The following is a 121896-nucleotide window of genomic DNA, read 5'->3' as shown; positions in this document are numbered from 1 at the left end:
ACAGGGACACAGCCTGGAGGAAGGAGAGGCCTCTGACTGCTTGGGTACCCCAGAGTGCGCCGAGGATGCAGGATCGTGAACTGATGGGAGTACTGGGGGGTGGTCAGGGCTGTGGGTGGGTGGGTGGGTGGCACTGGTGAGATGTGGGTTGGTGTTTATGCGGTCCCATGTCCACCACTTTGTCCGCGTGCTTCTGATGTGTGTGTGAGAACACGGACTCGTGGGGGGCTGTAACGTGTACTTGTGCATTGTGTTCATGGGCATGCAGATGGGACTGAGGTGAGAGTGGGCTGCTGCTCACACGGGTGTGGGTGCACAGGAGGTCTCTATGGAGCTGCCATAGGGTGTGTGTCCCCTAACACATGCGTGTATGCTGGGGGCAGTAGCAGCAGGGCTTTATGTTGGTGTGAGCTTGTTGTAGAGGGGTGTCTCAGTCCTTTCAGTGCACCCACGCACATGGGACCCAGCCACCATGTGTGCCATGGGCTGTGTGTGGTGTACATGAGCGTGTCCTGGCATGTACACAGGGGGGACATGTCTGATGTGTGTGTGTGCCTTGTGCACCCAAGAGCAGTGTGGGGACAGTTCTGTTGGAAGCGGATGTGGGGACCTTAGGGATGTGGTGACCCCAGGACACAAAGGAGTCCTGCCAAGGCTGGCCCTGCACTGGGACTACATGCCTACACCACTAGGAACCGTGGGGGGGGGGGGGGGGGTGTCTCTGTGCTAAGTGACCCCGTGTGTGTCCACCTGCTGAGAAAACGAGCCTTAGATGATGGTGATGGGCTGTGTCCCTGCGGCTGCCCTGTCCCTGTCGCATGACCCTTGTCGGTGCCCTTCTGAGGAGCCTGGGATTGTTACGGCAGTGAATGGGAGGAGGTGATTTATGGGGGTGTGGACACTTCTCTCCACTGGGGCTTTCATTTGTGAGCAGTAACCAGGTTGATCAATGAGGGCTGTAATGGTGGGGATGGGTGTGTGAGGGGGTGGGCGAGGCTGGCTCTTTGCTTGTTTGGTGCTGTGAGAAGGATCAGTCCCCCCAGCCTCCCTCTTCCCCTGGATCTGGTTGGCATGGAGAGGTGAGAAGTGTCCCCTTGTCCCCCGTCCCAGCTGGCACATCCCCACAGGGGTATCACTACCCTGGGTGGGTGAACATAGCATAGTGGTAGGGCGGAGGGCAATGAGACAGGGGTATTCTGGGGAGAGGATGCTGCACTTTGGGAGGAGTCCCCCAGTCTCTGGGAAGGGCAGCCCCCCTCCCTCCCGTCTCACCCTGCCCTTCCTTTCTGGGCTGGCGGTTTTATGCAGAGTATAGATGGGAAACTGAGGGATGGGGAGGGGGGCATTATAGTGCCCACGTCCTCTCCATGCCCAGGTTTCCATGCCAGCCGTGGCTCGTCCTGTCGGTGTGTCCTTCCCCCTGGCACGTCCCGCACCCTGACTCACACCCTCATGGTCACGGCCAGCTGAGCACAAGTTTCCAGGCTGGAGCCGGAGTCAGCACTGGCGGAGAAAAAGGGAACGGTGTGCCGCACGGCCTAGCCCCCCAGGAAGGGCTGGAGCACCCCCCTGCCAAATCTATCCCCGCCAGGGCCGCAGGCTGCCAAGCCGCTCTCCGTCCCGCCTGGAGGTTGTCCCCCCTCGCTGAGGCCCCCCAGCTCCGCGCATGGATGTCCGCTGATCCCTCCCCGTCTCCCATCCCGGGACCACCCAGGGGACTCGGCTGGGAATGGGGGGGGTGCATCCCGCCGCAAGACCCGCTGGAGGCCGGAGGAGGGATGAGGGTGACGTGGGTGGCGGGTCTCCCCCGGTCAGCGGAGGAAATGGATCCCAAATGTGTGTGAGTGGGGAAGAGGGGGCCTGGGACACGCACAGCCCCACTCCGGGCCCCCACAGTCCCGCAGCCCCTCTGCTGGCGTTGGGGGGGGGTGTCCCAGACGCCTCCGGGCCAACTGGATTGGGGCGCTGCGGGGTCGGGGGGAGTTTGCCGCTCCCCTTTCCCCCCGGCCGGAGGGGCGGCGAGGGGCCGGGGTGGGGCGGGCGGGCGGAGCGAGGGGCCGGGGGGCTCGGCCGGCCGGGGCCTCACCGCGGGCAGCATGACCGGGCTGTGCCTCTCCTGCCTGCTCTGGGTACGGCCCGCACCGGGGGGAGCAGGACAGCAGCGCCGCGGGCTCCCGGCGCCGGGGTCGCGGAGCGGGGCTGGTCCCGGGAGCGGGCGGTGGATGGGACTGGGTGCGAGGGGAGCGGGACGGAACGGGGGCGTTTGCACCGGGACGGGCTGACTGGGAGCAGAGGGAGCTGGCGGGGCTGGACCGGTACCAGGACCGGCTCTGGGGGAACCGGGACAGAGCGGAGACCGCCAGGGACAGCCGGACATCGGGGTGGGGCTGGGGGGACCGGACCGGGAGCGGGGCCGGGAGGCGCTCCGGGGACCGTGGGGAGCGGAGCGGGACCCAGCCCGAAAAAGAAGTGGCGGTGGGCAGCAGGCTGGGGGGTACACGAAGAGGGGTCCGGGATGGGATGCGGGACATTGGGCTGTAGGAGGATTTGTGGAAGGGTTGTGGGGTTGGTGAAGGTGGGAGGCTGATCCCCCACGATGCCCAGCCTGCGTCACTGGCCGGCGGCTCCACCGTTCCCTGGGGCAGAGGCTCTGCTACTCCCATGAAGGGACGGGAAACACAGGAAACTGGGGGAGATCCAGTTAGTTGTAGGGGTTTGCGTCCTCCCCAGTCACCAAGTTGGATTCCGGGGCCCAGCGGGCTGTAAAACTCTGGGTGGACCTGAGCCTACAAGACTGCACCCAGGTGTCCCGGTGCCCTCTTTCCACCCTGGCTTTGCAGCTTCAGGGGAAATGGGTGTCACAGGTTCTCTCCCAACCCCCCCTGCCACTGCACTCTCTGCAGTGCTGGGCAATGAACCCAGGTCTCCCAGCTCTTGATTAATTTGGCATCTCTGTCTGGTGCCTCTTCCAGCCCAGGACACCTGGGTCCCCTTCCAGCCTCCTTTAGTCTGTGTGTTGGGGGGCCCATGGCACCCCTGCTCCTGTACCATGTGGGTGCCGGTCCTGGAGGTGGGTACCCATGTGTGGGTATCCAGGTGACATGCCCAGGAAGTCCTCCAGCCCACGGCCCTGCATGTCCCCAAAAGTTTCCAGCCTTGAGGGCAGGGAGGCTAACTGAGATGCTGCCAGTATGGAGCTGGGACTGGATTGTTTTGTGGGACGAGCTGGTTCCCTGGCTAGCAGAGTGGCACTGGGTAGGCAGAGTGCCTCTCCAGCAGCAGGGGGCTGGGGGGGCCATAAAGCTGGGTGCTGGGTTGGTCCCCCTCTGGCACAGTGGTGTTGGCAATGAGACAAGCAGAAGGGACTCTGGGGGGGTGGGAATCAAAGGGCCAGCTCTTTCACTAGTGAGGATAATTGCTGCTAATGAAGCCATGGAGGCCAAGGCATAGTGGGGGGTACGTGCACGGGAGATGTGTCGGCATCCCTGGGCATCCCAGTGGGTCCTGGGAGCGGGGGGCAAGGCCTCTTCCCGGGGCACCCTGCAGCAATGATGCTGCTTTGCATATGCAAAGGAGCTCATGGCATCATTAGGTCTTGCTGTCACCCAGCAACTGCAGCGTGGGAGCCCCTGTTCTCGGGGAGCTTTTCCCACGGCTGCTGGGTGGGTGACACTACGTCTGAGCACACACACACGTGTGTGTGTATGTGTGTGTGTGTGTATGTGTGTATGTGTGTGTGCATTTGTGTACACAGCCACCCAATAGGTAGCTCTGGGGGCTGCCAAGGGAGTGGCCCTGTGGGAGCAGGTGCCCAGGGAAGAGGATCTTGCACACACATGAACAAACCTGTGTGTGTGCATGGTGGCACATGGACAGTGAACAGTGTGTCCATGGTGCTGTGGCTGGTGGGGACACGCACGCCTGCAGGTGTGCATGTACACGCAGTGCCACGACACATGCGCTGCATGTTGCACACGCAGCACCCTCACAGCCCCGGGGGTGTTTGCACACACATGGGCACGTGAAGTGCATGTGCACGGCCCATCTCCCGTCTGTGTTTGCACTGGAGAAACTGAGGCAGAGAATTCTGTGGGGACATACCTGGCCCCCTCACACTTCGGCACCATCCCTTTTGGCTCTGGTACAGTGGGCTGGAGGAGAGTGGGGCACCAAAGCAAGGGGGGGGCACTGGGCCTCTGCTTAATCTCATTAGTCTTGGCATGAAAAGGCGGATTTACAGGGGATCACGTCTTCATCTGGCAGCGGGTGGGTGGGCAGGACTGGCGTGCTGCCAAAGGTTGCCCCTGCCTCAAAAAACAATTGACTGGGGGTTCAGGAGGAGCACTGGCTGCCTGCAGCTGTGCCAAGACCCCTCCCTGTCCTCAGCCCCCATGTGTGAACACATACACGTTTGCACAGGTTGGCTTCATCCTGATCTCACTTGTGGCATCAGCTTCCCCTTGCTGTGGGTTGTGCCAGACAGGGTGGACATGGCTGCTCAGGGGGCTCTGTGCCCCCTTTACACCCCTCCAAGAGACCTCAACACATGCTGCCTGCCATGTACCCCAAAACACAGCATGACAGTGAGACACCCCCAGTACGGGCGCTCTCCTGGCAGCACCCACACGTACCCGGGTGTGCACACAGGTTTTTGTGCATGTATCTGTGTACTCACACACACTTGCATGCAAATACATGCATGTATTATCTGCACGTTTATCTACATGCATTCACACGTGCTCACGTGCATGTACACACCTGTGCACACCTGTGTATGCACACACACACACACTGCACACTTGGACACAAACAGCATGGACACACGTGCACACATTGTGTGTGCACGCACACAGTATGTGCATACACACTTCTGTGTGCACACACACTTTTGTGTGCACACACACACTTTTGTGTGAACACACACTTCTGTGTGAGCACATACTTCTGTGTGAACACACACACACTTCTGTACACACACACATTTCTGTGTGCACACACTTCTGTGTGCACACACTTCTGTGTGAGCACATACTTCTGTGTGAACACACACACACTTCTGTGCACACACACACTTCTGTGTGCACACACACTTCTGTGTGCACACACATTTCTGTGTGCACATACACAAGTACACACACGTGTACATGCACATGCACAAATGTATGTGAACACACGTATGTGCATATGTGCACACACACTACACACAGGCACGCACCGCCAGGGGGCGGCAGAGACTATTTAAAGGGGTGGAGGCAGTGCCCCTCCCCCCCTTTTCCCTGTACCCCCCATCTCCCACCCCATACCCCACATCCCCTGCCCTGTACCCCGTATCCTGTAGCCCATACCCTGTACTGCAGCTGCAGAGGACACAGCCACAGGTGAAGGGGTATGGAGGACATAGGTGGAGGATGAACTGCTGCCCAGGGGAAACAGGCAGGTCAGAGTTGAGTGTCTGGGTCTTGGTGCCACCTTATTCCCGCTGACGAAGCCCCATGTTCCCCCTCAGCCCCAGGACCTGGAGGCCCCTCCAGCACACAGCTTCAAGATGACAAGCTTCAAGAAGGTGAAGGCATGCGGGATCTGCCGGCAGGCCATCACGCGCCAGGGCAGCACCTGCAGAGGTGAGCTGGGGCTGTGGGCACGCATGTGCACGGGGACACGCCAGGAAGATCAGGACATCGGGGATGTGTGTGTATGCCTGCATGCACGAGGATCTCAATGTGGGAATGTGTGCCTGTGCCAGTCTGCGCACACACGTGTGCCTGTGTGTTAGAGGAAGAGCTGTGGCTGTGAGAGAGTGTGTGCGCTGTCTTTGGGGGTGGGAAGGTGACTGGGAGGCAGGGGTGGCCCATGGAGACACTGAGGTGTCCCACGTGGACCTGGCCACGTGCCAGCTTCATGCACGTGCAATGAGTGTGCAGCGGCCACCACGTATGCACACATGGGTGCGGGTCTCTGCGAACACGTGGGTGCTCACCCCCTGAGCTGTGCTTGCTGCTCGTGACACCCAGTGGGTCACAGGCAGGGCCGCGAGCCCTCGCACGTGTGTGGTGTCGCGGAGCCCCGTGCGAGGGGCGGACAGAGGAAATGGGAACAATGAGGCTTCCTGTGCTGCAGGAAACAGGCCCAAGGGGAACAGGGACTGGGGTGCGGCTGTGGCCTGGGCCATGTTGCATGGGGACCCTTGTGTCCCCTGGGGATGGGACATGTGTCTTTGCAGGGCTAGCCAGGCCGTGTAGTGGTGCCCTGTATAAGTGTGTGTCCGCAGCAGTGGCAAACGTGCCTGCACTGCCCATGAGCACGTGCCCTCCATGGGGGCGTGGGTGAAAGTGTGCGACAGCAGTGCATGGGAAGGAGGGAGGGAGCACAGGCAATGGCAGCACCCCTGTGGTGCTCTCTGCCATGCCAGTGTCCGTGAGAGGCCCCATGAGCCCTGTCTGTGCATGGTCTCCCTTCCTGCTGCTCACGCTGAGCCCTGGGGCTCGCACGCGCGCACACTCGCTGGCACGTTGGCACTGTGTGTGCCCCAGAGCCGTGTTCTGTGTGCCTGCTGCTGTGCCGTGCTGGTGCCACCCGGAATGTGTGCGCACTGGTGCGAGGTGTGGGCGTCCCTGCGTGCGTGTGCATGTCCTGGCAGCCGGTGCCCAGTGCCAAGGTGCTCTGTGCCCTGCAGTGTCGGGTTCCCCTCTCCCTGCCCTGTGTGTGAGGTGCCTGCAGACAGCCCCCCAGCACTGCTCCCCCTCCTGCCTCCAACAAACCTCTCTCCTCTCTCTCTCTCCCACAGGCTGCAAACTCTCCTGCCACACCAAGTGCCAATCCAAGGTAAGGCCAGTGTCCTGAGGTGTCCCCAACCCTGCCTGGGGGTGCTGGGGACTCAGAGGGAGGATGCCATGGTCCATGCCAGCTGAACCAGTGGATGGGCACCCAGATGGGCTGCTGGCTCTGGGCTCATCATGGTGGCAGTGGCATCACCTCTGGGTGAGGCTGACAGTGCCATCCTGCTGCCTGGTCACTGACATCATGTGCCTGTGTGTGTACAAGGCTGGGTTTTGGGCTGCAGCCCTTCTCAGAGCAGACCAGCAGGTATCTGTGCCCCAGTGCCTGGAGCGGGGTGCCCTTTGCCAGGGTGAGTGCTGTTGCACATGGGTGCCATGCGCCGCTGCCAAGCACTGCCAGCTGCACACAGGCTGCGCACCTCTGCCGATGCCCAGCTGGGGGCGGATCCTGTGGCAGATCCTGCCGGCAGGAGACAGTGGAACTGAGGATGCCCAGTGGTGTCTGTCTATCCAGCTGCTGCACCGGCACAGGGGGACCCTACAGCAACCCAGGTTTTCCGAGGAGCTGGGGATGGGCATGGTGCCCATCACTGTGCTGCCGGGGCAGGGGAGGCTTCGTGTTCTCAATCCCTGGGGAGGCGTGTATGCCAGCTATCTCTGGGGCTGGCATCCTGGGCGGGAAGTGGCTGGCATGCCCCAGGCAGACAGCGTAGGCTGGGACGTGCCTGTTCCCGTGCCCATTGCCTGTGCCCAGCTGGGCAGGGAGGGAGAGAAAAGGAGGGGGTGCTGTGCCAGGGGCCAGGCACACGTTGGGCTTTGCAGGGTGCTACGGTATGGGTGCCAGGGCAGGCTCTGGCAGCAGCCCTGGCACCGAGCCCCAGCTGGGCTCTTGGGGGAAGTGGGGGATATGGGGTACCCTGGGCCTTAAGTGGGCTGGACGGAGGTGGCTGGGAGGCTTTGTGGAGCTGTGGCAGCTCCAGGACCCTATGTCAACTCCAGGCCACCCCAAGACCCTGTGTCACCCCGGGCAGTCTGTGCGAAAGGTGCCAGGAAGGCTGAGGCTGGAGGAGGTGGCCTTGCCGGGGTGCTGTGGGGAGAGCTGGGAGTGGCATGCGGTGAGAGGATGCCCGTGGTACAGCAGGCAGTGGCAGGGAGCATCTGCCAGTGGTTTCCAGGCAGGAGGGAGTGTCAGGAAGTGTGTGTGTCTGGGTGTGAACCTGGTGGGAATTCTCTGATGTCTGACAGGGGGTTGTACACCAAGAGGGGGTTCATACCAGGCTCCCAGCATCTGGATAGACTGTGCGCAGGGGCAGCCCATGGCTCGCTCTGGCGGCCGGCTGCATTTCATTAGCCTCCATCACCCTTCCCACGCCTGCTGGAAGCTGGAGCCCCCTCGGTGGGGCCAGCTAGCCGAGGGGTTTGCTGCTGGGGGAGCGTGCATGGGGCCAGGGCCAGGGGCCTTCCGCAGAGCTCCTTTGGGCCAGCGCCCAGGGAGGGGCTCCTCCGGTCGGGCAAATGGCCAGCTGACTCACATGCCGGCTTGTTATTGTAGGGTCTCTGGGGAAGGTGCATGTGGGGAGGGGGCTTGGCATGGAGCAAAAATGGCCTCTTGTATACCTGAAGGCCCTCATGTTTAACCCCTGCACCTCCAGGATACTTTGGAGGGGGAAGATGGACTCACCCCCAAAGTGCTGGCAGCTGCACCCTGCAATGTGCCCTCTTCCTGCCTGGGATATGCTGCCAAGGTCCTGGTGTCCCCTGGCTCTGGCATCTCCCGGCCCTGGAGTCTGCCCCACCATGCTATTGGCAGTGTCTGCTCTTTGGTCCCCATATTTACCTTCCTGGGACTTGCTCCACCTCTTCGTTCTGCCCCCTAGCATGACCAGCTCCCAGCCAGCTGCATCCTGGCCCAGTTGGGGGAAAGCCCCCACTTACAAACCTCAAATGGACCAGGTATAGGGGAGGGGGGAGAGATGAGGGTGTGGGTGGGGTGTAAAGAGTTGTACTGCTGGTAATCAGCGTGGAGTGCCAGGGGGTACCATGGGTGTGATGGGGATAAGGGGAGGGGGGCACTGAAATGTATGTGGGGACACCTGGGAGTTTTTGGGGTACTGGTGAGTTCCCCCTCCATGAGAAGGCAGTGAGCAGGCAGAGCAGTAGCAGGGAGGGGAGGACCTGTGCCCTGGCAGTGACCTGCATCCCTCAAGTCTCCTGCCTGAAAGACAGTGGGGGAGCAGTGGTGGAACCCACTGCCCTGTGCTGGCAGTGATGCTGGTGGGATGCCTGGTGCCCGCGGGTGGCTGTGAAGAGGCCAGGGCAGCTGCACGCTCATCAGCTGGGAAGCACAACACTGTTCCCATGCCCATGTAAGGCCCTCCTTGCACCCTGTGCCTCTGCTCAGGGATTTTTCCTTGCTTAGTAAACCTCCCTCCCTCCCTCTGAGAGGGACGGTTGGATGGATGGACACTGGTATGCATGTGACACACACTGCCTGTCCCCTCCCTCCTTCCCTGCACCAAAACTGCCTGCCCAGAACTGCGGGGGTGTATCTTCCTTTGAAAAGTGGGGAAACTGAGTCAATGAGCCCTGCCTGGGGACAGCAGGAGGCAGGGAACATGGTGTGGGGTGCAGTATTTCTGTGCCTGTGTTCAGGCGTGGGTCAGCCTGTGCCGGGAGTGGAACAGCCAGGATCTGGTGGTGACACTCCTCTCCTGACCGAGGATGCTCTGAGCAGTGGGGCTATGCTGGCATGTCTCAAATCAAGGGATACCCTAGGAGTGTCCCTGTCCCCCGGGATGCCTTCACTCTGACTGTGGCTGGATTTTGCCATGATGCTGGTTGGAGAGGCTGAGAAAAGATGGGGGACTGTGCTGCTTCTCGTAGTGGGAGCTGGCCCCATGATGGATGGTTTGGCTGGGGGACAGGGAGCGCTGTGGTGTTTGGCTGCCGAGTCAGCTGGCGATTGCTGGTGCTTGGTTCTGGGAAATGGCGCCTGTGCCAGCCCCTGGGTCTGGCAAGGCTCCAGCCTTCCCTGCTCGCCCCTGCCACACAGGGGCCTACCAGTGCTGGGGGAGTGGGGGTGCTGGGCTGTCCCAAGAAGGGAAATGGAGGCACATCACATAGAATGGGGCCAAGGGGTCTAGGGGTTGTCCCCCCAGTGTCTTTTCCTGGGCGGCTGAAAGTGTGCATTGGAGCCATGCCAGGCTGCTGGGCCACGTGTGTGTGTGGCTGTGTATGTGAACAAGTGTGTATGTGTATGACCGTATGTGTTCACAGATGCATGCACGAGTGCATGAGCGGCAGGGAAATGCACATGTGTGCAAGAACATCCATGTGCACGAGCACGCTCCCACACAGGCGGGTGGTCACATGCATGTGCTCCCCGTTCACTGCCGTCCATCCCCGCTGGCCTCATGCCAGGCCTGGGTTGTTTTTCAAGTGCCCCCTGCGATGGGACTCCGGGGGGGCAGGTTTGTCCATCATTAAACCGGGGGCTGGAGCAGGGCCAGGGCTGGGCAGCGAGGCATGTCCTGGCCAGAGCAATCGCTCCCAGTGCCCGCGGCGTTGACGGGCCTTTGGGCAGCTGTAGGACCCATGGCAGGTGTGGTGGTGGTGGTGAGGGGATGTGCCACCCCTCAGCTGGTGCTGGGGATACCCCCTGCTCGTAAAGCAAGTCAGAACTATGAAGGGAAACTGAGGCAAGGGGTGGTTGGACACTTCCAGGAAGGCTTGACTCCTGGTGATCATCACCCTCCAGCCGTGCCATGGCCAGAGGCCCAGGCAGTGTTGGGGGGTATGGCTGTGCATTGCAGGCTCCCGGTGGCTGTGCCAGGAACAGGGGCTGCAAGGAAGGGACATCCATGTCCCAGCTGTGCTAGGCTCTTGTTGTGGGACTTGTGGCTGTCCGGTCCCTGCTCCCTGCCCCAGCCACTCTGCCTCCTCCCCGTGCTGTCGAGGAGATGGCATGTTCGTCACACAGGAGCTGCCCGTCAGGTCCCTGTCCCCGATGCCCCCGTTCAAAGCCGCCCCCCCAGTGCTTTGGCACAGGTAATCAGCAACACCCCTGCTCTGCACAACAGAGTGGGCGGGGCGGGGGAGGGAAGGAATAGTGCAGGAATATGTCCTTGACCCTGGCATGGGCCCAGCTGGGGTGGAGGGACAGGGAGCTGTGGGGCTCAGCCTTGCCCCGGTGCTGTGCCAGGTTGTATTTGTGCAGCAGATCCTGGAGGGCGTTTTGTTTTGGTTTTTTTTTTTTTTTCCTTGCCTCTTTCCTTTTCCCCCTTCTTTACGTCACTGCCCAAATATTCGGCCTCTCAGCTCCTGTGGGGGGCCGGCTTGGCTGCTTGGAGGACTTGGGGCCCTTCTCTGCACCCTCGGGATGCTGCACAGAGAGGATGGGCAGGGGAGAGGGGATGCTGAGATTGCCCATGCTGGCTGCACTGGTGAGCACTGGCCAGGACTGGCCTGGGAGGTGTCAGATGAGGCAATGGGGACCACCAGCCTCCCTCCTCAGCAGCTCCCAGGGCTGCATCCATCTTCCCAGACCCCTCTCATGGTGGAAACCAGGGTCCAGGCCTGCCTCATTTCCCACTGACTTTCTGCCTTCCCAGACCAGTTTACATCCCCCACAGCCACTCCTCCCGAGACTTGCCCTGGGAAGGCTGCTGAGTCCTTTGGGACTCCCAGGACCCTCCAAGAGGTGGCAGTGATCCCAAAACAGCTGAAAGGTTTGCCTTAAGAAAGGCTCTACAGACCCTGCCCTGGGGCTTATCTCCTGTGTGCTTTAATCTCTGGAGATGAATGCACCTGGATGCCTGGTCCCCAGGTCTCCTTTCTTCCACTGACATCTGGGATAATGATACTCAAGAGTGTTTTGGGTCACAGAGGAGCTGTTTCATGGGAGGGGTGGTTTGTCTGAGGGGCTGGGAGTCACTGGAGCCACTTTGCAGACCGCTGGACTTGCTCCCACTGGCACTTTGACCCTGTGGCTCTGGGAGATACTTTGGCAGTTGTAGTTCAAGGATGTTGTCAGGGCTTCTCTGGCTGTGTCCTGTGAAAGGGACACGTCATGTCCCCAGGGGATAGTTCCTGTCACTGCCTTGGGGACCAGGACAGGGATGTGCTATCAATGCCCTTCGCTCACCCACTCATTTCCATCCCATTCAGTTGCTGATACTTTCCCATGTCGCCCCAGCTCTTCCTCTGCTGATGTTTCCCAGGGCCTGGGAGCCATCCTGTGGCCTCCTTCTGAGGAGTTTGGGCTCTGGGGCCTGTGCAGGGGTCTGTGCTGGAGCTGGGCTGGGGTCCATGCTGTGCTCTGCTGTTGCTGGATATTTATTGCCCCTCCATCCTTGCTGCAGCACTCCCATCTTTCTGGGATGCATGGTTTTTGTGGGCTGTGGATCCTGGCCTGGGACTTGTTTAGGGATGTCAGTAGATTCTGGCCATGGGTTTTTTTCCCTAGAGTGGTGGCTGTTGGGATCTGACCCTGTGCTGCTGGGTGCTGGGGAGGACGGAAAGACTGGCTGGTGCTTGCTTGGGAGGGGGATGAGGAGATGCCCTCCAGAGATGTTTGGCTCTGGCGCTTTGTCCTTGGCAGCAGAAGGGGTCCACAGTGCCTTTTGGTGCTCCCATCCCATGGCACTGTTGGGTTGCTGTGGAAACTGAGGCATGGAGGGACTGGGAAAGATCTCCTTGAACTGGAGTGTACTCACAGGAGTGATGTCCCTTAGGGGGACATGGAGGTGGGCATTGGGAGAACCCTTTACCACAGACCCCTCCCTGGTGACTTTTGAAGGGGTGGTGAGGTAGGAGGGGTACTGGGGTCCTGCACCGCTCCAGCAGAGCCAGTTCCAGCCTTTTGGCTGAGCCCACGGCTTCAGGACGGAAATGCAAACAGGAACGGGGAGGCGTTGGGTGAGAAAATGTCAACAGCACTGGGCCGGGTGCCTGGCTTGCCGCCTCCCTGGCCAGCTCGCCACTTTCTGGGCCACTGCTGGTGGGCTTCCCCCTTTGCTGTGGGGTCTCCTGGCACTGAGCGCTTGCTTGTACAGCAGGGCTGGGGCTGGGTTGCCCCAGGGGCAGCAAGGGAGACCAGGGCTCCATCCATCGACATGCAGCCCCCCGAGGAGGAGGAGAAGGAGGAGGAAGGGAGACAGGAGGAAGGCCAGGGGGATGCTGGGCACACTCCAGGTTTGGGACAGGCAAGCTGGGACTGGCATGACTTTACGTGCTGAGGGACAGACGGGGCTTTTCCAGCATTTTGGCTTTGATTTTTAGTTGAGAGACGGACTGATAAATCTTCACATCCTCCCCAACACTGGGGGTGTGGGACACCCAAGGACCATTAGTTGGGCACTTGGTCCTGCATATGGCAGGGGGTGCCAGGCAGGCCCCAAGCAGGGCCCCACACACCGGTCCCTGCCACCCCCCCGCCAAGGGCACAGGGACGCCGGTGGCGTCACGCGGGGCGATAAGGCCCCGACCCCGCTGCACCCCGCCGCCCGCCGCTGCCCCTTGGCACCGGGGGCGAGGAGCTTTGAAGGGGGAGGTGGCGGAGGTGTGGGGGGAGTAGTTTTTTTTTTGGGGAGGGGGGGTCTGCCCACCTGCCGGCACCCCTACCCCAGAGCCAGCTGTTCGAGTCAGGCTCCCGGTTGCCTTTAAGGGCGTTTTTGGGGGAGGCGAGGGGAGCGGAGCGGGGCCGGACTTGGAGCGTGCCGTGCAGCTGGGGAGAGCGAAGAGAAGAAGAAAGAGGGAGAAGAAGCGAGAGAAGGGAGGGGAGCGGTGGAAAAAGTCGTCCGGGACCCCATTCCTCCCCAGGGCCGGGGCCGGCGGCCCCGGGCTCCCCAGCCCCCGGCCGCCCCGGGGGTGCGGAGGGGAGCGGGGAGCCGGCGGGACCTCCCCGCGCCCCTCCATCGCCGGGGTCCCGCTTCTGGGGAGCGAAACCCTTCGGCTCTCCCCCTCCTTCCCTCCCCTCCCTCCTCCCTCCCTCCTTCCTTCCTTCCTTCTCCAGGCTTGGCCCGGGGAGGGAGGGGGGCTCTGCCTGCAGTCTGCCTTCACGCCTGCCCGCCCGGGCGACGCCGGGCTCCCGCCTGCCCCCCGCGGCCCCTCCGGCCGCCCCCCGCGCCCCCCGGGCCAGGTGAGGCTGCGGTGCCGTCCCTCTCGGATGTAGGCAGGCGAGACCCCGGATGGATTTCGGGAGCGTCATGAACCAGGTACGAGCGGGCGGTGAGGGCACAGGGGTCCCCAGGCCCCGCGGGACGGGGGGGTGCTGGAGGGGGTGTCACCTCTCCAGGGGGCGGCGGCCACGCGTGATATCCGAGCGGCGATGGGATGGTGCGTGGAGGGGGCTGCCCCCCCGTGTTGGGGGGGGGGTCCGCAGCTGTCTGTCACCTGAGGAGGTCTCGGGGTGCCGGGGGGGCTTGAGGGCGATGCGGTGCTCGCAGGGAAGGAGGACTTGGGCAGGAGGTGAGGGCCGGTTTGCTGCCGGCAGCGACCTGTGAGCGGCTCCGGGGGCCGTGCCCCCCGTGCCCCCCGTGCCCCTCTCCCCGCCTCGCCAAGGCCGGTGACTCTCAGGGGTGCCCCGGAGGGGGACACACAGGCGCTGGGGTTTGTGTCCTCGTCCCCCCCGGCCTCCCAAGTGCGTAGGGACACGTCCCCGCGGAGCCAGGGCTGCGCGGGAAAGCGGGGTCCGCCCCCGGCACCCCGCTCCCGCCCCGCAGCCGGCGGGACGATGCCGGGCGCCTGTCACCCCCGCGGCGGGGGACACAGTGGGGGGCTGTCCCGCGGCCGGGACACCCTGGCAGCCCACGGGTTAACCCCCCCTCCGCGGTGGGACAGTCAATGGTTAAACCCCGGGTTAATGAGTGGCGAGGCAGCCCCAGCCGGTGCCAGCCCCCCCTCGCCGCCCCCCCGGGCAGGGATCCCCGGCCCCTCGGCGCCGCCGGGCCCGCAGAGGGTTAACTCCGTCAGGGCAGGTCCCAGCGCAGATGTTTTTGGGTTGTGCTTCTGGGAGAGGAAACGACCGAGCGAGGGAGGTATCAGCCCGCTTGCGTTTAAGGGGAAAACAAGGGAAAAAAGAGAAGTGCTCCGTTCCCGGGCGCCTGAGCCCGTTCGGCGCTGGCGTCAGCCCTGGTGCGGGACCGGTGACCCCAGTGTTTGTGCTGCGGGACAGCTGGCGGGGACAGTGGGGTGACAGTGGCTGCGCCCCCTGGGTGCTCGTGGCATTTAAGTCTGGGCGTTCTGGGGGGCAACCAAGCTGGCACCTCTTGTCCCTACAGCGTGATGGCACTGCGAGGACAATGCGTGGCTTGTCTGGAGCCTGAAGCCACCTCCAGGGGAAGTGTATTGGTAGAAAACGAGCCTCCACCTCTCACCCGCTCCAGCGAAGCCCCTTCTTAGTGATCCTGCTGGCCCCGGGCAGGGTGCTGGGCCTTGGAGCTGTGCCCTTTTGGGATCCCGAGCTGGGGAGGGGGTCCATTTGCTCCTGCCCTCGGCCAACCTCCTTCTTGCTTTGCCCCTATTTGGTCCCTGGCCTCGTGCAGCCTGTCCCTGGGGTATCTAGTCACAGTGCCAGCAGACCCTGATCAGCACTGGAGCTTCCCTGACAGGTTTTGGGACACAAGAGAGAAGAGCAGTCACACAGCACAGCTCCTGGGTAGGAGGGAGTGTCTTTGTCTCCACTTCTCCCTCCTATTCCCTCATCTCTTCAAAACTACACATGGGGGGGACACCAGTTTTGGAGGTGCTGCTCAGCATTTCAGTAGTGCTTTCACCTCTGTCCTGCAGGGTGAGGATGCAGCACTGACTCCAGTCTCCATCTGCCTTGGGTCTTTCCCTGACAGAGCCCCTGGGCTCAGTACTGGGGGGGCTAAGGCCCCCTGGGGCAGCCAGGGTTTATTTTGTCATCTTAACCATCCCTCGAGGTGGGTCCCAGCCCCATGGGCACTGGCAGATGCCCCTGATGCTGGGAGGCAGCCCAAAGCGTGCAGTGGGATCTGAGTGCACAGAATGGGGTTTGCCTGATGTTCCAGCAGAGTGATCTGTGGGAAGGATCCCGCACTGGGCTCAGGGTGGGGCACAGACAGGCTGGTGTGCTGATCAGCCCCACAGGAGTGCCTGTGCTCCAGCCCGTCCCACATCAGAATCCATTTGTTGATCAGTCCCATGTGAGAATCCGCGCGCCCACGAATCCCGTGTGGGAATCACTGCTCTGGCCAATCCTGCATGAGAGTCTGCTCTGCCCAATCACCTCTCAGAATCCATGGACTGACCAGTCCTATGGCACAGGCCGTGGAGTGATTAATCCCATGTGAGAATCCATGTGCTGGCCAATCCTGTGTGAGAATCTGTACATTTACTAATCTGAGGTGAGGTCTGTGCACAGACCGACCCCAGACGAGAAACCAGTTGCTGCCCAATCTCATGTAAGAATCCATGCACTGACCAGTCCAATGTAAGAGCCTGTTCATGGACCAGTCCTGGTGAAATCCCCTGCAGCAGAGTCTGTCCCAGGCAGTCCCGGTGTGTCTCTGTCCCTGGCCTGTTCCTGGTGCAATCCCCTGCAGCAGAGTCTGTCCCAGGCAGTCCCGGTGTGTCTCTGTCCCTGGCCTGTTCCTGGTGCAGAAGCTGCTCCCTGGCCAATCCTGGTGTCTGGTTTGGCTCTGGGGAGTTGGTGAGGGGGTGGGGGGATCCTGGTTCTTTTTTGTGGGGAAGGCTGGTGCAGAGGGGGTGGTGACTCCATGCTCTCCCTTAGGCTGGTTGTGGGGTCCCCACGGGACTGGGCTGAGGGGTGTCCCCACAAGTGGGGTGGCAGCACATGTGTGTGGTGCTGGTGGCAGAGCAGGCCAGGGCTGGGGATGTGGGGCCAGAGCCAGGCAGGCACGTGCTGGCCCGGGGAGCTGGATCCAGACCTGCTGCCTCCAGATGTTGCCTTTTTAGGCACTGGAGCACAGCATATCCCTGCCTGTGGCCAGCCCCGTGCCGAGCCAGTGCCTGCAAGCAAAGTAGGGACAGTCCCTGTCCTGGTCATGTGGAGGCATGTCTGTTCCCCTCCTGACCCCCAAAAACACCCTTCTCCCCCCAAACAGGGTCAGGGATGCTGCTTTCTCTCCCTTCCCCTCATCTGCACTTGGCAGCACTGAGGTTGATTGCTCAAACGGCCCCGGAGCCGGGACCTGCCCTTATTTGGGTTGAAACCAGGGCTATTTTGGTGCAGCTGCCTCCATTGCAACCCCTTGAAGCTTCTCTGTACATTGTTTTTCCTGTCCTGTCCCATATCCCTGTGCCAGGGCTGCTAGCCAGGCCAGCCATGGGCTGCTGGGAGCTATCATCCTCCTCCATCACACTGTGTGTTCCACGATGTCTTGGGGTGCCAGTGGTGGCACCCACGGCCGCTGTGGGGTGGAATGGCTGGTGTCCCCTGTGGCATTTCATCCCTGATTTTCAGGGCAGTGTGTACTGGGTAACCTCTGTCCTGGTCCTGCTGCCGCCTTCCTGGCGGGGATGGGCCACAGGGCGGCTCCTCATCAACATACCAGGAGAGAGACAGAGGAGATAGCGTTTGTCCCAGCCCGGGGGACATCCCTGAGTGGCTCTTTGCCCTGTGGTACTCTCCCTGGTGCCCTTAGCATCTTTTGGGCAGTGCAAGGACAGGGTAGATTTGATGGCCTCTGTCCTGCCACGGGTGGTGTCCAGGCGTCCAGGCATGGAGAGGATGGCACAGTGACAGTCCCTGAGCCAGCTGCAGGGCAGGCTGGGGATGCTTGGAGGGAAGCCTGGGAGTGGTGAGACCTCTGTGCCCCAGCATCAGCCCAGTGTGACTCATCCTGAGCCGCTGGCCAAGCCGCTCCCCTGCCCTTCAGTGCATCTGCCAGTTACCCCCACCCGATGGAAGAAGTCCCAAAAGCAGCACCCCTGGATACTGGTGGGGGCAGAGAGGGGCTGTGTGATGCACGGGGTACTGTCCCCTCCCAGGGACTCCCATACCTGAGGTCTGAGGTTCCGTGTGGCTGCCCTGTGCCTCACACACCGGGGCTGTGCTGGGCAGGGTGGAGCTGGAGTGGGGGGGGAGCGGGTGTGGATGGAAACATGCCGTCCTCCGCCGGGGACATGTTGCATAAACAGGAGTTTTGCCAGAGCTGCAAAAAATGTGAGGGCAGGAGCAGCCAGCACTTGGTGTGGGCAGAGGGTACCTGACCCCTGTTCAGGGCAGGGCGGTGACCAGAGCACAGACACCATAGTCCCTTATGCCTGGCAGGGGAGAAGGATGCTGGAGAGGGAAACACCTTCCCCAACATCCCCGGTTTAGTGGTCCCAACCTGTCCCCTCAAAGTGTTTTCTGCTGTGATGGCAGCTCACACTTTGCCCCACACTGTGGCTAAGAGCGGGCTCAGCAGGGCTTGGTGGCTGTGGCTGGGCTGGAGGGATGAGTAGGTGAGCAGGGGGAGGGCTCTAGGAATGGCTGGGAAGGTTGCTGTGGCCTGTGGCTGTCCCCGGGATCCCCTTTACTTGAGGCAGGGTCTTGGGGTGAGCAGAGAATTGTGGGTTGCATGGGGAAGTGATTCACAGCCCAGCTGGGATGTAGGTGGCACAAAGCTGAGATAAACTTGCTTAGGAGGAAGTGGTCCCTCATGAGGTGATGTGGGACCCCATGAGGTGGGATCACATGGGCTGAGCTGGCATTTTTGCTGCCCAAGCATTGTCTTGTGGGACGCCAATGTGGCCACCAAGTCACATTCCTCTTTGACAGCTGCGTTTCCAGACCACAGGGTGGCTTGGGCAGGGGAACCACTTCCAGGGCTGGAGGGTGTAGGGTGCCATGATTCCCTCTCTTGGGGTCCACATTCTTTCTAAGTAGTGGGGCCATGAAGCTGGCTTGCTTTGGGAGGGTCGGGGATGTCAGTGTCCCTTTTGACAGTGTGTCTCCAGCTCCAACCACACCAGCTGGGGTGGCTTGCCAGCATCAGTGCCTGGCCGTGGGAAGCATCTCTGGTGTGTGGGGGTCTGTGTGAGGGCTAGGGTGGCTGGTGCTGCATCTGCTCCTGGCATAGTAAGGGTCAGCACCAGCCCGGATATCGTCCAGCTCCGGAATGTTTATCGGAGCTCCTGGGGAAGGGAAAAACAAAAACCGCCACCCAAAGGAAGGGATATGCGTCAGAGATGGGCCTGGATCACCCACCGGCAGCCGGACGGGCCATGCTGTGGGCTGTGGGCCAGTGCTCGCCCGGCTCCAGCAGCCCCGCTGGGGAGACCCAGTACTGCACCGATCCAGCCTGTTCCTGAATCGCAGGGCCCCTCCATGGAGGTTTGTTTTACCCCCAGCCCTGCTGGCATCTTGCAGGTTGGGGCTACAACCCACAGGGATGCTCTGCTGGAGCAGGACCTGGCAGTGGCCCTGGGCCCTGGGTGCAAGGCTGTTCTACCGAGGGAAGGGGAGGGAGGTGTGAGCAGTGGTTGCAGCATGGAGAAGACTCTGAGGTGTCTCATCTCTGGATGGGAGGTGGATGTCTGCATTCCTCCAGCCTCGCTTAGTTCTTGTGAAATGGTGCTGAAGTCCTGTCGGGATCTGTGGTGCAGAGGTCAGTCCCTGAGCTGCAGCTGGAGGGCTTAGGTGCAAGAGAGATCTCATGAGCTACTCTGCACTGTGGCGGTGTGGCCAGCGACTGACAGGGGTTTGGCAGCCAGGTGTTTATTTCTGGGCTTGGACATGTCAAGGGTGTCGAGTTTCTCTAGGTATAGTGACAGCTGGTGATGAGCGAGGGAGCCCATCATCGCCTTCCAGCGGAAGGCTGCAGGGTGTGCCCAAACCTTTATGAGGCATCGGAGACTCCTATCACTCGTGGCCACGGGGCCTCGTTTGCTGGGAAACTGATTTTTCTGCTTGGCAAAACTCGGGTCTCAAGGCAGCAGCTCGTGGGATGTGGCTGCTGGGAGGGATGGGGCTACGACCTGGGGGGCCGAGTGGGAGGGTGGGGGACCATGGGGGGCTGGCGGGGTGGGCGGCAGCCCTGCTGCGCCTCGTTCCTCGCATTCCTGGGCAGGGCTGCTGGGCGGCGGGGTCGGCGGCGGGGGCCAGCCGGCAGGAATGCAAACACCGGTGAGGGGGGGAAGAAAGGCCGCTGTGTCTGCCACGGCAAAGCGAAGCCTGGACCAGGGCTGTGCGGGTCCCCCTGCCTTTCCCACCCCTCCCTGCATCCCTGAGGATAGAGATGATGGCTGTTCTGCGGGTCGCTGCAGTCTTGTACGGAGTGATACTCTCACCGGTCCCGTGGGGCAGGAGGGGTCCACCTCTAGGTCAGGAACTGGACTTCCCTAGGGAGGGGTCCATTGTCTGGGGCAGGGTCTTCCTTCTTCTTCCTGAACTGGGGGCATGTGTGAGCCAAACTAGAGAGAAGGAAACAGCTTTTACATTCCTGCAGTCCTTGTAAAACTGCCTTTCTGGGATGTGAGAGTGCCATACAGCCTGAGTTGCTGTCTCCTGTGGATGGGAAGAATGATGTCGGGTGAGCACAAGCCCACATTAGACATCAGAGAATCCTTAAGGGCAGGGAAATAGGCACCCCAGTTTTTTCCCTTTTCCAGCCAGAGGTGCATTTGTAGCCTGCAAACTTCCTCATACCGAAAGGAGGACTGAGCATGGACCCTACCTGGCTGTGGGACCGGTGTGTCCCATTGTGGGGGAGCTGCGCATTTCCCCCCATCTCTGGCCCTGCAGCTGGGGCTGGGCGGGGGTCAGGGGAGCGTGTTGAGCATCCCCAGGGGCGGAGCACGGCGGTGTGCGGGGCACGGTGCAGGGTACGGCACAGCCCTCGTCGGTCCGTCCGCAGCGGCGGCTCGCTGCCGGAGAACATTCCAGGGAGGCTGGCGCGGGGCCAGCGCCGCGGGGCAGGGAAAAGGGCCTTTTATGGAAGCGTTTCTGCATTAGAATAAAATCATAATAATAATGCGCAGGGGAAGGGAGCGGGAGGAGGAGGAACCCCTGGAGAAAACAGTGAGGTGGGGTGGGAACAGGCTGGCAGTCGGGGAGGAGAGCAGGAGCTGATCATCGCGCTCTGGGGACCAGGATGGGATGGGATATGGGTGCTCCAAGTGGGGTGCTTGGGGCAAATCCTTCTTTTTATGGCCCGGGGCAGGAGAGACAGAGTGGGCTGCAGTGGGTCCCCATGCTGCCATGGTAGGGAATCAGCCTCTGAGCGGTGTTTTCCATCTTGGCTCTATCCTGGGATGGAGAAGGGGATGGCTTACTGGGGTCACTGCCCCTGGTGGGATTTGTAGAGAACAAAGTGCCCCGAATCACACCCTCCCACTACTGTTGGCATCTCTGGGCTGACACAGTGCTGGAGTGCCTGTGCCTGCTGCCCTGACACCGATGGGGTGCTGCCTCTCCCACCCTGGCGTGCTGCTGCTTCCCAACAGACTGGGGTGCACGCAAAACCCAAGGTTAATTGTCAGTAATTGCCGCTGGTAATTAAGGTAACAATAGCCGGGCTGTTCATTTGGCGGATTCAGGAGCTCACGAGGCTGGGCTGGGGTTCGTTCCAGGAGCTGCTCTTGGCATCAGGCGCCCGCCCTGCGCTGCGCTGCGCTGTGCTGTGCTCGCCATGCCCACCCGGGCTGGGGCTGGGGCTGTCCTGGCTCCCTGGCCAAGGACAAATGGCACAGCTGCCATGGCCCTGAGCCCACTCCCAGGAAGCCAGCCTTGACTTTGGGATGCTGCCTATGCTCCTGCCTGGGGTGGCAAGGCCATGGATGCCCTTGTCACTCGCTTGGGTGGGTGCTGTTTTCCCTGTGGGATGGGTGGGGGGTGAATGCTGCATTCCAGCTTCTTCTCGTGCCCTATGTTGGACAGGAGTGTTCAGGGACTAATCCTGGCTCTCTTCTGCTTCCTTGCAGGCTGTGACCCCCTGCTCCCCCACTGTCAACTATGAGCTGGTAAGTGACACCTCCACTGTGAGCCATGGGTGACAGCCAGGGCTCTGGGGATCCTGGAGCATTCTGCTCTGGATATAGGGCTTTCTCTGTCCCGGGGCTTTAGGATGTGAATCTTCCACCCTCAAAACCACAGGCATCCTGAGCTGGGGGTAAGGGCACCCTCATTTTGGTGCTCTCTCCCCCCACCATTGCTGGCTGAAGTGCATCCCACATCTGAGCAGCACAAGTTGGAGCAGCCCAGCTATCATGGGACTCCTGGAGCTTTCAGGGAAGCGGGGCTTGCAGGGTTGCTGAGAGACAGATAGGACGTGACCACCCAGGGCTCTGGGGTACCCTGGCGCAGAGGGCCTTCTCTCCCTGGCCAGAGCTGGGGCGGTTTCTTGCACACCCGGAGATAGCTATACCAGATGTGCCTTTGGCTCGGGGAGCCCAAGGCCGTGCATTTGCAGCTCTTGTTATTGTCACCCTCTACTATTGTCTGTCCTGGGGGCTTTTAACAATCTGCTGGGGCCAGGGCGACGCAGGCTGTTCCCACCCTGTCCTCTCTGGACACCAGTAGAACAGCTGGATGCATCATCTCCGTTCACCCTGTCCTGGGGAGGGCGGGTGTGGGGGTTCTGGGCAGACAGCCACAGACCTTTGCCACACTGCTCCAGGCCATGACTGGGCTCTGGGGATACCAAGGTGCTGGGATGTCACCTGGAGCAGGGCCATGCCCAGCAAGAGGCTTGGGAAGCACGACACGATGGTGCCTACCAGGCAGCATCTTGCCAGCAGAGCAGCTCCCCTGCCCCATCCCCAGCCTGGTGATGCCCGTGGCAGCAGGCAGAGCAGGCACGTGGCAGCAGGGAGACTGGCATAGCCCAGGGCTGGTGCGGCAGCCCTTCCTTCTTCTCCAGACGTGTGCCAAGGCTTGCTGGGGCAGGTGCTGGGGAGAGGAGGCCCTGGCAGGGTTTCAGCTCAGGCTTGGCAGCCTGGCAGTGCTGCAGTATCCGTGCCGCACACGGGGCCCTGGTCTGGGCAGCCCACAGCTGGGCAGGGGTCTCACCTGAAATGTGAGTGTAGGGGATGACCACCTGCAAGCTCACGAGGGCAGCACAAGAGCCCAAGTGAGCGAGGGCATGGTGTGGGATCGGAACATGCTGCCTGCCCTGGGGCCCCATGGTGGTTATCTGCCCTGGGTTTAATCTCTGCCTGCACCCCCCGCCCCTGCCAACCTCCTTGGGCACTTATCGACAGCAAAAATATGTTGGCTTTGAGCTGAGACCGTTATTGTGGCTTTGGGAGGAAATCGAAAGGGGTTACCCTGCTTCGTGGATGGAAATGTCTGCTCTGGTCCTGCTGCCAAGAGTCTAGAGCAGCCTGGTTTTGGGGGTGACCTCCATCTTTCTGGTCCCAAGACTCCCATCTGGGGACCTACCCAGCTGGGTCCTTTTGCTGTGCCACCCCCAGGCACCACAACCACCATTCCCAGACAGGTATCTGTCTTCTGCTTTCTATATTTGGGGTCCAGACACTTCCCCCATCCCAGAAGTTAATTCTTGTCCCCAGCCTCCTTTCAGAGCTCTCTCCATGTCACCAAATTTTCTCCTGTTTTGAGCATCTCAGAGCCTGGCTCTGCTTCCACTGGGGTCCTTCACTGGCCCTGTAGGACCAGGCTTATCTTGGGGAGCTGGTCCTGCTGGTGACTTGGTGCCAGGCTGGGTGTGGAACTGCACTGGTCTTGCCCTGTTGCTGACTTCCCAACTGTAGGGTCTGACCATGGAGGATCCATCTGGAATCCCAGATACATGGGGGGTGCCAGGTACTTGTCATGGAACAGACTCAGGGTTCAGTCAAATGCTTCCCGTTGGCAACAGTGGTCCAGTGCCAGTGGTGGTGGCTGAGAAGGAGGATGGCAGCATCTTTGGTACCTGAGTATCCCAACTCTGCACTTGTGTTTTGGGGGATTCCCAGCCTTCAGGAAGAGCAGACATGTTGGCAGGCAGGGAAGGGAATGGAGCCTAGAATAGGGAAATTCCTTCCTAGGGAATGCATTTCCTAGGAAGCTCCAGAAATAGCCAGGGGGAACTTTTGGCCCTGGCCCTGCTGTGTTTGTGTTTGTGTGTGTGTGTGTGTTCCTCTCACAATCTCTCTTCTCTTGCTTGCCTTTTTCTCACCCTCTCCTTGCTCCTGTCTGCAGACATCCCTGGGGGAGAGCATCACCAAGCAGGTAGAAGTCCTGGTAAGTGCAACCAGTCATGGAGGCTGATCACTGCCTCAAGACCTCCTGGGTGGTCACTCATACCTGTCCCATTGCTGCAAGCACCCCCTGCAGCCAAAATACCTCAGCCTGGAATGCTCCCAGCGTACCTGGGACCCTGAAGTTCTCTCTCTCTGCCAGCCAAGGTGATGATGGCTGTGCTAAAGGCCAAGCGAGATGCCCAGGGTTGGTGGCAGAGGCGGTGGTGGAGCCCAGCATACTGGAGGCTGAGGCTTTTGCTGCAAAGCTGGCTTTCCTGTCTTGGAGCTGGGGATCTGTTATTTAATCTGTGGACATGAAATTGCTAAGACAGTGTAGACAAATTCACTGCCAAAGTCAACGCGGACAGCTTCCCCCCTGCCTGCAGCCAGCTTGCTGGCCTCCCTGTGTGTTGGGGCTGGGACCCAAGGGATGGAGGCATGATGGTTCCCATGAGGAAGAGGATGAAAGCCTTCCTCACCTGAGATCTGACTTTGCCTAATCCCTTTGGTTGTCCAGGACATGTTTCCAGCCCTGAGAAAGAGCATCCTAGGAAAAATCAAGTCAGAGGCCTCCTTTGTTGGCTTTGCTGTCTTTCAGGGAAGTCTCTTGGTATTTCTGAAGTCTTTCTTGTGCCTTTCTTCATCCTTTCCAAGCAGAAGGGACCTGCAGGTTTTGGGTGCTGCCAGGAGCTTGGGGACATGCCAAGCTAACTTGCAACTGGAAGGCATATTCTTGATGGGGTTGGCAGAGGGATCTTCAACCCAACATGACTGGGACCAGCCTGTCCTGTGCTGGGCTGGACTGGGTTATACTGGCTTTGCTGGAGTCTGTCTCCACAGGGGACGTTTGCAAGGTCTCCCAGCCCAGTGGCGGTCAGGAGTGTTTAATAACAGGAGTGCTTGCTCCTATCAGCTGATTGCAGGCTGACTCTTCCTCGTGCAGGGGCCGGCGGCAGAGACACAGCGCGGCTGCGGTCGGGAAGGGGGAAGCAGGGCAGAGCCCGGGGAGCGGGGCAGAGCTCGAGGGCTCCTGCTGGGGCAGGGGAGACACTGGAGGGCCCTGGCTGTGGGCACCCGCTCCCCCGGGTCTGGAGGGTGCCGGGAGTGGACCCGCCATGGCGTGGAAATGGATTAGCAAGGGGCTCACTGCTATCCAGGTATGGGGAGGGGCTCTGGTGTCCCTGCCTTGCTTGACCTCCTGTGCCTCAGTTTACCCATGTGGGAGCTGGGGGTGATTCCTGGTTTCCCTGTGTCAGCTCTCTGTTGGGAAGGGCTGTGGTTTTGGGAAGCTGCTCCAGCTGGATGGGGTGGCGTGGACTGATGGGGCTCCCCTGGTCAGTGGATGTGGGACCCCATAGATCTCCATTATGAACATTTGGGGCTCTACCATGGTGGGGATCCCATCCTGATCACTGGTGGGTGGTGCATGGATGAGCCCATATTCAGGTTCAGGTTTGTTCCCTGCACCCTGGCTCTCCCAGAAAAGGTTTTACCTCTCTTTTTGTTGCATTTTAACTCCTTATTTGTCTTCATCAATGCTGGGGGGTTTCTAGAGTGAGCAGGCAATTTGGGACACCCCGAGGGAAAACTGGAGAGGGAGTTGTCACTACTGCTCAAGCACCACTGAGGCAAAGCTGCTGCCTTCTGGAGTGGCTTTGGCTGGGAGGGGTGGCATTGTCCCCAAGCCCCACGGTTGCTGAGCCTGGCTCTGCTCTGCAGGGCAACCTGACCTTGAGAAGGGGCATGCAAGGCTGGTGGAGGGTGACACTGGCTGTCCATAGGAGCAGCTATGGGACTGTGCTGGGTGGGCAGAAGGTGGCAGGTGAAGGATATCAAGGAAACTGTTCTCCTACCTCCTCCTGTTCCCTTTGGTGTGCTAATTGTGGGATGCTGCAGCCCTGAGAAGAGTAGCAGCAGTCTTGCAGCTCTGGGGACCAGTGGGGCATCCCAGGAATCAGCTGCAGGATGCATCTCTTATTTCTGATCCTTCCAGGCATGTTGCCTGTGTGAGATGAGTCTTTAAATGACTTCTGCTTATTAGCTGGAGATACTAAAACTAATGAGGTGCGAGTGTGTTTTTCCTCAGCGGTTTTTTTTGGAAACCCTGCTTTGTTTTTCGGCTGAGGTCACAAAGTCACAGAGCAAGCCGGCTGCAGATGAAATTTTCGAGGCCGGAGAACATGCATAAATAGAAGTTTCCTGCTCCAAGAGCTCAAACATTTCCTCCAGGCGTTTGGCTTGGCGGAGCTGGGGCCAAAGCAAACTTGTGCCTGGCTGGCTCCTCAATGCCGCTCGGGCAGCGAACCTGGCCCTGCTCCGGGCAGGACCAAAACAGCTCTGTCCCACCAGGTGTGCCCACAGCCTGATGGAGACAAGAGGGACTTGTGACATGCCTGAGACTGTGTCTACCTGCTCAGCATCCTCCCAAAAAGTCCTCTGGGACCCTTAGGCAAGGCACTGGCCCCACAGTGCCCGTGGCAGCTGGTCCCAGCGGCACTGGGGTTGTGAGAGTTGGGTTTTGCATGTGAGATGTGTCAAGCTGCTTGTGCCACTGGGGTGCTTGGTGGGACTTGGAGACATATATTTTGTGGGTGTTAGGGTGCTCAGTGCAGTGTGGTGGAGGTGGGATGCTTTGGCAGCACCATCACATATCCAGGTCTAGAAAGACCCCTGTGCTGGCTGTAGCTGGGTCATGGTAGTAACTTGCTTTTCCTCTCTGGTTCTTTAGGATGCCACAAAATCCCCCAGGAGTGGGCAGTCACGCTGCAAAACATCCAGGTACTTGCCTTGGTTTCCCTTGGTGATGACCATCTCTGCTCTGTCTGAAGCCCCCTCCCACCAACACCTGCTTCTCCAGAGGTGCTATACCTTGGAGATGCTCCTAGTGAAGAGCACATCTCCATCCCCAACCCAAGGCACCCCAAGAGGACTGGAGCAGGGGAAAGGCCACAGGCAGCCGTGTCCCCGTGTGTCCCAGCCTGTCTTGCAGGGTAGGGAAGGATCCCCGTGTCCCCTCCCTGTGCCATGTCTTGACAGTAGTCCCCTCCCTTGCCCAGGAGCATGAGCCTGACTGCAGCCATGGAGAGCAGCTGTGAGCTGGACCTGGTGTACATCACAGAGCGGATCATCGCTGTCTCCTACCCCAGCGTGGCAGAGGAGCAGAGTTACTCCAGCAACCTCCGTGAAGTGGCCCACATGCTCAAGTCCAAGCACGGGAACAACTATGTGGTGAGGGACACAGCCAGGTCCCTGTCAGGCTGGTGGAGGGGCTGGGTTCTCAGCTGCTGGGGATGGGTGCTTGCAGGCCATGGATACTGCATCCTTGTCTCCATCTGGGCTCTGTTCAGGGAGGGTTTTTGCACTATGCTGGATAGATGTTTTCTTCATTGAAGATTTCCAGTCCCTTTCAGACCGCCTGTGAGTTTTTGGTCATTGTATTGCCCTGTGGCAAGGTGTCACTGAGGGTAATGTGTCTGGGGAAGCCTCTTGTAGCAGGATTTGGGAAGGCTTTGGGATGAGGAAGAGGTGAGGTGGCAGCAAGGGAGGAAGATGTCCTCTCACTCTGTTTTTCATCTTCCCTAAAGCTTTTCAACCTCTCTGAGCGGAGACGTGATGTCAACAAACTTCACCCCAAGGTGGGTCACAGCTGTGAGAAGCAGCAGGGGTCTCAGGGATCTCAGGGCAGGCCTGTCTGCAGGACCAGCTCCCTGTTACAAGATGTCTAGGGGAGAAACAGCCACCTTTTCTATTCCATCCAGCTGGGAAAACTTCACACTGTGTTTGTGGTATTTCAGCTTGACTCCCATTGCCCTCCCAGCCCTCCATTCTCAGTCCAAAACTGGCTGTTTAGAATCTCCTGGAGACCTCCCTAAAGCATGTCCTCATCTCTCTGATAATGGGGGAGCCCTCAGAAACTGAGCCAAGTAACCTGGGGTGAGGGGCCTGAGATCTGGGACCACGGTGGCCTCCCTTGGCAGGGATCTGGGCAGTGGTGTGCAGGATTGGGAGGTTGCATGTCAGAGCAACACAGGAATGCCTGTGCCCTGGGCTTTGCCCACTGGCAGGCTGGGAACTCCACATGGGAGTGCCTGTGACCCCAGGCTGTTTGTTCCCCTGTTCAGGTGCTGGATTTTGGATGGCCTGACATGCACACCCCTGCGCTGGAGAAGATCTGCAGCATTTGCAAAGCCATGGACACGTGGCTCAACGCAGCAGCACACAATGTGGTGGTGCTGCACAACAAGGTGGGCAGGACCAGTCACTAGAGCACAGAGATGGGGGCACTGGGGTCTGTGGGGCTGCAGGGATTGGGCTGAGCAGCCTCAGAGACTGAGAGATGTAGAGAATGCGGTGGAGAGAGTTGTGGTTTGGGGTGTGGGCAGGTATCAGCACATATGTGTAGATTGGTGTGTGTCTAATAAGGGTTGAGGCATACTTACAGGGATCAGTGTGTGTCTCTGTGTGGGATGTCTGTGCCTGGGTGCTCCCAGGCCCTGCTGCCCCTGTGACACCCCTTCTGCTGTGTGCCTGCAGGGGAACCGTGGCCGGCTGGGGGTGGTAGTGGCTGCCTACATGCACTACAGCAACATCTCTGCCAGGTGAGAGAGACATGAGATCCTGGGGTGGCCCTGGGGCCCACTGGTGACCTTCATCCCGGTGGTGCTGGGGTGCTGGTGCCAATACTTTCCTTCAACCTCGTCTGCCCTTTGATCCCCACAGTGCTGACCAGGCTCTGGACAGGTTTGCCATGAAGCGCTTCTATGAGGACAAGGTGGTGCCGGTGGGACAGCCATCCCAGAAGAGGTGGGTCCTGGCACGCCTTTGCAGGCTGGGTTTTTCCCCATAGGGTGGTTGGATGCAGGGGTCCATGATGAATGTTCATCTGTGGGTTCTACCCCTGTGCTGCCTGTCTGCCCTCCAGGTACATCCATTACTTCAGTGGGCTCCTCTCTGGCAACATCAAGATGAACAACAAGCCCCTCTTTCTCCACCACGTCATCATGCACGGCATCCCCAACTTTGAGTCAAAAGGCGGTAGGTGTCCCCAGCTGCTTCCCTAGCCTGCTTCTTCCCACACCACCACCCCACACTGCCTGGACAGCTTTGTCCTCCTTGGGGGGTATTTTCCACCATTTCCTTGGCAATTTGAATTTCCTTTTCTCTCTCATAGACTGTGCAGTCATATTAGCAGGGTGCTATCTTTTCTGGCAGAGATGCCCTCAGAGGATGCCCTCCCGATGCTGGGCGCTAACCTGAGCTGTGGGGTGACAATGTTTTCTGACAGCTTTTCCAAGGATGGCACCACACTGGGGTTTGGGATGCAGATCATCATCCCACCCTTATCCCCAGCCCTGCACTTGCCCTAGGTCCTACAGGACCCGGAATGTGAGGGCTTTGTGCCTTCTCAGCTCATCCACAGCATCCTTTCTGCCCCTTGCAGATGTTGCCCTTGATCGGTGCAGGCTGGTTGGGGCAGGGAGCGGCTGTTTGCTTTGGCTCCCTCCCTGTTTGGATTTCTCCCCCGTGACTAATCCCTCTCCTGGCCCCTCCGCCCAGCCGGCTAACAGCAGTGTGCCTTTTCTCCCCGCCTTGATGTCTTCCAGGTTGTCGGCCCTTCCTGAAAATCTACCAGGCCATGCAGCCCGTCTACACCTCGGGGATCTAGTAACTATCTCCTTGCCTTTCCTGCTGCCCAGCACGGAGGGGGTGGCAAGTGGGGGAGGATGGAGAGGGTCAAGAACAAGTCCCCTGTGGTCTTGTGCTCTGTGCTTAGTCTGTTTGGGGGCTACAAAAAAACGAAACCAAAACCAAAAACAAAAAGAGGCTTCCTTTTTTTCGGAGGTGGTAGCTGGCTATACTGGGCCATACTGGACCCTTCTGCTGAGAGGGCTGTAGTGGCTCCGCACATCAGCAGAGGGAGCCTGGGGCTGTGTGGAGCCTGGGGCTGGGTGTCCCCGGAGGGAGTGGGGAAAAGGATGAGGACATCTGGGAGATGAAGGCGTTTCTTCTCTCCCTCCGTAAAGAACTGCTTTTCCTGCCTGGATTAGTCCTCATAGATTCAGAGTATTCTTAGTTGGAAGGGACCCACAAGGATCATTGAGTCCAGCTCTTAAGTAAATGGCCCATACAGGGATTGAACCCACAATCTTGGTGTAATTAGCACCATGCTCTGACCAGCTGATCTAATATCCTTTCTTTCTCCAAAAAAAAAAAAAAAATTTCCCCTGTTTTAATCTCCCTGCAGTTTTTTTCTGATGCTGATTCTGGGAGCAGGCACTGGCAAAAGGAAAGCAGGAGTTGATTTCTCCAGCCTCCCAGACACTCTGCCAGTGCCACATCCCAGTCTGGGTGGGACCCCTGGCTCCTGGTCTCCCTGGAGGGACCAGAGCACCTGACCTCTGGGATATTCCCATCTGAACCCCCAGGACCAGGATTTCACTTCCAAACAGCCATGGGTCCCCGTTAGCTGAGATTTACTGCCATCCTGGCCTTGCCTTTCAGCTTTTAATAGACTGTTTATGGGATGCCTGTAATAAACTCCAGGTTTATCTTGCCTGTGAAATCCAACTCCTTTCTTCCCTTGTCTGTGGCTGCTGACGCCACCGGCCGTCGGCAGCCTGTCGGCAGTGTACTGGGAGGGGAGGGCTTCCTGCAGGGAAACCGAGGCAGGGAGAAAAGTCTTCCCAGAGATTTCTCCTTCTGTGTGAGAAGCCCCAGTTGAGCTGTGGGAGCCAGGTGGATGGTTAATAGCCCAGCCTCAGCACTTGGAACCTGGGCAAACCCTCCCACCTAGCAGTTTTTGCACCCGTGCTGAGTTGTACCTCAGTTTCCCTTTTCCATCCTCCTTCCACTGGGAATGGGTGTCCCTTGAGGTGGTGGATGGGACCCCCTTCTGTCACAGGGAGGGCAAGCTCTGTGCTTTGCACCTTTTCTGTCCGGATTTGGGTGGAAGGGCTGGTTGAGGTGGTGCTAGGAGTTTTCTGGGCAGGGGTCTCTGCACCACAGCTCACATCCTCCCCCTGTTCCTCTCTGCAGCAATGTGCAAGGAGACAGCCAGACGGGCATCTGCATCACCATTGAGCCTGGCTTGCTGCTCAAGGGCGATATCTTGGTAAGGATTGTCAGCTCAGCTCCCAGTGTAGGAAGCAGACAGGGGTTGTGTGGTTGCCTTGCCTTGGGACCCCAAGATTCCCCCTTGACCAGGTCTGGGGGCTTATCCTGATGGCCCATCCCCATTCCTCTCTGCAGCTGAAGTGCTACCACAAGAAGTTTCGCAGCCCTACCCGTGACGTGATTTTCCGTGTGCAGTTCCACACGTGTGCTGTGCATGATCTTGACGTCGTCTTTGGCAAGGAGGACCTGGATGAGGCCTTCAGAGGTAACTGCCCTGGCACTTCCCTGCTCCAAACTCCCTCATCCTCCTGTCCCTGTAACTGTGGTGTCATCATGGGGACATCTGGGCACCCATCCCAGATCCACCCCCACCAAAACAGGGCACCCCTGCTCCATCTGCAGGGTGTGGTGCTGCTTGGGAAATGGTGGCACCATCATCCCTTTCATTGCCAAAACCATTACTGGCGTGGAGAGGCTGCATGGGGGTTGTTTTGGGGACTAAGATGCATTGTGCCATGCAGGGATATCCCCTAGCAGCTCCCAGCCTTAGGCTGGTCTGTAGGCGTGTGTGGGGTGACTGGCTATTACTGGAGCTATGGATGGAGATAGTCCCTTTATTCTGCTTTTTCCTTGCCAGATGACCGCTTCCCTGAGTATGGGAAGGTAGAGTTTGTGTTCTCCTATGGCCCTGAGAAGATCCAAGGTATGTCTGGCTCAGTGCCATGGGGGTTTGGAGGTGAATGCTGTCTCCTTTCCTTCTCCTCAGCTGTATCCCCTGCTCCCTCCCTTGGGTTCTCCACCTGCCCCGTTTATCACCAGGCTAGGGTGAGGCTTCCAGGCAGTAAAGCTGATCTAGGAGCACCTATGGATGCCCTGTCTCTCTTGCTCTCTTCCCCAGGAGGCTACTCTCCAAAGCCCTTGATGGCCCAGGAGAGATGGAAGGAATGTTTGGGAATGAAGGGCTTCCTTGCTCAGAAAAGTCCAGACCCATGCACACTCACTGCCAGTCTGTATGCTGGTCTCTAGGCAATCCCAAAAGCCCCAGGCAGTCTTGTACACCTTATTTGTGAGTCTTGATGTACATCCTGTGCTTATCCATCCCTTGATGCCGCCTTTCCTACAGGAGTCTCCTGCCTTGCCCCATGACTCCTGCACTTTTTTCCTTGTGTGCACTTTTCCCCACCTGTTCACCCGTCCCACCCTTGCTGGTTCCACTGTCATCCTGCCTGACCATCCTGCCTTTTTCCAGGCATGGAGCACCTGGAGAATGGGCCCAGTGTTTCTGTGGACTACAACACATCCGACCCACTCATCCGGTGGGACTCCTATGAGAACTTCAACATCCAGCGTGAGGACAGTGCAGAGGGGGCCTGGGCTGAGCAGTCCCTGCCCAGCAAGCACCTGGAGAAAGGTTAGGGCTCACAAGGTGGTCAGTGGCCAAAGTGTCCACATGGAAATACCCCCTACCCCACAATGGGGGACACAGATGGGCAGCAGAACTGGGGACAGGTGGCTGCTGATGGGAGCAGTGTGGCCATGGGATGGGAGAGCAAGATCTCATGGACTTTGCCTTCTGCCACAGTGCCAGGGAGCTTAGGCTGTTTCATTTTCAGCACTTACCTGTCAATGTCCTGTTCTCACAAGCACAGTCCTAGTTTATGCCCCAGACCTTTAAGAAATCCAAACCCCATGTCTGCAGGACCATTAGGTGTCCCAGCTACTTGGTCATGCTGCAAGCATGGCAGGATGTAGATGTGCATTAGTTATCCCTAGGGGATGAGGATGTCTTACTGGCCTCCGAGGGTCTGCTGCATCTCTCAGAGCTGGGAAAAGCCCTTTGAGCACCCATTTTGTTGCAGCAAGTTGGCTGCTGTTACCCACTTGGCAGGAACGGGCAGTACTTGTATGTCGAAGGGTGGTGGGCCCCTGTCCTGGAGGCAAGGCCACCCGTGGCCAAGCAGATGCCTGGGCTTTCCTGGCCAGATCTGGAGAGGCGTCCCTGGAGCAGGGACAGCTGCAGTCCTTGATGTCCCTGAAGGTCACCAGCTGCTTTGAGTGGGAGCTGTGGATGGCAGTGCTTGCGGTGGAGGGTGGGGGCTCTGGGTGCCTGGGGCAAGTGAGAGTGTGCTATGGTGGTCACATGGAACTGGACCTGGGGCAGCTGTGTGGAGCTGGCACGGGCACTTGCCTGGCACGGGGCAGTAAACAGGCAACTCGTGATGTGCAGGCTCAGCTGTGGGCTATGTGCAGGCTGGGGAGCTGTGGGTCCAGCCCCAAGCTGGCAAGCCTGCCTGGCAGTCCTCTCCTGCCTGCAGAGACCTGAGTGCCTCATTGCATGTGTTCCCCTCTGGATCCTGGGCCAAAGTGTCTGCACCCCAGCCCCTCACAGGACTGCAGGGGTACCCCAGGACTCATCTCTGTACTCTCATGGGGGTCTTGGTCAAATATTTGGGCTGCAGAAGTATCCCAGGGCTCCTCTCCATTCCCCTTTGAGGGTCTTAGCAGGTGTCAGGGTTGTGGAGGTGCCTCCATGCACCAACAAGGCGGTCCTCTGTGCCGGGAAGGGTGGCAATAGGGAATGAGGGCACCTTGAATTTATAAACACTGCCTCAGTTTGGAGATGAGCCGGGACTGTGGAAGGGTGAAGCTGCAGGCAGAAGGCTGCCCTCTGACCCGTGCCAGCACAAGCAGCTGCAAGAAGCCCATCTATAAGGGGTCTTTCCCAGTTGTCCCATGGGGCACTTTGGTGGTGGTGGTGGGAGTCAGCGTGGACTTGAGGGGCTCCCATCTTTTTCCCTCTGTATTGTCACTTTTCCTCTTCTCCGGACTGTCCCAAGCCAGGATGGGGACTCTGGTGTCCGGCTGTGCAGGGGGGGGGTCCCTGTTTATGGTCGTTCTTGCCTTATTTGGTCAGGGAATTGCACGCCACATTTTTGGCACCACCAGGCGTGAGCAAACGGCGTCCGGGGGCGGAGGGGGGTGAGGTTGGCACCAGGACCCACGCTGGGCTGGGATCAGCCGCTGCTCCTTGTCCCTGCCACTGCCCGTCCTGCCACTCGGTGAAGGCTCCCCACAGACGGTCGCTGCAGCCTGGGCCAGCGGGATCGGGATCGCCTGCCAAACGGTGGGTTCCCCCATGCCGCGTCTCTGCTGGACACAGCCGCTCTCGGTGGAGGTGGATGCCCTTTCTCCAGCAGCTTGGTCTCAGCATGGAGCACCCATAAGGGCTGGGGAGTGCCTGCCAGGGTGGGATGGTCCTGTGGGACCCCAAAGCTGGAGGGGCAGGCGGGTGGCTGGGGATGGTGCCTGTCCTGGCATTCCCCTCATCTCTGCTGTGCTTATCTGTGAGGACTTGGAGAAGGGGAAGCTCATTTGCAGTGGGGTCATTGGTTGACTAAACTCTTCCAGAGCAGGGGGCAGGAGAAGGGGATCTGTACCCCCACATCTTGCTCTCTGGCCGAGGGACACAGCTGGATTCAACAAGCTCTCTGTGAGCCGCTTCCATGGGACAGGCTGGCCTCATCAGCATACTTGGCCTCCTGCTTTACTCAGGCAGGGTCTCTGCTGCCTACGATCTTTGGGCTGTCCTGTGGTCTTTATGGAGAGGGGGGTATGCTGGAATACCCCCACAGCCTGTCCCTCTGCCCCTCAGCCATGTCTGCACAGCCTGGGGAAGGTGTGTGGCTCTGCCTGCCGTCCTCCTTGAAGGGGCTTTGGGCTCAGTGGTGGCTGCTTGGCAGGTTCCTGCTGTGGTTTCCATGGCCATTGGGTGGCTGAGGGTGTTTGAAGGCTGAAGCGTACTTCATCCTCTGGCTGTTTTTGTGGTTGCCAGCACTGTGGTAGCTCTCCTTGGGGTGCCAAGCTGGCTCCAGAGAGGCAGGAGGGGGCTGGCAGCTGGATGTGGCATTGCTGGGTTTACAGATGGTTGGAGGATCACTGCAGAGGAGTTTTGGGGTACTGCAGATGGTGTAACTCTGTATGGAGATCATTTATGGCCTGCTTTGGTTTTGCTGAGAAAATCAGTGCTGGTGGAGAACAGGGTGCTGGAGTTGGCATAGAGTCAGTGGATGGGTTGCCCTCAAGGTCTGGATCTGTGACTGTTGTGGGAGGACCCCAAGCTCCTGGGGGTGGCATCCTGGGGTGGTGTGAGAAGACGTGAAAGGTCCGGGCATGTGTCAGCCCAGCAGCTCCCTGTAAGCACTGGTCTTTGGACCCACCCTGGGTCTTGCCTGCCGTGTCTTATTACCAGGCAGGGAAGAGAGTGGCCAGGCCCTGGCCAAATCCAACATCTGCAAGAGAGTTGCTAAATCCCCACCTGAGTCATGGTTCTGGCATAGGGCTTCCCTGCAGCTCATCCCTGTCTTCCCACACATCTCCACTGATGAGCATCCCACCCTTCCAGTGAGGGGAGGTCACATCACAGCCTGAACCACATGTAGCAAAGGTCAGGGGGTCCTGGAGTCCCACACATGGAGCTAGATACTCGTCCTCCACTTTTCCATGGAGGACAAAGCCCCTTGATAGGGTCACTGTCATCTGTTTGTCCCCCAGGAGGGTTGGCATCTCATGGGGTACACCTTTCTTAGTGGGGTCAAATCTTGTCCTACTTATCAGGAGGGGCTGAGGCTGCCCAGGAGGGCAGGCCAGGCTGTGCAGAGGTGGAGAGCCAATGGGCCAGGCCAGAGCTGTTAAATCCATTGCTGGAGCTGCTGGCTGGCTGCTGCTCTCCCCCTGCAGCTGGATCGGTCCCTAGGTCAGGCTCAGTGGGGAGGGGGGGGGGCACTGGCTTTCCTCTTGCCTTCACCAGCTGACTAAAGCTGAAGGAATCTACTTCCCCTTCCTTATTCTGCCTCTCTCTGCTGCTCTGCTCCATCTACTGCAAGGTAAGGGTGTGTTGAGGTGGGCATTTTGGAGGGCAGTGGGGATCTGTGTGGGCTGGATGGGAGTTCACAGGGAGTGTCCCCCTTGCTTCTGGTTATTCCCCATGGTGAAATGCTGGAGCATCTGCAGGCTTGGCTAGACATTTCAGCTGGAGTGTGGCTATTCCCAGGGCAGGATCTGTCCTCTGACCTGGTATTTGGGGTTGTCATGTGGGGTGGTGGGGGGGTTTGTTCCCACTGGGACTGGGAACCAGGCAGGGCTGGGATGCAGGGAAAGAGAGACCAGCTGGTGGAAACTCAGCCCCTTCTCTTCCCCCTTTAAACTATCCCTGAAGTCCAAACTTGTAGCAGTTCTGTGCTTAAGGCTGGGGTTGTCCCACGGCATGAGTGGGGAGCTCTGTCTGCCCTTCTGTAGCTGACACAGCTGGGACAAAAAATAAGCAAACTTTGGAGGTTTTGGAAGGATGCTGGCTTGGCATGTGCTGTTATCTGGGAGCAAACAGGGCTGTGAGTCAGGGGGCCGCCTGGAAACACTGCTCTCATCCCCTGCCGTCATCCATGGGGGTGTGGATTAGAGTGGAGGGAGCCTCACGTTTTGCTGAGTATAGTGGATCAATTGAGTGGAGTCCTGAGCATGGGTTCAGGCTGGGGTCTGGATGTGGGGTGGGCTTGCTGTCACCTGGACCAGCAAGTTGTCAGCACCATCCCAGCATGGATTTTGCTTGGGGTGGAGCAGTTTGGTCTCAGACAACTCTGGAATGGATGGGATCATGCCATACCTCCTGTCACAGAGCAGGCAGTGTGTACGTCTGGAAAACAGGGCTGGCTTGTCCGTACTGTGCCCATGGTGCTGGCAGGGCAGGCAAAGGGATTGTGAAAATGGGTCGGCAGGGTCCGTGGCTTGTCCACGGCTGGTTTCCACCCCTCTTTAACTGCGTAGTTATTTCAGATGGAGAAACTCAAGTCTCCAGCAAGACATTTGAATTTGCAGACCCGTCTGGGTTTGAGCATCGTGTGTGGTTTGGAAGGACATCCCCACCCTGAATGTGTCTCTGCTCTTTGGGGACAGGTGTGACACATGCACACGGGAGCTGGGCAGGGCTGGGTGTCTCAAGTGAGGGGGTCACGCAGCGGGGCGATGCTCAGTGCAAGGTGGGCAGGCTGCCCAGCTGTCCGGCTCTCTGTCCTGCCTAGGAAACAGTTAACGCGGCGGAGCCCTGCCTGTGGAGGAAGTAGTTAATATTCATAGCTGGAAGCTGTCTGTCTGGCTGTCCTCCCTCCATGGCTCCCACCCTCCCCGCACCTCACTGAGGTTAACTCGGGCTGGGGCTGGAGCTCGGGCGGCCCCGCCGCTCTCCCCGCGCCGCTCCCCTTCCCCTCCCGCTCCTCCCTGCGGTCCCTGTGTGGTCTGGGGCGGAGGGGAGCACGGCCGCACCTCCTCGTCTCCATCCCATCTCCGGCCTCTCCCACCTTCGACTCCTCCATCCTCCCCTCCGCTCCCCGTGTCCGGGGGTCCCCCGTATCCCAGCGCCCCCGCCGCCGTCCGGGTTCCCCTCTGGCGGCCCCGCGGGACACGGCGCTGGGAAGGGAATAGCTCCCTCCGCGAGAGGGAAAGCAAAGCCAAAGGGACAAACGCCAACCCAAGCCAGCTCCAGGCCGTCGGCTCCTGTCCTGGAAGGACACACGGGGCTGGTTGTGGACGCCGTTGGAGCTGCCACCACACCAGGTGCCCCGGGAGGGCTCTGGTGCTGGACGGGGTGAAGGAAAAGGATTTTGCTGCCTGCTCCTTCCCTTTGCCTGGGATCTTTAAATCCCCGTCCTTTTTGGTAAGTCCTGACTTTACTTTTCTTTGATCGGGGGGCTGGGTGGTGAATTTGTGGTTGTGGTGACCCACGGCTCAGGGGCTGGGGTTGCTCCGTGCCATCATATCTGGTTACAGGATGGAACCAGACATAAGGAGGCTAAACTCTTCCCTGTGAGATTAAGCTCACACCCTACATCCTGCAAAGGGTCCCGGGACCCCGGGATCTTCCCTGTGGGCTGATGCTCCAGAAATGCACTGGGGCCAGGGCTGTGGGTGGGGAGCGGAGGCAGCAGGTGGGATGCTGCTGGGGGCATGACAGTGATGCCTCAGCCTTATCTTCTGACCCGGTGCAGAGCTGTGGACAGGATTTGTGCTGGTGTACAATGCTGTGTGCTGCTCCCCACTGCATCCGGGGCAGATGCCTGGGATTTTGGGGATGACAGCTCACCCCCTCAGTGTTGTCACATTTGTCCGGGACCAGTTTTTTTTACTGGGTGTCGCCACAGGGTGCTGGAGAAGGAGAGGACGGAGCATTTCTCCTCTAGGACAGTGAGCTTTGAAGGCTGGGCTCAGCGCTTCCTGCAGCTGCCTCCATACAGCTGCAGCAGATAGAGCCAGAGCAGAGCTGTGTCTGGGGCTGAGCCCAGGGCAAACCCAGCCCACGATGGGATGGCACAGTCTGCCAGGCAGGAGCTACTCCGACCTTCAGGGATGAAATCTGACCTTGCTGGGAGCTGCAGACACTTTGCAAATGGGGTCTTGAGAGCCTGCTGCTTTGAGGGTTGCTGGTTTGGCTAAGACGTTCTGTCCCATTATCCCTTAGTTTTGATTTTATTTTGTTTTGTTTTTTATTTAACTTCTCAGGCGACAAACTATAGATGATGAGAGATGAGCTATAGATATGAAAGACTGTGTGGCTCAGGGATAGTGGGGGAGGCTTCAGAGTGGCACTGAATAGCAGGATTTGTCTCATGGCATCAGAGCCCAGGAGGTACATGGGGTTGAGGACAGGATGAACAATCAGGTGTGGGACAGAGCAACTGTAGGAGAAGGGCTTGGCTGATGATGGCTGAGCTGTCACAGGCTGTTCCTTGCTTACTACCCTGGTACTGCTCTTGGTGGGGTGGCCACCAGCCCCACTATGTCCCCTCCTCACCAGAGGTTCTGGGGGAGGTGGGACGTAGCAGCTGGGGCTTTCTGTCTCTGCCATGAACTGCATTGTGCGCCATCCTGACCTCTCTTGGAGACATTTCTCCCAGCCTGGGGCAGTACCCAGACCAAAGATCAATTAAAGTCTTTTCTATTTTCTCCTTGGCACCATGTTCTTACATTTATATTTATTTATTCCCTTTTCCTTTCTATTCCCCTGCTGTTGTTCTCCCAGCCGCCATCCTGGCTTTTGCCCTTTTTTTTGACACCAGCCAGCACCCATCTTTGCCTTCAGACAGGAGGGCTGTGCCTTTTCCCCTGTCTCCAAGCAGTGTCTCAGCCTGTCCAGCATTGACACTGCCCCTGGATACGCTGCTTTTTTCTTTTTCCCTCCATGGAAAGGGTTTCCCTCCCTCTCTTTCCCTTTTCCCCAGTATGGGAGGTGTTGTGGAGACAAATGCTACTGGCTCCTGGCTTTACTGTCTGGATGAAGAAGCTCTGAGTCTCTGGGAGAAATTCTCACCCTTTTCCTTACCAAGTGCCCAGAGGGGACCTTGCTGCACGGTCCTGAGACATTTTCAAGCCAACGGGAGGCTTTGGTGCTCCACTCCCTCCTTGGGATACTGCCAGTGGGGATTCAGAAGTGGAAAATCAGCAGCAAGGAGAGGGCCCTGACTTTGTCGGGCTTGGGCTCAGTGTTATTGCTGTCCTGTGCTTTATGGTGAGGGGGGTTGTTGGCGTGGGAGCTGCCGGGGTGCGGCGGCGTGGGGCTGGTTAAGCTGTCCCCGCTCGGAAGTGTTTTGCTTGCAGATAGGACCGCTCTGATTTCACACTATCGTGCTAGGGCCGTCTTCCGTCCCTGAGTCAGCCGCCTGGCCCCCCGCCAGGGAAGAGTCATTTTTTCCTCCAAAAGAAAGTGTTTAACACTGCTCGCAGGACCTTCCAGGAAACCTCGTCAGGGAGCTGGAAAAACAAGAGTCTGCAGCCTGGTCCGTGCTGTGCTGTTCTGGCAGGGGGGGATGCAGCTTGGGAGCTATTCCCATTGCTGTCAATGGCCAGGGGTCCTCTGTAACCCCAAAATCTGTCTGCCCCACTTGGAAAGGTTCAAAGGGTGCAGCTGGTTGTGGTGTTGGTGCTGATGGGTGTGATGAAAGCTGGGGGGCTCAGAACTGGAGTGCAGGATTACTGGTGGTGATGCTGCCATGCCCTGGCTGCCCCCCAGCCTTTTGGGGCTGTGGAGCAGAGCCAGTTGCCCACACTGGACTTGAATCATGGTGCCAGGACCTTCCTGAGGAGGAGATGCTGCATGTTCAGGGTTGTGCAGTGGCACTGTCAGTACGGAAGCTCTGGGGCAGGTTGACCTGCCCTGAGAGAGGGAAGGGGAAGAACAGAAATGGTGGGAGCCTGTCTGTAGCCAGGGAAGAAAAAGTCAAGGATGTCTGTCTGGCTGGATCCATGCATCATCTGGGAGGAGAGTGGGCAGGGAGAGGGAAGGTGGGTCTATGGCTCATCTGTCCTTCACCTGTGGGCTGAGTACATCCATCCAGCTGGAGACACAAAGAGCTACGAGGCCACATACTGATTGCCTCCACCCGTCCTCCTACGGTTTGTGGTGCATCTCCTCCACCCTCCCTGTTTGCCTCCCTGATGCCACATGGCCCTTTGGGGTTGGATGAGCCCTGCGGAGCAGCTATCGCTGACTGGGTAGCCCTGGCCCTTGCCAACCACGGAGAAGAATCGCCAGGAATGATCCCTGGAAGTAGTGCTCGGGATATTTGGTGGATCCCAGTGGAGGAGGCAGTTCTTGTGTGCGAATTGGGGGGCTGTGGGGGCATGGGGTTGGGGAGGACCTGGCTGCGATGTCTCTGCATGGTGGCGCCGGTGGGAGTGTGGAGGGTGCCGAGGAGACCTCGATGCCGGTCGTTAAGTGTTCTGGCACACGGAAGAAATCGAAATCACCGGCTAATGGGACCCATTAGCTCCGTGCAGAGAGCCAGCAATTGATCTGGGGTCTCGTGTTCATTTCTCCCCTTGCAGAGGTTGGGCACACACAAGGGCCCCTGGATGGGAGCCTCTACGCTAAAGTGAAGAAGAAAGACTCCCTCCACGGCAGCACCGGTGCCGTCAACGCTGCCCGACTCCCGCTCTCGGCAGCACCCAACCACGTCGAACACACACTCTCAGTGAGCAGCGACTCGGGCAACTCCACCGCCTCCACCAAGACCGACCGGACCGATGAGCCGGGGGTGACCGCAGCACCCAGTGGCCAGGCGGTGCTGAGCCCCGAGGAGAAGCAGGAGCTGGATCGTCTCCTTGTTGGCTTTGGCTTGGAGAGCGCGCCGCCCATGCACAACCACGTGCCCGGCCCTGTGCCGGCACGCCTGCCCGCCATGCCGGGCCGCCACGTGGTGCCGGCTCAGGTGCACGTCAATGGCAATGCCGCGGCACTGGTGGCCGAGCGGGAGACGGATATCTTGGATGATGAGCTGCCCAACCAGGATGGGCACAGTGTGGGCAGCCTGGGCACGCTCTCCTCCTTGGATGGCACCACCACTGCCAGTGAGACCGGCTACCAGGAGGCACCCCGGGTGGGCAGCCTGTCCTCCCTGCCCAATGGCCCCTCAAGCTGCAATGGGGCTGAGAAGCTGCTGAAGGAGGGGCTGTACGATGGCGAGCCGCTCTCCAATGGTGGCTACCCCTACAACAACCAGAACACCCTGATGGGCCACCACCTCCGTGACACACTGCCTTCCTTGCGGCCCTCGGCATCTGCTCAAGATCACCTGGCAGGCTACCCGCAGCGCCTGCCGGGCTCCCACGCCCCAGGGTGGCTCCAGCCTCAGCAACTGCCCGGCTCCCAGCCCTACCTGTATGCCTACGACCACCCCGGAACCTACCGCTCCCGCTCCTTCCCAGCAGTGGACGCTGCCAAGTACGATGTGAACCCGGCGCTGCCCCAGGCCCCGGCTCGCAGTACCAGCAGCCGGGAGGCTGTGCAGAGGGGCTTGAATTCCTGGCAGCAGCAAGGAGGAAGCCGGCCACCTTCCCGGCTGCAGGAGGGTGGCATGGAGAGCCACAGCCCCAGCATCTCTAGCTGCAGCCCCCAGCCCAGCCCGCTGCAGACGGTGCCCCCCCACAGCCACAGCATGCCTGAATTCCCCCGGGTGCCCTCTCGCCGGGAGATTGAGCAGTCCATCGAAGCGCTGGATGTCCTCATGCTGGACCTCGCACCTGCCGTCCACAAGTCACAGAGTGTGCCTGCCACCTCCCGTCAGGACAAGCCAGCCGGACCCCTGCCCTCCTCCCTTTCCACCCAACCCATTGCTGGTCTCTACGCCCGGTCAACTCCGCAGGTGGCCCAGCCGAGGTCCTTCGGCACATCTGTGAGCCCCGTGGTCTCTGAGCCCGGGGGCAAAGCCTATTCTCCTGGAGAGCTGGACTATGGGGTGCATGATTATCGGGAAACCTATTCACCCTACAGTTACCAGCTGGCACCGCTGCCAGAGCCCAGGAGCTACAGCCATGCCCCGGCCGGAGCACAGATGGGCACTGTCCCACTCGGCACCTCGTGCTACAGCCCTGTGGGGTCTCAGCAACAACTCACCTCCTCCCCACCTTCCCCCACCGTCCCAGCACAAAACCAGATGCCCCTGAAGGGACCGGAGAGCTATGAAGACCTGTCGAGGTCAGCAGAAGAGCCCTTGAATCTGGAGGGCCTGGTGGCCCACAGGGTGGCAGGTAGGATCCTTTGATTCCTTGGGGGGATGGGGAGGATCGCATGTCCCAAGGTGCTGGAGCACATGGGGGTGGCATGCATGGTAAAGCTGGGGATAACTGATGTGGAGACTCCTTGTCCGTGCTGGATCTGGGCTTGGGACTGAGCCACCTGCCATGGAGACATACAGGCCAGGGGAACAGCCTTTGTTGCTCTTTTTTGCTGAGATCCTCCTTTGCAGCTTGCTGTCTGCAGAAGCATTGCCCAGAGGTGGGAAGGGGTGGCTGAGGGTGTTAAGGTAACAGAGCTGGTCCATCCCTGGTGGCGGGGCCAGTTGCTGGATCTTTCTTCTGGGGAGAATATGGAGAGTTTTCATCTCTGGCTGAGGTTGTCCTGCCTGGACCCCACTTGGACATGGTGTTCTCTCTGCCTGGAATGTGATCTGGTGTAGGATGCCAACAGAGAACTTGCCTTGTGTTTGATGTAGCTGTGCTCATCCTTGATTTCAGTTTCTGCTTTCCCCACTGGATTGCTGGGTTCAGTGCTCAGACTTCCTCCTTTGGGAGCTGGGGTGCTGCTGGAGTGGGGACTAGGCTGTTGTCTGTCAGCTGTAATTCTGCCCCGCTTGGCCCAGGGTGGTTTGAATCTGGACCTAGCCATGGGTCAGTGGTCAGGGGCTGGGAAGACATTTCCCAGCCCTTCCAGAGGGGTTTGGTGCTTGGCTCTGGGTGCACTGCTGAGTGTCAGTGCTGTGGTGGGATGAGGGCATTAGCTCTGTGCTGTGGAGGGGAAGCTGCATCCACCAATCCCCTGCCCTCCTGCAGCTCTAGTTTAGGGGCTTTGGGGACACAAGAGTGTCCCAGCCGCCTGGAAAGAAGGTGCCAGGGTGCTGTGGCAGCTTGGTGCCCTCCCTCCCCACTGCTTCGGCTGCAGTTGTTCAATTGTGGAGTGACATTTGGGAAGGGTTTGGGGCTCTGGGCCAGCTCGTGATGCTGGGGCTTGGCAGCTCCGTCCCTTCCAACTCTGTGCTCAGTCCAGAAGCTCGCCCGGCATTAGAGGGAGGGGGAAAAGGCTTGGCTGGAAAAATCCAACAGCATCAACCTCCCAGGAGTGGGGACTGAGTCACAGGGTGGGGGGCAGGAGGGGTGCCAGTGGCAGGCATGGGATTGAGGAGGGTCATAGAGTTGTTGGAGGAAGTTTGCATCCATCTGAACCTGACCTCTGTGATCCACATCAGATTCACAAAGGGCCATGGGGCTTTTGCAAAGAATTTAAACAAACCTAAGGACACATGGATACCTAAACCCCACTGTATGTCTGGATTTTATGCTATAAGCAGCACCTGCCTGCCCTCCCTTGCTGCCCCATATGAAGGAGCATTAAAATGGGCTGGAAAAGTGGACATTTCTAAAGAGAGGAGGAATTTGCAGTGTGTGGAGAATGGACTTTTGATGGTGTCTACCAGAAAAATCTATCCCCCAACCCTTGAGTCTGGTTCTCAGGGCTGGACTGGGGTCACTGTCATCCTCTTGTAGCCACTGGGTTTCCCAGGGAGGAGAGAGGCATCTGGGGGATGGTCCCCAGCCCATAGCCACCTGTCTCCACTGGAGCTGGGCCTTCTGTGCTGAGGTGGGGACAGCGCAGGCGGGTGGCCTGACCTCTGGTGGGAACGAGGTGTCCTGAAGCCAGCGATGGGAGGGGACAGCCAGCGGGAACTGTGGGGCATGGACATGTTTGTTTACATTCCCTGCTGCTATAAATTGCCTGCATGTCCTGGCGCAGAGATGAGGAGCATCTCACACCTCCTCCATTCTTGGTGGGGGAATGCTCCCATTCCTTCTTCCTGCTGAAGATGGAGGGGAAGAGATGGCACAGGGCAGTGCTGGCATGCCCAACAAATCCCCACAGAGGGGAGGTGGTCCTGTCATCCTTTAAGTTCCTCTCATGTCCTAGCAAGGCATCTGGGGTCACCCCTTCTTGTCCCAGCCCTGAGAATTCTGTGGTGAAGGGGACCTGCGTGGTGCCATGCCTGAGGGAATGGTGATGGGACAATTGTGGTGTTGCACACAGATATATATGACGAGGAGCCACCATTGATTTCCTATACGGGTTTATGTGGTGCCTGGAGCCAGGCAAGTTGGCTGATGGAAAAGCAGCTCCAAGCAGAGACCGAGCTCCTTCAGACCCCAAATGACCCCAGACTCATCTATTGGACCCCAGCTAATATTTTCTCTTCTTTTTTCTCTCTCTCTCTCTCTCTCTCTCTCTCTCCCCACTGTTGTATCTTGTGACATTTGTCCTGTCTGCCCCTTGCTCTCTCTGTGGGGGACTGTGTCTGTCCTCTGTGACCTCCCACCCTCCTTGCACTCCCTGTCCTGGTATGCTGGCAGAGTACAACGCCAAGCTCAGGGAACTCAACAAGAGCACCAAAGTCCCCCGTCCTCCTCTGAACCAGCAACGGTCCTTCTCCGGTTTGTTCATTCCACCTCCTTCCTTTCCTCTCCTTCCTTGTTCTCCAACCTTCCCCATCTATCCTTCCTTCTCTTGCTTTCTTCCCTCTCATCCTTCCTTCCTTTTCCCATCTTCTCTCTCTCCTTCCCCTTCACTCCTCCTTCCCTCTCATCCTTCCTTTCTCCTCTATGCATGCTGAGTGATCTGTGTGTTGCATGGATGTGGGATGGAGGGAGGCTCAGGAGACCATCTCCATGCAGGATTGATCCCTTTTCTCAGCAGAGTGATGGTCAGGGCTCCCATTGAACTCCTCCAGTGATGGGGGAGCCCCTGGCCCTGGGTACAGACTGCCCTGCCCACGCTTGGTTTTGCATCTGGCACTGCCTGCTGGTGGGGTTTTCATTGCTGGGACAGTTCTGGACCCTTGCTGCATCCCTTCAAAGCTTTGTCCTGACTGTGGTTCACTCCCTTGGGAAGCAGGAGCTGGGCTGCAGTTCCACAGAATCCAGGTTTAGCCAGTTGTCAGCCCAGGAGGGTCTCTCCTACAAGAGAGTTTAGGGATCCCCATGTCTTGGTCTGCGGCTGGGGGGTGTGGGCTGCTGAGGTTGGATTTTATGCAGTGTGCCTTTTGCTCCTTGAAGGTGAGCCTGCCCTGAGTGATGCATGCTTGGTGTGCACCCACTTGTCCCAGGGCAAGGAGAAGGTGGGAGATGGAGTGGGGCTGGGGAGTCACCATCTTTCTGTGTGACCTTTCTCTTCCCACTGGCACCTTGGGCTTCTCCCCAGGAGAACCAAAGAGGTTTGAACCCTCCCAATCCTCAGCACAGAGTATTTTATCGTACCCATTTGGGGTAATCAGGTGGGATGTGGGGAGTGATCTGTGTCAGGATGGCGTGAATTTGGCTCTGGTGATGAGCAGCACAGGACAATGTCTGTTTCTCATGAAGGCAGGGAGAGTTTGCATCTCTCTTCCCTGGGTGTTGTGTCCCCATCTGGCTTTAACTGCCGAGCGCACATCCTGAGGGCCTTGGGATGCTTCTTTGTTCTCTCCTGTCCACTGTGGGGACATCACCTGGCTCTTGCCTAGTTCTAGCATCTCGTGGCCTAAAAGCAGCTGCCTCCTGATTTGACCTAAAACCTGGCTCCCCCCTGCAAAATTACCTGGGTTTGCCATCGTTCCTGTTTCCTCCTTCCTCAGCTGTTGTGCCTCCTGCCCTTCCCCAGCCCTAGAGCTGTGCTGACTCTGAGGGCAATGGGTTTGTACTGGGTTAGGCACTTAAATGAGCAGCGGGAGGTTGGGTGAGAGGGTGAGGAGTGGGGTGCAGGCTGCTGCTCCCCCTTTGTGGACAGGAATCTGCCATCCTGCAGCCAGTCACGGCATCCTTGTGAATCCAGTGACAGTACCATGGCTAAGGGAGGCTATATGTCTGCTGAGGGGGTCAAGCAAGCTGGGGAAAGGAGAGTTTGTTTTTCAAGCATAGTTTCCATCCCATAAATCACCCAGGGGGTCGGGAGAGCCATGCTCAGAGCCTGGGTTTCCTCCAGGCTTTGCTCCGGGCGGCCCGTGAAGTTTCCCACTCTCTGCTCCTGAACAATGAGTCCCTTTTTTCCCTTCCCTTCCCTCCCCTCCCTGTGGCCCCGGCCACTTTCCATGCCTGGGGAGTGGAGCAGCCAGAGCTTGCTGAGCTCCTGGGTGTCCCAATGGGCCAGATCCAGCACCCTGTGGTTAGGTGACGTGAAGCCCTGGGGACGGAGCAGGGGGTCCCACGCTGCAGATGTGTGATGTGCACTGATTGTCAGGCTCCATCCATCTGCCGTATTTAGTGCTTCCCAAATGGAAAATGCAAAGCAAGGCAGGCGTGCACAGCTCGAGGAGCCAGTCCCTGCCTCTCTGAAGTGCTCAGGCCCTGCAGCTCACTTTGGAATGGGCTGGGGGATGCTCCTGGTGATGCTCCTGCAGTGTTCAGGAGAACCCGTAGTGCACAAAGTGGAAGGAAAAAAAGAAAATATTAGCGTTTACTTCCGCCCCTCCCCAGTATCTTGCTTTTCCCTGTGTTCACAACTGCGGGCTTTACTCCCTTAAAGTGAAGAGCAGGACAAAAGATACGGGGTGGCCCTATGCAGTGCTGCCCATACCTGCAAGAGAGCTTCCCAGGGACCCTCTGTGTCCCCCCGTTCTCTCCACGAGTCTTTTTAATGGCCACTCCCCCGTGCCGGTGAGCACCTGCAGAAGGGATCGGGAGTTGTGTTTCAAAGCTGCTCTTAGTGGAATTTTCCAGGCCGCCTCCGCGGCTGGAGCCAGCCCCGTTGGCTCGAGTCCCCCGCCTCGCAGCCTGGCCGCCTCTCCCCCCGAGCCGCGATTTGATTGTTGTTGCCATTCACTGGGCTGATTATTTAGAAATGTGCCTGGGACACCTCCTTCCCCCGTGTCCCCGCAGCCCCTTCCCCGGCCGGGAGCGCTCTGCTGTGTGTGCCGAGCAGTGAGCAGGGGAGGTCAGCGGGCGTGGGGCCTGGGTCCCATGCGGAGCCCCGGGGAGTGAGGGGAAGCAGCTGATGGCTGGTTTTCCTCCGCCAGCCCGTGGGAAAGGAGTTGGTGTTTGAAAAGTGCATTTCCTGGAGCGTGATGCTGGCCTTTCTCCTTTTTTTTTTTCCCCCCTCCTTTTTCTCTTTTTTTCTTCCCTAATGTGCTGACCAAGGGGAGCATGAGTGCTTAATGATTCTGTGAGAAAAGTAGAGGGGACAGTGTTGTCACCTCTGCTAGTGGGTAGGAGTGTGAGTCCCACGGGGCTCTGAGCTGTGCCCATCATACCCTGGGGGGTTGCTGTGCACTGAGCCTGGACTGCACCATCATCCATGAACCCAGATTAACCTCTTAGCCAGGTGAGGTGGGATAGAAAGTGTGTTTGGGCACTGTCAGGTGCTGGGAGAGTTGAGCTGCCCTGCCCTGTGCCAACTTGGTGTTCCTGGGCTTTATCCCAGCCAATGGGGATCTCCACAGCCCAAGAAACCCATTCTCCTGCGATGACTTGGTCGCTCTGTTTTTCCTGCCATGCTGTGGACACTGGTGGTTCATGCTGCTGGGACCTGTGAAGGATGTCTGGGGGAAGATGGAGGGGAGATGCTGATCTCTCCTTTTAGAGGGGCTTTGCACTGGGGACAGAGCAGCAGTGGTTTTTTTAGGGTTCCCTGCACCATTCCTCTGTTGGGTTCTTTCTTCTTGATCCAGTGCTTCCTCTGCCTCAGGGATTCACAAAACCAGGCTTTTTCCACTGCTGTGGTTGAAGCCACATCTGGCTGTGGGAGCAGGGGTGCAGGCTGAATACAGCTGTCCTTGTGCTGGGTGATTTGGTCCTTTCCCACTGTGATGCTGTTGGGAGGCCCTGTTGCTTCCTGACTCTGCAGGGCTGGGCTGTCTGGACTAATCTCAGGATGCTCTTGCCCCTTGTACCCACTGCTGGAGGTTGTAGTTCCAAGAATCTACTGGTGCTTGGGAAGGCTAGTGCAGCGCTTCAGCCACTAGCCACAACCCTGCCTTGCTTTATCATGGGGTCACTGTTGTAGGGTATATGTGCTCCAGCTACCCATGCTGGTCTGGGGGTTTGATGCAGGTGAGTGCTGAAGCTGAGACCTCTCAGGTCAGGCCTGGAGCATCTCCTGCTGGTCCCCATCTCAGCTGGCAGCTCCTCACCCTTCTACAACCCTGTGCTTGCCCTGCAGGGGTGCAGTCCCGGGAGAAGCCTCTGGAGGAGAGCGCTGTCCCTGCCCGCAAGCGGACCCCCAGCGACAGCCACTATGAAAAGAGCTCACCAGAGCCCAGCTCGCCCCGCAGCCCCACAGTCCTCTCACCTGAGGTGGTCAGCACCATCGCAGCCAACCCTGGAGGGAGGCCCAAAGAGGTGTGGTGGAGTAGGGAGTGCTGGGTTTGGGGGGTGGCCTTCAGGGAGGGGAGGGGGATGGTTTGCTCAGCATTCACAGCATCCATAGAGTTGGGGATCAGTGATGGTTTTTTCGGTAGTGGTGGTGGTAGTTAGCAGGGAGGAGGTGAAACCCTTCCTTTTGCCCCCTCTGCCTTCTCCTTGGGGTGTCCTACAGGTTTGTGTCCATCATAGGGATGGGACTGACCCTTTTTCCTGATCTTCCCAGCCTCACCTCCACAGCTACAAGGAAGCCTTCGAGGAGATGGAGGGTGCCTCCCCCACCAGCCCACCCTCCAGCGGCGGTGAGATTTCTCCCCCCACCCCAGCCTTCCCTGTGTCACCACAAACCCCTTACTCCAACACCTGTAAGTGCCGTGGCTACGGGAGGCAGAGGGGCTCAGTGGGTGGCTCTGGGCAAGCCAGAAATTTGCCAAGGGTCAGACAGCTCCAGGTTCCACATACCCACTGCCATGTTATCCACTCCTCCTCTCCATCCTCCTTTCTCCTCCACATCTTGCCACTCCATGCATGCTCCACTTACTTCAGCATCCCATGCTTGGCACTTCATCTTGGCTTTTTCTCACCCTCCACTCACTGGGGTGTTTTTTTGATGGGATCCCAAGACTGGATGAGGAGAGAAGCATGCTTTCACCCCATCCCAATCCTGTATCTCCCCATTTTTCCTACTGGCATGGCATGGCGAGAAGCAAAGCTGCAGTGGCAGGCGAGTGGGAGGGGGGAGGCAGGAGGGACTGAAGATCAGGAGGGCAGACGCACACCATGTCACTTCTTGCTCACAGTTTCAAAGGCAAGAGGGGAAAAAGGCTGGGATGCATGCTCTTTGCATGCATCTTGTCTCTGCTTCTCCAGTGCAGCATCTCTGTTCTGACTTACCCTCTCTCAGTCATGGTGGGTTTGTGTGGACTGGGTTTGTGTGACCAGCTTGAGCAACAAACCCTGAGGAGCAGCCACACGTTGGCACAGCATAGCTTGGGCCAGAGCAGTGCAGTGGAGCAGCCAGTCAACTGGGAAACCCATTAAAAAGATGGCAGCCCCCCATGCTCTCTAAAACACTTCTGTAGGCTGAAGGCTGAGGGATGCTCTAGGGTTGGGGATGCTTGGGCTGAGCGCAGCTCCCTCTGATGCCATGTCCTGGTTGAAGTGAAGCCACCTGCCCCCCCACAGCTCAGCCTAAGGGGTCTGGGGTTGTTGCTCTTCCTTCCCTGCAGTGCTCTGATGTTTGAGCCCTGTCTCTTGGGATGAGGAGATGAGTGTGGGAGCACTCAGGGTGCTTGGCAGCTCGGAAATGGCCCTGTTGTTCCTGGGGACTGAGAGCTCGGCTCTGGGTCAGCAGCAGCTCCTTTGGCAGTGGGTCAGTGGTTTTGGGGGATGAGTCACTTGCAGAGGTGATGGACACAGCCTGGCTAGGGTTGTGGTCCTGAGACAGTGCTGCTTATCCAGCAGCAGCCAGGAAAGCCTGGGAAGCTTGAAGTTGCAGCTTTCAGGCCTTGCCAAAGTGACCCTGGGGGATACAGGAGCAATTCCCCTCTGTTGGGGGATGTTGGTCCCGGGAGAACTCCTGGCCCTGTGAGGACCCTGCTGCTCATCAGCCAGCTGAGGTGTGAGCTGACATTGTGGCTTGGGGTCAGCTGGATTTGAGGAAATCAGACACCCACTGGGGAAGGTGCCGCTGTCTTAGTTTCCCAGGGACTTGGCTGCTCGGCTGCTCCAGCCCCAGGCTGCTGGGTGGACCTGGCCTCAGGGCAAGGGTCTGGCTTTCCTCTGGACCTCCCAGCACCCACTGCCTCCCAGCCTTGCCACAGGCCCTGTGCCTGTGCCACCTGTCAAAGACATTCAGACACTGCTGGAGGCTCGTGCCTTTTGGTCTCTCTTGCTGAAGGTGATGCCCTGAGGTTTCCCCTGATATGGGAAAATACAGCATCAGGGAGATGGGGCAAACCCAGTGTGGAGGAGGTGAGAGGAGGTGCGATCTGCTTGGGGCGGTCTGCCCTGCCCTGTGAAACCCCACTGCCATCCTTCCCATAGCCATATGCACATACACAGCTCCTGCTGGTGTGTATGTCTGGGCACAGGGGTGCAGAACTCACATGTACATTGCCATCCCTCTGCGTGAACATTCTCACCCACCCATTGAGCTGGTCTGGAGGGCAAGGTTTTTTTTGGCAGTCCTTCTGCCCCTTTTATGGGGGTGATGAGCTGCTCTGGGACAGCTGGATTCCAGCCAGATGTGGGGATTGGCAGAAAGGAGTTCAGGTGTGGGAGAGCTGGGTTGGGATGGCTGCTCACATGGGGGAAATGAAAGGGGCTTCATGACTTTATGGTGGGACTTTATGGGGATGGTGGTGGGAGATGGGGTCTGGGTCTGCCCTGAAGGGAGTTGTCCCCTTTTTCCATCCTGCCAGCTTTGCAGTGGGGCAGGGTGCTTGTTCCCAGTCACCTCCCACCCTGTCTCCTTTCCCGAAGTATCCTTCTGCAGGGTGTTGCCTCATTCGAGGGCATGCCGTGTTCTCAGCAGCCCTCCCTTGCAGCCGGTGGGTGGGATGGGCTATGGGGGCTCTGAGCCCATGGGCAGCTCCAGCCTTTCTGAAGCGTCACCTCCCAGCCCTCCACTAATGTTCTTGTGTCCACTGTGCCGACAGTGCGCTCTCCCCCTGGCCTGGCCAAGACCCCGCTCTCAGCACTGGGGCTGAAACCCCACAACCCGGCTGAGATCCTGCTGCATCCAGTGGGAGGTGAGTGCAGACATGGGGACTGCAGGCAGATTTTTTTGTGGGGGCATCTGTGAGGATACTCCGGAAGGGTCCCTAGTTTGGAGAAGGCACTTCCATCTCCCTTTTGGGGCCAGATGGCTGTAGGGGTCCTTGCTGCCTTTTGTGGGGACTTTGGGACTGTGTAAGCATGGGGGATGTTTGTGCTGCCCTGGGGGGCTCAGCACAGGAAGGTCTTCAGCAGTGAAGGCTAGATAACCCTGTGTCTCTGTTTCCTGCCCAGCCCCATATTCTTCCCTCTCCCACCCGCTACATTCCTTCTTCTCCCTAGGACAGCTGGAGACAGTTTGGTCTCTGGGAGTTGAGCCTGTCAGCCAGAACAATATCCAGAGCTCTTTCCACCCTGGACAGCAGTTTCTGAGTGCAAAGGCCCTGCTGTCCTGGGGACATGTCCTGGAGTAGCCTGCCAAGCCAGACCTTACTGCTCCCCAGCACCCAGGGCCCCTTCCCGAGCCAGCTCAGGGCTGAGTGTAACCTCCTCAAACCCATCTGAGCCTGGGGGCCACAGGCTGATTGAGCTCGCCCTGCAAGACCCTTCTCCCTCTGCCCTCAAGGGTGAGCTGATGCTTTTTTGGTGCTTGCTGGGCTTCTTGGAGGAGCCCTTGGATCATTTTCTGCTGTACTGTTCCCTCTTTCCCATCTGAAGCTAGCCTCCTGGGCTTTGGATGTAGTTTCTGGGATGTTGACGTGATGTGGGGGTGTCTGAGGCTGGATTTCAATTTGGAGCACAGTGTTGGGAGGTGTGGGGCGCTCCTTTGTGCTCTGTGTGCCCCTGCCTGAGCAAGGCAGAGCTGCTTAACTCTGATTTCTCTTTCTGTCTTGCACCTTCCTTGCCCCTCTTCCCACTGCTATCACTCCTCTGCCCCTCCATCTCTCAGAGCTAGAAGGGGAAGCGGGCGGTGACTCTGGAGAAGGTAAGAAAGGCTTTTCTTTCTCTCTATCTCTCTTCCTCATGCAACCTCACTGTTGGGACTGTCACTCAGAGCAGGCCCAGGCATCTGTTCCAGCACACTTCCCCTGCGCTGTCCCTCAGGGATGTCTGAGCCCAAGTCTCGCCTGTCCTGCTCCCTTTAGAGGAGGGGCACATCATGCCTTGTGTCATGGTCGGATTTCTCAGTGTCCAAGTTGGACTTGAAGGTCTGTCATACTGTGTGGCAGTCATCTGTGGGGACTGAGAGCTCTTTGTCACTGAGTGGCATCCTTACTGGTGGCACGCTAGGGTTGCTGGCATGCTACCGCCAGCTTTGGATGAGCCTGGCGGGGATCTGGGAGCAACAGCCCCAGTTATAGTCTCCTTCCCTCCCCTTTTGGCTTTGCTATTGCCATTCAGAGTGAAAATAAACCAAAGTGCAGCACAAAAGGTCAGCAGGCGCAGAGGCTACCAGTGTGTTGCCAGCTCAGCCAGCTGAGCAGTGGTGCAGCACCAGCAGCTGGTGCACATCTTCTGCCCACCAGGCAGCTGCCCAAATTCCCCCCACCTCTCTGTCTCTGGGTTGTGCCACTTTGGGGATGCCAAGGATGGGGCTGAGCTGGGACGTCAATTCAAGAGTGGCTGTGCTGACAGCACTGTGGGCTCTGGGATGGCACATCTGGTGTGTGGGGACACAGGCTTTGGGAGTGGCTGTGATTCCTTGGAGTGCTGCCTGCTAGGTAACGGTTGTTGAGTGGTTTTACTTCCTCTTTCAATGAGTTTTTGGGCCCTCAGAGATGGGATGAGGAACTGTATGTTCAAGATGGGTTTTGGGGAAAGGGCGTCTCTTCTTGGTGGGTGCGGTGCTTCCTCTAGCCCTAGCAGCCATCAGCATTTCTTCTTGGAAGTTTCTCAAAATGCACACAGCCAAAACCTGAACACTGTGTGATACTGGAGAAAGTGTTTGCTTGAAAAAAAATTCTACTTTCAAAACTGATTTTTCAGTGATGGCTTTTTGGATACATTAAAGGAAGCAAAGCTGGATTAAAACCAGGCTTTTCCCCCATGAGTTCCCCCAAATTTCTGTGCAGCTTTAAGTCTCCAAAGACTCAAACATTGCCTCTCCTCTCCTTCCCACTAACCCTCAGGAGCTCAAGCTGTCCTGCATCTCTGTCCTCCTGAATGATGGTTGACTCCTAAGCAAGGATGTCCAGTGACCCTGCACTGCCCAGGCTAAGTGGCCACCATGGGCCTCTTGCCTTGCTTCATCCTCTCTAAAATGATATTTTTGGGCATTGAATCTATGGTTCTGAGAAGGGACTGGTGTTTTGGCTTACTACTGGCTTAGGACCCTCTGCACTTAGCCTCACATTCCAGGAGCCACACTCCAGGAGGGGGAGTCCCTGCCCCTCCATGCTCTGCCTAGCAGATCTCAGCTGGAATGGCTGCCCCGTGTATGGGAGATGCTTTGGCAGTGTGGGAGCTCAGGATGTGGCTCTCAGCTCTGAGGAGGCTTTAAAACAGTCTGACACAGATGCAGCACTGGGGATTTCTGGCCAGAGTGCAGCCCTGCTCGGATCTGGGATTCCCAAACAAATACCCATCTCCTTGGTGACTCAGAGCTTCTCTATTTTCCCACCCATTTTCCCATCTCCAGAGTCCCTTCCAAGAAAACACAAGGAGGCAAGATCAGATTTTTCAACCTAAAAAAAAAATCCTGCCTGAAACGTCCTAACTTTTGTTTTCTCCTGTCCTATATTGAATCAGTGTACTGGAACCTGTGCCCATGGCCACACACCTTACTGTGGCACAGGCTCCGAACCCCCTGCTCCTGCCTTTTTAGGAGGGGCTGGCATTTTCACAGCCCTATGGTCTTAACCTCTTGCAGGCTGACTCATATGTACTGTCTGGCTAATTTTAGTCTGGGCTGGGGAGCTGGGAAGGGGAAAAGTGAGTAGCTGTGAAATTAATTTAATTACCTAAGCTGCCATGAATTTCTTGCAGCTGCCCTGGGTAGTGCCTCATCTCTGTCAGTCAGGATGTCCTGCCCTAGATGCTGGTACCCAGCCTGTGTAGAGGTTCATCATCTGGTTTGGCTCAGATCTTCCCTGGGGTTGTTGGCCAGGGACATCAGCCCAAAGGAGGGACTCCTCCTCCCCTCTCCACAGACAGATGGGGCACAGAGATGCTGCAGGGGAAGGAGTGGGACCTATGACAGTCTTTTTCCTTGCATGTCTCTGCTCCAGCTCTGAACGTGGAGCTGTGCAGTGGCGTTGCTGACTGTGAGCAGACCAGCTTGCCAGCAGGCTGAGCCAGAGCCCAGTTGTTATGACTAATAATAACAATAATGATGTTTGTCATGCTAATTACTACTGCAGAGCTGCTTTGGGCATGGCCAGCCTGGAGCCAGGGACCGGCAAGTCTGTCTTGCCCTTAGGGTTTGATGCCAGTGGATCTTGCGTAGGGCAAGCTGAGGTGTGACGTGGCTGTGGGGCTTGGGGGAATGGGACTGAAGCTGCAGCCCCTTCCTCTGGTGCAGCTTTTGGTGGGGGCTCTGGGGGCTTTTTTCCCCAGGATGGGGACCAGCCTGGGTGGAACAGAAGGTAGGGGGCAAGGTATGAGAGAGGACTGGGTCTGGTGTCTGCCATGGCTAGTAATGGCCAGCCCAGCCCACTGCTCCTGGCACGGGACAGCTTGGCGACTCTAAAGGAAAATCACTTTTCTTGGTCATGCTCATGGGCTCCGGTTTCAAGCTGGGCTGGAAGTGAAAGTGTTGGACGCTGCAGTGGAAATAGCTTGAGTTGCCCTCTGGTCTGCTGCTGAAGGTGGCTGGCTGAGGTGGGCTGAAGAGGGCAGGGACCAGTCATTCAGTCAGTCACCAGGGACAGGGCATTGTCATCACAGTCCCGTGTGAGTCAGCACAGGCTGGGCAGAGTCCCTGGCTCTTTATTTAGGGGCTGTGGATGAACAGGGAGCGGGACATGTTCTCTGTGGCATCCTGGGTGGGAGGGACGCTGACTCAGAGCAGGGTGAAGAGGCTGTGGCGGGCAAAGGGATCGTGGTCCCATGTTCCAGTCCCCTCAAGGAAAGGGATGACTCCGCTCACTGTACCCTGACTGGGGTCTTCAGCATTCTTGAAGCAACTTCAAGGTCTTGAATGAGTCAGATGTATTTTCACACAGGCCCTGGTGAAAGAGGTAGGGGGAAATGTTCAGCTGGAGCAGGTCAGCTCCAGCACTTTCACTGGCGTGAAATGTGGGTCCTGGGAAGGGTGTGGTCCCCTTCCCATGCAAGCTGTAAGCTCATCTGTTTCCACTTCTCTTTTGCTGCAGAGCCCAGGAGCTATGTTGAGTCAGTGGCCCGCACGGCCACAACGGGCAGGGGAGGGACACTGCCCGCTGCCCAGCCCGCTGCCCAGCCTGCTGTCCAGCCTGGAGGCCCAGAGGTGCCCACCAGGAATGGCACTTTCTCCAACTCCTTCATCGCCCCCAGCCCTGTCTCCACCAGCAGCCCTATTCACAGCATGGATGGGTAAGGCAGTAGGTGCAGGTCCCAGGGACTGGGTGGGGCTGGGGCTGAACCCTGCTTGGTGCACAGGCTTAGAATCACAATCACAGAGCCACAGAATCATTAAGGTTGGAAAAGACATCCAAAATCATACAGTCCAACCTTTGACTAAACACCACCAAGCCAGCTAAACCAGAGCACTAAGTGCCATGTTCAATTGTTTTTTGAACCTCTTCAGGGATGGTGCTTGTTCCCAAGTTGAAACTGCCTTTGCAAAGACCCACATCTCTCTATGCAGGGTTTGGGTATCCCAGCCAACTGTACACTTCAGTGCCCTGAGAACACAAATCTGGGTCACTGCTGGTCACTTGGTGGTTACTGGACCTCAGAAACCTCTCACTGGGAACCTGTCCCCTGGAGTGGGAGGAGGGATGGGTTGTGCTAACCCCTAGCATTCATCCTCTGGGGTGAAATGGAGCCATTGTCCCTGTCCCCTCTGACTACAAGGTGCAACCACACAGGCTGGCAGGGCAGAATAAATCAGGTGTTTGCTGGGAGCAGAGCTGGAAAAAGGCTCTGATCTCTAGAAAGTCATATTTTGAGATGGAACGGGGATTCAGGGTGGAGCTAAAGATGCCTCTAGTTGCTTCCATGAAGCTGGCTGGACCCACAGCTGCCTCTGAACAATCAAATAGCTGACTGGCTCTGTGCCTCAGTTTCCCTGTGTGCGGCATGCAGGAGGGTGCCAGTCCCTGCCCGCAGCAGAAATGAGTGATGGAGCTGAATTCTGCCTTTCTTCATCTCTCCTCAGGGCCTCCCTCCGCAGCTACCCGTCAGAAGGCAGCCCCCATGGCACGGTGACACCTCCCCATGCCTCAGCTGAGCCCTCGTACCGGTCGCCTGTTGGCTCGCAGCTGCCCTCTGCTCACAGCAGCTACCAAAACTCGTCTCCAGCTTCCTTTGCAATGGTCCAAGGAGGAGTCCCGGGCTCGACATACAGCAGCCCTGACTACCCTGATGGCCGAACTGGCCTCCAGCCAGAACCCCAAGCTCGGCCACAGCCACAGGTCAATGTGGTGGGGGTCCACACCCTGCCAGGGAGCCCTCGCAGCTTGCACCGGACAGTGGCTACAAATACACCGCCCAGCCCTGGCTTCGGGCGAAGAGCCGTCAACCCCAGCATGAGCGGCGCTCCTGGCAGCCCTGGGCTGGGCAGGCATGCTGTGGTGGCCCATGGCAACCTGGTGGCCCCGCCAGGGAGCCCCAGCCTGTCCAGGCACCAAGCAGCGGCAGCCACATCCCCTGGCAGCCCCCTGTATGGCTACTCCAGCCCAGAGGAAAGGCACCTGACACTGTCTCGGCAGAGCAGCTCCTCTGGCTACCAGCCTCCCTCCACGCCGTCCTTCCCTGTCTCCCCAGCGTACTACCCTGGCACGAGCACGCCGCACTCCTCCTCCCCGGACTCGGCTGCCTACCGCCAGGGCAGCCCCACGTCGCAGCCTGCTCTGCCTGAGAAGCGGCGGATGTCGGCTGGGGACCGCTCCAACAGCCTCCCCAACTATGCCACTGTCAATGGCAAGGTGTCCTCACCCCTCTCCAGCGGCATGTCCAGCCCCAGCGGTGGGAGCGCCGTCGCCTTCTCCCACACTCTGCCCGACTTCTCCAAGTTCTCCATGCCAGGTAAGGGATGCTCTTGGAGGTCCCCGTGTCCCCCTGCCCTACTCAAGGCTCTCCCCTCCTCCTCCTTGCCTGCTATGAGGAAAGGGATTGCAGCCATGTCCTGATTTACCCCTCCTGTCCATCCGCAAACCAAAGGCACCGCTGGGGCTGGGGCCATTTCCTGCGCTTTCTGACAAATCCAAACAGGAAAAACACCGACCAGCATCTCTGGCATAAACAGCTTCCAGAGATGTGCATGAGGAGATCAAAGCTCCTGGAGGCGTTTTTCTCTGCCGTGGGGATGCACTGACCTCTTGCCCCCATTCCCAGAGGGCTTTACCCCACTGAGACCCTGCTGTGGTGCTGCCTCCTCATTTCAAATGGTGCCGTGCCCCGGGTGCCATCCTGCCTGGAACGCTTTTGCCAGCTCCAGTTACAGACACCTTGGTGACGTCAAGATTGGGCTGATAGCACCAGGAGAATAAAGCTGTGGGGCAGCGGTGGCTCCGGCTGCTGGGCCAGTTTCTCTGCTGAGCAGGCAGCCCTTTGTGGGCACTCTGGCACTGGTCCTGGCTCCATGACTCTTGTGGCCAGGGACCTTTCCCAGTGGGGATGAATGAGCAATTAAAACCTGTAACAATTAACAAGCGGCTTGGAGAGGGGAGTGAGCCCCCTGCATCTCCAAAGGTGACCAGATTGCTGAGGACTGATAAAGTGTCTCCAGCAGAGATGCTATCCAGTCGTCTTGGTTGTTTGCCTGGTTGTTTTTGGAAAGCAGGTGGTTGTTGTAATTGTTGCCTGAGTAAATGACAGCTTCACAGCCAGAGGACCAGCTCCCATTGGGGCTGTGCCACTGGTGGGTACTGAACAAGGCACAGTCAGGCTGGGACTGGAGCTGCTTTGCCCAGGATAGATTGACCTGCCCAGTTCCTCTTCAGAGAGCAAAGATAAGGGAAAAAACCTATTTTTTCCCTCATCCTATTTTTGTAAAGTGTGATCCAAATGTTGAACATTAGAAAGCAGTGAATGTCCTCTGAAGTCAGGATCTCCCTGGTACCTGCAGACATACCTCTTTCCTCCAACAGTTTTTATTTTACCTTGCCATCTTCTTTTAAATTAAGAATTCCCATTTAATCTCTGGCATTGTGCCATAGAGGCTCATCTTTCACACAGCCCTCTGACAGCCCTTGAGCTTGGATTTAGCTTTAGATGCCCAGCAGCCCCATAAGCTCCAGGTAGTGATCAGCCTGTGTGGGTGTGGGGAACTGGGCTGAGGTTAGTGCAGTGTGCTGGATCTGAAAGGAGGTGGACATATTAATGCTTTGGCTGGATGTGGAGTTCCAGATACAGCATCTTTTAACTTTTTAATTGTCTTTTCTTCCCTTTCCTGCAGACATCAGTCCCGAGACTCGTGCCAATGTCAAGTTTGTGCAGGATACTTCCAAGTACTGGTACAAACCAGACATCTCCAGGGAGCAGGGTAAGTAGGTGACACAGGGTTGGGAGCTGGGGTATGTCTGGGATCACAGGGATTAGCAAGGATTTCCCTTATGGATTGAGTTGAGAGTGAAGGTGAATAATGACTGCTCAGGCTGTTGCAGATGGGGGTTGAAGCCCCATTAAGCTGCAGGTTTGTGTGATGTGGGTTCTTCAAACCTCCCTCTTGGTAGAGGATCTCCAGTCCCTGCAGTGTGCAGTGGATATGTTTGCAGTTCGGAGAGCAAAACACCTGGATGTTGAGTCAATAATGCTCAGAGGCTTCTTGGAAACATGGCTAAAATGAGAGGGGAGAACAAGGAGGTGGCAGGATGCCTTCAGGGGCATGGTCCAGCATTTGGGCCTTTGTTTCTGCTTGCTCTCCAGTACTTGGTTGCTCAGAGATAGGCAGGGTGGGAATTGGAGATGCCCACACAAGGGCAGTGGACGTGGAGGAAGATGAGCCTGTGCCTGGCAACCCACTCAGATGTGCAGGAGGCATGGTAACATTGTAGTGCCTGGCTATGAGATGTGGAGCTGGGGCATCCCATCCCAACCTACACCTGTTGGTGTCTTGAGGCTGTGTTGATTCTCACTGTGTCAGCTCTGAGCTCTGCCATTCTCTCCTGCAGCCATTGCCCTGCTGAAGGACAGGGAGCCGGGGGCTTTCATCATCCGAGACAGCCACTCCTTCCGGGGAGCCTATGGCCTCGCCATGAAAGTTGCTTCTCCGCCTCCCACGGTCGTGCAGCAGAACAAGAAAGGTATTGTGTGGCCTTCTCCTTCCCACGCTGAGATGCTTTCCATCGTTCAGCTGGGGTGAGCGGGCAGCTGGGGCTGCTGAGCCAGTCGTGCCCTTGGGTATGTGCTGATGTGGCAGGATCCCTGCCTCCCAGGGCACAGGAAGCACCAGACACCCTCTGCCCTGAGCTGTGGAGGGCTCAGTAGCACCTGCATCTTGGACTTTGGTATAATGAAATGGGTACAGCCCCTCCAGCCCACCAGCACTGTGGGGGAGCTTGGCTTGTGGTTGACCCTGTGTGAAGGGACAGATTTGAGGAGGGCGTGTCTAGTGTTAGGGACCCCTCCCATAAGCTGGAGCACTGGTTTCTTAATGGTACTGCATAGTAATAGGAGGAGGGTGGCTCTGGTGTGAAAACATCTCATCTCTTCCCAGGAGACTTGACCAATGAGCTGGTGAGGCACTTCCTCATCGAGACGAGCTCACGAGGTGTGAAACTAAAAGGATGTCCCAACGAGCCTAACTTTGGTAAGTGTCCCCAATTGTGCTTTCCACATGTGGGGCTGGGTTGGGAGAGCCTTGCCTTTGCCATACTGTCAAAGCAGAGCTGTTGGGTGTCTGGGACAGCCTGTTCTGCCTCTTGTCCCTGTGTAACTGAATCCTGTGGGCATTTGGAGTATCTATGTTCATGCACGCTTGTGAGAGCACTCAAATGTGCCTGTGTGCATAGGTACGCAACTTTCTACACACACATGTAGGACAACTGATGCTGCTGGGAGGGTGGGGGGCAGGGGCTCCCCTTGTTCCATTTGTTCCGTGACTAATGTTGTCTGAGGAGCTGCACGAAGACCTTTGTTACATTTTTTTGTTCCTAAAGTGGCCCTGGCACCTCTGTCCCCTCCCTGAGCCCTCTGTGGTGGGCTGCATGGTGGTTGCAGTGAGAGGAATTGCCACATGTGGCATTAGGACCATTGGTGAAGAAATCCACCTAAAAGCCTGTTTCCATCCACCTGGAGCAATGGTGACCTAATCAGGGAAAGCTGGAGTTTCTTATTCCTTTCCTTGGTTAATGATTATCGTACTTTGGATTGTGTGGTTCCATAGACTAATGATTTTGCAAAAGGATCATTGTATTAAACCAGCAGGTGCAAACAATTCTTCATCTGGCAACGCTGGCCCTGTGCTGACCATCTTCCCTCTCTCCCCAGGCTGTCTCTCAGCACTGGTGTACCAGCACTCCATCACGCCCTTGGCCCTGCCCTGCAAGCTGGTCATTCCTGACCGAGGTAAGAGCTAGCACCAGAAGGCATCACATCTGTCCCCACAGCCTGCAGGGAGGGGTAGGTTTCTGAGCATGGTGCACCAGTAACCACCCTGTGTCTTCTAGATCCCATGGAGGAAAAGAAAGACTCCGCGTCAGCCACCAATTCAGCCACGGACCTCCTCAAACAGGGCGCAGGTGAGTTGAGAGGGGTTGTTGTGGGGTGAACTTGGCTTGGAATACTGGTTGACCCCACATCTGCTGTCTCCCTTTCCAGCCTGCAACGTCCTCTTCATCAATTCAGTGGAGATGGAGTCTCTGACAGGCCCCCAGGCCATCTCGAAGGCTGTTGCTGAGACACTGGTGGCTGACCCCACGCCCACAGCTACCATTGTCCACTTCAAAGTCTCTGCACAAGGCATCACCTTAACAGACAACCAGAGGAAGTAAGAGCCTCCATGGTCACATCTCTGGCCAAAAGCCAGTGTTGGCTTATTCCCAAAGCAAACAGGGCTGTGATTCAGGAAGTGTATTTGTGAAGGATGTCCCTGGGATGGCATCAACCTGGTCATGGACATGGCTTGGCTTTGTCCTTGACTCTTGGAACATCCTATGGGAGACCTATGGCAGTGTCCCCTAGGCTGGTGGAGCTGGGTTGTGGTGGGACAGTGGTGGAGCCTCCCTGACCCTGACATTCCCTGCTTTGTGTTTCAGATTGTTCTTCCGAAGACACTACCCCCTCAATACAGTCACCTTCTGTGACTTGGACCCCCAGGAACGAAAGTGAGTACCCTAAGCTGGGGGGACCGCATGACCCCCAGCCCTTTCACTCCTCTAGACTCCTGGGATGCTTGGAGCAGAGTCTTTGCTTGCTCTCTCCACTGCTCTTGCAGAGAGCAGGAATGCAAGGTTCCCTTGGATACTGTGGTGTTACGCCAGCTTCTTATGGTGACTTTTTGGTGTCTCCAAGCACCTTCATGCTGAGGGAGAGGTGCATAATTTTCCTATAAAGCCAAGCCTGTGCAAAGCCAGGCTGGCCTTCCAGCATTGGTGTGGTGGCCCCCATCATGGCCCTGTCTGTCTGTGTGGTGCAGAAGAGACCGTCTCTCACGCCTTCTCTTCTCCTTGCAGGTGGACTAAAACTGATGGCAGTGGCCCAGCCAAGTAAGTACTTTCTGTGCTTCCCAGCAGATTCCTCCCAGCTGCTATTGAGGTGATTTCTGCCTGTTTGGGCATTGGCTGGGAGATGCCCTGTGCGGGGCATCCTGGCTGTGTGTGAGATAGGCTCAGCTCCTTACTGTGGGAGTGTCTCACCCAAGCATGAGACCATAGTCCTGTGGGCCCTGGATCCATCTTTCAGCCCCAAATTCCTGGTCAGAGCAGGCTGAACTGGAACTGGAAACTGGAACTGGAAACTCTCCTGACAGAGTCATTGGGAACCAGCTTATAGAACAGAGCTGGGGGTTATGCTGATGGCATGTGAACTACTGGTCATCTCTTCCTTTTCTTCCTGTCCTTCCTGTCCTGACCCATGGGAGCACAGAGCTGTTGGCTGAGCCCATTTCCAGGGGCCAGCTCCCACTAATTTTAGCCATTGTGTGAGCGAAGGGGTTTTTATTAGGATGTCCAGCTGCTGGGATATTTCCCCTCCCCAATTAGAAATGCCTTAGCCTGGGCCTGTCTCACATTCTGTTCCCCCTGTATTTATAACTCGAGTTTGCACATTCTTATTAAAAAAAAAAAAAGGGACATTTTATTCATCAGGGGAGAGACACACAGAAATAAACAGATGGTCTCACTCAGCTTCCTGTCCTTGCATGGCCTTCATCTCTTAGAGGCTCTACCCCAATGGCCAGCCTCTCTCACCTCTGACTTCAAGAGGCCAAACTGAGGCAATGCTGTGATCATCTGGAAGGTCCTTTCTTTGGGATTCACTTGGGAAGGGATGTTCAGAGCAAGGGCGGTTTGGTCAAGAAGTGATTGAAACCTGGCCTTCACAGAAACTGCAGCAAAGGGAAGAGGAGATGGGCCTTCATGCAGGCTGGTTTGGGATGTGTTGTGAGAGGTGGATGTTAAAGAGGGGAAGTGGGACAATGCCATGTTGGAAGAGGGTGGTGGTAACCATTGCAGGAGCAATATTGAGGCTCTTGCCTTCTCCCCATGCAGGCTCTTCGGCTTTGTGGCCAGGAAGCAAGGGAGCACCACAGACAACATCTGCCACCTCTTTGCTGAGCTGGACCCAGACCAGCCAGCTGCAGCCATCGTCAACTTTGTCTCCAGGGTCATGCTTGGCTCCGGCCAGAAGAGATGAGCTGGCACTTGCGGGTGATTCTTGAATTTTGGAGAAGGACTTGGAGCTGATCCGAGAAGGAGCGTGAGGAAGTGCATTGTGGGAGAGGGAAGTGAATTGGGGGGGAGGGGGGAAAGGGTTGGAATTTTGGAGGAAAACAGCAAACAACAAAAAAACACCAACAAAACCCCTAAAAACTCAACACAAGCCAAACACACACGCAGAGGAACCAAAGCCACGCACCTACAAAAGAGAGCCACAAAGTCACGCCAGACAGGATGCATGTCCCATTGCAGGGAAGGTGACCAAAGCAAAGGCGGCAGTGAGAGGTGTGTTTCCAGCTTTCAGCATCATGGCCTCAGGTGGTGATATCCATTTGGGACTGAATGTGGGACCATGACTGGTGTTTTCCATCTGGAAAAAAAAGAGGCAACTGGCAAAAACCATGGAAGAAGCTTCATCCCAGCAGCTCCATCTGCTGTGTGTTTGAACTGACCTGTAGGAGATAATGACATGCCCTGGGTCTATGGGACACCAGAAGAGATGCTCTCAGAAACCTTCTCTTGTCCAGCTGCAGAGGGGGGTCCTTACTGGTCCCTATGCTTCCCCTAAAACCTGCTTATGACCTGTAACTTGCTGGGGGCGTGAGGAAATTGGTCCTGAACCTTCCAATCCCTGGTGAGCTCGGCCATGGGCTGACCTTTGCTGGCCCAGAGCCCAGCACCAGTCACAGCTGAGACCCTGTGAGTCCACCCAGAGAGGGGGGTCACGCTGTTTCTCTACTTCCCATGGGGTTCTTGTGCTCCCCAGCCTGTGAGGAGGTGTGGGGGTTCCTGCTGCCCTGCACCTGGGGAAGGTGGATACTCCCCAGGAACCGGAAGGATGCAGAAAGTCACCTCCTCTCCCATCTTCCCCTTTTCCCTCCCGTCACAAGTCCTCTTTGGCAGTTCTCTCCTGCGGCCTGTCACATTCTCTTAACACAAAAAAACCAAAACAGAATGGAAAGGAATAGTTGTAATAATAATAATGATTATAATAATAGCTGATGCTGGCACAGGTGGGTTTCCTGTGCAAAGCAGCAGACCCGTGGCTACCCCTATCTAGCTCTTCGGAGACACGCAAGCGGTTTTTAAATTGCATGGACATTCAAGTTGCACGAAAGGCAAATGACTACAAGTAACTCAGGCGCTTTTTTCTCCTTTTGTTTTGGAGGCCACGTTAAAAAAATAAGGAAGAAAATTTAAAAAAAAATAAAAAAGGAAGGGACCTGCAGTGACTGGGCAACTTTGGCTCAGTGGGGAGGTAACAGGTCCTCTGAGAGCCACTCTGGTTGATGCATGTGTACCCCCAAAACCATCTCTTTCAAGGCTTGTGCCCCTGAAATGCAGCAGAGTTTTGCAGTGATTTCAGTGGTGTCGGCTTTTCCCTTCGCTTTGGTAGGTGAGGAGGTCAGGTTGGGTGGAGAGAGGGGCAGAGGGCCCCTGTGCCACTGCAGGGGGAGAGATCATGGTGGGGGTGCAGCAGGTGGAGGTCCCAGCCCTGTGGTGCTGGGGAGGGGGCAGAGGATGCTTCGGTCACATGTGCAGGTTTAGGGCAGGGGGAATGGTCCAGCTGGAGCTGCGGGGTCATTGCTGAGCCCTCTTCCACAAATATTCCCCCCGAAAGCTTTTTTGGGCAAAGTTTTCAGTGTGAAGTGCCCCAGATAGTCTTTTGGGGACAAAAATTAGAAACATAGCACTGCTGTCCCCTGGAGATCTTGTCTCCTGTGGACCACCCTTGCCTTGATAGCTATAGTATATATACAAGCTATACTGACAAAATACTGTAAGCTAATGAAATTTTAAGGAGGAAAAAAAAGGTTAGATTTACACTCAAAAAAATATTTATTTTTGCCATATTGCTTTCCGCACATCATATCTCCCCTACTATATTCCCCCCTTCCCCTGCCCTGGGGAAACACCTGCATGTTAAAAGAAAATCCAGAGCAAGGCAAAATAGAGATGGGGGAAGAGGCGGGGGCCCGTGTGTCGGGGTGGCTGCGTGTGAGCGCTGCGTGCGTGCTGTGTGCGTGTGTGTGTGTGCGTGGGGTGTGACGGCATGGGCGGCCGGACAGGCCTGCCGGGGCAGAGGCTCTACTGATGTACTGAAGTGTGAAAGAATGGGTAGTGAGGAGCTGGTTGTGAGGTGGTGGTGGGACAGGAGGTTCTGGGTGGGGCTTTCCCCCTCCCTGGCTTCCTGGCCGCACAGATGCAGAGAACTTTTAATTTTTGATATTTCCAAAAAGTGATTCCCTCCTTCTGCGAAATTCAAGCGAGATAAGAGATGATCTCACCCGTAATCTCCTCACCCTGCCATTCACCCATCAGAGAAAACACTGTGTTTATAGATATATAAAAATATATTTTTGAAAGCCTCTATTTTTCAGACTTGGTTTTCTCACTGCTAAGAAAAGAGATGATAATAATGTAATTTTATTTTAATCTGCTGCCTTGGAAACTGGTGCTTGGAACTCCTATTTCTCTTTTTCTCCCCATACAAACAAAGCAGATCTAAACATCCCAGAGATGTTGCATAGAAGCCGACCCCAGCAGATACCTGCCAATAGCATCACGCCTGCTTCAGGCCCTGAGCCTCTCCCGGCTTCCCCTCTAACCCACTAGCTGAAAATTTAGTTTGTATCCAAATCTCAAACACTAACAAAATCATCTGATGATTGTATTATTTTTTTAACACACAGCTAATCACCTTCCAATGATGTAGCCGGGTGTTATATCAGCTTCCTTTAAAGGCACTTTTTTCCCCTTTAGCTCCTTCTTTAAAGAAGGTTTTAAGGTATAACAACCCTTTCTGTCCCTGGGAGAGACCATCAGCAGCATTTAGGATTGCCCAGGTCCTGGGACTGGCAAGGACCTAGTATTGATATTTTTTTCCTTATGAAAGGGACAGAAAATACTCTTTATTTTATTTTTTTTTTTTATGTGCAGTCATGCTATTTGAGATTCAATCTCTCACGAGTTAAGCCCAGCATATGTTTTGTTGTAATCACACTGCCGTTGTCAGCAGCCGGATGGTATCTCTCTCTCGCTCACACACACACACACACACACAAACACATCCCTCCTTCCTGCACAAAGAACTGCATATATTCTTGCCAAAGATACCCTTAAAAACGCACTTTTCCCCACATATATATAGATAGATAGATATATATTTTTTTTTTTGTGTGTGTGTAAATTTATTGTACGTGCCCTTTTTGTGTCAGTTTGTTCTTTGGAGAAGCCTGTCCTGCCTTTGCTGTTGATATTGCTGTCAATTGGGAAATGCTCCCTGCGGAAGTAATTTGCTGTCTGTCCTGCTCAGTGGCACCTGCAATGCACAAAATATGGGATTCCCATTCAATGGGGCTGCCTCTGGCTCCGCCCTTGGGAGCTGTTTTGGGAGATACCCATGTCATCAACTGCTGATGGGATGCATGGTCTTCACCAGTTCCATGTCACTGGTGGGGACAGCAGGGCTCATGGTTTTGAGCAGAGTTTGGAGTTGCTCTGAATGCAACATTTGCTGGCTGCCTCCTGGTCAAATTACACATGGAAAACAAACCAGGTAGGGAGAAAAACCCAACCCAGCCTCTGGGCATTGATTTTTCAGTGAATTCAACCGCCCGAACCAAAGTGCAAAGTAAATCCCCACCCAGCAGGTCGGGCAGGTAAAGAAACCAGTTGCCCCAAAAACCCCAGACGACAGCATCAACAAAAGGCAACCCTTCCCGTTGGAGCAGGCAGGATGATCAGACAGCAAAGGAGCCCGCAGGGGCTTGTTTCATTTTGTTCGTTTGTTTTGCAAATTGCGAGGTTGGTTTGGGGTTACTAATTTTTTTTTTTTTCTTTTCCTTAAAAAGGAAAAAAAAAAAGAAAGAAAAAAGGAAGCAATATGACGTTTCTGTTGGCGGATCCTGTGCCGCCGTGTTATGCGTGGGGTTTTTTTTTTTTTTTGTTGTTGTTGTTGTCTTTGTTACTTCGGAAATGTTACAGATTTATTTGCTAATCAGTGTTAACAAACAGTTTCAAACTTTTAGACTCGCCCATTTCTGTGTATTTATATAGATGGAAAAAAAAATACATTATATTTTGTATCTTTATGCCCATAATGTTGTGCGTGTAAGGATGACTTCGGTCGCACCATGTCCGTGTGTGAATGTCACTCCGCTGTTGTCTTCCCATTGTACAGATGTTGGATTCTTTGCAGTTCATTGTATGGCTTTATAAAGTGGTAAAAAAAACAAAAAAAGGAACCAGTTATATAAAATATACTGTTGCTTGGAATGCCAGCTTGGTGTTTGAATTGCTGGAAATGTATCTTGAAATTTAAGGGAGCATACGAATAAATGCTCTGGTTTTTTTTGTTTTTTTTTTTTTTGCACGGGGGAAAAAGCCCTGAACCCCAATCCCATATGAAAAGCTGGTGGGTGCTGTGTTTTCTCTGGGCTGTTGTTCCCCCTGTTCCTCGATGGCAGATTGGGGCCCCCGGACAGACGCCGGCTGGTGGGTGTGGGAAGAAGGAGGGGTTGTGCTGCTGCTTGTCAGCCTCCAGCCGCAGCTTGTGTTCACCAGATGCGGGCTAACCAGACAGCCCCCAAACTTCCGACATGGCTCCAGCTCCAGCCTGGGCTTTTGTTTACCAGCAGGGATCTCTGGCTTGCCCTGCAGCCACTGGGTGCTCTTCAAGTCCTGTTGCTTTTTCCCAGGTTGCCTTTAGGTGCTGTCTGTCCAGCCTTGGGCATCCCTTTTGGGTCCATCTCCCGAAGGGGAACAGGATAGGATGATGCTGGTATGGGGTCTTTTCCTCGGCGGCAGTTTGGGCTCTGCTCACATTAAATCCCACTCCCTATGCCTTTCAGAGCCACCCTGCTCCCTCGTGCCTGGCAAAACTTCCTCCAAAGTCTCAGGCCAGGCTTTTCCAGCATTTGCGGAGCAATTCCCAGCATCTGTCAGAACACTCAGCCCCTGGCTCTCTGGCTCCACTCCTTCCCCTCCTTGCTGAGTTGGTGGCCAAGACCCAGCCCCCTGGATGGATTGAGTTTAATTATACAAGAAATATCAGCCAGAGCAGCGGCAGTTTCTCTGGCGCCAGCACTGCTGCGGCTCAGAGGCTCAGAGTTTCTCCCGGGAGCCGGCAGCACTAAAAATACTTCCTGCCTTTCTTTAAAATAGCTGCAGGCGAGGGGCGGATTTCGGGGACTGCTCGTGTGGGGACCCCGTGCTGTGGGGCTTGTGCTGGGAGGCAAAGGCAAGAGAGGTAAAAAAAGAAAGGGGCGGAGAGGGAATGATTTCTGGCCCCTCCGAAATAGCTGTGGGGCTGTGGGTGGGCACCCAAGCGACCAAATGCCCTCCAAGCAAGGCTGCACCACGGGACCTTGTGAGGTACCTGGCGTCTGCCAGCCTTGGCCTCAGTTGTCCCTTACCTACCTGTAGGCAAGACAGGACCTGCAGCCTCCTCGCCCTTTCTGACACTGCAGGGATGGTATTTTCTTTCCAGCTTCTCTTAGTTTTGTTTCTTCCCTGATTCTTGCTGGAATCAACTCCCCAGGACACAGCACCAGCCCCTTTCCCGTTCCTGCTGTTCCTGCCTGGCTGGGATGGCCAGTGCTGAGCGTCCCTGGGCAGGGACGAGAGGCGGTGAGTGCCTGGTGAGGTGGCACATGCAGCCTGTTTGTTGTAAGCCATAAACTGCCTCTCATTCCGCCCCCCCCCCCCCCCCCCCCCCCCCCCCCGCCTTTTCTGCAGTTAATTCCCCATTTCCTTTCCAAAATTCCTCCGGAACTTCTGGTTTGTGTTTTTCCTCAACATGTTCTTATCTGCCACCCATTTCCCCTCACCAGCTCTGACAGCACAGGCTTTTCAGGGTCTCTTTTGGAGATTGCTGCTGTACCCAGGCCAGGCTTGTGGTTCTGGTGTGGCCATTGGGAAAGGCAGGTCCCACCAGCTTCATGATGGGAAAACTTGCCTGCATTGCATCTCCCCTTAAGTCCTCACCTTCAGGTTCCTAAATCAGTGTTTTTTTTCTTTTTTCAGCCCCAGCTCTGGGGAGCCAGGGCCATCCAGGGAGTGTTTCTTGTGGGGCTGTAAAAGGTGGCAAAGTTTCTCTCTCCTCTCTGCCTCCTGTTCCAAGACAAAAGGGTGGGTATGCTGTTAGTCAGGAAACCCTGGGTTGAGAAACCCTGGTGATGGGTTTGCTCCCCTCTCCCCCCATTATTTTTGGTTGACTAAGCTATAAGCAACCCTCAGATCTGGAGCAAAACTAGGGTCATGGTGGTGGGGATGGAGAGGTTTCATATCCCTTCACTTTTATTCTTTCCCAGGCTTCTCAGCAGTGCTGGGTACCCTTCAGAAGTGTCCTCATGGGAAACAAAAAGTATGATACAACATGGCTTTTCCTGAGTATCATGTCTGGGCAAAGGCCAGGAACCAGACAAATTCCATAGGATGGGAAGGGTGGAGCAGACCTGATGTGGGCAAAAGCCACCCTGGGGCTGGTGTTACCTGTGCTCATGCTATGCCCATGGGAACAAAAGTGTCTCCCTGTGAGCTGCGAAGCCTGCTGCTGAGTTACTGCTTCCCTGGGTGGCTCAGCCACTGCATGCAATGGGGACACAGACTGACTGATGGAAAGGCAAAGGGCCCCTTGGCCAACTGTCTGGGGCTCCTGTGGCCACACAGACTGGAGCTGAACAGCACCAGGCCAGGATGAGGGCTGCCATCCAAACCAGCAGGGCCTGGAGAAGTCCGTCATAAGAAAGGGAGGCAAGAAAAGACAGCCCAAAAATGACTCTGGGGGCTTCATCATCATCCCAGGAAGATGTTACTGCTCAGAGAAGGGCATCAACATGCAGTGTGTGGTGCAGGAATTACCCATTCTTCATGGCTGTGGCGGACGAGAAAAGACAACAGAAAGGAATTTGGGTTAAATAATGGAATAAGGAGAGACAATGTGACACTCGGGAATGGTTGATCTGGAGAGGGAGGGGAGACAAAACCCTGGATATGTTGGAGGGAGGGAGGGACGAGAGGGGCTGGGCTAGTCTCCTTTCAGAGCGGAGTGGTTGGAGAAGGGCGGTGGGTAGGACTGGGCTGTCCTGCTTTGTGAGGTTCTGGCTCCATCTACAGGGATGTGTCTCCAAGTGATGGAGGCCTTGGACTGCTGCATGCCCAAAGCCGGCTGGGCAGGAGGTGATTCTTCCTTGCCTGCAGTCAGCTTCTCCTGTGGCTCCTGTTCTGAGCACACCTCTGAACCGTGCTCCTGCTGCTCTGCAATGGACACCTGGGTTTTTTTCATGTGAAATAAGGAGATGTCCTGAGATGGAGAGATGCTCAGAGGAAGATGGGTTTGTACATCCCTGAGATAAAGCCAGCCTGGTGGCTGCAGGATGTGAATGCAGTCAGGGAGGGCATTTCGAGCTGGGTGCAGAGCACTCACTCCCAGCACTGCTGGTCCCAGATTTGTGTGCTTTGCACAGCCTCTGCCAGAGCCTGCTTGTCTTTCACATGAGTGCGGCCCGAAGATGTCCCTGTGCAGGGCTTCAGTGCCAGCAACTCCTACCACCCTTACAAGGCTGCAGTACCGTGCAGCCTCGACTCTCATAGGATCTTGTAGTCCAAGCAAATCAGGCAGGCAGCCTAATTCAAAAGCTTAGATGAGTCAAGTAGCACTACTAGACAGGTCTCTTCTCCCTGGTTAGTTGATGCTCACTGTGTCCAATGGCATGCCCAGAGAAGGGCAATGAAGCTGGTGAAAGGTCTGGAGCACAAGTCCTACGAGGAGCAGCTGAGGAGTCTGGGGGTCTTTAGCCTGGAGAAAAGGAGGCTCAGGGAGGACCTTATCACTCTCTACAACCACCTGGAAGGAGAAAATAGCCAGGTGGGGAGCAGCCTCCTCCCCAGTTACAAGTGATAGGACAAGAGGAAATGGCCTCTAGTTGCCCCAGGGGAAGTTTAGATTGCATATTGTGGAAAATTTCCTCACCAAAAGGGTGGTCAGGCATTGGAAAGGCAGCCCAGGGCAGTGGTTGAGTCACCATCCAGTGAGATATTTAAAAGGTGTGTAGATATGGCACTCTGGGGCATGGTTACATGGTGGACTTGGCATTTCTGGGTTAATGATTTGGCTCAGTGATCCAAGGATTTTAGGATCTTAGGATCATTTGGGATCCAACCTAAATAATTCTATGATTTTATGTCACTGTCCTTCCTTGGATGCCCTTTGTGCTGGCAGTTTTAGGCAGACATGAAGTAGTGACAAAGAAGAGTCCAGGCGGTCCCCACATGTTACAGCCAGGCTAAAGAAACCAAAGTGAGTCATGAAGGGACATGGAGCAATTTGCTCACAACCTCTGTGCCCCAGAACAGGGCAATCCTTTTTTTCTAACATGTTCAGTGGTTCTTCATTTATCACCTCACTCATGCTCTGCCTCGTGTCTGCTTCTAACTACCTCACTAATGTCTTTTAGCTGGCTGTACCCACATGTTCTTGGAACTGTCCTCTGCTTCCTCATGCCTTGATGATCACAGGGTGAGTCACACCCTCTTGTTTCTTGGCTGCCACCCCAAATTTGCCCTGTTCCATTGCTTTAACCCCCCATCCTTACATAGAGCTCTGGCAGAAACATGCATGAAGTTTGTCTCCAGTCAAAACCAATTCTCACTCACACATCACATCACCTGGGCTTGGGGCATCAACATGTCTTAATGACAGCTGGTCCCAGCAGAAATTGAAGGCAGGGAAGAGAGCATTTAGTCACAAACTGGGGGTTATCCTTTTGGATATCTATATCCTTTTGGATTCTAGGCTCCCTCCTCTCCATGTCTGGGCCTGTCAGAGTGAAAGCACACAGGAATGTGCCTCTGTCCTGATGATACTGTGACAGCTGTGTGGCTGTAGCATGGGGCATCTTCCTAGTGGTGGTGACAAGGGGTCCTGCTCTGAGCTTTCCTGCCTGTGTCAGAGCAACAAACACGTGCAGTTTGTGATGGTGCTGGACAGCTGGGAGAGTGCAGGTGTGAAACACACATAAGTGTGCTCACATGCATGTGTATCCACAACAGGAAAGAAAGACCCTTCTCTTTTCCCTCATCCCTCCTAATCCCAAGATCCAGTGCTATCTCCTATGTACCTCTCCTCTCTCTCCTCCTCCTCCTCCTCCTCCTCCTCCTCCTCCTCCTCCAAAAAAAAAAAAAAAAAAAAGAAGGAAAAAAAAAGAGAGGAAGTAAGAAGCAAGAAGCAAGCAAGCGAGGGTGCGGGGGAGGAAAGAAATATTTGCAAGCTCATTGTTTTAAGCCTCCAACAACTGGATAAAACAAGCCACCAGTGAGCAACTTCTCATGACTGTGCATAGGGCCCTTGCCAGAAGATCCAGGCTCTAATGAAAACAGCATGTGGGAGGGGAGACTGTGTTGAATCAAAGCAGAATGCAGCAGCGACCTCGGCCCTGGCACAGAGCAGCTCTACTGGGATGCACTGAGAGGGCTGGGGGGGAGAGAAGAGTGGTTTATTGCTGAGGCACCTCGTTGTCTTGGCTGTCTGTGGGGCAGCTGTGTGAGAGAACTCTCCTAATAGAAGATGCTTAGCAAATGCCTTTGGCTTTGCTGAGATCTCATTTTTTCCAGTGCTGCTGGGTATCTTTGTTGAATCAATCTTGCCTCTTCCTCCAGCTGGGAGAGCAGGGGGAAAACATTCACCCACTGGCCTCAGGGTAATCTTGAAAGGCTTCTGCTCTTGTGGGCTCCCTCTCTTGGGCTTGGATTTTGCAAGTGCACTAGGTTGAAAAGGGCAAAAACAAGGAGGAAAGCCTGGGTGGAATGGGAGAAAATCGTAATGGTTATTTTCCCTTTGAGATAGCTTGGATTGATCTCAATCTCTATGGTCCCTCTAGAGCTTTACTGTGGTACTCTGGAGGGTCCCTAGGAGATGCCTCACTTGTGCTCACTCAGGGTGGGAGGGAAAAAGTGAGTCCCTGTGGACAATTTGCTTAATGCTGTTTTTAGAGACCTTTTAATGTATGTTCTCAGCCCTTGTTTCTGGCACGTGAGGGAAGATGCTCCTCTTGCCCCTCAGCTGGGGAAATGGTGCTCAGAGGCCACTGGGACCCTCCACAGCTGTGAGAAGAGGCTGTTTGTGGAGGCAGTGATCTCGCTGGGAGCACCGGAAAGGTTTGTAGGACATGCCTGGGATATCTGGGACATGTGGAGCAGCCAAGCTGACATTTTGGCAGAGTGCCGCTCAGTAAGACGTGAGGAGAAGCAGGAACCTGTGCCAAGGTCCTATTTTAATGCAGCCCCCTTGAAATCTTTGATACGGATAGCACTGCAGATAGGGTTTCACATGTCTTTATAGCTCACACTTCCACGTGAGAGAAACCTCAGCCTTGCCCCGTCAGGCTGCTCTCTGCCTCAGCCAAGCAATGGCTGTCCTTCATTCCCAAGGACCCCCAGCTCCAGCCTCAGCCCCTCTCAGAGAGAGATCCTAAATACCCCCCAGACAGGAGAAAATGCTTGGCTGTGAGGTTTCTCAGAGCTCTGGTGCTCATTCCTGGCTTCCCTCCTCTTCACACTGCTGAGAGCTAGGGAGACACCCCCTCCTCAGACGAGTCAGAAACTGCAGCGTGAGGGAAAGAAAAATGACTGTACAGAGCAAGGGGTGTGTACTCAGGGACCCTAAATATAATCCTCCTGGTCTCACAAGCCCCCTCTGAAGTCAGCATCCCGCTGTCCCATTTCTGCTCTCTCTCCCAACCTCCTTTTAACCAAATGTCCTCTCGGAGCCACTAGTCCTTGGGGAACATCTGTGGTGGAGATGCTGAAGCGTTTGGTTACACAAGTCCCAGGGTGATGCTGGAAATGTGAGCTTTTTTGGCTGCTTCCCTCTGGTCTCCCAGATGCTCTCCTACCCTTTTTGGTTTCTCCAGCTCCGTGGGATTTTTTATAATTCAGGGGCGGAGCCCAGGCAGGCAGAAGGCGCTGTGCTCTGAACGCAGGCTCCTCCCCGGCTCCTCCTTGCCAGCCCTGTGGGCTCGCACCACTAGAGGTCGGCCGGTCCCCACCGATGGGATCGCTGGGAGCAGGAGAAGGGAGCAGCAATCCACAGATGACTGCGAGCAGCTTGGCTAATGGAGCTCTGCGTGTGTGCCTGTGCGTCTCCGTGTGACAAACACTTCCTCTCCTGCAGGCATTTCTTCCGGCCCGGGGCCAGCTTTCCCGCCTTGGTGCTGCTCCTCTTATAGGTTGCTTTATTTATTTCACACACTAGAAGAAAAAGTCAGGTCTTTAAGGGCAGGAGCAGGCTGGAATAGACAGAGTGACAGCTTTTCCGGGAAAAACAAACAAACAACAACAATGATGATAGCTGCAGGCAGCTGGCCACACTGAGCTCTGGCAGCCTCAGAGGCAGCCCCAGCCATTGCAAAGGCAAAGACTTGCCCCCGATCTCATGGAAAAGGGTGTGCTTCTCCATTGCTCAGTGACCTGCAGGAGCTCAGGACCTGGTCATGCCCTCAGGACATTTCGATGAGCATGAAGCTTTTAAAACCACCGGCTCTGGGTCCCACCCCCTGCCAAGTGCGATTAGGATTAGGAATTCAGAGCAGGGGAACAGCCAGGGGCTCTAGTGAAGATCCAGCTCCTTTGCTCAGTTCCATGGAGCATCTATCTGTAATATTTGTAGTCCTTCTGCAGTTCAACAAAACTGTGAACATCCAGCAGCAGGTTTGTCGTGGATGTTGCATTAACTGGATAATGAAGGATGGGAGCTTTGCTACATCAGCTACTCCCTGAAACCATCTTTTGTACTACTCATCCTCCTGTCTAGCTGGCTTGTGTGACCCCAGCTCTTTTTCTTGGCACTTTATCTAAATAACATGTGAGACATGACCAGCAGAGCTGCACTTCTCTGTTGGAGCCAGAACTTTAAGTACAGCAAGGCAGAAAACACCAGCAAGAGTGCAAGTGACTCCTTGGACCAGCACCCAGCCACCTTTCAACCTGGATGGAGACAGGTGACTGCCATAGGCAGCCTGGACCCACACTGCTTTGTTTATGTGAACACCACAATGATCTTCCTCACCTGTGTTTAAAATTCAAGATCTCTCTCTCCCCTTATGGAACATTTTACCTGCAACTGTCTGCACAGGAGCTTCCCACACTGTCTGCCCACAGCTAGACTCAGTTTAAAGAGTCTGGTTTTACTTCTGTTTCTTCATAGGCTGCTTGGTTGCATGTCTGGGGTTGTATCTACTAGAGTCACAGGTTTCTCAGTTGCCTTGCAGCATGCTATATTCCAGCAGTGTTGATGAGCCACGCTTCCATGATTTTCCACCAGATTTTCAGGTCTCAGGGAATTTTTGGAAGGGGAATGTAGTTCTCTTATTTACCTGTCTAAGTTTTAGGCCACTGCATGAGTGAACCACTAGGAGGATGTGACTCAGTGTCCCTCAGCCACAATGATTCCCTCTCTAAATGGCTCTCAGATGTCTCTCCTTTAGGAGAATAGCTTGGTACCTAACACCCAGTTTGATGTGTGGCTCAGACAGGCTGATCCCTGTCCAGTGCTTCCAAGAAGTCAGCGATCCAGCAGCTTCCTCAAGTTGCTGGGTGTTCAGTCCTGCCAAGCCTTCTCCAAAGAGACAGTGATGACACAGTTCACTTCACAGAAGGGGAGAAGCCAGCCTACCTCCAAATGTCATCCCTGCTGGCCACAGGGAAGTGGGTGAAAGAAACTGCAAAGCACTGGAAAATTGGACCTCTCCCCTTGTCATTGCTGTCCCAGAAGTGGAGGGAATCTCAGGGGATGGAAGTCAACATTCTGCTGCTGGACTTGGCTCTTAACTTCCACAGCAGCTGAGCTTTAGCTGGTTTGAACTCTGTATCTCAGTTCTTCCATTTGTTACCTAAACCAGGCCAATGTTTGTCATTTTTGGAAACTCATTTCATATAATCATAACTCCACGGTACAAAGAAAAAATACATTAAATAAATACCAGCATGTTTTGTGACACAAAAACCAGATACACTGTATGGAAAATATAACCTCCTTCCATCTGGAAATGGCTTGGGATTATCTACTTTTTCTTGTAACTCATTTTCTATGTGTCTGTACTTTGAGAGTGATTTACTGCAAACATCTCTGTGTTCTCTTTGCTGTATTGATTCATAAGAAATCCTTTCACAATGAAATCACATTTTCCATGCACCAAAAAAAAGTCAGATAGAAAATGAAGAATATTATTGTAACAGGAAAATGGTTAGGACAAAGAAAGCTTATAATTTTGTAAACAGAGGTTGGGAGGAGGCTTTAGGGATTGAGTTTCTGGGCAGTGATTCAGAGGGTTTTTCTTTTCTTATTCTGAAGACTCTACTGGCAAGATCTACAGCTCCGAAAAAAACCCCAAAACCATAAACAATTGTCCTCTCCAAAATGAATTTGATAGCTTAATTAGCAGAACTGAGAATTTGATGAAGGATGTGCTGAGGAACCTTGGCTATCTTGGAGAAGTGTTATAAACTTAGAGGTCTTGTCTCACCACTCCCAGTTTGCCATTGGGGACTCGATACTATCTTCTACTTTTGTAGAATGTTTAAATGACCAAAGCCAAAGGATTTTGTGCTGCAGACAGGATGGTGTCACCCATGCTGGGGGGGCAAAGAGGAGGCAAGGAGAGTGTGTTCCAATTAAAATGAAAGTTTTTTGGTTAAAATACATTGGGGAGAAAAAAAAGGACAACAATCTCTTTCCCCTCCCATTAATCACAGTGAGTAACTGGGAGAAGGGAGTGATGGTTGTGGAAAGGAATGACATTTGGCTAAGAAAACCAGCTTATGTTATTTACAAACACTTAGCAAAGCAGGTGATTACTGATGTTTTGCTTGTTTAAGCCATTCTTCTCTTTTGGATAGCCCAACATTTTTTTTGTGGAACAATCAGGAAAAATATGCAGGAAATTGTGAAATTTTTTTTCTGCTATTTTTGTCTGTTTCTACAATTGCCAGCGATGACCCATTTGGTTTCTGAACATTGCCACTCTGCTTATTGGGAAGGCATGTGTGGAATGACTCCTCCTGAGGGAATCATTCTGTGCTGCCTGTGAATCTTCACTTCAATGTATTTTGGCAACAGGGAATAGAGAGAGAGAGAAACTGGCAAAAATCTTCCCAGCAGCTCCACACAGCTCACCTGGAATTGATTTTCAAGAGACCCATCTTCATCTGATATAAATCAGTACAGCTCTGTTGTCTTTGCTTGGGCGGGTCTTTTCCAAGTCTTGTGTCAGTGAAGGTAAAAGGTTTGCATGCCAGAGGCAGTCTCTGTGTCCCAGTGTCCTGCCTTTACCCTCTGAAGCTGTGTCCTCCAGGATGGCTGGAGATGCTTCTGGGTTCTAAGCATCTATTTAAACTTTCTATACCAGTGGGAGACAGGTACTTTGCTGGGAGATTTTATTTGTCTGCTTGGGCAGAACCCAGAAATTCCTTTCTGGGGAATATGGCCCTTTTGGGTTCATTGCCAGTGAAACATTTGAAGCTGCTGATCTGGGGATCCGTGGCCTTCTAAGCTCTGGCTCTTGTTTCACAGCTTTTGTGAGCTGTCTTAGAAAAGTCACCAACCTTCTCGTCCAGGTTCACCATCTCCTTTCCCAGCTGTAAAAATAACCCAGAGTGGGATGGAGAGCTAGGCTCTCTCCCCTTCCCATGGACATCAGCAGACGTCGTGATGGATGGTGTAAGTCAACTATGTGGAGGTGTCATGTAATTTGACTGCAGAAGGAACTTGGTTTATTCTGTCATTCATCAGGGCTGTGATTGCTGCCTGACTGGCAAAATCAGCTCATTTTATTCAACCAACAGCGGAACTCAAGATTTCTCCCTGAACTCTGCTTGGATGTCTGTCCAACTGTCTGCATGCCCCTGTTTTGCAGATGGCTCCAGCCACCCAGGCATGGCCAGTAAGTAAGATTTCAAACTGATGATGAAGTTTAGTTCTGACCTAGGCAGATGTAGGGATAATTAGCCTTAGATCAGTTTGGCAAATGCCAGAAATCAAATTATTCCTTCTGTTTTGCCTCCCTCCCTGCAGATGATATTTGTTACTGTCAGCTGTGATCCAGAAGGGAGAAAGACTTGGACCAATAGAAGTAAAAGTCCCACATCTATGCTTTCTTGGACCATGTGTCTGCTGTTAACCTGCAGAGCAGCAGTGGGGATTTGCCCCAGGCATTGAGGCAGCAGTGAGCTCTTAAAGTAACTGGTCATCTGGAAATATAGGAGAGACAGAGTTCCCTACACATTTGGGTTGAATCTGAGAACAATTGTGTTTTCTCTAAAACTTCCTCTAGTTTCCTGTGCTATTTTTCTGATCTTTCCAGATGTGCAGGCAGGAGTGAGAAAGCATATCTCAAGAGTGAGGCACAGGGGACAGGTTCCATGTCATAGCATCATTTTATCTTCCTTGGAAGACTCTTTGGGTTTATCTGGGATCTCTCTCTTTCATTTCCAGTGCAGAATCCATGCTCAGGAAGAGGACTGGAAATCCTGAATTGTGGTAGGAGCAATAAGTTTCTTCTAGCATGGATCTCATTGGCAGCTGCAAGATGAAACAGTACTTCCCATGGTCACTTGCCAGGACTCTGTGAGACAGATTCCTGTCAGATTCCTCAGCCCTGCTCATCCGTCTCAAATCACAGCTGATACACCTGATTTTGGCTTGATGAGATGGCTGTAGTTGTGGTGGGCAGTCCATCAGGGAGCTTGGGGAAGCTGCCTAAGTCCTGTGGATTGACAGTCTTCACAGCTTTCACTCTTTGGCTCCTTTTCCAGTTGTACTCCCTCTCCCTGCCATGGACAAGTTTCTACATCCCACCCCAGTCCCAGACAAAGCACTGAACAAAACACAGTGTTGCAAGGGTTTGCAACTCCTCAGCTCATCCCAGCACCATAGCATCTTCCACTTTGTGCATCCTTGGAAACAGTGATATTTTGCTCTGTGCAACCAGGCTGCCTAGCCCCATTCCCAAAGCTTGTAGTCTCAAGCTCCAAGTTAACAATTATCCTTCTCCCTTCTCCTGCCATCACTTGTGATCAGCACCCTGGGTTTCTGAGAGAGGGATAGAAATACCATAATGCATAGAATTGATCAGCATGATAATATAGGAATAGGGAAATCCTCTGATGCATCCTCTGATGCATCTTGTGCCCAGGATAGTGGTTTGGAAAAGGTTCATTAACTTTGGATGGTTTTCAGGGTCTGAACAGCTAATAACATCCCTGTTCATGTCAGAAGATGTGTCTTTTGGTGGATGTGACAGGCAATGTGTACTTGTGGTCAAAGCACTTCCTCCTAACTGCCCTGACTCTATCCATGACTCCATCTAGGCTTGAGCCACCCGCTGAACCTCATTATTTTCTCAAGCATCTCCTGGTTCAGCTGCCTCCAGCCTTGAAAAATGGTGCTGCTTGAGTGGTGTGGTTTGACTACATGGCAAGGGCTGACATTACCTGACAGTAAGCAATGAAAAGGGAGGTTTTAGTTGTGCTGCCCATTACTGACCCAAGGCTGGGGTAGAAGAAGAAGAGTGCTCCTCTGCTAGCTGGATAGTTTTGCCAAACCTGCATGTGCAACCCAGTTGTAAAGACTTGATGGACTTTGCTTTCTGAAACTTCAGTAATTTCCCAGTCTCTCCAGTCCTGCTCTCCCTCTGTTTCCCATCCCACTGTGTGCTTGTCAGTCTCACTGTCTGCACAGATGTTTCTGTGCATCTGCACAAGCAGCGTGTTCCTGCCTGCAAAATGCAGCCCCACAGCTGTGTTGAGAGGAGCTGGGTGGATGACAGTGCCCAACCAGAGGATTTCTCCCTGTGCTGAACCACATTTCAAAGACAGACCGTTCTCCTGACCTGGGGTAGGACTGAGTTGGGCAATAACAGTTAGATATGAGGGATTGGTACAGTGAGAACCTTCAGGCCCTGGACACAAAAATGTCTTTTCTCATTGGACTGAAAATGCCAACCTACATGGCATCAGACTGATGTTCTTGAGCTTCACCCAGCATATGGTCTAAGTGAGCAGCCATGAGAGATTTTGTCAGGGCTTCAGTGGGACCAGGATTTCACCAAGGCTGAAAGCCTCATTCTGCCACCACTGCTTTCTGTTTCCTTCCCCCAGTACTTCCTGTGTCCCTTTCTCTTGAGCACAGTTCCTGCCCTTTACCTAAGCCTAGAGGCCATTGCTAGTGTGTGTTGTGTCATTAAGTATTAGCAAACTTGAAATATGTCAAATATCTTCTTGGAGATCTTTATTAATTCAGGCCTGACTTTGATGCTAGATACAAACTCCCAGTCACCTGCAAAAAGCCCTGAAAACATGACATGGAAGAAGGAGCTCCTTACAAGAGGATCTCTTGGACACAGAGATGTGTTCTTAACCCTCTCACCATCCTGAAGGTAGCAACTGTGTTCAGGGAGGAGGAGTAGACAGAATATGCACTCCTGCAGCCAATACTGGGAGAAATGGCAGCAACTGGATTGGAAGATCTTCATTCTCCTCTGGGGATGCTTGAGATAGTGGAGATAGCACGTTCTTATGACCTCTTTGCTTTCAGACCCCATCTCCACACAGGGTGGAGTGGAACCTGCTGGGCCTCAGATGCAGAGAGGGGCACTCTAGCCAAGGAGCACCCAGGAAGATGGCAATGCCATGGGCTGGGGAATGTCTCCCGGGGAGAGATGACTTTAAAGAAAAAAAAAGTCAACCAAAATCCTACGTGTTGGAGGAGGAAAGCAGAGAAGTCCCTCAGCTGTTGAAATTGCCTTGTCAGCATCTGTGAGTGGTTGGCTGGCTTGCTGGCTCTGACAAAAATTGATGGGGACCATGTGGCAGTCAACACGGGAGAGAGTGGGAGGGTGCCAACTTTTCCTACGTATATGTGTGTGTGTGTATATGTGAGCGTGTATTTATTATCCCATTTCTTCTGCAGTTGCCTGTGTGACTTGTGCCAGCAAGCTGTGGAGATGTGGCCTTTCCCTGGAATGAGGAATGCGTCAAGGAAAGTGTGGTTGCATATACTTATGAACATATGGAGGCCCTGGAGTCACGCCACACGGTTTGCCACTAATTGAAATAAGCTGACTAACCTCTTATTGTGGCCACCAGGAGCAACCCTGGGGAGGGGCTGGCAGAGGGGGAGGGGAGCGCTGTGCTTGGGCACAATACAGTTTCCAAAGCATGACTGGGAGGTACAAACATCTCCCCCTTCTCCTCCACTCTCCCAGGATGGAGAGAGGAAGCTGCAGGGATACAGTGAACAGGTTGTCTGCACACAGCAAAAGCAGTGCAGACACAGATAATTTCTGGCTGCTCCTATACAGCTGAATTTCCAGGATATGCTCATGGATGGCCAAATGCTGACTGTCCTCCTTGTGCCCACACAATGTCCGAAGTGAGCTTGCAGGAATAAGCTGGGTCTAGGCTGAGGGACTTGTATACTTCAGTGGTGTAGAAGAAGAGTGCTTGTCTCTTCCTCCAGGTGCTCTTCCTTCAGATTCAAATGCACCTGAGCATTTTTCATCGCTGAACTTTCATTCTTAGACAGCTTTTTGCTGCTGGATCCTTCTTACAGATGCTCACGTGGCTCCTGAGTGCTCAGACACATCCAGGCTGAGGTGCTCCAGTGGCTGTTAGAGGGTCACCTGCTTTGTTTCTTGATGTATTACAAGAGGTGGCATATGAAGTGGTGGAGGTTTAGCATCACCTGTCCTTGGGTCATATTGATGATGTGAAATCTTGATGTGAAGATAGCCAGAGATAAATACCTCTGTATATTTTAACCCAGATGTCTCTGGATTGCCCTGGATCCAGCATCACACTCTGTTCAGTTTTTTCCCAGCTATGGAGAGGAATACCTGCTTGGACAGCTGTTACCATCTCCTGACTGTAGACTTCCCATAAAACTGTCTTGCACCTCAGCCCTCAGGCATTTATTGGCCATGAGGAGATTTGGGTATGCCAGAAGACTGGCTGCCTTGGGGAAAAGTCTTCCAGCTTTAGATGGTATGTCAAGCACAGTGAAAGATGCAGCTCACGTCACCCCTACTTCTTTATAACTATGTTGGCAGGTGAATTCCTACCAGCTTCCCTACTGTATTTTTTTCCCCCATTGCTTGTGTTTATTTCAGAAGAATTTTGTCTGTCTTTCAGGAACAACTGAAGGGAAAACATGGATGAGAGGACTATCAGCACCCTTGTGGTTTTGTCATATCACTTCAAAGCTCTTATGAATACCTCAGACAGCTAATCTTGTCCAGGATCAAAGCACCTCCAAACCCAAGTCCAGGACTTTTTTTCTGTAGAAATGGAATAGAGAAAGTAAGTTAAAATTGAGACAACTTCTGAATTAACTGTGCAGTGAGGATATAACATGCAAAGAAGCAAAGAAAGATATGTTTTCTAGAAACAAAATTTACATAGGGAACTTACTTAGGGAATTTTCAGGAATAAAATGGAAACTGTTACCACTGTTATTAAAGGAAACTAGAATTTAAGAAAAAAATTCTGACAAAAAATGTTTGAAAACATCATCAAGAATATATTGTACTTGTGTAATAAATTTTTCAAATGGAAACAATTATAAGATGTCCCCCATTTTGTTGATTGTTTGGGTCTAAAGGGAAATAATATGCAATATGCTTTTCTACTTTATTTATTGTTTTTGTAACAGGTTAAATGAGTGGTTTTTTTTGAGTTGCTCTAGGAATTTGCTTAACTGGTTTTGATGTATAATGTTGTAAGATTACTTTAACAAAAGTTCAGAGGGTTTTATGAAATGAATCTGAGGGCTGATCCATTCATCACCAGACACTCTGGATGGGCCCAGAATATCTCAGGGTACCTCACTGCCTGTGGTGTGAATCTGTACTTTACAGTTCCTTAAAACCATTTTCCCAGGGCTGACTTTCTGCTTATGTATATCAACATATGAAGTTAAGTTTGACAGTGAATGGAAAAAAGCATGTAAACACTATTACAAATATGTATGTTAGGAGGCAGCTGAAGGCTTATACATGGCTATAATCATCTTAATTGGATCTCCATGTCCCAGAGATCTAAAAGAAGAGAGACAGCAGCTGGACAATGGGTAAATAGAAAGGGGGAGGTGACAGAATATGTGTGACCAATAAATATGATAGGAGATGTGCAATTCCCAGCTGGCCAGGCACAGTGACCACAACTTGCCGTCTGTTCACAGCTAACCCCGCACCACACCACTCACAGCACCACTGACAGAGTGTCTTTCACCGCTGAAATCTTTAGATGATACAAAAAAACCCCAAAGAACAGGAAAAAGAAAACAAGTATCTCACTGTCTTCCCCTCTTCCCACATATTTGTGCCAGGTCCAGAAGGAGATCAGGGAAGGAAAAAGCTTTTTGCGCCTGGCATAGCCGGGCAAGGAAGCCCAGGATAAAGTAGCAGAGGTGGCATTCCAGACGTTAAGACATGAAGAGTATCGGGTGTGTGATGGGACGCAGCAGGTGGGACGAGGAGATTAATCCTCACTGGGAATGGCTAGGCGCTAACTCCGGTGGATCTCCTCTTGCATCAGCCTCTGGAGGGAGAATTGCAGACACCTGTCCTCCAAAACAGTGATGTGACCAGTGAAAAGAGGGGTGTTGGGAAGGGGAGAGGATTGAGGCCATTTTAGAAACAAGCAAAGGATTTTGTTTGGCATCAGTGCTCTGGTACCTCCCCAGGTATGTGGTGATGCCAGGAGAGTTGTGTTTTAGTGTTCCTGTGTTAGAACCAGCTACAGAAATGAGCACTGTGCTGATCCCTTGGGCACTGGGGTTTGCAGCTTCCATTCACTTCCTGTGTGCCTTTCCTCACTATCCGGAGCACAGCCTATACCAACGAGTACACACATATGTGCTTGTGTCAGGACATTCTGTCCTGACCTGAACAGTATGATAGAGGGGGCAAGGACACACATTTATGGGAAACCTGAAGTCTAAAGTTGTCCTAAATCATTGTGTGAACAGGAAAACTGAGGGAGCTTTGTTTCTAATGTAACTTTAAGGTGAGCATCTCTGTGGATTCTCTGAAGCACTGTAAAGGGTTGAGCTCATGCAGCAGTAGGTGTTTTTATTAGACCTATACTTTTCTCTTTTTTTTCTTCCACTTGGTCAATAATTTTCATAAAGTCAGAGGAAGTTTCTATTTTGGAGACTTATATTCTGTTATATTTTCTTAAAACTGACCTGTGAGTTAAAAAGCCATTAGGAAGGACCCAGACAAATGTATTGGCAGAGTAAAAGACAATGTGATCTCACATGCCTGGTTTCCTAAGTAAACCTGTCTAAAAGCCCCAAGGATCATTAGTACATCATCTGTTACTTCCATCAGCATTTTCTGAATACAGGAGTGTGATTTCTCCCAGAGCAGATGGGACCTGGCATCTCGTTAGAAAGATTTCTTTGTAGTGATCTGTGCAATATTCGTTCATCCCAAGGGAAACAGTGAACAGGAAAGGTAGCTCTATTTTCCACATGTCCAACTACTCTGAAACCAAAGACATGGTCAGCTGAGGTGGCTTGCAGACCCAGCCTGCATGGAAATTGCAGCTCACCACAGCTCCGATGGCTTTGTGATAGCTCAGCAGCCACAGAATGTGTTTCTTTGGCTGTTGTGGCAGCAATAAGCCAGCCCTCTGGCTCTCCCTTCTGTCTGGAGATTTCCCCATCAGGCTTATTTTTGAGCTCTGTGGGTATCTTTGCGGGAAAGGTCCCTGCAGAAATGGTCCAACAAGTGGCAGAGGTAGGGCTGGCTGACAGGTGCTCCTGTAGGGAATTTTAATTGCCTTGGATGCAACTCCAAGATAAAACCATGTCCAAGTTCTCTGAGATGGTAGGCTGCATTAACATCTCTCAATCTCTCTCAAGGCAGGGGGTTCACAGTGTTCCAGCCTAAAGTAGGCTGCTTCCCACTGATCTCAATGGGAGCCAGAGTAGTGCCTGTCACATAAAACACACAAGGAGGCCCAATAGTGGCAAAAAATGGAAATGAAAATATTTCCAATGGCTTTTGCTGAGGTTTGAGCTGTGTTGTGGGCAAAACTTGTTTCTGATTTTCTGATTGTTTTTGTCCCTGCCTGATGAGCACATTACACAGCAAAGCCAAATCCTTAGCCCTCTGGCCTCATACGTCTCCTCTTCACCTCTTGTTTCTTCATACGCAGATCTCCTCAGCTCCCAGCCAAAGCACACCCTGATCCAAGCTCACTCAGGAGGTGCTTTCTGCCAGAAACTTCCCCTGGGAGATTTAAGAAACAAACAAACTAACCAAGCAGCCTTCACAACATCCCAATGACAAACAAACAAACAAACAAACAAACACACACACACATGCCCCTGTGTTCCTGAAAAAGCATCTGACCCTGCTCTCCAGAGCCTGGGGACAGGAGGTGTACCTTGGTGGTAAACACAGAGCACAGTGTCAGGGTGAATACTTGGAGCAAAGTGCAAATCACTGTCTTCTTCCCTGGAGAGGCAAGATAAAAACTCCAGCAAAACCTGTTTTGTGTGTCCAGTCCCTCTGAAAAAGAATGGAGTCAGGATGTTGCTCCCACGATCATTTCCTACTCGACAAGTGTCTGTTTCCATCCTTCTCCTTTCCTCCTCTGTAAGCAAGACAAAGGCATTTCAGTGGTGTTGGGTCTCTCTTGGAAACCTGCCTCTCCCCCACAGCAGGTAGGATTGGCAGGCAGTGTTTTCTAGGGCTTCCAAGCTCACATGCTGTGTCTCTGGACTACCTGCGTGTTCCTCTGGTCAGAACTGCCTGTGCTTTGTATAGAAAGTGCTAAGAGTCTGGCAAATGGTTCCTCTGAACCTTGTCTCTTGGAAAAAGCCCCATCCTTGGGGCTGGAAAGATGGTTTAGACATTTAAAATGGCTCTGTCTCTGCTTCCTGAGTACGAGGTCCATGAAAAGAGTCCCCATTGGTTTGATCCTGTATATGCTGGATGGACTGATGTGCTGCACCACTCTTCTGCATGAAGGAGCATGCTAGCTGGGTTCTGTGGGGAGGCTCAGACAAGGTACTTTAATGACAAGTCAGGCAAGTGGTTGTCTCTTACAGGTCTAGCTGGAGTGCTTGGAGATTATGCTGAGATGGAAGCAATGATTTTGTGAGTTGTTCCAGTGCAGACTCAGTGCTTTACTCTTTTGCCGAAATCACTCCTCCTCTCACAGTACCCCTGTCTGTGGCCTCCCTTGGTAGAGAAGCACTTCTGGCAGCTCCCTCAGTATACTAATAGGCACTAATTACCCTAACTTCTCCTGGGACCTCCACCCACACCCTCGGCCCCTGCCCCAAGTGCCCAATTTCAACTTGTCCTAGGGAATTTAGTTCTTTCATGTGTTGTGAGTGTGCTTGGCTGTAGTCTTGCTTCAGATCCTGCCTTCTGGACAGACTGAACTTGTGCTCCAGGTAATTTGTAACCCATATCTGTCCTCTGATGTGGATTGTAGCTCATCTTTTGCCTATTAGTTGTTCCTGACAGAGTTCTTTGTATGAACTCAGGACTGATTAATTGGTTGCCTTCTTTGTTGTTGTTGTACTTGGTGATCAGCATGTGGCCCTGCTCCTGGACATAGTCCAGAGGACAAGATTCTCTGGGATACCTTCCTTGGGTGGAATAGTCCTTCAGCTGTTCCTACAAAGTCGCTTCATCCTTAACTCTGCCACTAGCAAGAAAGCCTAGTCATATACACTTTTTTTTTTTGTGGTGTTTATTATTTTTGTTTTCTGCATAGAAAGTATTAGCATACTTGTAGGATTTCCTGTGTTAAAATAGGATTTCCTGTAATATTTTTGACAAAAGAAGTCTTGATAGTTCTAAATGCAGGTTTGGTATGTTATTCCACCAGAGCTGCCTTGGGACAAGGAATGTCTGGTGGAGTCTGTGCTCGGTCTCTAAACACCATGTTGGCGTGCAACACCTCCAGGAAATGCTGGACTTATCAGTCTAGCATTAACTGGAGGTGGGTTCTTGTCTTTCATGTTCCTCTTCTGATGCTGACCCACTGTTTGCTTTTGCAGTGTGGGTGGTCTGGGGCTGCAGCATAGGGTGTGGGTCTTAGGATCATGCTGTTGTGGGTTGGGGTGAAAGAACCTGGAGTTCCTGCTCAAATGGGATTTACTGAGTGTGCTTTACTGAGTATGCTGGGGGCAAAGCTGAAAGTGGGGTGAGATAGAAACCTGGGTGGTTTACACTGGGAGATAGAAAAAAAATGTGGATGCTGCAACAGAAATACCATGCAGGGATGGATAGAAGACAGGGGGATAAATAAAATAATAAGGAGTGCATGGACAGACCTGTAATGTGGGAAGAGCTGATCACTATCACCTAGAAATCCTACACCAGCATAGACCCCCTACATCTCCCCCAGATCATCCTCCTTCCAGACTGTCAGTCTCAGCCGGTGTTGCCCTTTTAGGGGCAGGCAGGGAGTGCAGAGATAAGCAGATGTGGAGCACACAGTGGATTTTATAATAACATGGTGGTTATAGACAATTGCCTAATGAGGACCAGATGGTCAGTTTTATTTTAAGTTGCCCTTTAACAACATTCCCATCTAAGCTGTATTTTTTAAGTAATAGGTTTTTAATGAGATGCCCATAAGATCTTACAACACATCAGGTTTTAATCATGCCGACCTATTTAAATGGCAGTGTGTGTCTTTAGCACTCCTTTTACGTTTTTATGGTGTTTAATTCCTTCCCACCACTGTTCCTCACCCCAAACCTCAAATGGGCTGTGTCAAAGAGATCGTTCCTCTCAGCACTGGATGCTGCCCCTGCTGAACTCATCCATGCTATTCCAGACTGAGACTGGGAACAGATCTCCTTCCAGGAGAGAGAAAGCATCTTCTTCCTTCCCTCTGAGGTCAGGGTGCAGCTCTGCTTTGCAAAATAAAAGGTCTGATTATAAATGCTGCTCTTGGATAGGGAAGGCAGGGAGCAGTGTGATTTATCTTGCAAAGATACTGTTATGAAGCCAAGCAAGCATTTGCTTTGGAATAGTGCCTCTAAATCCCCTGGGCAGCACCATGTGGTCATGCTGCAGAGGATGTCTGAGAGCCCAGACACACGGCAGACATTTCGATGGTGATAAGCCATGAGGAATCACTGAGAGAATATGTAAACCCCTTGATGTATTTGCACATCAGGAGGGGGATATAACTGCAGATCATCTGCACTTCTTAGGTGGGGGCACCAAGGTGAGTTATTTGCCCAAGTGAGAACAGGGAAGAAAGCTGGGTTTCATGCTTCTTAACTCCTTGTTTACCAGGCTGTGTACTGGATAGCACAGCTAGCTCATCTCATTTCTCAGAGCTGAGTTATGGTAACCCCACATACAATTGCTCACTCTGAGCAGGGAGAGGATGCTTGAAGAGGGGATTGGGAAACACCATTTGATGACAACCCCAGGGGAGCAGAACTTTCCCGCTTCACATCTCAGTGTGAGGCACGTGGGTTCCTGTGTTCACCTTTATGATCTGTGTCAGCCCTCCAGCCAGCTAAGCACTCATTCCATGGCCTTCCTGGTAAAGATCAACATGAATTGTGTTTCCCACTGCTGGTGCTCAGTCCAATAAAGAAAAAAACACCCTCTTATAAAAAAGTCTGCTGTCAGGACTCAAAATGGTGGAGTTTTTTCTGTCCTACTCTTAGAGGCTTCAGCGAACACAGGACAAAACAATGCAGGACTTTCACCTCTTGCCTGTCTGGGGATTTAATTTTTCCTGTTAATGTCAGAGGCTCTATGAAATTGCAGATGAGATCAAGCTCTGCTTTCCTTCCCGTATTCTTGGTTGCCCTTTGGTGGAGCTTACACTGAGACTGTGACTGTGCTGGCTAAATGACATCATGTTTCAAAATTTTATTTGCTTAGTTGTTTTTTATTTGGGGGGGGCTGGTACTTTTATGTTTACCCAGTCACCCTCAAGCAGCTGCAAACTTGCACAGTTTCCACTCACTGGAGTGGAGGGGAAGGCATGCTGGTAAATGACATTGAGATCTGGGGGGCATTCACAGCCTTTCCTGTATTTGAAGTAGTTCACTCAGACAACTCCAGCAAAATAAATCTTCCCCTTGCACCAGACTCAACCCTGTTTTCATAGCACTTGTGTACTTAAGATTTCTCATGGGTAGACACTGGGAGGCACCAAGAAGCCCATTTTTGTAGGGCATAGACCAAAAGAAGCACAAAAGAATCTGTAAGTGATTATTTACTTGGGAGTTTAAGTTCAAATGTGACCTTGGTCACACAAAGAAGTGTGTTTTAGGTGGTCACTGTATAGTCACCTCTCGAGTCTCAGCTTACAGCCTAAGTTGTAAGATGCTTACCTGGAGAAACACAGGCTTTTCTCATTTAGCTCTGAGCAATGGCCATGCTGGAGCATGAACAGCTGTGAAAGACACAACAATACAGGTAGGAAAAGCTGGGGTGTGAATCCAGGTGGTAAAGGGCTGCTTAACGCTAGTCTTGACTACCCTGGGCTGGACTTGGCAGCAATAAATGTAGAAAAAAGGTTTCAGTGTTCTGGGGGAGACACCAGAGTTTGCATTTTATCTATTTTGAAGGAGGCTGTGAGCACATTAAAAACATAGATCTTTTGAGAGCTCCCCTAGTCATGTCATGCTCACAGGCAAGACATTTTACCTGGTCCTTCCTAGGAGGGAAAAGAGCCTGGAGTCACTGATGCTGCTCAGTTTTAGTCTGTTAGGTAGCATGATCACCACAGACCTGCCCAGGTAACCTCTGGAAGAATAGCAGGCACAGTATTTCTCCATAACAGTACTTGAAGGCTAATGGTTATTTGGTCTTTCCAAGACACCCAGCTGAAGCATTTGCCCTCAGCCTCAATTCCAGTACCACTTTTTTGAAAAGACAGGAGATAAGCAAAGGTCCCAGCAGTGACTCTTTTCACAGCTCTTTGGTGAAACAGGAGCAAAAAACTGGTCTTCTCAATCTCAGAGAGGTCAACAGGTACCTGAAGTTCCAGGAAAGGGCTGATGGGTTTCAGCAGGTTGCAGAGTTCTTCCAGGGAAAGAGAAGGAAATGTAAATACTGTTGGTGATTGAAAATTGCTCTGCAACAAGAGTGGGGAGGTAAAGTGGCTGCAGATAGAGGTTTGTTCTTGAAATTACACCATCAGGAAGATAGTGAGAGGTGCCTCCTGTGCAGGTACCTTGTCAGGCACTGCTGCTCTTTGCTGAGAGGGATGCTCAGGCCAGAGGGGCTGCCTGTCCCCAACTCTTCTTCCTTCCTGGTCTCCCCTTTGGAGGTTTGCTGACTCCTGCAGCCTGACCTCTGGTTAGCCTAGCAGCAGCTGTGTGAAGTGGAAAATGTGTGTGAGCGCAGGGGCTGGGGGACAGAGCCACAGCTGGGCTTAGGGCCCTGAAGCTGAGTTGTCTGAGCCAGTAGCTGCTCTGTGGGTTCAGGGAGCTTTCCTTGGAGCTGTGGCAGCCTTGCAGGGAAAAAAATCAGAGTTGGAGAGTGTGTGTATTTGGCACAGAGCTTAAGACCTCTTCTTGCCCACCCCCCAATGATGGGGCATGTTTCTGCAGACACAGGGAGTCAGCAATTTGTGGTGACCTCCACTGACAGTGGATGAGGAGCCTCAGCTCAGCTGGGAATGAGAAGACACATGACAAAGTGACAACTAGGGAAATGGAGTCTGGCTGGCAGAGGCAGGAGTGGGGAAAACACTGGGAAGCCATCTGACTGGGGGTACCCTTTGACAGGAATTTGGCTTCTCTGAACCACAGAGATGCTTCATGCTCGCAGCACCCACTCCTTGTTGGGTGTGGAGAAAAGGGCAGGGTTGCTCAGCTTTGCGCTCCCATGGTAGTGTGAGACAGCTGATGGGCTCAGCCCCTTCCCTGAAGCCAAGGCTGTTCATTTGGTTTCTTGCTGCTGCAATAGGGGGTGGCAGCCTGAGAAACTTGGTCACTGCTGGTGATTTTGTTTGGGCACATCAATAATGTCCCCCAGGGAAACAAAAGTGCCTGAAACAGTCTTGCAAAATGAGGGAGGCTGCAACAAATCTACTGGTGTCAATCCCAGGGTTTCTGGGATCTGAGCACTGCAGCTGCAGGAGCAATAGGATTCAGAGGGCTCTGCAGGAAAAATGAGGCATGGAGGGGCTGGCAAGTTGTTGCTAACAGTGTAAGACCTCTGTCCGAGTGGCTATGAGTCCATCCATGCCATAGATCCATGGGACAGCTTCTTGTTTTCCCCTTCTGTGATGATGGAAACATTGCATAATTGTATCTTCCTTCTGGGAAGAGAGGGGAACTGTCACCCCATCAAAGAGACAGAGACCACCAGACACAGCCCCGAGGTATACAAACATTAAACCAGGCTGTGAGGAACATTTCTATGAACTGTTTCCTAGGGGGCAGGTCAGAAACTCAGTGAAGAGTCCTTATTTCTCTTCTCCAGGGACTTGTATCAGAGACACACCCCTGAGCACAGCACCCATACAAAGCTTTGTAATGCCTTTGATTCTGCTCTGCTGGAGATGATCTCCCCTCAAAGAATGAGGCCACCCAAAAGCATTTTCCAGCTCCTGCCAGACTCTTTGTAAGGAGGCATAGGTCCCTTTCTATTCCTTGTGGGCAACACAGTGACAGCCCTAGCAGAGCAGTTGGGATGCTCAAGATGAAGTCTCACAGGCTGTGACTTCTTTGGCACTGAGTTTATGTTCTGCCTGTGGCTGCTGTGAGTTTCTGTTGGCTGTTTTACTCTAGCAAAGCTTTCTTGCTTCCTAATGTTCCCATGGGTAGTCCAGAGGCATCTCCAAGGCCAACAATGTCTGGGCTCAGAGGGCTGCAGTATCTCAGATGCTGTGGGACATGGGGTTGATTTTGGCTTGGTGCATAATTAGGTTTTGCTAATCCTTGATCAAGGCTGTGACCCTTGGGCAGCCTGGCCTTAGAGCCTACATGTAAATGATGGTGTACCTGTATGGGGATTGATATGGCTGAGAGCTTCTCTCACCCTACTGTGTGATCCCTAATACACCTAGATCCCTAATACAGACTGTATCCTCTCTCTAAATCCTTTTCACAACCCTGACAGTAGCTTCATGTCTTTGGAAGCTCTTCCCTTTGAGCAAACTCAGTGGAAAGGACCTACGGGTTTCAGAGCTGCTAAGGGGAGGGGCAGATGGAAAATGAGTGAGATTGCATAAGCCTGCTCATTTAGAGAATAATGTTAAAAATAAAAGGCACTTTGTAAAATAGGAGGGATGAGAAGGTGGGGTTTGCAGGCAGTCTGGCAGCCCTCTAAGTTCTTGATTGGTTGATTTCAAAAATACAAAGGAAAGTTGTCGCAAACAATAGGCTATGAGCCCTTGCCACCCATCCTTCTGTTTATCCTGAGAACAGGGTCATGGAAACTTTCCCTTTCTGTTATTGTTTCAAGGGAAACACTTTTTCCTCTTCAATAGTCCTCAGAAAGGATGCATCACGTGTTATTAAGCCTCCACACAAAAGATTTTTCCTTTCCTAGCCAAAGATTTTCCACTGCAGCTTGATTTCACTGTAGGGAGGCTTTCTCTTTTTTTTCCTTCCTCTACATGGCTCTGGGGCTGAGCCACTGGAGGGTAGGTTGTGTTTCCCCATGCATGGTTCTTTCATACTGTTTGAGTATGCTCTGATGCTACTGCTGCTTCTGCTGCTCTGCCTCATCCTTCTTCCTTCCAAGAAGTCACTCTGCTCTGTGTTGGAAGGAGGCAGGGCAGGATAATGGGTACCAAAGTACCCATTATCTGTCTTACATCTGGCTCATTTTGCTTTCTCAGAAGGTTCCTGCTGAAACTTGTCTCATGTCTGAGGCCTTTCAAAGACGATGTGGTGTCCCATGTAGATGCTCTGGTAGCTAATCACATTTCTCTTACAAAGTAGGATTCAATTTTAGACTCACAATCCCAAATGTCGGTGTTTAGCTGTCACTCTGAGCTCCCATTATGGAAGTTGGTTGAAAGAAACCAACTGGGTTAAAAATGACACATGTGACATGCATCACACCAGTCATCTTTCTGAGGAAGTCATGGTAACTTCAGGGGGTGACAGACAAAACCAGGTAAGTCCTGCTATAGACTGTGACTGCATGGCACAAGGTGAGCATCACCCTCTGAGATGACTGTACAACCCTCCTGTGGGCTTGGAGGTGATGTGGTTGTTGTCCAAGCAGAGCAAAGTCATGGAGATTTTTGTTTAATCTGTGTCCACATAGACACAGGGATGCTTGTTTTCCCACCTCAGTGATTACACAAGGGGTTTGGCTGGTGCAGTTGATCATGGCAGCAGGGGATTACATTGCATGCACAATGGAGAACAGACATGAGAAATTTCAGAAATGTGGTGGCTTGCAACACAGTGAAGTGCAGATGCAGATGTGCTTGCAGTCATGCAAGAGAAGGAGGGAAGTAATGAGGTCTCAGGCATCAGCAAAGAGATCATCCTGGAAGCCAGGAAGGAATTAGCCCAATCCTCTGCTCCTTTTAGCCACACAAAATTGGCCCGGTGTGCTGTGGCAGTTTATTGCTTTCCTCTGAGGCATTAAGTTTTGGCTGTTGTCAGAGAAAGGATATCACATTGGTTTGGGATGGAAATCTTCATTCCTGTGAGTGGAAGTGCCAATATTTCATTGGATAAGAATGTACTGGGGCCAGAAAAGCTTTTGCCTCAATGAATTTGCTTTTCCCAGGGAAGGTCAGTCTGAAAGGAACATCCATTTGCACCCCATAACTTTCTACCTGCCTTGCTGCTGGATGAGTGACTGTAGAGCATAGGGACAAGCAACTCCAAACCTCAGTCCTCATCTGATCCTAGTTAGCCACCTTAGCAATGAAACTGATCCCTTTTGGCTCCTGGTGAGGGCTGTATGGGCAGAATTAGGCTCAACTGCCTAAGTTCCCAATGCTTTGAAACACTTCTGTTGTAATGAAAAATGTCTGTGCTTACGTTGTGGGTTCAGGGTTCAGGCCTATGAGAAGTTCAGGACATGAGGGAAACTGCTGACTGGGTTTCCCATTCCACTCCTCACTTTCTTTGGCTGTTTGACCTTTTTGGAGTTAATTTGTTTGTTTTCTTCTGTTCTGTGAATCAGATTCAGACTTAGTGTGACTGTGTAGGAGCTGATGGAGTTACTCCCAGGCTGAACATTTATTTCTTTAGTCTTATCTGAAGAAAGCAGTTCATATGCCTGTAAATTGAGGCTGTGTATTCTCTTCTCATGTGTTTTAGTTCAGCTCTTAAAGAAAAGATTTGCTTTGCTGGAAAAATGCAAGATGAATCAAATGAGTACTCAGATGATTCCTTTTCCCTGCAAAATTCATGGCTCCTGATTTTTCTTCCCAACTGCATGCTTACCCTGTGAAGCTGCAGATTGTGTTGGTTTCATCACTGAATGGTGATAGTGCCTCAGCAGAGAAAGGAGTGAATGGTAGAAATCTGTGTCTGCAGGTGGCTCATATTCCGCCTCAATTTCTTCAGCCAGCTGACCCATTGAAGCGGGACAGGTCCCACCTCTGCAAAGCCAAGGTGCTGCCAGTTCCCCGACACTTCTTTTAATTGAAGAACAGCTCCTCAACCCCCATTTCAGTGGGACTGGAAATAAAAATCGTCCTTGAAAGTGGCTATGTCCTTTTGCACAGCCTGGAATCAACACTATGGCAGTGATGGTGGCATGAAGTGAGCTTGTCTTCTGTCACCTCCCAGGTGTCACTGAAACAGAAATTCCTTGGATAGCAAGTCTGAAAATAACCTGCATCCTGGGTCTGGTCCCACTTACCCTGGATACCGCACTCATCCAAAATGTTGGTCATGGGTAAATTTGGCATCAAATATAGCAGACCCCAGATCTGCTTCCAGCTGCATGCCCACTGGAGTGGGTGGGCATAGCCCTTTAGGCTGTCCAGGCCACAAGTTAGTAAAACTCCTGTCTGAGCTTTGTCATGCTCAGGTACCAATCTCATGCATAACCAGTGCAGAATTTGGGACAGAGAGATCAGCAGCAACGTGAGGTTCCTGCCTAGACCTGGCTCATGGCTCCTTGGATTTTGGGGGCAGAAACTCTCCTGTTATAGGAGAGCACAGTGACCTACTGCAGCAAGGCTCTAAGTAATTGCATATCACTAATGGTTGGTAATGAACAGGTTAAAAGTCGAAATGGCAGCACAGCCTTGATGGTGCCTTCTTTTGGGCTTACAAGCTGGTGGAGTTGCAATATCTACAGACCATATTGGAACATAGCAACATGCCATACAATCTTGGAGCAAAAGAAGGTAAAAAAAGAGGGAAAAAAAAGGTTGGGTAAAGATGGAGACTACAGGTCTGAAAGGGAGAAAGAATAGAGAGTAGTCATGAAACAGAGGAAAAGCTTAGTTTGGAAGAAGAAGAGTTGGCTTGCCAGGTAAGGAGTTTTTTTTTCTGCTCCAAGTCCTCCCCAGCTCTAATTTATACAATATAAATAATTAAAAGCTGTGCAGGCCCAGTGCTAATCCTTGTGGTATTCCATAAGCAACTTCCTTCCCGCTTAGAAAGAATTCCATTGAGAATTATCTGACAGTTCTTGCACTGCAGCCAATTTTCCACTCCTGTCAGTGCATGGAGTCTGAGCTCTCCTTTTCCTCGGTTCAGCCTTCCCCAAATTGCATGGCAGAAAAAACCCATAATGTGAGGTCCACTTCCTCTCATCCTGGAGTTATCTGTTCTGCTGCAATCTCGCTGCAGACCTCGAAGGGAGAGGAGGAGGTCTTGTGGAAAAGCTGTGATTTCTGAAGGCAAATCCAACCACACCACATCCATTTGGTCACATAAATCAGTTCTACAAGGGTCCTGCCTTACCACGGCAGCCAAAGTTTCACAGTCTAAATTGTTACGGTGCTGTGGTATTATCTCAGCAGCACAGGATGCTGATGGAGGTCAGTTTAACCTGCTCAAATGCATTCTGTGGTAGCAGCAGTAATGGGAGGAAGACCCCCAAATAAAGAAGTTGTTCTTTCTTCCCTTCACTCTACTAAAGTGAATGGATATGCCTTGCTGTCACTGGGAATATATGGGATTAGAAGATATTACAGAGAAATAGTAAAACTCAGTGGCACGTATCCCGTGCATAAGATGGAAGATTTCTACCACGCTTTGGGCAAGAGTGATTATTTGTGGCTTGTGAAAGTTGGGATGTAACTCTGAAAAATGCTTCTTAGCTGCAATCCCTCCTTAGCACTGGGGGACAGATCAGCTCTGGGCAACCTTCACCCAGAGAGGGAGCCAAGCCTAAGAAGATTTCGGCCACGTGTTGCTGGAAGGACACACATCTTCTCTGGATGCTAACATTTTGCAATGGAGAAGGGAGAAAATAAGAATGTATTTGGGGATATGGGTTGTAAAAGCTGAAGGAGACTTCAAGCAAGAAAGTACTTGATTGTGAGCAAAGGTGTATGATTATCACATGTTTAGAAATTCAGGATCCTTGCAGAACTACTATGCTCAAGCTTTCTAAGAGGAAGTGAGTGAATTCCTAGTCACTGAGTTAGAGGTTAGGACTCAAGAAATTGGTATTAACTGGCTCAACTGCAAGAAGTGTTTTCAACAGCAGGTTTGAAAACCAAGTATGACTTCAACAGCTGGTTCTACACAACTACACCAACCAGTATTACCCTCTGCCCTTACTGTCCTTAATAGTTCCAAAGCAGAAGAGCCAAGGAGCTTGCTTTTCCATCTGGGCTGACAGGCTGTTGTGGTGTCCCTGCAGGTAAAAACAATGAAACTTATCTACGGACCCTGGGTAAGACAGCAGTAGTCTCTGCATCTCATCTGAACTCTGACAGATGGGCAGGTCACCACATCATCCCTGCAGATGTAGGTTTTTTGGCAGAGAGGTGTGAATATTTGAATTTCTTGCCCAGCGCGAAGGATACACAGTTTAAAGGGAAACCATGGGTGTATGTTTTCATTTGACATTTGAGACCCTATTGTTTGATGTGCCACTAACAGACCATGACCTGCTGGTCCACCTTTGCCTTTGGTATTTCCTGTCCTTGTGATGCTGAGCAAATCAAGTTTAAGGGGAAGGCAAGATCTTCCAAGTGAAAATTCAGTAAGGACAGCAGTGAGGCAGCTACAAAACCCACACCAGCATTTCTGCAGTGAGAACAATACTCTACAACTAACACAACTGCTCCCATAAAAACCCAGGACATGTGCTGCTGCTGTGTGCTCTGGCCAGTCGCCGCTAATGAATCATCCAGCTCCTGGATCACTCCCATGAAGGGGATGGAAAATGGATCCAATCCAGAGAGATCCTGGAGTTCACTGCAATGTGATAACCCTGTTTACAACTTTAAGAACTCCAGAAATTCAGGAGGTGCTGGCAGAACATCTGCTCATTGTAGGATCTTGCCAGCCACTCTTTGGAAATATTAAATCTGTGCTTCATTTGTCCAGTTGAGATGCCTCAGAAACAGCACATTGTTATGTCCTAAGACTAATGGGTCTAGAAAGAAGCAACTCCATTTCCCAGTGGAAACTCAAAGCTCTGATAAACATTCAGCAAGTTTTAGCTCAAGTAAATATCTCAGGGCAGACAAGCTGGGAGCCAGGTGCTACACTGCCACTATGGTTCCCCTTTTTCATATTTTTTCTTTTCTTGCTGATCTAGCTGGAGAGACTCTGAAATTACTGGTGGGAGACAGAGCTGAGGAAGGTTTATGATCAGGCCTAAAAAACTTTCCCAAGCACTTGTATTAAGCTGTTGGTGCACATTTTCTGCAGGAAACAGATATGGAGAGGAGGTGAATAGGGATGAAAATAATCTCAGGGCTCACAAAAAAAAGATGCTGTAGATGCTTTGGGAATAAATGAAAACCTTGGCAGCACAAGTTGCTGTTATAGAGTTACCCAAGGGCAGATGACCAGCCCACATTTCTGCTGCAGTGGAAAACTCTTGGAGTTCCCAGCCTTTCATCTGTGAGTAAGAGCTGAATGGCACAGTCAGGACTCTGACAGGAGACCAGCCTGAGGATGGTCTGGTGAATTGTCTTGCCTCTTGCAGCCATTCAGTGACCAGAAAGAGACTTCAGTCTGCTGGTAGGGAGAGGCTGGTGCAGAAGAGGAGCTGGAATTGGAAAGGGAGCTGCCTGGTTGCCCTCACGCTGCCCCTGACCACTGTTTATTCCCAAGGGATGGTGGGGATAGGCTGGGCCCACAGAGAGGGGAGAGCTGCAAGAAGGCACACCATGTTTCTCCAGCAAAGCCTGCCCTGTTGCCCATGGCTGAGGTCCTGACTGCTCCCAGGCTGCTGAGGACCTGGTCTCTTGTCAGTCACAAGGACAAAGCCAGCCCGATGTCTGCGGGCAGTTTTCCTCTCTCAGGGAACTGCTGGTGGGAAGCAGGGCTCCACAGGGGAGCCTCACAGAACTCAGGATGACACAGCTAGGCGCATCCCCCTCCCTGTTCCACTGACCAGGAATGGGATGCTGGAGGCACTGGGGCTCTGTGGCCATTTTGGAGAGCTAACATATCATTTAAGGTCAGCCCCAGTGCCATTTGGAGAGGAGCTAGTATTTCCTTGACTGAAACAGTGAGTTCTGAATGCAATTACAGGATTAAAGGCATGTTCTGGGGCTGAACTCATGATTTATAAGCAAAGGTTACACTTTCAGTCTGTTTACAAGGTGCTCTTGGCCCTGCTTAACCCCTTCTTTGCTGAAGACAGATGGTGATTGGGTTATTCTTGTCATGGTGTTCATGCATGGAGTGGAGTGATGGTCATCAGTGGGGACAGATTAGGAAGCTGTTGGATATGTTCATTCCACAGAAGGGAGAAGTGACTGTTCTGGTTTTCTCCTTTACTGTGTTCTAACTGATAAAAACCCCAAAGCTATTGCTCTAGCAGAAAGTCCCCTAACAAACTTTCAGCTGATTGCCATTTATCTAGTTGAAAATCTCTCTACTTTATCCAAGAACCTTAGTACTTCCTAAAGGCTATTTGAGTAGGGGTCCCTGCACAGTAAGGTTGGAAAAGACAATTATGAAGATAAATCCTGACACGTGGCAGAAAACCCAAACCCTGTAGAAATTTCTCTGGTGATTAATTTGTTGAATTCACCGGTTTGAGGTAAAGCCAAAACCTGTCATGGAGAAAGGCTGCCACAACAAAATGCAGGCCAGCAGTTCCAGGAAACTGACTTCATGTCATGACTATCTCTCTTCCCTGACTGCATAGGTATCCAATGATCTTATAGCCCTGGAAAGAAGACAACCAGAATTTCTTGCCTATTTATTTTTTTCTTTCGTGCATAGTGTGTGCAATGGCTAAATGAAGCATCTAGAGTAGGTAATCTGAATATGGGTTCAGTCTTCCCCTAAACACTTCAAAGGATGGAAAATCTGCTGCAGTTCCAACGAAATTATTCCAAAACTGAGTGTACAGTTTTTTAAATTTGCATTTTATATCCACAGAGGTGTCAAATTTAATTTCCTGATGTTAGCTCTAGGAATGACTGCCCCACTTTGCTGCTTTTACCATAGCATTTCTTTAAGAGCTCTGGTTGAATTAGAGTTACTCACAGTCTACATCACTGCTATATTAGATGAAGGTGCACTTGTTGGAGACCTGTAGGTTATATTATTCCAAGAGTATACATAGATTAGAGCTGATGCTGTTTTTTTTGTCCAGTTTGTAATTTGCTGTTTCCAGGTGGACAAAGATACCAAAGCACATCAAACAATTTTCTGCAGGTGCAAGGCTCTGAGTTCAAATTTTCTTTTAGCAAAAGCTTCCTACCAAACTGTGAGTAAAGAGCTACCTTATGGCTCTGACTGGGCAGGTCAGAGGTGGTGGGGATTATGTGTCTCCTGTCTTTGGAGGAGCAGAAAATCTCCTAGGCAAAGAAGGTCTGAAAAGAAATATAATCTACAGTTTAAAAGTGGAAATGAGTTTCATTTACATGCCTCAAAATGGTTTGTGGCCCACTGAGAAATGGGCCTGCTAAACCTCAGTCTTGTGTCCCCAGAAGCAGGTGACTCATGATGTGTGAATGCAGCCCATGGTGTGGGCAGACAGGCAAGGAATTCCTCAGGAAAGCCATGCCTAGGCTGGGTAGACTGGACACTGGTGTCAAACAAAGAACAGCTATGCCAGTTTTTTCCCAGAGCAATTGTGATCTTTCTTTCTTTCCACCCACTTGAACAAACTTGTCCATTGTATATTACTCTTCTGGAGCAGATTCAGCCTTGGGGAAGAAACACTCCTGGCCTTGCTTTTGTTTCCTCTGCAGTCTTTGAGGATTGGGGAAATGTGGGTTTTTCTATAAGCAACAACCCAAAGAAGCAAAAAGGAGAGGAGAAAAACAGGCCTGGGAATTCATGTAACCAATGGGCCAAATTGATATTATGCTCCAAACGTGAGAAGTTTCGTGTGAAATCAGTGCCTAGAGCAGTTTACAATCTGCTTAATGTGTCCTTACTAACAGAAAGGATTCCTGAAGCTGGGAAGCCTTGATGTTTTTATCCAAGATGATGAGCATTGTCTTATGAGAGAGGAAGCTGTGTCTCATGTTCACTTTCTCTGTTTAAATTGTTTATGGTTAACTAACAAACAACCCCAAATCTGGATGCAGGTCCCAGTATCCAGGTCACAGGAGGGCCTACCATCCTGGGAGTGGTTTTTTTTGGGAGCAATGCAGACCCATGCTAGTCTGGTAGGGTACACTGATAAAGGTGCAACATTAAGCTGCATTTACCTGGTTCATGAGCACCTGGCAGGCAATATAAGAGTTTCTTAAAAATTTAGGAGTTATCCATTCCTGGCTTAAGCTGTGGTATTGCTCAGCTATTGTTGTTGGCTTGGCAAGTCTCCAACCATCTAGACACCCATCTGTTTTCTTTCTGTAGTACCCATGCCCCAAGTAGCCTACAGCACTGTGTTCCTGTCTGGAAGACCTAGACTTCTAGGGAATGACGTAGCAGAGGACATTATAAACCCTATCATTTGTGTGCCAGGGCAATGTTGTCATTACCACAAGTGTGCAGTGATGTGTCCATCTGGCTCAGACCCTTTGCTGCTAATAGCCAGCTGAACAGTGATGGTTGGTTGCACATGGAAGTGGGTTTTAACATGGTTACATGCATGTATCTGTGACCATATTATCTCTGAACAAAAAGGAATGGCAAAAAAAAGGAAAAGCTTTCTCCCAAAGATGGTGACTATGCAAAAGACAGAGTTTATGGTGAATGTTCAGCTGAACACACATTCCTATTGCAATGATGTGGTTAGAAGAGCTGACACAATCCTTTGAGTAATAGAGACATAAAGGAATTCTGGTGATATTACACCAAAAAAAATGAGATTAATTAATTTTCTCTACTTGCAAACTCAAGGTCAGGAGATCAGAAATACCTGGAAATAGTCTTCCTGTTCACTATTCATTTAGACATAGTGATATGTGTTTTTTTTTGCTCCTGTGAGGTTCCTGAATGACTAGGGGCATAGTGGGCATTGCTCACTGGTACATTTGAAATCCATCTTCACTTGAGTTCTACAGAATGAGCGCTTGCCATTGCCCCTTCAACAGGGCTGCTGGGAGCCAAAGAGAACACATGGTGACTGCTGCTGGAAGCTCTTTTTGATGGACTGGCCCAGCTTGATGCCTTCCTATCCAGGGTACTATGCATTTCAACTTCCCATTGCACCTCCCGACCGCTGACATCGACAGCCTGGTGAGCTGGTATGCTCCTTCTCTCACTGCATGGATGAAATGGGATGGTTGCATTCCTCGGTGGTGTGGGAAGAATCTTTGTACAGGGTGAAGAAAACTGGACTGACTGGGTTTCTAGTATCTGAGGAAGAAAGCTGATACTTGGAAGGCTGAAGAAACTGCAGCTTCCTTGGGCTCTGCCAGCAAGCGTGGCACAGAAAGATCGTCTTGGGTGGCAGTGAGAGCACTGTGCCACAGGTACCAACTCCAGCATTGCTTCAGTCTTTCTGGCAGGGATGTTTTGGAAGCCTACTCTGCCTGTGGCGTTCTGGTATGGCAGGGATCTTGCAGGCCCTCAGCTGGGGCAATTGCAGGAAGGGGAGAGGAATGATCCCATGGCTCAGCCACTAGTCTGGGTCTTGGGAGCCATGGGTTTAATTCTTGGCTCTGCTACTGTCTCCCAGTGGGCAGGGCTTGGAGTGGCACTCTCTCTAACTCCATTTCCCAACTGCTCATTTTATGCTATCATATTATTTTAAAACCCCAACCCATCTGCAGTAAAATGCTTCATATCACATGACAGCCCACAGCTTTGCTTGTGTCCTCAGTGGGTAATTTGCAAGGGGACATAGGCCCCAACCAAAATCCTGAAGCCCCAGGCCCCCCAGGATTGGAGTCTGGATTCCGCAGCTTTTGTGAAATTGAAAATGAGGTGTTGCAGCAGCTGAGTCAGCGATCTCTGATAATGTTGCTGTGGTGAAACTTCCTTCTCTGCATGGAGTTTTCATAAAGCCTGCTCAGTACTTAGCTGTCATTTAATGCCACAAAATATAGCTTGAGTTGGACTTCATGTGAAGCTTAGATTCTTCTGGGATGGGGTACCCAAGGGCTGGGCTGCTGAGGTGGGGTCCTCCCTGTAAGTGCAAGAGACATGAGCAGTTTGTGTATTATTAATGTTCATTGATATAGAGGGAGCACTGAGGAACCAGACTCATTCCCTTCCTCACTCCTCTCTCCTTTTGCCTGTTGCTGTTTAAACTGCAAAATTAAGAGTAAGCCAGCCAATTTACAGTCTCTTGCAAGACAAAAATAGGTGGATATACAGAGATGAATGCAAAGGCACAAGACCATATGGTCTCAGGGTTTCATGACAATCTTTGCAGGGATCTCAGTCTTGGAGAAATGTAAGGAAGGATTTGTCAGGACTGATGGTACAGTCACACCTGTACCACAACACTTGGCCTTGGACATGCTTTTGGCAACGGTACATAGCCAAAATGGGAGAACAGACAAAAAAATCTGGAAGTGAGCCAGAAAAGCTGTGGAAGTATGAGAAGATCACCAAATTGAAGACCAGCTGCCTGGGGAAAGAAGTGACAGAAATCTGTGCTGCAAACAAAGGACATAACCTCCTTCAGGAGATGCTGAGGGTCCAGAAGAACAGCATACAGTTTAAGGAAAGGATTGCATAGACATGTACCATGGTGAGACAGTCAAACTTCCTCCCATGCAAGCTGCCATCTGTTGGGACAATATTTTTGCACCATGGTTGAGCCTTTAGATCCTAAATGGGACCAGGGGCACTTTGCAGCTGGCACTGGAACACCCTACAGCTCTGGAGCTCCAACATGTGAGATGTGGCCCCATCAATGTGGAAGAAGGATGGAGGGAGAGAAGCCTTCCCAACAGACACCCCAAAACCCTGTCCCTGTCACATTGTGTCAAAAAAGCTGAGAGGTCATCAAGTGAGTTAGGAAGTAACAAACTTTTACCCCAATGGACAGTCAGGAGGCAAATCTCTGGCCATTACGTTTTCTGTTTTTCAGGGAACCACCATCATTTGAGCTATTTTAAGACCAGATTGAGCTCTAGGAAATATACAGTAAGAAGCTGCCCCAGGACTGGCAGGGAAAGATGCCAGCTGGTCAAAGTGTTTTTAGTAATGCCGCTGTTTCTACAAATGTTTTTATTTCCTTGCCAGCCCTGTGGACAATTAAGAAAAGGCTTGGCTGAGATGTGAGCTGTCATTATTGGTCTAGATGTTGGATTGGGTCCACATCATAAAAATCTTGAAGATGGAGCAAGCTGTATGAGGCAGTCATTTGCAAACTGTAGAGAGCATTCTACAAATCTATAAATACAGCTGGTGAGATAAACAAAGGAAACGATGCACAAGAATGCTCCCTTGTGCATCCATGGCAATGGCTTCACCAAGAGATTGTATGTCAGTCATTGGGACACCAGTCAGCAGCTCTCCTCTCTACACATATGCTTCCACTGGGGAAAAAAAAGAAAAAGACAGCAGTAGCTCAATTTTCTTTTCTGGCTTTGCTTTAAAAGCTTGTTGAGTTTCTCTGACTCCCGTTGCTGTCAAATGGTGCTTAACACTTCCAAAAAATTGCTAGCACAATTGCTGGAACTTTGGCAGATATCTGGACTGTTAGATTTGACCACTGGAGAGTGGTTTGTGTCTTACCTCCACAAGCCCAGCATCTTACATAAGGTGGAGGAAAGTTGGAAGGGGAGGCTGAAGGGAAGTGACTCATTGGAAGTCACTCAACCATAGCAAAGCACTGCTGGGGACTAGAAGATAGTTCTGAGATAAATGGGAACCTGATCTTTTCTCCCCCACTTGGCCTCTTCCTTGGCTTTGGGAAGACAGTTGTGTTAGCACTCAGTGGTGAAATTCATGGGTTGGAGGCTTGTTTTCAATTTCCTATTTTCACTGTGCTGGTTAGTGAAACTTCCGCCTGAAGAGATATCCAAAATTTGCCTGGGGTGAATGACATCAGCCTGATCTCATCTCTGCTCATTTATTTGTACTGGTTATCTCTGGCTTCAGTCTTACTTTATTCAGATAATTGCACACACTCTCCTTAGAGACTCACTAGGTCTGTCACCAGCCTTGCCAGCAACGCCCCCTCCTTGTGTTACCTCATTATTATTCATGCTAATGAGGAGCGGGAGGAAATAAACCGGGGTAGACTGAGGCTCAGGAATTTTCTCCCTGACAGTATCTCTCTAGGCCCTATCCCGATACTGCTTTGTCCAGTGGAGAGTGCTTTCCCAGTGCTGTTCAGCTGCCTGCTCCTAAGCCTGTGCTTGGGTCCAGGAAATGGCTTGGGTGGTGGATGTCTCCATTAATGCCTGGATAATATATCTTAGGCATTTGTTTCTTTAACCTACTCTGCAGATGGGCTTTGCAGTCACCAGGTTATCTGAGGGAAGTATCTTGCCCTTTGCTTTATGACTTGTTTTTTCCTTCCAGTTCCTATATGTGTTTTAAAACCACTGAGGTTTTACAAAAGATGCCCTTTGTAGACATGTTTGTGCTGGATAGAGGTGTGTGTGTGCACAAGCTCTGTCACAGCAGGGGTATGAACAGCCCTGTCCCACTCCCCAGACCCATCAGGTGGTGGGGCTGACTGATGGGATTTCATACCTGTGTCTCACACCCTTTGACAGAGGTGGTCAGAAGCAGGGAAGAGCTTTTGTAACAGAAATAAACAGACTAGAATTCTTCAGCTGGGAAGAAAGGTGGCCAGGAGAAGATTTTATAAATATCTGTAAAAGCAGGAAAAGGATGAAGAACACAAACAAGCAAGGAGAAAAATATAAACTCCCCAAAATTAACCAAAGGAGCTCCTTGCCATAGGAGGCTAGGAAGGGCAAAAAGCTGGCATGGATTCAAAAACTAACTGGATAAATAAAGGGCTTTTAAACACAGAGTCTTACTGGGGAGTGGGAGAACACTCCAGGGAAGCATCACTCTGCACTTGCCTGGCCCTTATATTCTTCTCTGGGCACCTGTTACTGCATAATGTCAAAGAAAAGGCATTGGGTCCTTTGGGCTGATCAGATCTGACTGTATTCATGCACTAATGAAATCAGCACAGTCCCAGCCATGTAGTGAGTGCCGAGGGTCTGGTCCAAAGCGTGGTCTGCAAGGTAGCTTGGAGCAAAGCAGGGAAATCAGATCTTGCTTGCTTAAAATCAAAACCAGGCTTAGAAAGCAATCCCAGAGCAGGAGCGCCGTTCTCCAGGAACGTTTCCAAAACCAACTCCTGGCCTTGGAGAATAAGATGGCAAGGCACCAATAAATAAATAAGTAGATAAAGAAGTAAATGCAAAACCTGTGAAGAAATCTCCCAGAACAAATGGCAAGAATACTTCCAGTTTTCAGGCCACCTGCTTGTCATCTATCACTTAGAAAAAAATGAGTGTTCTTTAAATATTCATATGGGGAAAACAGACCCACCCTCCTGGATTTCCGTGGTGATTTATGCTGGGGCATTTTCAAGGTCATCCATTGCCTAAATCTCCTGTCTGTCTGAGGCTTGGGTCCTGCAAGGAACCCGATCCCCATGATCATATATATTAGAAGGGATAGAGCCTGTTTCCATATGTGTCTTAGTGCTGGCATCTGAATTTTAAATGAATGTGCTGATTCCTCAGTCTGTACTCAGACACCAGCATTCTCCTTTGGCTGTTCCAGTTAAGGTTTTTATATGAAGCATTTTCAGTTGAGGAGCTTTCAGTGGCAATATTCTCAAAGACACATCTCGGAGTCATGTTTCAGGCTCTTACGGCTGGCTCATAAACTCTCCCTGTGGGTTGGAACTTGATACGTCCAAGTTGTGTTCCTGTTCCATAAGGAAACCGAGGTATATTAAAGGAGTCCTGCCACTCTGGCGAATCAGGATTGAGATAAAGACAATATATGCATCCACTGGTGTTCTGTTGCTTGTTTGTTTTTCGAAATAAAATTAAGAGTATATAGTGTGTGATGCTTAGCATAGGAAAATGGGACTTGGGATCAGTGAATAGAGAATAGATTTATTTTCTTTTTTAGACTAGAAGGGTTCATTGCCTTTCTGGAATGAAGCAAGAAAGGCTGGATAAACTGATCTCTGGAGATGCTCATTTCCCCATCCACTAACAGAGCTTGCACAGCCAGATATAACAATAACCAGTCCTGCCCTGGCCAAGGTTAGGTCTCTGCAGTTCTAGTGTGATCAGGGACCAGGAACAAGGACCTTAAATCTCTCTCACCTTCAGCCTCTACTGGAACATCTAGAGGTTCTGCCTTCAGACTGGCTGCACAGACCAGGCTTTGCCCTGGAACTCTTGAAAAGTGGGAGAAGAGCATCACCAAATTCAACTGCACACTTAATAGCCATTGTGGTTGTCTTTGAGTTTGGCATATGAAGCATTGCCAAAAGACCAAAGAGAAACCATGCGTGCATTGATTTTGGACAGCACCTAACCATCCTGATCAGAAAAATCCCAAATGCTGTACCAAAAGTTACCTTGTTTATTTCTTTTAGTGGAAAAGATAATTAAGCTATAATGGATGGGGATTCCCCAAGGTTTTGTTTGTTTTTTTTTTTCACCCTCTCTTTCTTTCCTTCATTAGGCAAAAATCTGCTTTGTCAGTACTTTTTCTGTGCGCCTTAACAAATATACTTGTCTGTGACAGGCCTCTCAATACAGACTTTTGTGTTTTGCTTTGTATGGAGGGAAAAATGCCACAGCAACATGGCAGATCTGTTAATTCTTTCAGGACTAAGACATCAGGTTGTGATGAGGTGCAAAGCAAGGGAACCCAAACAACACATCCCAAGGAGCTGATCATTAACAGGGGGAACAGAGCAGCAACAGGGTAACTTGAAATTGCCCACTGCAGCTACAGCCTCCTTTGCCTTCAGCATGGAGGTGGGGCCAGAGCAGGCCTGTGCTGACAGATATTCCCTGCCAGGGCAGTTGTATGTGTATGAGTAGGAAGGAGAGCTCCTCCTTTATCCACTCTGCACCTCTATGTTCTCCAGCAGAAGGCACACCATGGCATACAGGAGTGACAGCATGCATTCTGTATGACTGTGCTCTTGGTATTAGTTTTTCTCTTTTATAAAATTCAGCTTTGGAAAAATTTGCTTATTTAGCTGAGTTCAGATCTGAGAGTCTTCCAGCTGAAGCTGGAAAAAATGAAAGAATTTCTTTATTCTCAGTGTTGTTTGACCTTAGCAGCAGAGCTGAAGTGAGCTGAGAGAGCAGAAAGGGAAATGGTATTTTTGCTGGTTCTGTACCTACTTGTCCTGACCTCATAAATGGACTTGTTGGTCTCCCAGAATATGGGCTTATCTATTGCCATGAAATTCACCCCATAAAACAGGAAGCCACAGTTGAATTCTGATTTATATTGTCTGAAATTTATATATGTCCTTGTCTACCAGGATACCTGTGTCCTGGTGGAGAACTTTTTACCCCGTTTATTCTTGGTATACCAAGATCTCTCCACCAGATTTCCTGTTTCTTTCCTTGGTTCTCTCCTGGAACTGACTCATGATAGCAACCATCTTCTCTGCCTTCTAAGCTGCAGAGATGTCAAAAGAGTAAGAAGCAATATTCAGATGTGAACAAGGGTGTGCAAGGGGAGAATTGGGTAAATTAGCAAAGCTCAAACTGAGCTGGCAGAATGACTCCTGACCTCCATGACTAAAAGAATCAGAGATTGCTGTTCCCACCAAGTTGAAAAGCCAAGGATCTTGCTCAAGACTTGGAGTTAGCAAGGCCAGCATCCTGTGGGAGCATGAGCTGTAGACATCAGGCACTGCAAAATCGATCTCCTCTCCCTACTCCAGATTAGGACATACATTCTGCTGCTATTCCTCTGATATGTACTTTACTCTGAGCCATCTGCAAATGAAGGAATGGTCTGTTGCTGGTGAACTTAATCCAGAAAGCTGAGGTGAAATCAGACCACAGTTGTGCTGCATGCCTTGTGGTCTCTGCTACTTCAATTAGAGTAGCAAACCAACATAGTGAGGGCCTATTTCCTGTCTTTATCTCTTTGCCTTTATGTGTGTGTGGAACAGAACAGAAGCCAAAGAAAATAATCCAAAACTTTCTACCCATTTTTTTTTCTACTGTTTTTCTCCAGGGATACACCTAGAAAGACTGTTCCTGCTTTTGTAATGTTGGATGAAAATCTGAATGGAGAACTTATGTTAGGCTATAAATCATGCACATATTTGGTCCATACGTGCCTCTGCCATGGCATCATCTTTCATTATGAACACAACTATCAGGAAAAAATTGTGAAGGGCAGTCCACTTTTTCTTCTACACCAAGCCATTCTCTTTGGTTTCCTCACTTTTTTGAGTTCCAGCTTTTAAAGCAGATATCTGGAACACAGTACTAATGAAGCCAGGCCAGCATGGAACTGACCATAGCCTAGAAAACCCACCTCAGAAGTAGGGTGGATTGTGCTGAGCTCTGTGCTGTCTCAGCCAGCTGGCACTGACCTCTGCCTGCTGCAGCATCAGTTTGGGAAGTGGTGCCCATCCCTCCAGAGCAAAGTCAGCAAAGGCAGACCAGTGCCTCAGGATGCTGTCAGTGTGTGAAGTGTGTGGCCTGAATTTTCCTCTGGCAGGTACTGAACTATTTCCACTGGCTGAGATGGGTGCATGAAAATGGGCCATGACTGAGCACTGGTGTTAGAGAGAACAGCCCTTCCCTGGGAGATGAAGTGCTTTTCCAAGCTGCAGTGGGGCTGAGTGCTCTCTCAAGGCATGCAGGATGCACTGGAAAATCTGATTCTGGGAAACAGAAGACCAGTTTCAGAAGGCTGGAAAAGACCAAGTGTTGAAATATTTGAATATGGAGTTTGAGACCAGCACACAGTCCTTCCTGAAGACAGAAGGAGAGTAGTCCACGAGTGAGATCCATTGCATGGACGATAGTATCCCTGGTGACGCCAAAGAGGCACAGCAAGGAGTCAGCAGACAGGTGGATCTCTTCACCTCATAGCACTCCCATTGCACAGCAGAGAGAAGAGAAGAAACATCAGAGGCGGGTCCTTAGTATGTCTCAGTGAACCTCTCTCTGACTTCCCGGGCTCCCTGGTTTGTTTTCCCTCTAGTTTGGGACTTGAGCCAGATTGTGCTTGGACTGTGAATGCTTCCAGATGTTCCCCGTCCTTGGGGGAGGAGGGGGCAGAGGCATGCCAGGCTGTAATTGGTATGCAAGCAAACCCATGCAAGGGGCATATAAAACATTACCTATCCCTTGGCCGGTGCCTGGAGGTCTGCTGGTTGCCAGTGGCAAAGGGGAAGGAAAACATCACTGCCTGGTGAAATGGTTTCTTTTATTGCTGTGTCCCTTCAGCAAAATGGCCAGTGTATTAAGTGGCACCTGGATGGAAAGGCAGGAGAATGCAGTAGGAAGAAGCAATGAGAATACAATCCAAGCCAAAAGCATTAAAAACTTGAAGGAAAACATTGCTTCTCTCACTTCTGCCAAGTTTATTTCAGTATGTGGCAACCTGGTGAAGTACATTCCTTTATAGGGGAGGAATTACAGAGGACAAGACCTTAAATTCCTCCCATTTGCTCAAGAACTCCAGCAAACACCTCCTCCTTCTTCCCCCTCCTGCTGGTCCAATTTTAAGGAGATTTTAATTTGAGCCCAAAGTGCTGGAACATAGACAGGAAACAGCTTATAATTTGCAAAACTGTATATAGTTTCATGGAAAAGCAACATATATACTGAAACCTATGCCTTTCAAATTCTTCCCAGCAGCCATCTCTTCTGGCCTGGGGACAATGGAGTCTCTGTGTTCAGGTCTGTTTTCGGTCGAAGCAGTCCATGACTGCTCTTTTGTGACCAAACAGAATGCGGGAGTGAGCTGCTCGAAGCAGTCGGTGCCTTAATTACTTGGGTCATGTGGCTGCTTCCACTGCTGCAAGTGGCGGAGGATATGCAACTGAGGAGCATCATTCCTGCTAAAGGGAGACTTGGAAAAAAAAAACACAGAAGAGAAGTTCAGGCATCTCTCAGAAATCAGAGGCAGGGCTTCCATCAGCTTGGAGAGGGCCAGAACTTCACCCTTCCTGCTGGAATGAATGGATGGATGGATGGATGGATGGATGGATGGATGGATGGATGGGTGTTTGCATTGACTGTGACGAGGTCATTGTGAGTTAGAAACACATTTGGCTCTGGCTGGTTGTAAAAACTGGGAGTCCCAAAGGCTCTTCTGTTCAGCCTTTGCATTTGCCCTAGAATTTTTGCAGGCACAATGACAGGCTGAGTGGACAATGGTTTGCTTGACTGGCAAGCACAAATGCGAGATTTTGCACATACAAAGGATTGTTTGTGCAAGCAAAATTGTCATGCAAAATGAGGAGCATGTGGCCATGACAGGAGGGACTTCAGGGTGAAGAAATCATATCCAAATGCATCACCAGTTTGATTAAGGAATTTAGGGCAAAATTTTGAAGCATGTATGTTGGCTTTGGAATGAGAGAGAGGTCTCTTGCCTTCAGTGTCCAGGAGACACATAGACGCTTGGACAGCAGGGCCTGCAGTGCTGCTGTTTGGATGTGGACATATAAAAGAAACACCTTTATAGGAGTTAGACATATTATCTGAATCTGAGCCACATTGCATCCTGCTCAAACACTGCCCCACTGGCCCAGTAGTGTGTTGGCAAGCACTGGCCTGGAACCACCTTCTCTAACACTACAGATGTGCAAGTGTGCATGCAAAATGCACATCTAATTTCTCTACTTATTGCTTCAAAGTTACCAGAATTCCTTAAATGTAAAACAGGGAATTTATTTACTTTTTATCACCTGTACTTGTAGCAAAGACCAAATTATGCTCGTTGTTCAATTGCCCAACATGAGGCATCCTGGAGAAGATCTGGTTGGCCCAAAGGATTGTACTATTTGTCAGGAGTGAGAAAGCCTGGACTTGTTTTCTGGGCTGTGATATTCTTTGGTTTACTAAAGATACTTGCCTGAAAAACCTTTCAAATCCCAGTTTTGAAACCAGTGCTTTAGAGTCCAAACTCAGTCTGGTCTGTGAAACACTATGTAATATAAGTGCCCTTGGGCAAAAAATCTTAACCTCCATGTTTTTCTCCCTTTCGAAAATTGAAGGTAATTATTTCTAACTATCCTTGTCAATTAGGCATGGCCTAGAGATGAGTGGAATGTCATGTTTTCCCTTTGGAAGGGCTCTATTTCTCTTCAATTTATAATCTCCTACTGTTTAACCATAGCCACCCATGATTTTAGGCTGCTTTCTGTCCTCCCAGCAGCCACCTCTGAGGCCACACAGAGAGCACCATGATCTCAGGCCTTTTTGAAGGCAAGTGCTGAAACTCAGATGGAGGGTGCTTGGTGTCTGCAGATGACATTTTGTGGGTGAGCATTTGGGACTGCTGCTTCACCTTGTCTAGAGAATGGTGGCATTGGTATTCTATGGCTTTCCTTGAAAATGGTCTTTCATCGAAGGGTGGGTAGAGCATCACCGGTTCATGACCTCCAAATTAGGAATTTAAAGCACCCATTGAGGAGAACTTGCCCTATACAGTGGTCAAGGTTAATGAGGAGGTACAGAGAGCTGGATCAGAAATATCGTAACTCTTTTTGGTGCCTTGAAAAAGGCACTGGGACCTACTGGCATTTTTCCAGCTAATTACCTGCAAGAAGAAAGTCTAGGACTTGGCTTTTGAAATGCAAAATGATGAATTATGCAGAAAGAACACAGAATTTAAATAAAAAGAACAGTCAGATCCCTGTGGTTTGAGGGGCACTTTTCTCTGCTTGGATGGTCTGGGCTGCTCCCTGTTGGGATGAGAAGTTTTGTCCTGCCTGGGGTTGTGACCACAGCACCTGCTAAAGGGTTAAGTGGTATAGCAAACTAACTAGGGACAAGCAGCTCTCTGTGTGTGCAAGAGGTGAGCAGGGCACTGATGAAGCTGGTTTGAACAAAACAGCTTCAGGCTTTCTGCAGATTTTTTCTGAAAAAAACCTCAGGGCACTTTTCTTGTAGCACACAAATGGTAGAGGCCTCCCGACTCTCCCTGTAGCAACAGGCATTTTGTCCCTTCAGAAAATCTGGTGCTTTCACCTGAGCAAAACCAAAGGACATTGCCCCCAAGTCATCTTCTCTGTTCCTCCTGGATTGATTTATGTGTTTCTGGGGACTGCTGTGGGAGAGCAGCAAGAACACCTACAGGAAGGGGGCCTCAGGAGCATTTAGAGATGTTGCCATACTCTGCAGATGCTTGTAGGTGTCACAGCACCACTACAGGAGTCTCTTTTGAGTGCAACTGTGCTGCAGGCAGCACAGCCCATCTTTCCAAGACCTGCCATGAAGGCAGAATGTGTGTAGAGGTGAGGTAAAAAAGGAGTCATAAGGGCCTTTCAGTACATGCTCAGATGCGGAGGTTCTGCAGCTGGGAGTGAACATATGCCAGCAGTTTGAGAATGCTGATTTGCAGGAGGAAAAATCAGTGGAACCTAATGAATATGGTCCATTTCAAGTCAACTTTTCCTTTCAGCTGTGAGAGAGTTGTTCATAGCTTTGGAGATGAGACCAGCCAACTGGTCCCATTTGACTGAATCAGTCAGGTCTGATTCCAGAATTTAGTAAGTTGGAGTCCCTGAGTTCAGCTGTGTAATTTCTAGTTATTATCATATGGTTCAGATCTCCAAATAAATCAAATGGGTCCAAGCTCTAAACAAAATTCAGTTTATATTTCTTTTGACTAAGACGGGACAGTCTGTCTATTTGTAATTGTCTGTCACAACGAGGGAGAAAAACTGGATCAAATTCTAGCTCTAAAAATTCATGGGAATGGGTTTTCTGGTTATTATTTCATTAGTCTGCTTTCCTTTTAGAAATAGATATGAGATTATACACATTTTCACAGGGAAGAGCTTGTTGATGTCTATGGGATTTTTACACAAGTCACCAGGTACAACGAGATGCTGGTGTTTGCTGGCAGGGAATTCTTTTTGATGCTCTAGTGACATGTAGCTGATCATCTTTGAATCATGGTGTTTGAATGAGTGTCTTTGGAAACAATGTCAAAATGGCTTTGGTCCTTTTGTAGTGAGGAGCTGGAGTTTCGAAAGTGCCATTTTACCTCTTTTATTGTTGATAATAGAGGAACATATCAATTCTGTTCCTAGCCAAAAGCTACTTACTGACCCCAAATAATTTAATTCTTGGAATTCAACAGAAAGATCCAAGCCATTTCATACCAAGGAGACATTATTTAAGCTCTCTAGGAGATTTAAGCTCTGTAAGAGATTTTTCCTTTCAGCCATCTCTAACAGTAAGATTTGAATCAGGAGAATGAACATCAGCTTCTTGGAGACCCGTTCTGAGAGGTGTTTTAAACACAAATAAGGAAGTCTTCTGCTACTTTCCTGTTACAGTGTGCTGTACATATCCACATCACCATTAAACTGAAATATTAAATGATGTAACTCTCTCCCCTGGCCCCCACTCCCAAATAAACAGATTTTTCTGGTTGTATTTGAACCATAATTAATTAGTAAACAAGACCCTAATCTGTTTATTAACTGCCCTATGCTCTTAGAGGTGGGTGTCAGGAAAAGCTGTAGAAAAGGTTACACAAGGATCATAAAAAGTCTTAGCTCTCTCATCAGAGCTAGGATATTCTTGTGTGATGGATGTGGATAATTTTATGGTGAGGATATGATCTGATGACCTGCCAATAGTAGAGATCTGGATTTTTCATCACAGTAAGTTCCCTCACATCCTTGTACTATTGCAGATATCAAGTATGGCCTTGGCTGTCAAAGTCACAATATTTTCTTCAATCAGCAATCAACAGAGGATCTGTGAACCTGTAGCAGAGAAATTTCTGTTTCTAAGGTCAGATAAAAGATAGAAAATTGACTTTTGCTTTGTTTCTGAATAATTTTATCTTTATTGCAAGCAGGATATAAAACTATATTCCTAAGAGAAGATGGGAAGTGGTGGGGGGAGACAAATAGCTCATTCAAATAGTTCCTCATTCCTCAGCCTAATAGCTTTTGGTTGTTACCATGAAGCTGCAGCGTTGAGAACCATGTGTTCTTCATAAGGCAGGGTTCTTTGCTTTCACTTTCTGAGAAAGAAAACACACTTCTAACTTCTGCAACAAGGCAGAAAGGCCCAAGTTAGTAAAAAAAAGCACCCAGAATCCAGCAAACAACAGATGAAATGAAATAAATGAAACATTATTTTGCATTCCTGTGAAGTCTCATGGTATCCAAGATGACCATGAGATGGTACTCTGGGTATAGGAGAGCCCACCTTGGGATGCTCCAACTCTTATCTTTGGAAACACTCCAGAACCCAAAAAGTCAGACTAGTTCTGGGCTGCTCTCAGCCCTTGAAGTGTGTTCCAGGTCAGAACTGTGATGAACCAAAGCAATTGTCATCCTCCCCTGAGCTCCAGGCCCTCTGGCAGTGGAGACATCTGGAAGCCTACACGTGCCTCTGCTTAGCAGGTCCGAGTTCTTCTCCGGGGGCATCTCATCATCCTCCCATTCCCAGCCCGCCTGCTCTCTGAGCAATCAGCTGCAGAGGGTGCTCTTGCTCCGCCTGAAAACAAAACCTTTGGGTAGCTCCAGTCCCAGCTCCTCCCTTCCACCCCCTCCGTCTCAACAGAAGCGAACAAACGAGTCTGCGGCCAGCTGAGCTCTGCCTTGGAAGGAAGGAGCCGGCGGTGAAGAGCCATTTCAGAACATGCCCCTCCCTGCTGGGGAGCCTGGGGTCGGGCTCAAAACTTCGAGGGGCTGCATGGATGTGGCCAGGCAGGGAGGGCAGGAGGCTGCTGCTGGAGAGAAATGCTGTCTGCAGTGGTGCGGGCAACAGGAGAGCTGCTGCTCTTCCACCTGTGCCCAGGAGGTCCTGACCTGGCAGCTCAGTGCTGGGGCTGAGGGTGTCCTCCTGTTGTGCCATCACCCTGCTGTACAGGAGAAATAGGCTGTTTCTGAACCCGATTTTGGTCAGGGTGTTTATTAAAGCGCCCCATGGGTACCTTGTCATTTCTAGCTTGGCACAGAGGTGCAGACAAGGCAATCTGTCGAGAAAGCATTTGCTTGATGTGCTGCTTGCCTCTGGAGCACCTCAGTGCACGGCAGGTCTTGTGTGCAAATACATCTCGAATGTTTCAGAGAGCAGGAAACTTTTGAAGCCACAGAGAACAGATGGGAGGGATCCTGAAAGGCAGTTCGCTGCACTGACCTTCCCCATGACAATGGCAGCTCAACTGAAAGTAGCCTTTGCCTGGGCTGCTCTCAAAATCCCCCAGTGATGGAGATTTCACAAACTTTCCAGGCCATCTGTTCTGGAATTTTACTCTTCTTGCTTTGGTGGTAGTATCTGGATTACATTTCTCATTCCTCATGGCTAGTCAGTCACCAAAGAGACACAGGATTTTCTCTCCTCCATTATGTGAATGTGCACAATAATTAGTGAATAATAAATCAGTCATATTATGCACGTGTGGTGATTTGAAGACAGGTTTAATAAGCTTTGTGTGCACCTGCTACTTGTGTTTCTCCCTGTGGAAAAGTACATGCCACTGAAATGCAATGCTGCTGGCAGTGTGGACACCAAATAGCGAAGGGACCAGTGTGATGAGGTGCTGAGGGTTTCCCTGAGAGCTGTGGAGGCTCAGCCTTTCTTGGAAAGGTTCTTCACAAAGATCTCAAATCAGTTAGGGACAATCAGGTTTGACGGCCATGAAGTAAGACTTTCCTTCAGTTAACTCCATTTACGGCTAAAATACTGCATAGGATGAAATTAGAAGTGGAATTTATTTCACAACACTTCATCCTGAGCTTTAAGCAGATGTAATCTTTCCTTGTTCTCTAGCCTCAAGCTATAATCAAAGGTGAAGGACTGGTGCCCCGGAGGATCTTCTCCCTTCTAAGGCGAATTTTTAAATTAGATGGTAATGGGAGTGAAATATAGTCACTTCTCATTTATTTTTCTTTTGTTTTACAGTACAGACTTGCAGAATTCATAAGGCTTCCCATACACTGATGTCAGGCTAGCCAAACAGTCAAAAAGTGTTGATATTCTAAAACAGTTGGAGATAATTCATAATTTGTGGAACAGAATTTGCTTGCCTAAGAAATTCACAAATAAATCCTCCATACTGAACACTTCTGAGAATACTGAAGTCTTGGTCATGACCAGTTGCTAAGACAAAAAGCCGCAGTCACCAAGTAAATCTCTTGTGAATCATTTGAACTTGTAATATGTGTAGCTAGCCCTTGAAAGCAAGCTGCTTTCTGCCATCCCCTGAAGACCTGTGGTCATGGAACATTTATCCATTTTTCTACATGATTTCAAAACGCATTATTATTTACTTTGATGAGCACTCAACACAAGTACCATGTTTAGGAAATTACAGATATCAAAGTGGAGATGTAATAAAACTATAAATTTTCTCATCTGTTCTCTCTGTCCACTGAAAAGATAAATCAGTAATTATCACAGCTATATGATTAGTTTAGAATGTTTTAGAAAATGGGACTGGTATTTTTTTCTCTCCTGGGAGACTAATCTAAGGTTAAGTCGTTAAGTCTAAGGATGTTTGTCTTAGATCTTTTACCAGGAGGCACACTATGCTACTTCTGGTTAATCCATTTTCTAAGTGGGACAGATAAAAATATTCCTTCCAGAGAAGGGGATTCTTATGAAGCCCAACATTACACTTTTGAATCTTTGACTAGTGCATTGCACACACTCTGCTTGCTTTTATTTGAAGAAATAAGGAATTAAAAAACCAACACAACCACTTTTCTCCTCCAAAATTTTCCTTGTCAGCTCTGACCAGCTGGCAATTTCCATTTGGATTTATTTCTATGTATTTCCATCCTGGTTCAGAGATTATGACAAAATATTCTTTTATATCCTTTTACTGCAAAAAAAAAAAGTTATTTTCTTGCCAAGTCAGACACACATTTATGGCAGAAACTGTCACACCTACCTTCTCTCAGCAACTTTCAGTCCATCATGTGAGCTGTAGCCAGTAACCTACACAGGGCAAACACCTCCTTTGTATTGTCAAATTTTATATACCACAGTCTTCAGCTGGAAAGTCTTAATTTAGCATTCTGAGATTGGATCTGAAATACAAATTTCCCATGGATATCTACCCAAGCAGTAGCTCAGTCCCGTTCAGTGTTCTTTATAATAATAAGTGGATCTCTGAACCTCCCATGCAGTACCTGAGGAAAAAGTATGTCATTTTTGGTAGATGGATGGATGGATGGATGGATGGATGGATGGATGGATGGATGGATGGATGGGTGGATGGATGGATCGGTGGATTGATGAGAGGCAAAATTCTAGGGGGGTGGTTACTGCTTAAGGGTGCTTACGTCATGACATAAAGACATTTGTTGTATCTATTTGTCTAGAAGAACTGAAATTAAGGGAATGCTTCCTGTCTTAGTCTTGCTCTTTTTGTTCAATATATCTGTTCCTCGTGTCTGTGGAAGCACCATGTCAAAATGGGGTCTTCATCCATTTTTATGTCATGACTTTGCCAATGTTGGCTAATGACAGATTCTTCTTCACTAGGAAAAATGATTTCTAGACAAATGGTCAGTGGGAAGTCAGAAAGGCTTAGAAGAATTCAAGTCTGGTGACTGCTCTTGCTACACAAAGTTCTTTAAATACTTAAAACTTGAATATTGCAAAACAAATAGAAGGAAGGTGGAGATGGGCTGTATGCATTTACCTGCCTTCTTACCTTTTCAAAATTACCATAGCCCTTCTAGCAAGGGGAAGAATTTAGTACACCTCACATTTCTAGCTCAAACCTTTTGTTTGTTGAGTCATTATGTCTCAGTCAACAGCTTTCTCCCCACAGCTTTCCAAAAGTAAAGATTGTCCTTGAACTCCAAACCCTGCTAAGGAAACATGGAGCAAATGTCAATGTTTCTGAAGTTATTCACTCTCTGCCAAAGCACACACATGGCTTGGACAGCAGAGCTGTAGCAATGAAATCCACTGAGGTCAACAAATAAAGGCAACACAAAGTCAGTGTATTTTACTAAGTCCTCTGACACAGGTACAGGTGAAAGATCAATAAAAGTTGGCCAGGTTCAGCTCTCTCCTATGGGAAACATTTGAACAAATCTTGTTAGTCTGGGTTACTAAAGATCCTTCTAAGTGTGATCCTTCTAAGTGCATTGGTGAGATGGAAGTGGAAATGTGACAGAACATACGTGGACTTAAATTGTAGGCAGACCAATGTTTTAAATAAAGTATTCCTGGAAGAACTTTTCAGTCTTTTTCTCTGTACCAAGTTCTGAATTCTGCCCCATCCATCCTATCCTACTTGCAATTTCCACGCAATGCTTCCTCAGGCATCTCTGTAGCTGGCCTCCTAAGAGCGGTGTTTCTATGTCCAACATAGCCATGGAAGAGAGAAGAAGGACAAGCCTCTCTCTCAGGTGAGAACATCTCTGCCCAAAGTTCTTTTTTTGGGCCAAAAGGACCTTAAGGAAAAAGCATGAAGGAAAGCAGCTGGAGAAAACATGGCTCCGCTTAAAAGAAGTCAGCAAGGAGACATGAAGTGTTGGCCATGGATTTGTCATCTGTTGACAGAATTTTCTCACCTGTCAGGCAAGTTTCCTACAGGCAGATTCCTTCCTGCTCTCAGCTCTTTTTAAACGCAGTATCTTTTCCTCAAGCTGTTAAGTCTCTTTCTCCCTCCTTCTTGTAACACCGTTGTGATCCTCACATGTAGTGGACGTGTGTTACTCAGGTCCTCACACTTCCTCTTCTCTTAGAAGCCTATTTCAGTGATTGATAAGATGCAAACTAAGCAGGAATTTTCTTCCTCTCCCTACCTTTCTGACAGCAATATATTGCTGAGGACTGGGCACAAAGACAAGAAATAAATAAAAAGATGTTTAACGGTTAGGCTTTTCTTGTGCTGAAGGACCTCCCAGTCTCTGGATGCAGGAATCCTTTTTCAGAGTGGAGAACTGCTGCTGGGTGGAATGTGTCAGCTGCTTACCAGGTCCTGGGCAGCTAGTGAGCCCTCGGAGGCGGTGCTATGAACGTAGCCATATGCTCAGCGTTAAGCCAGTGAGAAATTCCACTGAAGTCAAGGGGGTTTTTGCATGTGCTTAAGGGCTTTGCTGGGCTGGGGCTGACGGAGAATGGGCTATGGGTTCATCAGATGGGATTGGACCAAGAATCTTGCACCCCTTCTCTTGCCAAATCCTGGAGGATGCCTCTGATTCACAAGTGATAGGAGTAAATTGGGTCATTGACAAGAAGGGAATTCAGCTGACCAGCTGGCCATAAGCTCCCTGGTTGGAGGCTCCGGTGATAAAGTGACTTTCTTTTACAGCCACTTAGGTTCTTGCTGTAAGATTTGTGTGTGTGTGTGTGTGTGTAGCTTTTCTTTCATCCAGCTATTCAAACTAAGGTAATGCATGTGATGGAACAGGATCCATGCTCATGTTTTTTTGGCTGTCATTATGGATGAAAACCCATCAAATAATGATTAAGAACAATATTTGCAGAGTCAGCTGCTGAATTCCCTGACTTGCTACAGTTGCAGAGCAACAACATTGTAGTGGGCAAAAGATTAACCACAAAGACTGTTAAAAAGAAGAGAAAAAAAACAGGCTGGATTTGTCAGATCAAAAAAATAAACTTGATGATACTTAGAGATTAAATTGTCTCAGGATGATAAATGTAACCATAAAAGCCTATAGGAATAAACTGGAACTCAGCTGCCGAGGAACTGTCAGCAGCCTAGAGGACATTGTTTGGCCTTGACTGAGACAGAAGGCTAAGAGAGGAAGGGGCATTCATAGTCTTAGATCTGGAACTGAGTCACTCCATGGCTACAGACACATCACTTCTGCCTCTTGTTCTCCTCTCCCAGACAAACTGGTGAAACATAGAGATGGGAAAACTGATTCCAATAGAAAAAGTGCTTCATGCTTCCTGATCCTTTGAGTGCAAGTCATCACATGATACATCTCTATTTCGGTGACACTGCTGTGCTTAGAGAAAAGGCTTTTTAATTGTCTTCTGGGTGCTTTGCAAAACTTTTCTTAATTCCCTGTAAGTCAAACCTTATTTTCCCTTCCAGAGTTCACTTAGAGAGATATTAATCCCAACAGCAAGATTTCAGCCAATATCCTAAACAAGGAGGAAGGTCGAGGGTCAAAACTAGCAAATGATGTTGGAAGAAATAAGTTCACAGTCAGTGTGTTCTTTCATGAGCAGATTATGGAGGTTTGGAAACTCTGTCATCGCAGAGGTAGTGAAATACTGCTAGTTTGCTATAGGCAATGTCTAAACTCCACCTCCTCCATTCTCTTGGGAAATGAAAAATACAATCATCAAGGTTTCAAATAACTGATGAAGAAACAGTCCTCCTTTTCCAGTGGTTTTGAACAAAAGGAAAAGGCGAAGTGTTGGCACTGTGAGCAGAAACATAGACCTATGTGAGCTCAGCTTTTGGAGTTGGAAGTCAGCCAGGAAAACAGAACTAGCAGAAGTTCAGCAAGCCATTCAACTATGGTACTAACATTTGTGTGGGACTGACTTTCATCCTTTGGGGATGCTGCAGTGCTTAAAGAGTCAGGCCTTTACATGCTGAGTTTTGTTCATTTTCAAGAAACTTTGACAAACTGGAAAACTCA

The 121896-nt window shown here is 52.2% G+C and overlaps 1 protein-coding gene across 21 annotated transcripts; it reads left to right on the top strand.

Annotated features, from left to right (window-relative positions):
• Positions 1–2071: 2071 nt before the first annotated feature.
• Positions 2072–67991, top strand: TNS1 (tensin 1). 21 transcript variants are annotated; one of them, XM_058839993.1, is made up of 34 exons: positions 2072–2129; positions 5507–5621; positions 6785–6822; positions 21669–21707; positions 23890–23931; positions 26659–26708; positions 26987–27158; positions 27515–27565; positions 28052–28174; positions 28464–28528; positions 28650–28733; positions 28852–28964; positions 29534–29594; positions 30966–31041; positions 31179–31308; positions 31681–31746; positions 32293–32454; positions 40914–42614; positions 44982–45062; positions 48760–48938; positions 49186–49324; positions 51620–51712; positions 52627–52662; positions 55991–56189; positions 56977–57845; positions 59218–59304; positions 59933–60064; positions 60478–60570; positions 61251–61328; positions 61430–61501; positions 61581–61749; positions 62018–62086; positions 62435–62467; positions 63470–67991. In XM_058839993.1, exons 1-34 carry the CDS (start codon positions 2097–2099, stop codon positions 63612–63614), a joined length of 5595 nt encoding a protein of 1864 aa, XP_058695976.1. In that variant the 5' UTR covers positions 2072–2096; the 3' UTR covers positions 63615–67991. The 21 variants fall into 21 exon arrangements, with proteins under 21 accessions (XP_058695976.1, XP_058695990.1, XP_058695974.1 ...); XM_058840001.1 differs by lacking the exons at positions 2072–2129; positions 5507–5621; positions 6785–6822 and adding an exon at positions 13855–13990; XM_058839995.1 differs by lacking the exons at positions 2072–2129; positions 5507–5621; positions 6785–6822 and adding an exon at positions 18918–19080.
• The last annotated feature ends 53905 nt before the right edge of the window (positions 67992–121896 follow it).

This window comes from Poecile atricapillus, chromosome 5 (assembly GCF_030490865.1).
Source record: "Poecile atricapillus isolate bPoeAtr1 chromosome 5, bPoeAtr1.hap1, whole genome shotgun sequence".
NCBI classification, from domain to species: domain Eukaryota; kingdom Metazoa; phylum Chordata; class Aves; order Passeriformes; family Paridae; genus Poecile; species Poecile atricapillus.
The sequence above is the reverse complement of the archived record's forward strand: the minus strand, read 5'-3'. Positions and strand labels throughout refer to the sequence as shown.

What these genes read in the sequence shown, in the direction of transcription:
- TNS1 (XM_058839993.1), top strand. Translation starts at nt 2,097, where the DNA reads ATGACCGGGCTGTGCCTCTCCTGCCTGCTCTGG. An exon ending in CCAGGGCAGCACCTGCAGAG is followed by an intron (nt 5,622 to 6,784) that starts GTGAGCTGGGGC and finishes TCTCTCCCACAG; the next exon opens with GCTGCAAACTCTCCTGCCAC. An exon ending in GGGCGGTGACTCTGGAGAAG is followed by an intron (nt 52,663 to 55,990) that starts GTAAGAAAGGCT and finishes CTTTTGCTGCAG; the next exon opens with AGCCCAGGAGCTATGTTGAG.